The sequence below is a fragment of the Anomaloglossus baeobatrachus genome, unplaced genomic scaffold (genome assembly GCF_048569485.1).
Source record: "Anomaloglossus baeobatrachus isolate aAnoBae1 unplaced genomic scaffold, aAnoBae1.hap1 Scaffold_2255, whole genome shotgun sequence".
Classification (NCBI taxonomy): domain Eukaryota; kingdom Metazoa; phylum Chordata; class Amphibia; order Anura; family Aromobatidae; genus Anomaloglossus; species Anomaloglossus baeobatrachus.
In genome coordinates this window covers 46,178-190,356 of record NW_027441999.1, presented here as the reverse complement: position 1 = coordinate 190,356, position 144,179 = coordinate 46,178, and the positions used below count along the sequence as shown (strand labels likewise).

Sequence of the window (144,179 nt, the reverse complement as noted above, 5' to 3'; positions counted from 1 at the left end):
CCTCTCTCTCCCCCCCACCTTCCCCCAGACAGAGCATCGCACCCCTCTCTCTCCCCCCCACCTTCCCCCAGGCAGAGCATCGCACCCCTCTCTCTCCCCCCCACTTCTCCCAGGCAGAGCATCGCACCCCCCTCTCTCCCCCCACTTCCCCAGGCAGAGCATCGCACCCCCCTCTCTCGCTCTCCACCTTCCACCAGGCAGAACATCGCACCCTCTCTCTCTTCCCCCCCCACCTTCCCGCAGGCACAGCATCGCACCCCCTCTCTCCACCTTCCCTTCCCCCAGGCAGAGCATCGCACCCACTCTCTCTCCCCCCCACCTTCCCCCAGGCAGAACATTGCACCCCCTCTCTCTTCCCCCCCACCTTCCCCCAGGCACAGCATCGCACCCCTTCTCTCTCCCCCCATTTTCCCCCAGGCAGAGCATCGCACCCCCTCTCTCCACCCCCCCTTCCCCCAGGCAGAGCATCGCACCCCCTCTCTCTCCCCCCCTTCCCCCAGGCAGAGCATCGCACCCCCTCTCTCTCACCCCCCTTCCCCCAGGCAGAGCATCGCACCCCCTCTCTCTCCCCCCCTTCCACAGGCAGAGCATCGCACCCCCTCTCTCTCCCCCCCTTCCCACAGGCAGAGCATCGCACCCTCTCTCTCTCCCCCTCTTCCCACAGGCAGAGCATCGCACCCTCTCTCTCTCCCCCAACTTCCCACAGGCACAGCATCGCACCCCCTCTCTCTCCCCCCCTTCCCCCAGGCAGAGCATCGCACCCCCTCTCTCTCCCCCCCATCTTCCCCCAGGCAGAGCATCGCACCCCCTCTCTCTCCCCCCCCACCTTCCCCCAGACAGAGCATCGCACCCCTCTCTCTCCCCCCCCACCTTCCCCCAGGCAGAGCATCGCACCCCTCTCTCTCCCCCCCACTTCTCCCAGGCAGAGCATCGCACCCCCCTCTCTCCCCCCCTCTTCCCACAGGCAGAGCATCGCACCCTCTCTCTCTCCCCCACCTTCCCACAGGCACAGCATCGCACCCCCTCTCTCTCCCCCCCCCCCTTCCCCCAGGCAGAGCATCGCAACCCCTCTCTTTCCCCCCTTCCCCTAGGCAGAGCATCGCACCCCCTCTCTCTCCCCCCCTTCCCCCAGGCAGAGCATCGCACTCCCTCGCTCTCCCCCCCTTACCCCAGGCAGAGCATCGCACCCCCTCTCTCTAACCCCCCTTCCCCCAGGCAGAGCATCGCACCCCCTCTCTCCACCCCCCCTTCCCCCAGGTAGAGCATCGCCCCCCTCTCTCAATCCCCCACCTTCCCCCAGGCAGAGCATCGCACCCCCCTCTCTCCCCCCCACCTTCCCCCAGGCAGAACATCGCACCCCCTCTCTCTTCTCCCCCACCTTCCCCAGGCACAGCATCGCACCCCCTCTCTCTCTCCCCCCTTCCCCCAGGCAGAGCATCGCACCCCCTCTCTCTCCCCCCCCTTACCCCAGGCAGAGCATTGCACCCCCTCTCTCTAACCCCCCTTCCCCCCAGGCAGAGCATCGCCACCCTCTCTCCATCCCCCACCTTCCCCCAGGCAGAGCATCGCTCCCCCTCTCTCCCCCCCCACCTTCCCCCAGGCAGAACATCGCACCCCCGCTCTCTTCTCCCCCCCACCTTCCCCCAGGCACAGCATCGCACCTCCTCTCTCTCCCCCCCTTCCCCCGGGCAGAGCATCGCACCCCCTCTCTCCACCCCCCCTTCCCCCAGGCAGAGCATCGTACCCCCTTTCTCTCCCCCCCTTCCCCCAGGCAGAGTATCGCACCCTCTCTTTCCCCCCCTTCACCCAGGCAGAGCATCGCACCCCCTCTCTCTCCCCCCCCTTCCCCCAGGCAGAGCATTGCACCACCTCTCTCTCCCCCCCTTCCCCCAGGCAGAGCATTGCACCCCCTCTCTCTCCCCCCCTTACCCCATATAACAGAGAGTAGTAGAATGAGGGTTTCCAGGCCGCGCCAATGACCAGCCGATATTAGGATATTAGATTAATGTTGCTTTTATTCCAATGTACAGGTCTACGCGTTTCGGAAGGCACCCCTTCCTTCTTCAGGACCACATGGCAAGAAAACATAAAATCTGCTGTACAGGGATACCTTGCAGTACTATATACCCCACTTATGACGTCATGATCCACCCACTTTTAGAAAAAATCGGCGGGAAATCTATACATTAAACCAATATAATGACGCAGTATATTGTACTTCACAAGTTTCATGGATAAATCACTAAAAACTATTTCTTTATATCCCAAGGAACGGAAGGTGAATGTTAAAAATGAAAAATAAAAAATCTATAAAGTAGTGCAATATGTGTGTGAAGTCTCTTTATTTATATTTGTATGTGTCAAAAAAAATATATGTATATATATACCTATAAGGTGAGTGTGTATAAGGTGTCAACCTTGCCTCGAACCCCATATCGAAACATGACATTAGATCAAGGATGTTGAGTAAATACCCCATATGCATCATCAGGAAACATTGGGGAATTCTCCTGAATGACCCTTTTTTGAAGGATGCTATCCCAGAGGTTCCGGGTATAACCTATAGGAGAGCTTCCACCTTAAAAAATCAGTTGGCCCCTAGCCAAAACCAAAACTTGGGTGCTGTGAATGAAATCATGGGATCGTACAAATGTTTGTCCAAAAATTGTCTATGTTGTAAATCTATTCAACATAAAAGACTCGATTTTAGTTCCAATTCTACTACTACTACTACTCTCTGTTATCTGCCAACCGAGGGACCGCTGCCGTGGCTTGGAATTACCTACATATATGCTGTTATAGGTGTTGTGACTGTCACAACCCCTATAGGTGAGTAATACCATATCTCTCTCTCCCCCATTGCTACTGGGGTAAGACCCTATTGCGCTTCTTTATTTCCACAGTATATCTTCTGTACCCCTTACCCCAGGCAGAGCATCGCACCCCCTCTCTCTACCCCCCCCTTCCCCCCAGGGCAGAGCATCACCCCCCTCTCTCCACCCCCCCACCTTCCCCCAGGCAGAGCATCGCACCCCCTCTCTCTACCCCCCCCCTTCCCCCAGGCAGAGCATCACCCCCCCTCTCTCCACCCCCCCACCTTCCCCCAGGCAGAGCATCGCACCCCCTCTCTCCCCCCACCTTCCCCCAAGCAGAACATCGCACACCCTCTCTCTTCTCCCCCCACCTTCCCCCAGGCACAGCATCACACCCCCTCTATCTCCCCCCCTTCACCCAGGCAGAGCATCGCACCCCCTCACTCCCCCCCCCCCACCTTCCCCCAGGCAGAGCATCGCACCCCCTCTCCCCCCAAGGTCAGAGCATCGCACCCCCCACAGACAGAGCATTGCACCTACTGCTACACACTATTGCACCCAGAGACGGTGACCTACAATCCCTTTTTATTCCCCCCTGAGGCTCATATGTGATAATCTCCATCAGATATTACCTCTTGTTACATCACACCCAGGGCTGGAAACAGCAACTGTGCACTGACTGCCGGCAACTACAGGCTCCTCCCACACAAGAGTAATAGAATATGTCTGGCTCACTGTGTATACAGTAGGTGCTCAGAAAAAATAAAAGTCAATATAATAAACTTAGCTCTGGCACACTATAGTGATCAATAAGATGAGAAAAAGACTCCTTGGAATGCTGAAAATTCTTTATTAGTGCAAAAAGATGATGAATCGTCCGACGTTTCGACCTTATTTTTAGGTCTTAATCATGGACATGGTTATCTAAGATCATAGGGGGTTACAAAATCATATAAACACGTAATTAGTACAAAGTACAACATAATAGTGCAGTATATCATAGTACAATAAATCAAATGATCATGATGCACATGCAAGAATTTTTCTTTCTCAAAAACATGATGGATACATTTATACAAAGGGAAACAGAAAAATTGCCATAAGGCCCATCTGAAAGACCATTCAAAATAAAATTGAAATAACCAAAACAAAGTCAAGCACAATGGATACACACCTATATGAGTAACAGGATGGTGTGTATTCAATTGTATAGCGTCATCGCCAATATGGTACAAATGGAAAACTTGTAATCCTACATAGTCAAAAGAATGAGCACACATCATATCAAAAATCATAGAGACCTAGTTATGAGAAAAAATCTCAATCTTCATACTATGTTCAATATAGCAGTGTGGACATATATATACCTCAGTACTTTATGCACTTAAAGTTTCTAATGTAGATGATGCGAGCCTATTCCAAAACTGGAATGGTGAATAATGATGGGTAGAATCTAAAATAGATGGCATAGGAGTTATTATGACACATGGGCTGTGACCAAATGGGTCGTGAGACCAAAACGAAATAAGAAAAAAGAAAAACGAAAGTGAAACTACCTGTATCCCCACGTAGTAATGGCTGGTGGATGCCACTCCACAATTTAGGTGAAAGGGGCTCTTATATCAAAGGATTCTCAGTCGCCTCAGAAACATAAAAAACTGGGATAAATGATATAATAATAGGTAAGTGGTACTACCTTAAAGAAGATGTGAAATACAGGACACACATCCGTAACCACTACATGTTCCTGATAGACAAAAGGAGAGAGAAAAGGAGGAGAGAGAAAAGGAAAAATTTAAAAAGAATGGATGCCACTACCTGAATTGCTGCTGGAAAGGCCCCAATTAGTATAGTGAGGGTTAATGTAATGCCCTCACTGAAGGGTTTTCAGTTGCCTCAGATTCATGAAAAGGCAAGTGTGCCTGGAGAAAAAAAGGGTTTCATATATAGTGAATGGTACAAGATATGTGTATCATATGTACTAGTATAGGGATATATATAGGCTCTCCATAGAAAATAGATTTTTAGAAGGTAGGAAATAAGACCTAAAAATAAGGTCGAAACGTCGGACGTTTCATCATCTTTTTGCACTAATAAAGAATTTTCAGCATTCCAAGGAGTCTTTTTCTCATCTTATTGATCACTATAGTGTGCCAGAGCTAAGTTTATTATATACCTCCCACACAAGAGGCCGGTCACATGGGCGTGACGTCAGCAGAGGTCCCTCTGGCCACTGGGATTTAGCCTCTGCCATATGTCTAAAAAAATGGTTTAAAAGAACTGAAGTCCTCAGTGGTTGACAGGGCCATATTTGCCATTAGGCACTTGAGGGCACGTGCCTGGGGCGGCGCCTTCCAGGGGGGGCGGCGCCCAGACCAAAACTTAAAAAAAACACAAAAAAAAAAACAATTTTTTTTTTAAATCTTCCTCCCTCCTCCAAACTCTTTATTAAATCCGGCGCCTTTTCGGAGGAGGGAAGGGGCGCCGCAGTCATTTATAGTCGCGTCTATAACATGCGAATATAAATGAAACGGTGAGCGTGCCGGCACTTCCGGGTTCAGAGGAGCTGCAATCAGCTCCCCGCCCCGACGTGCTGCCGTGCGCTCACTGTGCAGAGGTCACAGCAGCATGAGGCAGCGCCGCACAGAGGAGGACGGGAGATGGAGCCGCCGCCGAGGAAGATGTGACATCCGGCCACCGCCGCGGAGAACGGGAGGTGCAGCCGCCGCAGAGGACCGGAGATGCAGCCTGGAGCAGGTAAGCACTTTACAGCCGAAGACAGCGCCGAACAAGCAACCCAAGGGGATGGGGAGGTGGTCGTGCGCAACATGGAGGATGATGGGGATGCAGCATGATGTGGGGGCGCAACATGGTGGATGGGGGGATGGAACATGATATGGGGGCGCAACATGGAGGATGGGGGGATGATGCATGATGTGAGGGCGCAACATGGAGGATGGGGGGGATGGAACATGATGTGGGGGCACAACATGGAGGATGGGGGGTATGAAGGATGATGTGGGGGCACTACATGGAGTATGGGGGGGATGAAGCATGATGTGGGGGTGAAACATGGAGGATGGGGGGGATGAAGCATGATGTGGGGGCACAACATGGAGTATGGGGGGGATGAAGCATGATGTGGGGGGTGAAACATGGAGGATGGGGGGATGAAGCATGATGTGGGGGTGAAACATGGAGGATGGGGGGGGATGAAGCATGATGTGGGGGCACAACATGGAGGATGGGGGGATGAATCATGATGTGGGGGCGCAACATGGAGGATGGGGGGGATGAAGCATGATGTGGGGGCGCAACATGGAGGATGGGGGGATGGAACATGATGTGGGGGCGTAACATGGAGGATGGGGGATGGAACATGATGTGGGGGCGCAACATGGAGGATGGGGGGATGGAACATGATGTGGGGGCGCAACATGGAGGATGGGGGGATGGAACATGATGTGGGGGCACAACATGGAGGATGGGGGGATGGAACCTGATGTGGGGACACAACATGGAGGATGGGGGGATGGAGCATGATGTGGGGGCACAACATGGAGGATGGGGGGGATCAAGCATGATGTGGGGGCACAACATGGAGAATGGGGGGATGAAGCATGATGTGGGGGCACAACATGGAGGATGGGGGGGATCAATCATGATGTGGGGGCGCAACATGGAGGATGGGGGGATGGAACATGATGTGGGGGCACAACATGGAGGATGGGGGGATGGAACCGTTACCTGATGTGGGGGCACAACATGGAGGATGGGGGGATGGAGCATGATGTGGGGGCACAACATGGAGGATGGGGGGATCAAGCATGATGTGGGGACACAACATGGAGGATGGGGGGATGAAGCATGATGTGGGGGCACAACAAGAAGGATGGGGGGGATCAAGCATGATGTGGGGACACAACATGGAGGATGGGGGGATGAAGCATGATGTGGGGGCACAACATGGAGGATGGGGGGATGAAGCATGATGTGGGGGTGCAACATGGAGTATGGGGGGATGAAGCATGATGTGGGGGTGCAACATGGAGGATGGGGGGATGAATCATGATGTGGGGGTGCAACATGGATGATCGGGGGATGGAGCATGATGTGGGGGTGCAACTTGGAGGATGGGGGGATGAATCATGATGTGGGGGTGCAACATGGAGGATGAAGCATGATGTCGGGGCGCAGCATGGAGGATGGAGCATGATGGGGGTGCGCAGCATGGGGGATGGAGCAGAATGGGAAAATGGGGTGGGAGGGAAAATGAGGGAGGGTGGTGGACAGTATAACGAATGGGAGTTGCAGTATTGAGAATGGGAGGCATGGTATGAAGAATGGGGAAGCATGGGGGGTGCTCGGTATGGAAGGGGAACCATGGTGGGCTTGATATGGAGGGGGCTTGATATGGAGAAGGGGCAGCATGGGGAGCGCTCAGTTAGGAGCCTGGGAGGGCTCGGTATACAGAATGCGAAGCAGAAGGTTCATTATAGAGTGGGGACAGCATGAGGGGGACAGTGAAGTGGGGGCTGCATGGAGAGGTGGGGACAGTGGAGGTCATAGTTCATAAGTGAGGAAGGTCTGGAGGGTATAATTCAGTGGTGAGGACAGTGGGGGTTTTCATTTGAGGGGGCAGTGTAGTGGAAATGTTATAGGAGAGAATGTAGAGGCTGTATACTATAAGTGAGATGGTGTGAGGTCATTTTTTGTGAAGTGAGCTCAGTGATGGGCAATTATTTATTCTTGGGCACAGCCTTGGGCTTAGTTAGGGTGGTTACTCTTTAGTGAGAATTATGAGTCTGTCACCAGGTTTTTGCCACCTAATTTGTGTGAAGCATAATGTAGGGGCAGAGATCCTTATTCCAGTGTTGTCACTTACTGGGCTGCTTAGTGTAGTTTTGATAAAATCACTGTTTAATCAGCAGTAGTTATCATTACAGGACTACTTGGTGTGCTGCAGAAATAAGGAGAAACAGAAGTCTTTACATTTGCCTAAGTATCTGTATATCCCATGGTCAATAATTAGCGATAATAAACGCTATAGTGCACATAAAAGTTTTATTAGACACAAGGTACATGGGGAATAGAATATAATAAAACACAGGACAGGATGTGAGAATGACAGGCCACATGCAGGGTAATTCATATACTGTGTCTCTGATATACAAAGTGCTGAGTGATAGAACCAAGCTTATACATGAAACAACTATCAGCCTTTACTTAAGGCCTAAAACACACTTCCGCAAAAAAAACCATCCGTGTGACACGGTCCGTTTTTCGGGTCCGTGTTCCGTTTTTTAGGGGCGTTTCTCCGGTACGTATGGCATCCGTGTGATGGCGTATGCGAGTCGTGTGTGCGTGTGGAATGTCCATATTGACATAAAATACGTACGTGTGCTGTCCGTGTGCCGCCCATTTTGTAAGATCCATATTTTCACACAAATAACCTTGTTAGACCTTCATAATGTGATCCTGGTGTGTTAAATTGGTCAATAAACTACCCAATTTGGTTAGTTTGCTTAAAAAAAACCTTAAAAAACATGGCTTCTGAGCTCATTCTCACATTATACACACTCCAAAATGTATCTCTCCAATGAAGCAACCATGTATTTGCTCTGGTTGATATCTAGGAGATTTGGGGTTAGGCGACATATAATTGAAGAAGAGCCACCACTGGAGAAAAGGATGTGGATTCACCCCCTTGTGAAGCCCAGGAAAACACATGGGCATTTTAATATTCTCTATGGCGAAATGCGGAAATTTCCACCAAAATTCCAAGCCTACTGCCATCTCACCATTAATTCTTTTGACAACATCCTTGGCCTTGTGTACCATCGTTTGAAGCATCAGGACACCTCTATGCGCCTCAGCATCTCCCCTGAGGAACGACTGTTGGTGACTTTACGGTAGGTGTTGTCATGTATACTCATGCTTTATCTGTTATTTTGAAATACTCAATGTGAACTGAGATGTTCAATCTCAAAGGCATCATTCTGTAGAAAATATGTAATTTTAAATTTAGGTATTTCTTGAAAACTTATATTGATCACATAACCTCAGTGTAATCTCAAAATAAGATCTGAGAATTCACATCTACCATTCTATCTCTATCAAAATTAAAGAAACAAGAGGCATAAATCAAACAAGCTTGTTTATTAAACAGAAAAATAACTATTTTTCCAATATGGAAAGTAAATATCAACACATATGTATTTCCAACAAAAGCAATAAAAAAAAAAGTCATACACAGTATCTCGCCAGTCATTGGATGATACAAATATTTGGTGTGAAATACAACTTACATGAATAGTCAAAGTAATGTCATGTTTTTTTTCTATTTCAGTTACCTTGCAACTGGGCAATCCATCAGCAGTCTGCATTTCTAATTCTTATTGGGAAGGTCCACAATTGGCAAGATTATCCTGCATACCTACACTGTGCTTTGGGAGACCCTTAGGCATCATGTCATGCAGCTGCCTTCAACACAGGAATGGATGCACATTTCTGATGAATTTTTGGAGAAAACAGCTTTCCCTAAGTGTATTGTTGCCATTGACGGAAAGCACATTAGAGTGAAGAAACCACCGAACTCTGCATCAAGATATTTTAATTATCATAAGTTTTTTTCTGTAGTTATTTTGGCTATGGTAGATACAAACTACTGCTTTTTATTTGCTGATATTGGGGCCTATGGCAGTGCCTCAGATGCACGCATTTTTAGAAGTTCACGTTTAGCAAGACGATTAATGTCTGATAGCTTAAGTTTGCCTGCACCAAGACCATTGCCTGGTACTAATGGCCCTATTGTTCCTTTTGTCATGGTTGCAGATCAGGGGTTTGCATTGTCTAGGCATTTTATGTGTCCATATCCCAGAAGGGGGCTGGACAGATCAAAAGCCCTATTTAATAGCAAATTGGCCAGAGCACGTTGCTATGTTGAATGTGCCTTTGGCATTTTGGCCTCAAGATGGCGCATTTATCAAACCACCATCCAACTCCAACCAACCACCGTCAAGGCTGTCATTAAAGCTACAGTAGTGTTACATAATTACTGTAGATTACATGAAAGCAATGACGAAGACATTGAGGAGTTGCCAGCTTTAAATGCACCATTTGTAGAGAATGGTAGTGTCAGAACCAATGTGTCCACTTCTAGTCTACAAGTGAGGAATCAGTTTAAAGATTATTTTAGTTTAAATCGCCATAGTCATTTATAAATTTCACATTGTTATAGTTTTTTATCACTTGGTTAAATAATCACAAACACATATGTATTACAAAAGAGAAAATGACCATACATACAGTGCCTACAAGTAGTATTCAAACCCCTGCAGATTTAGCAGGTTTACACATTCAGAATTAACTTGGCATTGTGACATTTGGACTGTAGATCAGCCTGGAAGTGTGAAATGCACTGCAGCAAAAAAGAATGTTATTTCTTTTTTTATTTTTTTTTTTTAAATTGTGAAAACTTTATTCAGAGGGTCATTTATTATTCAACCCCTCAAACCACAAGAATTCTGTTTGGTTCCCCTAAAGTATTAAGAAGTATTTCAGGCACAAAGAACAATGAGCTTCACATGTTTGGATTAATTATCTCTTTTTCCAGCCTTTTCTGACTAATTAAGACCCTCCTCAAACTTGTGAACAGCACTCAAACTTGGTCAACATGGGAAAGACAAAGGAGCATTCCAAGGCCATCACAGACAAGATTGTGGAGGGTCACAAGGCTGGCAAGGGGTACAAAACCCTTTCTAATTAGTTGGGCCTACCTGTCTCCACTGTTGGGAGCATCATCCGGAAGTGGAAGGCTTATGGAACTACTGTTAGCCTTCCACGGCCTGGACAGCCTTTGAAAGTTTCCACCTGTGCCGAGGCCAGGCTTGTCCGAAGAGTCAAGGCTAACCCAAGGACAACAAGGAAGGAAGATTTCATGGCAGTGGGGACATTGGTTTCAGTCAATACCATAAGTAACGCACTCCACCGCAATGGTGTCCGTTCCAGACGAGCCCGTAAGGTACCTTTACTTTCAAAGCGTCATGTCAAGGCTCGTCTACAGTTTGCTCATGATCACTTGGAGGACTCTGAGACATTTGCCGCGGTATTTGCCGCATCGCGCCGCATCCGGCCGCCATAGGCATGCATTGAGAGATGCGCCGCATCGGCCGAATGCGGCGCGATGCGGTTTTTTTTGCCGCACGAAAAAACGTGCCAGGCAACGTTCCATCCGGCAGCCGCATCGGCTAAATCTGCCGCATGCGGCAAAAACCGGATGGAACGCAAGGCCATGCGGCACAATGCGGCACTAATTAAAGTCTATGCAGGAAAATCGCAACCGGCAGCAAAAAAAAACGGTTGCGATTTTCCTGCAAAGTGCCGGATTGTGCCGCAGAAGAAAAACCGGAGGTGTGAAAGTACCCTTAGCTGTAATTGCAAACAAGGGTTATTCCACAAAATATTAAACCTAGGGGTTGAATAATAATTGACCCACACTTTTATGTTGAAAATGTATTAAAATTTAACTGAGCAACATAACTTGTTGGTTTGTAAGATTTATGCATCTGTTAATAAATCCTGCTCTTGTTTGAAGTTTGCAGGCTCTAACTTATTTGCATCTTATCAAACCTGCTAAATCTGCAGGGGGTTGAATACTACTTGTAGGCACTGTAGGTATAATTTGTGTTATTTTTGTTGGTTGGTTGTGTTTGTGGTCCCCTTAAGCTATTGTGATATAACTTTATTGCTATAAAATCAGGAATTTTTGATATTCAAAAAACAGTACTACTGAATGTACATGACTAATAAAATTATGGCAAATTGTTATTGAAAAAATTAGTCCAGATTTATTATTTTACCTATGTATGTATGTTATATTTTGCAATACACCCTGTATTCTTTACAGTACAATGCAATACCCTAGAAAACATACCAAAATGTAAAATAATACATACAATATCACATTATGATTCAACTAAATCCTCTAGGCTAGTGATGCTTTCCTGTGTAGTCTCCATTACATTGACACCTACAGAATATGTTTGCTGCACAATACTAGATGTTGTAGTGAGTGACTGATCAGTGTTTCCACTAGTAACAGTTGTTGTACTTGGAACAAATAATGATGCAGTTGTTTGAGCAGAAGGAAGACCAAGTGTAGGTGGTACATATTGATGTGTTGAAAGAGGCTGAGTATGTGTGTATGTGAAGTTAGTTGGGTAAGTCTGTTGTTGAAAGTACTGTTGTTGTAGATTATTTGGAACATGGTAGGCTGTTGGTTGTTGAAACATTTGAGGTACTCTATGAACATTACTAACAATACTAGGATAGTTAAAAGAGGTTTGCATTGGTGTTTGTTGGGGTACTTGTGGGACAAATGTTGGCTGTTGAGATGGCCTTTGTGTCATTAATGTACCTGTTTGGTGTGTGACAACTGTTGGCCTAATTTGTACATCAGTTACCATAGAAGAAGATGGACACTGTATATGTGTTTGTTGCACTACAGGATTTAGTTGAAAATTAGGGAAATGTTCTTCAGTCTGGGTTTCCACAGTTTGTTGATTTGTGTTTGTGTGTGGGCCACGTGGATTGGCTCTCCATTGTTCTATCACTTCAAAACAATAAATGGGTTCTGGCTCACGTTGGGTAGCAGATATTAGTGTTATTAAGGACTCCCTCAATCTGTCCTGCCTATCAGGTGCAACCAATGCAAGAGAGGGAGAAAGGGAGCGGCAAAATCTCTCTCCATCACTGTCTGGTATCAGTGAATTCATCATGTGTATGATTCTGGTATCAATGATATCTTGCAGGGAACGTAAATCTTCATAACGCCTATGTCTGCGACCACGGATAGATTGTGCTACTGTGCGCATGGTATTAGTTGATATTCTTGGCTGTGTGCCTGCATGTTGCTGTGGACTACTCTCTGCAAGAACTGGTGAAGGGCCACTTTGTTGCCCTGTAGACTGGCCTGCAATTACATTAGTGGATTGACTTGTTCCCAAACCCAAATCAGAGGACATTTCTTCTGCGTCTGGCTGGCTGGTGTTGGGGATTGGTGGTGGTTGATATGAGGTTGGCTCCATCTCGGAAGCAGAGGTCGCTGTTAATAAGGCTGACTGGGCTTCCTCACTATCTTCTAGATTATCCTCTGTACTTTGATGAAAACAAAAAAACAATTAATGTGTGCATGTCAAAAAAACCCACCATGTGATGTAATTGTTTAAACTTACTTTGGTACTTCCATAATGGGCATAAAGAAGCTCAGTTTTTCACAATGGACATATTTTTTCTTTTTTGCAGCGACAGCTGTGGTGGCCACTGGGTTATATTCTCTTCTGAACTGGTCACGGGCTGAGCGCCATCGCCGTTTGACAAGATCCACTGTTAGACAAAATAAACATTGTAAAATAAGGTCACAACTTCTAACAATTGAAGATTAAAAAAATTAGACATTAGTCTTGTATTGCAGCAATTGTAAAAAATTGGAACACACATCCATGTGTATGAAAACAACAACCCATAACACTCATATAGTGACATAATAACACAATAAGCATGAGAAAGAAAACAAGATCTCCAGTAAGAAGATTAAACCACTGTTTAATCATTTATCTCCTTTTTAAATTTCCAAAAATTAAAAAAAAAAACCTTCAGTAAGCCATGAGAAACAAAATGACTACAAACCCATGACGTGCCATATGTTCCACAAAGATTTTCCATTATACACTACACATTACTGTTACCATTCCAGACATGGTGACACCAAGGGACATGCATAATAAACCAAACATAGAAATACAACTCAAAATATATAGACATTTCACAGCACATTTACAATATAAAAAGCACAAAATTGGAAATAAAAATATATTTCAAACATGTTTAATTGTTGCTTAGCCACCCTGAAATGCCTTTTGTACATGCATAAAATGCTTTGCAGCCCATATATACACATGCTGACATTACTAGTAAACTGCAATGAATACTTCAAAAGGGCAGAAAACTACACTCTCCTGTTTGTGAGTCTCCAGTGTAGCTCAAAATGAGTCAGGCCCATTAATACATGCCAAACCAACTATACAAATATGGATCTAATCTGCCTACAGAATGTGCACATGTAGGTAAAGACAGAAGCAATGCAAATATCTGTACTCACCATATCTATTTTTCTTTCCAGGGGTGCATTGAGACCATCCATTCCTAGGGTAGACTATCTCTGCCACAGACATCCATGCTTGTTCCACCATTAACCTGTCATGGTAGCCATCAACACGTGTGTCCCACAGCTCTGGATGCCTCTCCACTTCTCCAATCAGCCTCTCTGTATCGATTCTGGGCGCCATGCTCAGTACCTGTGTTGTTCTCTGTGCTCAAAGTTCCCCTGCAGTGAGAGGACAGGTGCCCAGCTGCTGTCTGGCGTGTAAATGAGACAGCAAATCTATGTTTGGCGTCAGAATTAATGGCCATCAATTTACCTGATAGATTGGTAACAAGTGTTTCAGATTTCATGATGAAAAACGGACACGGACGATAGGTGCTGAACACGGACACACTCCGTGTGCGGTCCATGCAGGCACGGACCCATAGACTAAAGCGGGTCCGTGCCTTCGTGCTGCCAGCCAAAAACGGACATGTCGTCCGTGTAGAAAAGCGCACACACTTACTTACCACACGGACACACGTTCCGTGTGATTTTACGTGTGTGTGCCATCTACCATTGAATAACATGGGTCTCCGTGTCTCCGTGTCTCCGGTACGTGCAAATACGTACCGCACACGTACAAAAAAAAACGGATGTGTGTTGCGGGTCTAAGACTCTCCACCCATCCCCGGTGGGAGGAGTTCTCTGGTATATATGACTAACACATTTGAATAAGTATAAATAGTATATTTGCTTACTCAGCTATCCAATAAATGCAAGTCTAAGATAAATAAGTGAAACTTTTACAGAATTGATAAGTAGAGGGAGGTATTTGTCCACATACAATAATTGGTATTCTAAAAGTCCAGTAATATAACATAACATAGAATAGAGGAAGGTAAATATATAAATATATATATATATATATATATATATATATATATATATATATATATATATATATATTTGTACTGTGTTAGTTAATTTAAAATAAAATTTGTAAACGACTTACCTCTACTGATGTTAGGAGGTATTATATCCATTTGTAGGAGCATTGAGCAGTGTGTCCGAGGAGCAGAGCTGAGAAGTTTGTCCAAGGTTTAAAACAAAAGATGAGGGTTTTTGGTTTTTTTTTTCCTTTCTCTGGCTTTTGGTAAGAGATAAGAATGGAATGTGTTTTTCCCCAATAGTGACGTAAGTTTGGTTTAACCCTTAGAGTTCAGGATTTCACATTTCTAGCTTCCTATTTATACCTGAATGATTCAGTTAATTTTGTAGGGAAAATTAGATTTCATAAGATATGCAAATTAGTTTGTGTTGTTTTGTTTTTTAATGGCGATTTATTCGAACAATATATTTTTATTTTGTGACTATCACCTTTTCTGTTTTTATGATTATTTCTAAACAATTTATATATTTTTGCAGGTTAGTCGCCCAGTCACAGCTGTCATTTAATCACGTCACAGTTATTTCTATTATCAAAAGGTTTTTCTTTTCTTTATGGATACACTGTTTATTGTTAGGTTTTAAAATTCCCCAGCAATGTATATTGTTGTAAGATATACGTTATTTTCAGTATTTGTCCAATTTTAGTTTTAGTATGTAGCTAATTTATTACCTGCTGTTTTATTTTTTTTCTTTCAGGGAATACCAGCATAAAAATTCTGAATTTTGTTACATTGGTAAATAAATAATCAATTAAACAAGGGGGGACGAAGGTAACAATTATATTCTCCAACAGTAGAGGGCGCAGCAGGCATATTACTTAGGTTTTGAAGCTGACCCTTCCCCCGCAGGTTATGTTTATTAGATTACTATGAGGTATATCTGTTAACTGAAATAGGAAAGTCTTGTCTTATCTGTTTATTTGTTTATTTATTTAGTATGTTCAGTTATGTGAAGTATAGATGACCACTAACTGTATTATGGTCAGAGTTAAAGTTATAAGAATGATCTAATGTATATTTTTTAGTTTTTGTTTTTATAGATGGAACAAGATGTTGGTCGATTCTGCACTGGATATGCTGCTGTTTACACAACATGAGGTAGTCTAAATTCAAACCACTCCCTCCCCTCCTATCGATACAGGAGGCAGTGACGTATTAAATGCCCTCTCTTGATGGGTAGAACAGGAGTGGTTAAGAGTTTTTAGATGTGTATGTAGGTTGTAGATTTTTTCCTGTTGTCAAATGAGCTAGGTATGCTGAAGAGAAAGTCTAGATCTGAGCTGACGGAATCGGATGGAGATCCCCGCACAGGTGCAGCGGACCAAGAAGCAGTGAACGGGCCTAGAGTTGAGAGTCTTTCACCGATACCGACCATGCCTCGGTGACACCGGTCACATCAGTGACTTCTGTCAATTCTTGTGTTCTTAAATCCCTACAGGAACAAGCAAATCAACAAGGAATGGAGTGTGACATGCAGGGAGCCAGCTAACTGAGGCTAAAGGGTGGTAAGCTTTCTCTGCCATGAGAGCTCTTCTTAATGATGGCCCAGGTAACCTATGGACTAAAATCTGTGTAAGATGGATATCAGTGTGTGCTTTGGTGACACCAGGGTTAAGTACCCAGTTGGGCAGATTCACCCAGTCTTGTAAGATATGTGCCTAAAACGAAGTGAGAAAAAACGGTAAAGAGTCCGTAGAAACACCCTACACCTGCTCTACCCATTTTTAGTGACTACAAACTGATTATAGATGTATATCATGAGCAAGTTGTATGCAAGTCTGTGCGTGTTGTGTAGATTTCTCTCCAGGTTTGGTCAGAGGCATTCCAGTGCAGAAAACAGCGTTATTGCTGAGAAGCACATGAAGGTGGTATGTAAAAGAAAAAAATGGGTTTACAAACAGGTATATATTTTCTAGAAAACTGGCAACTGGCAAATCGTGTACAAAATGTATGTTTTGTTTTCTTTTCGTAATAAACAGGTCTTTATGTAAGATGTTTTTAGTTTATCACAGACATGTATATTTTTATATAATTGACTGAATAGTGTGATAAACAGGTGTATTTTCCAATTCCAGATCTTAAATCAGAGCTATTAGCATATGGTCTCCAGTCAGCAGACTGATTGATCCTAAAGGACAAGCGAAAAAGAGCCATGAGTCAACACTAGATGAGCCGATCCAACCGCAGAAAAATCTATGGATCCACGCCTCGCATTGCAGAAGGGTCGATCCACCAGAGCTGCACTGAGCGTTCTGCTCATACTTATCCTTTTCAGAAAACCCTGTACAGTTTCAGACCATTATTGCCAGAACAGTTAGAAGAGAGGACTTAGAGAACCTTGAGACATGGGAAAGCCCAACTACAAAGGGTGAGGACTCGCCTAGGAGTCCTTGGTCTCAAACCGGTGAAGAAAACCCCTTTCCCCTTTCCGCCCATGCCTCAACATTCAGTTAGGCAGGTTTTCCAATAGATCTTTTTACCTCTCTTCCTAAGGGAACACAGTACTCTTAGAATTCAGAAATGGCAGAAATAAGTTTTTAGGGGGGGCTGTTGAGGATAAGAATTGAGTATAAAAAAAATACTTAATTCAGCCATTTCATAGACTCAGGTATATAGTTTGGTAAATGTTAACTAACACACATGTTTATGTATGCTTTTGTTCCTTACTAACATGTATATATGTATATTGCATATTCAGTGTATTTTCCTTAGACACAGTATATACCAGCACATGTAATTGGAAAGATGGCTGCCATTTCCTGTCTACACCCGAGGTGATAAACAAAAGAAATTCCTGGAGTCTGGATTGTCCAATCAAAGAGAGGATATGCAGCTTTCTACACGTCATGAAGCCCAGACCTACGATACTTGATTGGACTGTATTTTGTCCATGCCCTTCACTTCTGAAGAGCTGTGGAAAATTTTAAACAATAAAAGACCACTTGGTCAGTGCCAGTCATGGAGATAGCTATAACTGACTTGCTGTCCGTTATTATTTAATCTCACGTGCACACATGACATTTTAATTTGAAACAGCAGTCAGATTCCGAGAGACCCTTTGAGTCTCATCATCATCATCATCATCATCATCGTCATTTTAACCTTGAGGAACATGACTGCAGTGAAGACCATGCTCAATCTGGTTTGTGACTGTAAGGGTATGTGCACAGTCAGTGTTTGCAACGTTTTGGAAGTAGCGTGTTTGTCCGCGTCCGGAATACTGTGTTGTACATTACAAGCACAGTTGATGGATTTATAGAAATCTGCCCACTGCGCTTCTTTTTCTCTGCTCCATAAATTGATATGCGGTTTGGCTTTCTGAGCCGCAGCATGTCAATTTCTGTTGCTATGGCCTGAATGTTCTCCACAGGGAGAAAAAAGCAAAAGTTGGTAGCACCCCGAACCCTGATCGTAGGCATGGACTGCTGCGTTCCAATATAATAATGCAGCAGAGAAGGTCCTGCACCACCGCCCGTTACCTGCGGTATCACCTGCGTCCAGGTGGAGAGCTGGAAGAGCCACGTGTCCAGAAGCGGGGTACACGTCAGGTCAAACAGTCCATAGGTAGGTAGATGAAGGAAAATGAAAGACCGCACTCCGTCCACTGTGACTGGATAGCTTTTATTCACATAAGTGCAGGGTAAAAGTCTGAGGTGCACTGTGAGCTTGCTCCTCAAAGAGGGACGACGGCCGTTTCGCCTACTGAATTAGGCTTCCACGGGTCCACATGTGGGACCACGGCATCAGCCCTTTTAAAGGAGTGCTCACAGATTGCCAGAGACCACATAAAAACAATGGGAGATTGTATAATACATAAAATCATGGAATAAACCCATGCAACATGTGCAATATAACATACAGAAAGCACATGTTATCAAGAAAATATAAAGAAAAAGTAAAGGTGTTGGAACAAACGATTTCACAGGAATACAGTAAGGTCAACACGATCATTCAATCCCTGGGGGCCCTGCGCCCTATAAATAATAATTAATTTGGCCTCCTCTTGTAATAAGAGTTTGTGTAGGTCACCTCCCTTAGATGGCGAGTGACCTTCTTTAAACCGGCAAAATGCAAAACATCTGGGTTGCCCTCATGCTGTTCCTGAATATGTGAAATCAATCTGGGAGAACCTTTTCCTGACCTTATGGAGTTATAATGCTCCCTAAATCGTATGTATAGACATCTGATTGTTTTGCCTATGTAGAACCTGCCACAAGGGCAGAGAACCACATAGACTACAAACTTTGTTTTGCATGAAATAAATGATGGACCATGTGTACATGCGAGCCAATCTGCAAAGAACGACCAACCAAATGAAGGTAACAAAACCTACAGTGGCCACACCGGTAATTACCCGGTGGGCAACATCTATCAAGCCACGTTACAGGGCTAGTGAGTCTGTTCTTCACTAGTTTGTCTCGCAAATTACCGCATCGTCTGAACGAAACCAAAGGATTGGAACTTGTCATTTCGGACAGGACCGGATCCGTCTCTAGAATGTGCCAATTCTTACAGAGTTCCCCCCTTATGGCACGTTCCAAAGGTCCATACTTAAAGTTGAAGACAAATCTGTTCAAATTACCAACCCCATCTCTGGTGCGATTCTTACGGACAGATAGAGGACAGGATGACATGACTCTCCCAAAAGCTGAATCAATAAGTTTATTGAAATAACCCCTTTGTTGCAGCCTAATTTTCAAATCCTGAGATTGTTGAAAAAATGACTCCTCTGAACTGTTCGCCCTGCGAACTCTCAGGAACTGACTATAGGGTAAACCTGTCTTCATATGGAGTGGGTGAGCGCTTTGATAATGTAACAGGGAATTAGATGCTGTGGGTTTTCTGAACAAATGCGTGTGGATATTACCATCCCTGCTGGAAACCTCAATATCTAAAAAATTGAGGATATCACCACCAGAAGAGGAGGTGAAGGACATATTCATTGTGTTCTGAATGTTAAGATGTGACACGAAGCTTGAAAAAAGAACCTCAGTGCCATCCCACACAATGACTATGTCATCCACATACCTCAAGTAGTGGCGAATATGTTTCAAAAAGGGATTGGTATCAGAAAACACATACTTGCATTCGAAGGAGCCTAAAAATATATTGGCATGGCACAAGAGACAGGGGTACCCATAGCGGTATCCCCGCACTGCAAGTACCAACGGTCCAAAAACATAAATGCGTTCTTAGAAAGAACAAAATCTAAAGCCTCCTCAACGAAATTGCAAAAAAGAGCATCCTTTCCACTTTGCGCCACCATCTCCTTGACAGTCTGTATCCCTAATTTTTGGGGGATGCGAGTGTATAGGCTCTCCACATCTATTGAAGACAGGTTAAAGCCCTCCTGCCACGTCATACCTTTCAGCAGTGCTAAAAAGTCACTGCTGTCCTTCACATAAGAGGGAATGTGACCCAAAATAGGTCTCAGAAGCCAGTAAAGATAATGCGATAATGGCTCTGTAAGGGAGCCAATACCAGCCACTATCGGACGGCCTGGTGGATTATCCCTGCTCTTATGTATTTTTGGTATGCAATACCAGTGGGACTTAGTAGGAAAGGGGGGAATCAACTTATCTGCCTGTGAGCGAGACAAAAACCCCAGTCCTACATATCTGTCCAAAAATCGCACCAAGGATTTCTTAAACCCTTGAATTGGATAGGAAAGAAGGGGAGTATGCGTAGACCTGTCTGCCAACTGTCTATTGCATTCCTGAATGTAATCATGCCGGGTCAGGAGGACAACGTTGCCCCCCTTATCCGCCTCCCGGAACACCGTGTCCTCCCAACCCTGCATGATACGAATTGCAGATAGTTCCCTTTGACTCAAATTCTGAGTAGGGTTAGCATATATCAAGGCTTCTATATCCTTCAAATGTTGCATGGGTTTATTCCATTATTTTATGTATTATACAATCTCCTATTGTTTTTATGTGGTATGTGGCAATCTGTGAGCACTCCTTTAACCCCTTCACGACCATGGACGGATATTTCCGTCATTGAGCGTGTCCCGTTAAGCCCCGCCCCCTGTCGCGGCAGGCGGCGTGGATCGGCACACATATCAGCTGTTTTCAACAGCTGACATGTGTGCCTGCATGTTACGAGTGGAATCGCATTCCACCCGTAACATTAACCCCTTAGATCTCGCTGCCAAAGTCTAGCAGCGAGATCTATATGCGCGGCCATGTTTTTTACTTACCGCCGCCCCACCGGAAGTCACGTGAGTGATCACGTGACGTTCGGTGGTTGCCATCATAGCACAGGGTCATGTGATGACGCCTGCAGCTACGAAGTTTCACTTTCATTTTTCCTCGGCCGGGAACAAAGGGAAAAAGAAAGTGACTATTTCTGCTGTTTACAGCTGTATAGCTGTGATCAGCAGATAGCGATCAGCGATCGGATTGCTGATTGCTATAGCCCCCTAGGGGGACTAGTAAAATAAAATAAAAGAAAAGTTTTAAAAAATAAAAAAAAAACAACCTAAAAGTTCAAATCACCCCCCTTTCCCCCCATTGAAAATTAAAGGGTTAAAAAAAAAAAATATACATACACATATTTGGTATCGCCGTGTTCAGAAATACCCGATCTATCAAAATATAAAATCAATTAATCTGATTGGTAAACGGCACACTGGCAAAAAAATTCTAAACGCCAAAATTACGTTTTTTGGTCACCGCAAGTTTTACGCAAAATGCAATAACAGGCGATCAAAACGTAGCATCTATGCAAAAAAGCTACCATTAGAAACATCAGCTCGAGACGCAAAAAATAAGCTGTAACTGAGCCATAGATCCCAAAAAATGAGAACTCTACGGGTTTCGGAAAATGGCGCAAAACGTACGTCACTTTTATTGGAAAAGCTTGTGAATTTTTTTTAACCCCTTAGATACAAGTAAACCTATACATGTTTGGTGTCTACAAACTCGCACTGACCTCAGGCATCATACCCACACATCAGTTTTACCATTTAGTGAACACCGTGAATAAAACATCCCAAAAACTATTGTGCCATCACACTTTTTTTGCAATTTTTCCACACTTGGAATTTTTTTGCTGCTTTCCAGTACACCATATGGTAAAACGTATGGTTTCATTTAAAAGTACAACTTGTCCCGCAAAAAAAAAGCCCTCATATGGCAAGATTGACAGAAAAATAAAAAAGTTACGGCTCTCGGAAGAAGGGGAGCAAAAAACAAAAACGCAAAAACGGAAAGTGCCCCGGGGCTGAAGGGGTTAAAAAGGGTGGTGCGTGGTTCCACATGTGGTCCCGTGGAAGCCTAATTCAGTAGGCGAAACAGCCGTCGTCCCTCTTTGAGGAGCCAGCTCACAGTGCACCTCAGCCTTTTACCCTGCACTTATGTGAATAAAAGCTATCCAGTCACAGTGGACGGAGTGCGGTCTTTCATTTTCCTTCATCTACCTACCTATGGACTGCTGCGTTCTCCTGCAGAGCAAACTCGCATTTCCACAGGCGGGCTGACACTGCGTCAGCTGCTGTACATGCAACCTAAGAGCTTAGATTGTAGTCTTCCACATCACTTACCCTATGTGAAAAAAATAATGTCAACACTTTCAAATCTAGTACTACTAATAGTAAACTAATACATGACAGACTGAACATGAGTCAACAGTGTGATGCAGCAGCAAAAAAGACAAGCACAATTGTGGAATGTATTAACAGAAGCACAGAGTCCAGATCACATGAAGTAATTATCACCCTCTACTCTTTGGTCAAACCTCATCTGCAATTCTGGGCACCACATCTTAAAAAAGCCATCAACAAATTGGAGCAAGTTCAGAGAAGAGCGACCAGAATGGAGAAAGTCTACAAATCATGTCCTATGAGGAACGGTTACAGGATTTGGGAATGTTTAGCTTGCAAAAATTAAAACATAGAGGAAACTTAATAGCCGTCTACAAATATCTCAAGGGCTTTAACACATTTGCACAAGGAAAGACTAGAAGCAATGGGGTGAAACTGATTGGGAGAAGTCAAAGGATAGATTTTAGCCCACTACAATTTAGCTTTTTGATATACAGTAGAGCAGTAGAAATCCCAATGGGCAGAAGGACCTGGTCCTTTATCCCACTAACTTTTACATTAAAACACTCATTAGGACCCGGTCCTTTATTCCACTAACTCTCGCATTAAAGCACTCATTGGGACCTGGTCCTTTAGCCCACTAGGATTTAGCTTTCTTACGTAGAGCAGGCTAAATTCCAGTGGGCAGAAGAACCCGGTCCTTTTTCCCACTAAGTCTTGTATTAACCCCTTCACGACCCATCCGTCATGGATCATGTGAGGTTAATCCCCGCCCCCTGCATTTGGCAGGCCGTGCGTTCTGATTTCAACAGCTGACATGTGTGCCTGCAAGTTACGAGTGGAATCGCTTTCCACCCACAACTTTTAACCCCTTACATTTCGCTGCCAAAATCTGGCAGCGGGATGTATATGTGCGTGGCCATTACTTTTACTTACCGCCGCCCCCACCGGAAGTTACGTGCGTGATTACGTGACTTTCGGTAGTTGCCATGGTAGCACAGGGTCATGTGAGGATGCCTGCTCTAATATGAGTCACTTTCTCTCAATGCCGGCATAGTGCGAACACTGAGAGTAAAGCAGCATATCTGCCGATCTCGGCTCTGTAGCTGAGATCTGAAGATATGGCAGAGCGATCAGATTGTTGATCTATATAGTCCCCTAGGAGGAGTAGTAAAATAAAAAAAGTAAAAAAAAAGTTTAAAAAAAACCCTAAAAGTCCAAATCACCCCGTTGAAAATTAAAGGGTTAAAAAAATAAAAAATATACACATATTTAGTATCGCCGAGTTCACTTAGCGGCAAAAAAAATTCCAAATGCCAAAATGACGATTTTTGGTCGCCGCAAGTTTTGCGCAAAATGCAATAACAGGCGATCAAAACGTAGCATCTGTGCAAAAATGGTATCATTAAAAACGTCAGCCTGAGACGCAAAAAATAAGCTGTCACTGATCCATAGATCCCGAAAAATGAGAATGCTACGGGTTTCGGAAAATAGCGCAAAACGTATGCCACTTTTTTTGGACAAACTTGTGATTTTTTTTTTAACCCCTTATATAAAAGCAAACTTATACATGTTTGGTGTCTACAAACTCGCACTGACCTCAGGCGTGTGTATATGACGTGTACGGAGCGGAGCCACAGGTGTATAACATGTATGGATTGTGTATTTATAATTGTTGTCAAGGGCTGACAATGTACGTCACTTGAAACCGCAGATGTGTAGCAGAGGTCTTGGAAAACCGGAGACAAGTAACTGAGGTACTGGAAGTTGCAGACAGGAGACGTCCTGGAGACCACAGACAGGTTGCTGTGCACATACAAACTAACAGTATTACTACCAAGACACAGGTTTATATCTTGATAGGCTTTATATAGACCTAGGAAGCTCAACACATGGAGCACGTTGGGATACTTACAAAGCCCAATGTGTAGGGAGAAGAGCCCAGACCCCGGACAGGGGTGTGACAGGACCCCATCAAAGTGACTCTCCCAAAAGAAATCATAACTGCGCCATTGGGAACTGTTAGGTTGACCTAACGGTCACAGCTGTTGCCAGTGATGTCCAAATGCGGAGAGGGTACCGGTGACCCCCCCTCTGCTATTCCAGGCTCAAGGAAAACAGGCAGACGCTGTTATACACATAAGACCTGGAGATGTGCGGCTCCGAAATAGAAGTGTATTGATTTTGTTTACATTACAAAGTTATACAAAGTTGATTAGGGCGTAACTATGCAACATACATATTCATTAATCTACATTCATTAAGGCGTGGATTACATGTTCCCAGCAAGAGAAATTAACATAATGACTTATATTCCCATAACAGTCTATAACGTTTCTTCTTCCCATAACAAGATGTTTGTCAGTCGTTTCTAAGTCAAAACATTCTGCGTCCTTGAGTTTGGTCTCAGAGTTTATTATGTAAATAAGTCTGTTTTGTTCTTGCAAGGGAAAATTAATTTCTATTATTTTTCTAACCAGTGAAAAAGGTTAACTCTTTCCTCACAATCCCCCCTTTAGGCGTGAGTGATGGACAGTGGGCCATCGAGAAGCTGTGGACTATAGAGCGAGCAGGCTAGCCTCCAGATACTTTCTGAGCCGCAGGTTGCCCAGGGAGTGTCGTCCACATCCATCACCTAGAGGACTGCCTGCATGCCTCTTGATAGGAGTCTCATCATGATACGCCAAGGTGATTTCTAGAGGAAAGAGTAGAGAAGAGAAAAAAAAGCATATTAGTGATTTCATAGGGGTGCTGAATAATCATTGTATCTACATTGCTTCAAGCAGCGGGAAAACAAAGCCATTAGCAACTTGAACACTACATAAGCAACTAATAAACAAAGAAACACTTGGAACACTGATTGCAGTATCCCCATGAACCATCCTCCTATTCCCGTAAACCAGTTTGCAGGGTTGAACATTGAAAAGGTATTGCTCCACCAAGCATCTGAGCTTCTGAGTACCACCTCATCATGTTTTTTTCCTCAGCTTTTGTATCTCAGTTAAACTGGCTTGGGCTTTTAAGGTTCCTTTTGGATCTATATAGTGACAACAGCTGGGACCTATTATTTGGCACATCCCCCCTTGGGCCGCAGTGAGGTAATCCAGTACCAAAGTATGTTGGTTGGTTACAATGATTAATTGTCTCTGTATGGCAATGGTACTATTTTCTGCTTGGATAAACTCAAAAATTTGATCATCAAGATAGTCGGTGCTGTCCACCAACTTATCATATATCTGCATTATCATGGGATAGAGAAAAAGAGAACTGAAAAATATGTTGACATGGCTCATTTGAACCACATGGGGTCGGCCACTAGGCCTGTCTTTGTTGTCTGCCACTCTCTTTACCAGTAGGTGGAGAAGCATTTTCCCTGCCGGTATATCAGTGGTATTGATAATGAAGGTGGCAGGGGTCAAACGGGCCAAGGTGCAGGTGCCATGTACTCCTACTGGTAGCCATTTGTAGGCATTGTAACCACAAACCCAGTAGGTTTGCGGTGGGAGATCCCAGATGGCAGAATGTTGTAATATGAGTCTATGTACTATATCTATAAAGGCCGATATGTTTCTGAGCATACACCATCCGTGAAGTTGGCCTAGGGGACTACAATAGCCTACGGACTGTTCACCACAGGTTTCTCGGCCAGGCAAATATGGGTCAGAATCATTGCATCATAATTTTCCGGGTTGGGAGTAGCAAGTATCATTTGTGCCTTCTGGAAACAATGAATTGTATACCCACCCATGGTCATGCAGATGTCTCTCTAACAGCAAGGGTTTAAATGCATCTGTACTGTCAGAGGTTTACCCAAAACTTATTTTGATTTCTTCTGTTGGAATCTTGCCCATAGTGGGTGTTTTTGTGTAGTTACAGGGTACCCAGCTGCTTTCTTCAAAGGCTAAATATTGCTGGGTTCCGGGAAGGCCAGTAGTAAGGTTGCCTTACCACCAGGGGAAATCTATCCATCCTACTATTGGTATGGGCACACTAGTGTTCCACAGTTTTTGATACTTGGTGTCATTGACTGATAGTCTATTGTAACAGCCTCCCCATTGGAACACTTCATTTATTGGGACTGGTATGGCTAAGTAAGGCATAGAAGAGGCTGTCACAGGTGCATGTGTATTTATCCAGCAGTCTGTGATCTCAAGTTGTTCAGCTAAGGCCCCACTCACACTTGCGCTATTTTCACGCAAACGGAATCCGTCAATAATGAAGTACAGTTCATTTATTTACAGTGGAAGCGCGACACCATGTGGACACAAGTGGGTACTGCATGTGACACACACGCGGCATATTAACACACTTCCACTGTAAATAAATGAACTGTACTACATTACTGACGGATTCCGTTTGCGTCAAAATAGCGCAAGTGTGAAACTAGCCTAACACTTCATGATGGGTCTCAAATGAATTCTGCCGTGGTGTAGAAGGCCCCAAAAAGGGAGTACACATAGAAATACTTATCAGCAGTATTAGGCCTTCTTGCAGTGGCTGGCATAGACCCATGTCGATCTCCCATCAAGTTTGACGGAGGTTGGAGTGGTCAGCTGGACAGTCAAAGGCCCTTCGAATCGTGGCTCAAGGGTCTTTCTCACGTGCTTCTTTAGGTAGACCCAGTCACCAGGCTTTAGGGAGTGGGTTCTTGGAACGGCATCAGGATCAGGTAGAGAAGAGTAGACCCTTTGGTGGGTTTCAGTTAGTCTCTTCTGCAGGGAAACAACATAAGACGTTAGGCTATCACATTGCAGGTGTAACTCCTGCGGGAAGTAGCATCCTAATCTGGGTGCACTACCAAAGAGTATTTCAAAGGGTGAGAGCCTGTGCTTTCCCTGCGGGGTAGTCCTTATAGAGTAAAGAGCTATGGGGAGGCATTCTGTCCATGGTCTACCAGTCTCCTCCACTGCCTTGGCTAGTTTGAGCTTTAGAGTTCCATTTAACCTTTCCACTTTCCCTGATGACTGTGGGTGGTAAGGCGTGTGTAAGGCTGACTGAATGCCTAACAGGGCACAAGTGTTCTGGAAAACTTGTACAGTGAAATGAGTACCTCGGTCCGACTCTATGACTTCAGGGAGTCCAAACCGGGGCACCAGCACACAGGCCAAATTTTTTGCTGTAATTCGGGCCGTGGCTGAACAAACAGGGTAGGCCTCTGGCCATCCTGAGAAGAGGTCTACACAGACAAGTACAAACTCGTAGATGCCATGTTTTGGCAACTGTATATAGTCTATTTGTACTCTTTGAAATGGGGCAAACGTCTTTGGCATGTGTCTTTGCGGGGTTTTAGTTAGCTGGCCTGGATTGTGCTGTTGACAGATGTGACAAGCTTTTATTCTCTGAAGGCGTATTGTCTACCCAATAAGGTTGCATCTCGTTCATGATTGAATTTGTGCTACCGTGTGTAGGGTAGTGGAGTACTTGGAAAATGGCAGGGAACAAACTGCGTGGCAGGACGGAAAGTCCGTTTAGGCGCCAAATCCCCTCCACCTTTTCTGCCCCCTTGGCCCGCCATCCGGCCTTTTCTTCCTCAGAGGCGTTTTCTTGTGTCTCAAAGAGGTTCTGCATTTCTTCCTCCGTCATTGACACTGTTTCCGTCTCCTTCAAAGGGAGTAAGGCTGCTTGTTTTGCTGTTTGGTCAGCCAAGTGATTTCCCCTTGCCTCGGGTGTTTGAGCCTTGGTGTGGGCAGCAACCTTTATGATTGCTAGCTGCTTTGGTATCAAGGCTACTTACATTAGTTTCTTCACTGAGGCTCTATGCTTGATGGGATTTCCTGTTGATGTGAGGAATCCTCTAGTCTGCCAGATAGTGCCAAAATCGTGCACAATGCCGTATGCATAGGCTGAGTCCGTGTAGATGTTCGCTGTTCGTTCTTCCAGAAAATCAATTGCCCAGATGAGGGCGAGAAGTTCTGCTTCTTGGGCAGATATGAGTGGAGGTAGCGGTTGTTTGGCTAAGACTGCATATAGTGTTACTACCGCAAATCCGGTGTGTAACTTGCCTGTATCATCGGCATATCTGCTTCCATCCACAAAAAGTTCAAAGTCTGGATTTGTAAGCGGTGTTGTCTGAATATTGTGCAGGGGCTTTGCTTCCTGTTCGATGAGTTTCTGACAATCATGATCAAATGGTGCGCTGGTACGTTTGTCACTCTTCTGTCCCCCCCTTCTAAACTTGTGAAGATCAGTAGATCAGCAAGGTTTAGACTTGTAACTCGAGCAAATGAGATGTTTGGGGGTAGCAACAGCGTGTACTGAAGTCTGACTTGTCTTGCTATGGAGAGGTGTTTCAGCTGCACTTGATTGAGAATAGCATGTATGTCATGGCTTGTAAGGATAGTAGTCGGGAAATCGAGTGAGATTTCAGATGCTTTCTGCAGTATGTTTGAAACTGCTGTAACGGCACAGACACAGGTTGGTGCTGCTTTGGTGACGTTGTCAAGTTGAGAGGAGTAGTACCCAATTATGTGATGTTTGTCCGTCTTCTGGGTGAGTACTCCTACGGCAAATCCTTGAAGCTCTGCTACGAACAGATAGAAGGTGAGATCATAGTTTGGGAGTGCCAGAGCAGATGCATGAATCACTAGTTCCTTAAGCTTTTGAAAGCTTTGTCGAGCTTCTTCTGTAAGAGAAAAAGGAACATTCTTCGTGCAATCATACAGCGGTTACATGAGTAGTGACGCTTTGGGAATGCACTGTCTGCAGAATGAGATCAATCCTAAAAATCCTCTAAGTTGCTTGAGATTCTTGGGAATGCTTGCTTTTCTGATAATTCTTGTCTGTCCGGGCTGAGGTGTTTTTGTCCCGCAGAAAGGCAATGACCCAGGAAAGTGACCCTCGTTTTGCAGAATTGCAATTTATCTCTGCTTGCTTTGCATCCAACGTCTGCCAGAAAGGTAAGAAGGCTTATTGAAGCCGTTTTACATTCTTCGTCACTAGGGCAGCACAGTAGTAAATCATCCACATACTGGAGGAGACCACAGTGGTCTGGGAGCTGCCAGCTTTGAAGGACACTACTCACTACATACCTGAGCATATAGCGTAGGAGAATGTTGCATTCTTTGAGGCAGTCTTGTCCATGTATATTGGTTTAGGTTGTGCGTGAATGCAAAGAAATCTTGGCATGCTGGGTCCAGTGGTACTGAGAAAAAATAATTAGCAAGGTCTATGACTAATGTAGCGGGGTGGGGGTCCCCCAGGACGACAAAGAGGCAGTGACCCAAAAAGTCCAATCAACATAAGTTTATTTACCGCTGTTGCACTGGATATACGTCCTCCGGGATACAGCCAGGCTATATACAGTCCATAGGTTACCACGTCACACAGGTACCCGCTGCCGTAGAAGACGGTCTTACTGTACCCCGTACTGCTTTTCAGGTGGGCCCACAGACCTGTGTTATCACACCACACAGGTCTGAACTCCTCTCAGCTTCTTGCTCTGCAGCTTACAAAGCAAACTCTGCCACACCCAGGCCTTTACAAAGACCTTTTAAATGAGAACTGTGGCCATGAGCCACCTGCACAACCCGGCCTGGGTTAGTGGACTGACCGCTATGCAGGGCTCTAATATGTTTCTGTACGCATCCTGGGAGATACATACCGTCCGTCACATAAGAATGGCCTCACTATCTCACATACCCCCCCCCTCCGTTCAAACCCGAGGGGATGAACGGACGCCCCCAAACAGGCCGTCCGAGACAGGGCATCGGCATTGCCCTGGGACGAACCGGCCCGATGCTCCACTGTAAAACTGAAGTTTTGAAGGGACAGGAACCAGCGGGTAACCCGGGCATTCCGTTCCTTCGCATTTCTCATCCAAACGAGGGGCGCGTGGTCCGTCACCAACCGAAACTGTGGCCCGAGCAAATAATAGCGCAGGGACTCCAAGGCCCATTTAATAGCCAAGCACTCCTTCTCCACTACGCTATAATTCTTCTCCGCCGGGGTAAGTTTCCGGCTCAAGTAGGTAACCGGATGCTCAGATCCGTTCACCTCTTGCGAGAGTATGGCACCCAGACCCACCTCGGAGGCATCTGTTTGCACAATGAAGGGGTTACCGAAATCGGGGCTAATGAGGACCGGTTGACCACACAAGGCAGTCTTCATGGACTGAAACGATTCCTCAGCCTGAGGGGTCCAGCGTACCATAGCCGCCTTCTTACCCTTCAACAGATCGGTCAAAGCCGCTGTTCTTCCGGCAAAGTCCGGTATAAACCGCCGGTAATACCCGACAATGCCGAGGAACGCTCTCACCTGTTTAGTGGACACTGGTCTGGGCCACTTTTGGATGGCCTCTATTTTATTTACTTGAGGTTTGATTACCCCGCGGCCAATCACGTACCCCAAATAGCGGGCTTCCTCCTGACCGATTGCACATTTTTTTGGGTTTGCGGTCAATCCTGCTGCCCGTAGGGAGTTAACGACGACCTGGAGCTGGGACAAGTGGGTCTGCCAATTGGTACTGAATATGATGATGTCATCTAAATAGGCGGATGCGTACCTCTGATGGGGTTCCAACACTATGTCCATCAGTCTTTGGAACGTAGCTGGGGCTCCATGTAAACCAAAAGGCAAGACAACATAGTGGTAGAGCCCATCTGGTGTGACAAAGGCTGTTTTTTCCTTGGCTGACTGTCAGCGGCACCTGCCAATAGCCTTTGGTAAGGTCCAGCGTCGTAAAATATTGAGCCTTTCCCAACCGTTCGATAAGTTCGTCCACCCGGGGCATAGGGTACAGGTCAAACTTGGAAACTTCATTCAATCGCCTAAAATCATTGCAGAAACGTAGCGACCCATCGGGTTTTGGAATCAGCACAATGGGACTAGCCCAGTCACTCTTTGATTCCTCGATTACCCCTAGGGTAAGCATCAGTTTCACCTCTGCTGCAATGGCTTGTCTCCGGGCCTCGGGCACCCGGTATTGTTTCATACGCACCTTTACCCGAGGCTCGGTGACGATATCATGTTGGATAACCGAAGTACGGCCAGGTAACTCGGAAAACACATCCGAGTTCTGTTGGACTAACTTCCGAACTTCACGACGCTGTGGTTTAGTGAGCGTGTTGTCTAGGTGTACCCCCCCTTCGTTTCCCAGGATGGGCGGCACTACCGGATCCCCACCGGGCCCCACCGGTGTTATTCCCGTAACCATACAGTCCCGGTCTTTCCAGGCTTTAAGCAAGTTAACATGATACAATTGTTCCGGCTTCCTCCTTCCCGGCTGGTGTACTCGGTAGTTCACCTCCCCCACTTTTTCCCGAACCTCATACGGCCCCTGCCATTTGGCCAACAATTTACTCTCGGCCGTGGGCACCAAAACCAAGACCCGATCCCCTACATTAAAGGATCTGATGGTGGCCCGTGTGTTATAAGTGCGCCTTTGTGTCCCTTGTGCCCTTGTTAAATGTTCTTTTACGATAGGCAAAACCGCTGTAATGCGGTCCTGCATTTGAGCCACATGTTCAATCACACTTTTATATGGGGTGGACTCCTGTTCCCATGTCTCCTTGGCTACGTCCAGCAAGCCCCTAGGGTGTCTGCCATAAAGCAACTCGAATGGCGAAAAACCCCGTGGAAGGCTGCGGCACTTCGCGGAGCGCAAACATAAGATAGGGCAACAGCATGTCCCAATCCCTCCCATCCTTGGCAACCACTTTTTTAAGCATGGACTTAAGGGTTTTGTTACACCGCTCGACCAGCCCATCGGTTTGCGGATGATACACCGATGTGCGCAGGTGCTTTATTTTCAACAATTTACATAATTCCTTTGTCACCTTGGACATAAACGGGGTCCCCTGGTCAGTAAGGATCTCCTTTGGTAGCCCAAGACGACAAAACATGGAAAACAACTCCCGGGCAATAAGCTTAGCAGAGGTATGGCGCAGTGGAATGGCCTCTGGATAGCGGGTGGCGTAATCTACAAATGTGTTGGTGACCGCGCGCGGATTTTACCAGGGGTCCTACCAGATCCATTGCAATTCGTTCAAAAGGTTCCTCTATAATAGGGAGAGGCACCAATGGACTCCGGAAACTTGCAATGGGCGAGGTCAGCTGGCAGTCCGGGCAGGATTCACAGAATTTCCGTACTTCTGCGTACACTCCCGGCCAAAAGAACCTCTGTAAAATGCGCTCTTGTGTCTTGGTAACACCTAAGTGCCCCCCCAGGGGGTGTGAGTGAGCCATGTTAAGCACTGCCCGACGGTGGGACTGGGGCACTACCAGTTGTTCTACTATCTCTTCCCGGATTTTGTCTATTCGGTAGAGTAAATCATTATAAACCGCCATACGGGGAAAGACAACTTCTGCCCCTGGTTGTTGGGCCACCCCATTCACCTCTTTTACGTTCCCCCACGCCTGGGAGAGGGTAGGATCCCTCACCTGTGCCGTCCTGAAGACCTCCCGGGACGTGTCCAGCTCCGGGATCGCTACGGTCTCTTCGCTGTCTCCCGCCAATACCTCTAGGGGACCCCTGTCAGGTTCTCCCCCTGTCCCCAGGTCGGCGATCCCTACAGCAGGTATTCCCGACTCGGGATCATCGGGCTCTGCACCCGAACCCATTCTTGCTTGGGAAGACATGCCATTTCTCTCCCACAAGCACCAGAACAACGGAAAATCCCTTCCCAGCACTACCCCGTATGGTAGAGTTTTCACCACTCCTACCACATGCGTCACGTCTCCGCATGGAGTTGAGAGGCATACCTCTGCTGTTGGATATTTGCGGAGCTCATTATGTATACACACAATCCCAACCTCCCTCTTAGTGGACTCCAATCCCGATACCAGTGACCCATGTACGAGGGTCACTATACTGCCCGAGTCCAACAGGGCCTCTGCCCGATGTCCATTTATATACACATGACAGAGAGGGGGTTCAAGAATAGGACGTGCAGCATACACCGTATTAGCATACATAGACATTCGGCGTGTGTACCCACAATCCATGGACTCCGTAATCAAAGGGCAATAAGCGGCGATATGGCCGGGCCCTTGACATCTCCAGCACTTCATAGCGGTGGCCCCACCAGTTTTTGTTACCATTCTTGGGGGGACTAGTCTTTTGCCACTCTCAGTGCGGGTTACCCCCTCATTATGGGCTTGGTTTTAGTTGTTCACCTGCGCCGTACGTGTCTCTCGGCCAGGGTCCTGTGGCCGCCGGGTCTGACACCCTGGGGCAGAGTCTCGTATAAAGTCCTGGGTGGCGGTATATCGCTCAACTAGACTCACCACCTGATCCAGGTTACCCGGGTTTCCTTGCCCCACCCAGCGTTGTATAGCGACTGGCAGAGTCCGCACCAACCGGTCGACCACCACCCTTTCCACCATCTGGGCTGGAGACAACATCTCCGGCTGTAACCACTTTTTCACCAATTGAAGTAAGTCAGTCATACGCCTGAGACCTGGCAGGACAGGTCTCCACATAGGTCCAGGAAAATACCCGCTGAGCCCTCACGTAGGTATTGACCCCCAGACGTGCAAGGATCTCACTTTTCAGTTTCTCGTAGTCCAGGGCATCCTCCCGGCTGAGGTCAAAGCAGGCTTTCTGGGCGTCCCCTATCAGGAACGGAGCCACCACTTCCGCCCACTGGTCTGCCGGCAGTTTTTCCCGCACCGCTGTGCGCTCGAAAACCGTAAGGAAGACCTCCACGTCATCCTCCGGGCTTAGCTTCGGCAGGGCAGAGCGAACCCTGTCCCGGGGTACCCGTTGGTCGGAGGCAGCTGCTGGCGGCTGTGACGGGGTGTACATCAGAGCAAAGAGAGACAACAGGCCGAGGATGATCCAACAGGTTTACTAACAGGAATACAGGAACAGCACACGACAAGTCCAAATAAAACAGATTCGGGGGCACCTCCCGATAATCCAAAGTACCAGATCACGACGAAATAGTCCTCTTCAGAGTCCCAGAAATCCCACACAATCCACTGGACGGCAAGATCTGTCCGCAGAATCAGATCTCGCTCCCTTCCTCTTCAAAACTCAGCTCCCAACTAACTGCTCTAACATGTTCTTCTCTCCTGGGATCAGCCCCTTAGGTGGGCACACCTCCCCCTGGCCATTTGATGCATGAATGGACTTTAAACTGCTGGCTCTGTTCTGTTTACCAAGTTGTAGATTGGAGAAGTCCCATGCTGAGAAGAACAATATATATATGCAACCCCCACCAAATCAATGACAATAGCTACTGCTGAAGTCTGATTGCAATATGATACAGGCTGGGGGAAGGTATGGTCACTTACATCCCAAGACATAGTATTACAGCAAATACAGTGAGAAGGTAAAATACATCATGACAATTCCTTCCCCTCCCAACTTGTGTACGTACTAGGGACCTCTACAGGTCGCTGGTTAAGTACACGCAGGCATGGCTGACAGGACTCAAGGCTCCTCTTGCCTGGACAGTCCATCTGCATTTTGGTGTTGGCTGCCCCTTCTATATTGTATGGTAAAGTTATAGGGCTGCAGAGCCAGGCTCCATCGCAGTAATCGTCCATTGTCCCCAGAGACTCTGTTCAGCCAGGTGAGGGGATTGTGATCAGTAACCACAGTGAATTCTCGTCCATACAGATACGGCCGTAGTTTCTTAAGGGCCCACACTACAGCCAGACATTCTTTTTCAACAGTTGCATAGGCCACTTCTCGGTCCAGCAGTTTCCTGCTGAGGTAGGCAATGGGGTGTTCGTCCCCAGCTGCATTCACCTGGCTGAGGACAGCTCCCAGTCCATAAGCAGAGGCGTCCGTTTGCACAATAAATCTCCGCTTGTAGTCTGGAGCAGCCAGGACAGGATCGCAGACCAGAGTGTCCTTCAGCCGGTTAAAAGCCTCATCACAGGCTGGGGTCCAGATCACCAGCCGGGGCATTGTTCAGGTCGGTAAGAGGCTTGGCCACACTGCTGAAATGAGAAACAAATTTTCGGTAATAACTGGCAGTGCCCAGAAAAGCCATGACTTGTTTCTTAGTTTGGGGTACAGGCCAGTCTCTAATAGCCTGGATTTTGGCAGGCTCAGGACGGAGCTTCCCTCCTCCCACTCTATGCCCTAGGTACTGGACTTCCCCCATCCCCAATTGGCATTTATCGGGTCGAATAGTTAGGCCGGCTGCAAGAATCAGGTCCAAAATAATGGCTACTTGATTCAGATGTTCCTCCCATGTGTGGCTGAGGACGGCGATATCATCCAAGTAGGCACAAGCAAAGTCACCACATCCCCGGAGGATCTGGTCCACCATTTTCTGGAAGGTGGCCGGGACATTTTTCATTCCAAAAGGCATGCTTAGAAATTCATACAGACCAAAGGGGGTTATAAAAGCGGACCGTTCTCTCCCTTCATCCGTTAGAGGGATCTGCCAGTATCCCTTACTGAGATCCAAGGTAGTGACATATCGGGACCCAGCCAGTCGGTCTAGAAGTTCGTCAATACGAGGCATTGGGTAAGGATCGCTGACGGTATGGTCGTTTAGTCGCCGATAGTCCACACAAAATCGAGTACTCCCATCCTTCTTGGGTACTAACACCACAGGGGAGGCCCAAGGGCTATGGGAGGCCTGGATTACCCCAAGCTGTAACATCTCCTCCAGTTCGTGCTGCATGGTGTTTCGAACTGATTCAGGTACCCGGTAAGGAGCCAGTTGTATGGGACGGATGCCCTGAGTGTCCACATGATGTTGGGTGACGGTGGTTCGACCTGGTTGGGATGAGAAAGCCGCCCATCTCTGTTGAAGCACTTCCAGCATCTGGATTTTCTGTAAGGAGTCCAGGTAATCTCCCAGGGGAACCTGTTCCACAGTGGATGGGGCTCTCGCTGCTTCCACGAGATCAGGTAGAGAGTCCTCATCCTCTTGACCATCTTCTGAAGCCAACCGACAGCTTGCTATCATTGGAATGTTCCGGTCATGGTACTCCTTAATCATATTCACATGGACAGTCTTTTGCCTTAGCCCCTGATCATCTAAAGCAAGAAGGTAATTGGTATCATTCAGTTTTCTGAGAACCCGGAAGGGACCCTCCCATGTGGTCTGCAGTTTATTCTGCCGATGGGGAACAATCATTAAGACTTTTTGTCCTTCTACAAACTCCCGATAGCGTACTTTACGGTCATACCATGTCTTCTGTCTGGTTTGAGCCATACGCAAATGACTCTGGGCAAAACTAGCAAGTTGGGCCAGGGTTTCTCGCAGCTTTAGGACATAAGGGACAACAGGGGTTCCTGTATCTTCAACTTGCCCCTCCCAGTATTCCTTGAGCAGGGTTAAGGGTCCTCGGACCTTTCTTCCATAGAGTAGTTCAAAGGGGGAGAACCCAGTGGACTCCTGGGGAACTTCCCGATAGGCAAACAAGAGATGGGGTAGGTACTTCTCCCAGTCTGAATCTCGGTCCGTGAAGGCCCTCAGCATATTCTTCAGAGTGCCGTTGAATCGTTCACAAAGTCCATTTGTTTGGGGATGATACGGGGTCGTTCGGATCGCTCGTACTCCACAGGTGCGCCACAGACACTGGACCAACTCTGACATAAACTGGGAGCCTTGGTCCGACAAGATCTCACTGGGGAATCCTATTCTGGTAAAAATAATAACCAAGGCCTCGGCCACCTTGGCTGCAGAGATACTTGACAAGGCCACGGCTTCTGGATATCGGGTGGCATAGTCCACAACAGTGAGAATGTACTGCTTTCCAGATTTACTTGGTTTAGCCAGAGGTCCAATGATATCAACAGCTACTCTTTGAAAGGGTTCTTCTATTATAGGGAGCGGTTGCAGGGGTGCCTTTGGGTGATCTCCGGGTCGCCCTTCTACGCTGACATATGTCATAAGTTCGGCAGAAATGTGTCACTGCTTGGGAAATCCCCGGCCAATAAAAAGTTTGAGTCAATCGTCTCTCGGTGCGGGTTTTGCCTTGATGGCCAGCCGTAGGAATGTCATGAGCCAGGTGTAATAGGGGAATTCTGTACTTCTGAGGAACAATCAGCTGTTTGCTATAAGTCTAGGGCTTATCTAGGGAGTCGGCATTGGCAACCCGATACAGAAGTCCATTTTCTCTGATAATTCTTTCTCCGTTCTCCCCTAGCTGCCCTATTTCAGCTCGGGCTCTAAAACTAGCAAGGGTGGGGTCAGTCTCTACTTCTTGTCTAAACTGAACTTTATCCCAAGTAACATTCATATTATCCCCACAAGAAGAATCACTCACTGGCTGTAATGGCAGTTCTGGTGGCCTCATTTCCATGGATGGGTTGTACACGTCCACATGGGCTGCTCTCTTGGCTTGACTTCTGGTTACCGCACCGACAAAGTGGCAATGAAGATTCCCCACATCATTTCCTAGAAGAACGTCTGCAGGGAGGCCGCTCATCACACCGACCACACATTGTTTTGCCCCAAAGCCATAATCCAGGGTCACACTCGCTCTTGGAATATATCTCTGGGTACCTCCTGCCAGTTCAATGGCAATTCCTGGTCCCTTTTGAATTGCTTGTGGTTGAATTACTCGGGGATCGGCTATGGTGAGGAAAGCCCCAGTGTCACGGAAGCCAACAATTTTTTGGCCATCCAGCACGACCTCCTGTAGATGTTTGTCCTGATGATCAGAAGAACAGGTGGCTGGAGCTCGCACCTCATAGACTCCGGGTAGGGGAGCCAGGATATCTGAGTCACTTGGCAAGTCATCAGGCACAGAATCCAGCTCTTCTCCTGGTGAAGGTGTCTGTAGATAATGAACAGGCAAAGGCGGTCTGTAGCTGTTCTGTCTCCGAAAACCTGGACATTGGAATTGCATGTGCCCAGGCTGCCCACACCCATAACATCTGCGCTCTGGGATTCTTCCTCCACGTCGTATTCCCAAAGGTGGAGCATGAGTAATGCGAGGCACAGTCACACGAAGGTCCCCATGAGTTGACGGTCTAGGGTGATGGTGAACATTGGGGCCAAAAGGACCAGGGGCCGCCAGCGTTGGGGGGTTGGTGGTTTTTTTCTCACTGGGTAGTAGTTTTTTCCACTGAGGCTTGATGGTGAGAGCCTCATCAGCTAGAGCTGCAGCTTCCTCCACAGTGGCTGGTCTCCTTTCACGCACCCATTCCCGGATCTCAGCGGGGCACTTGAAGTAAAACTGCTCTTTTAGGAGGACCTGGAGGACGGTCTCCAAGGTTAAGGCCTCCTCTGCCTCCAGCCAACGATGCCACAGATGTTTGAGTTTGTGGGCATACATCTTGAAGGACACTTCCTCATCACATGCTAAAGTACGGAACTGAGTCCTGTAAGTGTCTGGCGTTACAGCATAATGTTCTAGAATAGTCTGTTTAATATCCGCATACTCACAGTTCCACCGAGGGTCCATAGCTCTATAGGCTGCAGCAGCTCCACCCTCTAAGAGCCCAACCAGATGCCGGACGCGCTCCCTTTCTGGGACTTCCATTAATCGACACTGATGCTCAAAGTCCTGGAAAAAGCCCTCAATGTCACCAGCAGCCTCATTAAACTGCTTGAAGTCTTTGCGGGACACCCTGGGAAGTTCCCTCATGATGGGTGCTGGGGTTACAGTCTGTCTGGAACCTCTCGCGGCTTCCACAGCGAGCTGCTTATCCAGCAATGCCATCTCCTCCATCCTGCGCTCCTTCTCTTTAGCTCCACGCATGACCTCCATCTTATATTCTATGGTGGTCTCCTCTCCCAGCAAGGCCATCTCCTCCTCGTACCACACAACCCATTGACTTTTTTGGGTATTTACCTCCGGCTCCCGTCTTTGCTTCCCTTGCTGTGGAAATTGTTCCTCGGTGCCATCTTGCAGGCAAGCGTTTTCCAATGCCTCAATTAGTTGCTCCTTAGAGAGTCCTTTGTAGCCGACACCTAATTTACGGGCCTTTGTTTGTAGGCTCACCACAGTCCAGTTCCTGTATCCTGAGGTTCTGGTTTCAGACGTTGATTGGCCGTTGTCCTCCATTTCTTCTGCTCTGATCCCGCTGCTGCCACCAGTTTGTGACGGGGTGTACATCAGAGCAAAGAGAGACAACAGGCCGAGGATGATCCAACAGGTTTACTAACAGGAATACAGGAACAGCACACGACAAGTCCAAATAAAATCTGTCCGCAGAATCAGATCTCGCTCCCTTCCTCTTCAAAACTCAGCTCCCAACTAACTGCTCTAATATGTTCTTCTCTCCTGGGATCAGCCCCTTAGGTGGGCACACCTCCCCCTGGCCATTTGATGCATGAATGGACTTTAAACTGCTGGCTCTGTTCTGTTTACCAAGTTGTAGATTGGAGAAGTCCCATGCTGAGAAGAACAATATATATATGCAACCCCCACCAGATCAATGACAATAGCTACTGCTGAAGCCTGATTGCAATATGATACAGGCTGGGGGAAGGTATGGTCACTTACATCCCAAGACATAGTATTACAGCAAATACAGTGAGAAGGTAAAATACATCATGACAGCGGCGTCTCACGCAGGGCCTCAATCTGCTGCCGTAGCAATGTATTCGCCTCTTGTTGTTGTCGCTGGGTCTCCTGATGCTGCCGCTGGAATTCCTGGTGCTGCCGCTGAAATTCCTGGTGCTGCCGCTGGGTCTCCTGATGCTGCCGCTGAGATTCTTGGTGGTGCTGCCGCTGGGATTCCTGGTGCTGCCGCTGGGATTGATGGTGTTGCTGCTGGAACAGACCCAGTTGCTCCTGTTGTTTCTGCTGAGTGAGTACCAGCTGCCGCAGAAGCTCCTCCATGTTGTCAGCGGGTTTATACCGGAGCGTAGCAGGCTTGATTATTGACATGCAGTGGTGGGGTATGCCTCAAGTCTCCATGCCCGCATTCTCCACCATAATGTAGCGGGGTGGGGGTCCCCCAGGACGACAAAGAGGCAGTGACCCAAAAAGTCCAATCAACATAAGTTTATTTACCGCTGTTGCACAGGATATACGTCCTCCGGGATACAGCCAGGCTATATACAGTCCATAGGTTACCACGTCACACAGGTACCCGCTGCCGTAGAAGACGATCTTACTGTACCCCGTACTGCTTTTCAGGTGGGCCCACAGACCTGTGTTATCACACCACACAGGTCTGAACTCCTCTCAGCTTCTTGCTCTGCAGCTTACAAAGCAAACTCTGCCACACCCAGGCCTTTACAAAGACCTTTTAAATGAGAACTGTGGCCATGAGCCACCTGCACAACCCGGCCTGGGTTAGTGGACTGACCGCTATGCAAGGCTCTAATATGTTTCTGTATGCATCCTGGGAGATACATACCGTCCGTCACATAAGAATGGCCTCACTATCTCACACTGTGTAATGGGTGGATGTAGCCGGCACCTGTGTGAGCAGTGTATGTGGATTTGGTACAACAGGGGTGAGGGGCTCCAGTATTGAGTTCACTGCCCTCAAATCATGTACCATCCGGTACGTGACTGGGTCACCTTTCTTCACTTGTTTCTTCTTGAAAGGAAACAGCGGAGTGTTGTAAGGAGACTTAGTAGTTCTGAGGGCTCCCGACTTCAGCAGTTCTTTTATTTGGTAATCCAGGGCAGCTTCCTGTTGAGCATTGAGAGGATATTGTCTCAGCTGCAGTGGCGTAATTCCAGGCTTGACTGAAACTGTAACGGGGGCACGGGTAGTGTGCCGAGGTCAGTTTTTGATGTGGACCAGAGTTTTGCAGGAACTTGTAGAAGTATTGGATCCGTGTTTACTTCACGTGTAACATCACATTCTGGTTGATCTTCGATCATCTGGAGGGTGCACAGGACTTCTTCTGGGATTTCTTTTGGAATTTGCAAAATAGCAGATCCATCTTATAGACTATCTGAGCTTGTAGTCTTGATAGTACATCTGCTCCCACTAGGGCATCTCCACCCTGGGGGGACACTAAGAATTTGGACACGAACATGTGTGGTCCCAGTTTCACCTTCAGTGGATGGGTTATTGGGATTATCTGGGCTTGTCCATCAAAACCGGATACAATAGTAGCTTCGGATGAGATGGATCCTTCAGGCACCAGGTTCCTGGGGATTACGGAGCGTGAGGCTCCTGAGTCCACCAAAGCTCTTATTTCCTTGTTGCCAATGTGAAGGGGGACGTGTATAAATGGACCTCTGGCATCCCTTTCCCGTGCTGCCGCAAGTCAGGCAGTCTTCTCCTACTGACTCTTGGGTTGGTTAGGAGTGTCCCTCTTTTTCTTTCTACAGTCTCTGATCACATGTCCTCTGATTCCACAATAGTAGCAGGTCGGTGCCTTCTTTCTTGTACCTTCTGGCTGACCATCCACTGCTGCTATGACAACTCTTGTTGCTCCTTTTATCCTTTGCGTCTGTTTCTAAGCCACTTGCTTTGTTGACTAGAAGATCTATGTCTTCCATGTTTCTCCATTCTGGGCAGCACGCTTTCAATCTTTCTGCCAGAGGTGCATGTATTCCATCCATGAAGGATCTTACCATCAGGCGACGTATTGCGGCTGTTTGTATGTCCAGCCCTTCATCTGCGAATGACTGCATCAATCTGTAGTAAAGTGAGCTGACATTCTCCACAGGACCTTGATGCACTGGTCCTATTGTGCCCTTAGTTCTTTGTTCCTGGGCGCAGAAAAGATTGAGTCTTATCATGAAGTCTTGGCCCGATTTCACATTACGGGTATCATCTGGAACATGTCCTGTCAGATGGGCAGTGAGTTTGGCATACAGTTCGGGAGACATTTTAACTCTACACAAACCCTCCATGTCCAACCAAGTACTTCTGTAGGAGACCTGTATTTGGTTCAGGTAACGTGAAAAACTGACTGGGTTTCTAGTCGGTTCTGGAGCATTTTGCAGGAAAGCCATCTGCTCGGCTGGAGTCCAGGGTACGTAGTCTTCATACGTATGAGGAACTGCATCTCTGGGAGCATCTGGGTTTTGTGGATTAACAGGTGGTCTTATCAGGACTCTTCTTTCCTCTACGGGATAAAGAGGTACTGGTGCTGTGGCTTGTAGCTTGTGCTGTGGGGCTCCACAGGCTAGGCATGTTTCACTCCAGTCCGGATTTTGTTGGCCACAGTTTGTGCAGGTCCATCCTGGGGGTCCTGCTATTTTTGGAGTTGTTGCAGGAGTAGCTGACAGGTACGGAGAAGGCTGTTGAACCTTATTAGCCTTCTTCCCAGCTTCTTCCCATGTGTCTGATTCTTCATGGTATATTCAACCTTGATCGTGGGCTGTTTTTGCCATGTCAGAAAGAGTTCTGACCAGTTTAGTCCATGATTTATCTGCTATTACTCCTGCTCTAGTATCTCTTATTGTGTCCCATTTGTTGGGGTCCAATTGATCCTTCCCCTTCAATCCAAATGTCTTAAAAACTTCCTTGGACTGACTGGCTGTTCTTTTGCCATGATAACACGTAATGAGATGTTGCAGAGTGCATCCAGCTCTTCTGTCCTTTGATATTCCTTGCCCCCATTCTTCGTCTATCTTCTTCAGCTTTTATACCCTTGAACGTCCCTTGGACTAAACCTACCTATCCTGGAGATACTCAGAGACTAACTCCTTATTTGTATTCGTACCTAAGGTGAGGTCTAGAACCACCTATCCTGGAAGTACCCAGAGACTGACTCTTGATCTGTATTCCTACTGAAAGGTGCTGTCCTAACTGTTCAGAGGGGGCTGAGTATGTTGAATGGCGCTGAGTTACCCTTCTTGTACCAAAGGTACACTCTATATCCGATAGCAATGGCAAACAGGGCTCCTCCAACTAACACTAGGGCAGTGAATACACATCCATTGGGCAGAGCAGGCACACTATTCCCTTTCAACACTCACTGATGTATGGGATCTATGACAACCAACAAGGACTACAGCACAGAAGCAAACCGCAGGAGAGCAGACACATGGAGACAAAGCACAGAGGGGCAGAGAAACAAACAAGGCACAGAAAACATCTGGTGACAAAAGCTCTCTCAGAGTTCAGTAGAAACCCGCCAATAACCCAGTATCTTACTCACAGTGTACCTCTTGCACGATGAGGAGAAAGATAGAATCAGACATGGGGAGCAAAAAGAGAAGAATAAGGTTCAACTCTTACCTGGCCAGGTGTTTCTGGTCCCCACGTCTGGTCCACCTCCCCCTCGACTTGGCAAGACAATCCACCGCGTCCTGGGGATAAACACGGGTCCCTGCTTTTTCGGGCACCAGATAATGTTAGGTTGACCTAACGGTCACAGCTGTTGCCAGCGATGTCCGAATGCGGAGAGGGTACCGGTGACCCCCTCTCTGCTATTCCAGGCTCAAGGAAAACAGGCAGACGCTGTTATACACATAAGACCTGGAGATGTGCGGCTCCGAAATAGAAGTGTATTGATTTTGTTTACATTACAAAGTTATACAAAGTTGATTAGGGCATAACTATGCAACATACATATTGATTAATCTACATTCATTAAGGGCGTGGATTACATGTTCCCAGCAAGAGAAATTAACATAATGACTTATATTTCCATAACAGTCTATAACGTTTCTTCTTCCCATAATATGTTTTTCAGTCATTTCTAAGTCAAAACATTCTGCGTCCTTGAGTTTGGTCTCAGAGTTTATTACGTAAATAAGTCTGGTTTTGCTCTTGCAAGGGAGAATGAATTTCTATTATTTTTCTAACCAGTGAAAAAGGTTAACTCTTTCCTCACAGAACCATGGTCTTGGTATTCTGTCATTGGCTCACAAAGTGAGGTAATGGAAGCTGTAGGCAGACAGGAGACTGAAAGCCATCGACTGACATGTAGCAGATATCTTGAAAAACCAGGGACGAGTAGCAGAGGCACTACCAGTCACAGGCATACAGCAGAAGTCCTGAAGACTGCAGACAGGCTGCAGAGGTACTGACACCCACAGGCAGACAGGTAACTGAGGGATTGGAAGCCGCAGACATCCTGGAGATCTCAGACAGGTGCAGACATACTGGAAGCCACAGGCAGATTGGTAGCTGAGGTACTGGAAGCCACAGATAGTCTGGAGATATTCTGGAGACTGCAGACAGGTCGCTGTGCATACACAAACTAAGTCTTAATACCAGGACACAGGTGTGTATCTTGGTAGCCTGATATATATGAATTTATGTACATGTACCTCTATGCAATACTCTGTACCTCACTGCCCCCAGACAGTGTGATGAAGCAAAGTCAGAATAGTCTGTTATTATCAGCACAATACAGCTTAACTTCTGATAAATTTCGAGTCAGAGCAAATGCCTCCGGATAAACAAGCAAGCAAAGCTCCTTGTCAGCGAACAGTCTTTCAAAGAATAGTCTTCCTTCAATGTGTCCTCTTCCTAGCTGTGTGTCCCTAACTGACTATTAGTACACTGATCGGTCTCAGGTCAGTTGCTACTCACAGACGTCTATTACCCAAAATGGTGTCGGTCTCCCTCTGACTGCTTCTGATTCACTCTAATGCCTGCTTTACATGCTTCAATAAATCTTTCAATCCGTCGTCGGGGTCAAGTTGTAAGTCACGCACATCCGGCATCGTTCGTGACGTATTTGCGTGTGACAGCTACATGCAATCAAGATTGAACGAAAATACGGTGATCGCATACACGTCGTTTATTCCTCATACATTGGACGTTTTGTTGTATGAACCTAGTCAATTGAAACGTGTGACATCCCTCATACGATTTTGATGTCTAAGGCTATGTGCGCAGGTGTGCGCTCTGCACCGCAGCTTAAAAAAGGTCTGCTTCAGAGCGCAGCTGAAAAGCTGCGTTCTGAAGCGCCTCACAATGTCTGTCATTCACTAATCTCTGTCAGTCGGTCACCATCTCTGTCCCTCTCTCTCTGTCCATGTCAGTCTATCCCTCTTACCCCCCCTCTCATACTCACCGATCCCCGATCCCCGGCCCGGCGCTGCACGGCATTCACACTGCTCCGGCGGCTTTTACTGTTTTGAAAAAGCCGGCCGCCCATTAAACAATCTCGTATTCCCTGCTTTACCCGCCCACAGGCGCCTATGATTGGTTACAGTGAGACACGCCCCCACGCTGAGTGACAGGTGTCACACTGCACCCAATCACAGCAGCCGGTGGGCGTGTCTATACTGTGCAGTGAAATAAATAATTAAATAATTTAAAAAAACGGCGTGCGGTCCCCCCCAATTTTAAAACCAGCCAGATAAAGCCATACGGCTGAAGGCTGGTATTCTCAGGATGGGGAGCTCCACGTTATGGGGAGCCCCCCAGCCTAACAATATCAGCCAACAGCCGCCCAGAATTGCCGCATGCATTAGATGCGACAGTTCTGGGACTGTACCCGGCTCTTCCCGATTTGCCCTGGTGCGTTGGCAAATCGGGGTAATAAGGAGTTATTGGCAGCCCATAGCTGCCAATAAGTCCTAGATTAATCATGTCAGGCGTCTATGAGACACCTTCCATGATTAATCTGTAAATTACAGTAAATAAACACACACACGCCCGAAAAAATCCTTTATTAGAAATAAAAAACACAAACATATACCCTGGTTAACCACTTTAATCAGCCCCAAAAAGCCCTCCATGTCCGGCGTACTCCAGGATGGTCCAGCGTCGCATCCAGCGCTGCTGCATGGAGGTGACCGGAGCTGCAGAAGACACAGCCGCTCCGGTCACCTCCACACAGCAAATGAAGACAGCCGCGCGATCAGCTGAGCTGTCACTGAGGTTACCCGCTGTCACTGGATCCAGCGGTGGATGCAGCGGTGGCCGCGTGTAACCTCAGTGACAGCTCAGCTGATCGAGCTAATCACCTCTGTTGCTGCGTGGAGGTGAGAGGAGCGGCGGTGAGTAGCGCGATTGTTTTAATTATTTAATTATTTATTTCACTGCACAGTATAGACACGCCCACCAGCTGCTGTGATTGGGTGCAGTGTGACACCTGTCACTCAGTGTGGGGGCGTGTCTCACTGTAACCAATCATAGGCGCCGGTGGGCGGGGAAAGCAGGGAATACGAGATTGTTTAATGGGCGGCCGGCTTTTTCAAAACAGTAAAAGCCGCCGGAGCAGTGTGAATGCCGTGCAGAGCCGGGGATCGGGGATTGGTGAGTATGAGAGAGGGCTGCTCAATTCAGTTACTCAGGAGTTTAGCGGTCACCGGTGAGTCCTTCACTGGTGACCGCTAATCAGGACGCGACACAGACAGAGCCGCAGCATGACAATGAAGTCGGGTGAGGTTCACCCGAGTTCATTCTGATCGTGCGGCTCTGTCTGTGTCTGCTGTCATCTGCCATTCAGCTCTGCTACATGGCTGTCTGTGTCTGCTGTCAGCGGCCATGTAGCAGAGCTGAATGGCAGATGACATAGTAAAAACGTATCCCTACACATTACACACGCTTGGCAAGTCAATAAATAAAAAAAAAAAAAAGGTGCCCAATGCATACGTCACGGAACACATGATCTAAAGGATCGCACACAAAATTGATCAATTTAACATAGACTATTAACGCTCGTGTGACAGCAAATGAACGACCAACGTGCAATCTCAATCGCATATGCGACCTGGGCGTGTCACATCGCATACGAGATCGCATCCCTAATTGTAAGGTGTAAAGCTGGCTTTAGATGATCTTATCCAAGCACTTTCTGGAGAAAAGTTCGCTCAGATGAATTCCCCTCATCGGGGCAGTAGGAGCTCCAAAGAAAGAAACAGGCAATCCTATTTGTCCAGAACACAGGAGTTCAACAACCTTCTCCCTCTCTCGCAGCCTTCTTCATGTCACTCTCTTCTTGCTCGTGCAGTCTCCAGATCTCAACTGAAATTTTAACTGTCTCTGTTTACATTACCAGGGAAACCTAATGTAACCCCTTACTGTCTAGCAGTGTGCCTGCCCTCTAGTGACAACTAGTGGCCGTTTAAGTTATAACATAAATATACAATACTTCATTATCAAACATACAAGTTTATCTTATGTACATTTTTACCCTGTTACAGGGACATATATACTAAGACAAGATCCATATATACCAGGATGGGGATCATATATACCAGGATGGGATAAAGATGGGCAACATATATACCAGGATGAAAGACCTATATACAAGTATGGGAGACACATTTACCTGGAAGGGGCCCAGTCTCCAGCTCTCAACTGAACTTTTAACTGTCTCTATCTGTTTACGTTACCAGGGAAACCTAATGTAACCCCTTACTGTCTAGCAGCGTGCCTGCCCTCTAGTGACAACTAGTGGCCATTTAACTTATAGCATAATATATATATATATATATATATATATATATATATATATATATATACATACATACATACATATATACAGGGGTGGACTGGGGTGTCTGGGGCCCACCAGGGGAAATGACTCCAGGGGCCCACCCTACAGCTAAGTATAAACACCCATTAGCGTTATCCCCATTATTGTGTTGCTTTGACTGTAAAGCACAGGCTGCTCCTGCACATCTATATTGTGCACCATAACTGGGATGTACAATTATAGTCGTTTGCAGTAATGGGGTCTTTGGTGAAAACAAGTTATCACAGGTTCAGTAAGTGATAACTTATTGATCAGTGGAACCAGACCAGTGGAAACCGCACCGATCGGAAGATTGGGGAACTTTTTGCAGCAGCAGGTGGGATGTGTGACCGCAGCTCCATTCATCCTCTGTGGGGTGGGATGTGTGACCGCAGCTCCATTCATCATCTGTGGGGTGGGATGTGTGACCGCAGCTCCATTCATCCTCTGTGGGGTGGGATGTGTGACCACAGCTCCATTCAACCTCTGTGGGGTGGGATGTGTGACCGCAGCTCCATTCATCCTCTGTGGAGCAGCCAGATAAAAACAAGTCCAGCGCTCGCAGCCACTGAGGAATGAATGGATCAGGGGTCGAGTTGGACTTGAGCTCCAGTGTAATGGGGGATAAAAGTTGCACGATCGGTGCAGGTCCCAGCAATCGGTGCACACAGATGAATAAGTAATCACTTATCCTTAGGCCACGTTCACACGTTCAGTATTTGGTCAGTGTCCTACATCAGTATTTGTAGCCAAATCCAGGAGTGGGTGATAAATACAGAACTGATGCTCGTGTTTCTATTACACTTTTTCTCTGATTTTACCGCTCCTGGTTTTGGCTTCAAATACTGAGGTAAAAAACTCACTGAAAACTCAGTGTGTGCAAGTGGCCTTAGTAAAGGTGATTACTTGTTTTCACTGGAGAATCTCTGTAAGCGCATATTTACTGCAGTGTAATAGTCACAGGACAGGGAGGGGTTAAATGTTTAAGTATTTAATTTCTACTGGCAATAATCTCCCCCTTATAGAGAGAAAATGTGACCTCCATACACAACACAATCCACTATACCAAAACCAATAATACCATATACAAGGTTGAAATACCGCCACACCGTGACCAGACAACATATTACCACCACATAGTGACCGAATACAACCACATACAAGGGATAAATACCGCCACAGTGACCAGACCACATATTACCACCAAACAGTGACCAAATACAGCCACATACAAGGGAGAAATACCACCACACCGTGACCAGACCACATATTACCACCAAACAGTGACCAAATACAGCCACATACAAGGGAGAAATACCACCACACACCGTGACCAGACCACAAAGTGACTGAACAATACCACATACAAGGGAGAAATACCTCAACACTATGACCAGAACACATACTACCAACACATAGTGATCAAAAGCAACCACATACCAGAGAGTAAAACCACCATATCATAATTAGACCACACAGTAACCGAATATTAGCACATGCAAGGGAGAAATACTGCAACACTATAATCACACCACATAATGACCGACTATAACTACATACAAGAAAGTAATACCGCCACACCATAATCAGACCATATAGTGACCGAATACAACCACATACAAGGGAGAAATACCGTGACATTATTACCACACCACATAATCACCAAATAATACCACACACGAGACAAATATCAGTACAACATGACCAGACGACATATTACTACCACACAAGGACTTATAATACTATAATAATGATCATGAATAAAAACAACAATGCTAATAACACTAATATTATCATCAGTGCCATAATGCACAGGAGCTCTGTATATAGTGTATAGGTAATACAGTGCTCACCAGTGACATTAAACACAGGAGCTCTGTATACAGTGTACAGTATAGTGTGTGTTCATGTAACACACTGACTTACCAGTGACGTCTCTAGCTGACTTTATTCATATTCGCTTTTTCTCTTCATCCGACGCTGACCGCCATCACTTCTTCCTGCCATGATGCGACTCTGCAGAAAATAACAGTAACCTATAGCCGATCACTCCCAGAGCACATTCCTCACTATTTCCCCAATTTCTACACCACGTCAGACTCTTGTTCCCCTATTGGAGACAGTATTCTCAAAATTACCTTATATTTCATCAGTAATAATGTCCCCTAATTTGCCCCTACAGTAATTATGCCCCAAGTGCCACCATAAACTAATAATATGTTCCCCACTGCTCTATAATGTCCCCCACTGCCCTAGTGTCCCCCACTGCCCTATTATGTCCCCCACTGCCCTATAATGTCCTCCACTGCCCTATAATGTCCTCCACTGCCCTATAATGTCCCCACTGCCCTATTATGTTCCCCGCTGCATTATAATGTCCCCTTTGCACTATAATGTCCCCACTGCCCTATTATGTCCCCCACTGCCCTATTATGTCCCCCACTGCCCTATTATGTCCCCCACTGCCCTATTATGTCCCCCACTGCCTTATAGTGTCCCCTACTGCTCTATAATGTCCCCCACTGCCCTATAATGTCCCCACTGCCCTATAATGTCCTCCACTGCCCTAATGTCCCCACTGCCCTATTATGTTCCCCACTGCCCTATTATGTTCCCCACTGCCCTATTATGTTCCCCACTGCATTATAATGTCCCCTCTGCACTAAAATGTCCCCCCACTGCCGTATTATGTCCCCCACTGCCCTATGTCCCCCACTGCTCTATAATGTCCCCCACTGCCCTATAATGTCCCCCACTACCCTATAATGTCCCCCACTACCCTATGATGTCCCCACTGCCCTATAATGTTCCCCACTGCATTATAATGTCCCATCTGCACTATAATGTCCCCCACTGCCCTATTATGTCCCCCCACTGCCTTATAGTGTCCCCCACTGCTCTATAATGTCCCCCACTGCCCTATAATGTCCCCACTTCCCTATTATGTTCCCCACTGCATTATAATGTCCCCTCTGCACTATAATGTCCCCCACTGCCCTATAATGTCCCCCACTGCCCTATTATGTCCCCCACTGACCCATAATATGCTCCATAAAGTCCCCCACCGCTTCTTAATGCCCCTTGTAAAATAACACTGCTCCTCCCCCACCCGCAGCCCCTCATATAAACGTACATCTTCGGCTCCTCTGCAGCGCTTACCTGTGCCTGCACGTCCTCCTCTTCATCCCTGCAGCTGTGGCCCCGGTGATGATGATGTCGGTGCAGGACTGAGGCGCGCTCCTCTGCAGCCCCGGCAATGCTGGTTCGTCGCGGTGCGGGGCTGGGCAGAGCTGCTCTCCCTCCTGTCACTGGCCGCACTGTACAAATGTATTGCGCGCCTGAAAGACGCGCATACATCTAAATGCCGGCGCGGTCGGTGCAGGCCTGGGGACTCCCGCAGTGCACCGCTAGGACCTTTGGTGAGTCACATGACACATGTGATGTCACTAAAGGTCCTGCAACTGCAAAAACGTCAGTGATAGTGATCGTACAAGTTCTGTACGATCACTGAAGTTTACGATGGAAAGCCCGGGTGGCGGGGCCCACTCAGGCCTGTGATGCCCTGTGGCATGGGAGCTGCCTGAGGGCACCATACTGGGGGGGGGCATCTGCACTACAGGCCCCCAGCAGCAGGACAGATGGGATGGTGGAGGCAGCTGGAGCTGGCCCCAGGCAGGTGACTGGTAAGGTAAAGAGCCCCCCCGGGGCCCTTGCTCGCTCCCCTGGGCCCCCGCACACCCCCCAGGTCCCCGCACACCCCCCCCGGGGCCACTGCTCGCTCCCTTGGGCCCTCGCGCACACCCCCAGGCCCCGCATTCCCCCCTCTGGGCCCCTGCTCGCTCCCCTGGGCCCTCGCACCCCCCCGGGGCCCCTGCTCGCCCCCCGCCTTCTATACTCACGTGCTGCTGCTCCTGCAGCCTGGCCTGGGGCGACGCCGGGTCCGTCCTCCGCAGTGCGATGCTGCCAATACCTGCACAGGAAGGAAGCAGTCATCACTCTGAGACTGCCTCCTCCTGCAGTGTCGCTGCGCAGATGAGTCAGAGAGGCACTGACCGTGACAGCAGGGAGATCGCTCACCCTGCTTGCCGCTGCAGATTGAATGGGATTGTCACTAATCATATCGGCAATGTGCCGATATGATTAGTGAAATTACCGGCCGGGGGGGCCTCTCTCACATATCCATAGGGGCTCGGGGGGGTAGAAGGGCGGGGCCTAGGGGGCATGGCCATCAACAGCAGGGGCCCACTGGGGGTTCTCCTGACCTCCTGGTGGGCCAGTCCGCCCTTGTACATATTTGTACACACATATTATATATATATATATATATATATATATATATATATATACACACACACACACACACACAATACTTTATTAACAAACATACAAGTTTATCTTATGTACATTTTCACCGTTACACTCCATCCCACTTAAGATTTGGTGTCCCGAAAAATCAATTTCTACATCTTACATGCAGTACATATTCTGCAGGGTTGTACCGTACCACAGGAATACCAGCCGTACTCCTTTCAGACCTTCGTAAGTCAGTACCTGCCGTGTTTGTGTGGGCGATTTTTATGTCTGTCGAAGCAACGACACTTGGAGGTAGCTCTTGACTTACCGGAATCTGCAATGCCAGACCTTGGTCGTCTGGTGCTACGTTGCTGAAGTCATCACAGCAGTGGCACACAAGGTTATTTGGCCAACCCGTGACTGTTGGATAAGGTGAGACAGGTGGGCATCTGGGCGTGTCAGAAATACACCTTTTCAACCAGTTCCGGTTCAACATACGACGGGGCCCGACCCATCCTTCAGGGACCACAGTGTACACACTTCCTCTTGTAAATGGTCTGTCCACCACCGTGTAAGGTGTAGCCTCCCACTGGTCGTCCAACTTTCCACCCAGTCGAGTAACCCGTACAAGTACCCTTTCGCCCACTAGGAATTCATCTCCATGCACCAGTACACGATCTCGATGGGGATGGTCCCGCACTTGTTCCCCCACTATCCTGTGAATTTCCCGCAGCTTCCATTGGTGACTCTGAACCCATTCACTGGCTGTGCAATACTCGAGTTCCCCAGGTACTGACAGGTTTAGTTCCACGACCTTCCTCCAAGGCTGTCCAAACATCATCATGTAAGGGGTAAACCTGGTAGTTCTATGGACTCTATTGTTATAGGCCCACACAAGTTCGAGGATGAACTCAGTCCACCTCGCCTTCTGTTGCTATTCAAGCGTCCTCAACATCTGTAGCAGCGTATGATTGAACTGCTCACAGGCCCCTACCCTTGCGGATGGTAGGGTGTGGTCCGCGATTGTGTGATGCCATAAACCTGCAGCAACTCAGTCACGAGTTTACCCTGGAAGCAGGCCCCTTGACCTGAATGTAGCCACTGGGGACACCCGTAGGTCAGGATAAAATGCTTATGTGATGCCCTGATACTGCAGGTAGTCCCACATAGGTTACACACAGCCAATCAGAAAACCCTACTCACTTCCCCCAGGGAAAGACAGGCACACCAGTGGGCGGGACCAGATGGAAGGAAACGCCCACCTAGGGGTCTGGAGAGCCCAGGGCAGGAAAGTTGAAGGAGAGAGAGTAGTTGTTGAGTGAAGTGGAGTGAAGTCCAGGCCTCTGCTATAGGCCTGAGGCTGAACTTACAGGTGTCAAGGTCGGAGCCCAGAGACATTGGCTAGGTGGCAGACAGTGGGCCCTTAGCTAGTAGGAGACGGGATGATGGCTCGGCAGATCCAAGGTGGACCGGGACAGGGTTGGAGCCCGCCGGTACCGACAACGGAGACCCGACCAGAAACCGTGCACAGAGGGGGTACTCGGACCCTGAAGCCAGGACCGGAACCAAGGGCTTAGCTAATTAAATCGATTGAGGGCAGGATTATAGGTCCTGTCCCAACCTAACTCCCGAAAAGAGACAACCACCCACATAGAGGGATAAGGCATCCGTCAGAGCCTGTAGATCTCACGGGTCAGCGAGCTCGGCTCCCAACAGTATTACCGGGAGCGGACTCCCGCGTTCCAGACTGGGAAGTCCACAACACTACAGCACAGGGCAGAGGGAAGAGATACGGACCACCAGCCCGGGTGGGGGACCAGAATACACCCGACCGCGGGGGCCGGCCACCATCACCTTGGTTAACCAATGGACTTGTCTGACTTCTTTAATCATGAGTAAGCTGAGACGCCTTGGTCTGACCAGGTGCACTGATCCCTGCCATCACCGTCCCCTGCACCAAGTCACTGGGTCATGGGGCCACCATCCCTACCCACGGAGGAGTTAACAACAAGCTGCCATCCCATCGCCCTGAGTGTCCCACAACAGCAGCGGTGGTGCCACATCTCACCACACACACAGTTTACTACCATCCCCGTACAAATACGTCCCCTTTTAGTCTGAGTGTCCGTGCGACCCCCGGGTCCGTCAGGATCCCTCGAGCCATACCGTAGATCCGGATCCGAGCAGTGCCGGCTGCTGGCACGGGGACGGCACACTTACAGATCACTTCTGCTGCGGTTTCAGCGGTCTGGTCTCTGGTGGGGACAACCACGGCGAATATTGTGAAGTGATCAGTCATCACAAGGCACGAATGGTGCCCACTCCTAGAATACCCAATCGTCAGGTAATCTACCATTAACACCTCCAGCGGGGCAAAGTCACGATGGTTTAAACAGGGGCCATTTGTTCAGGGGACTTATTCAACTCACAGGGCCGGCATCCAGCACACACCTCCCTTACAACTTCTTCCAAGCCGTGAGCGTATACAAATCGGTGCAACCATCGATACGTTTTCTCAGGCCCAAGGTGAGCACCTTGGATATTGGCCTCACGAGCAATGTCTAGGGCTGCTAAGGATGGGATTACTACCTGCCATCGGTACCCTAATTCAGCCGGTAAGTAAATCCAGTGTTACAACAATCCCTCTGTTATTGTCAGTCTGTCCCACTGCCGTAACTTTTGCTTCTCCGAGCTCAGCTCAGGTCTAGCTTTCAAATCAGGCCAAGTTTTCTGATTCACCCACCTCTTTTCTCATGACAGCCAGGGGTCCGCGTTCTGTAGATTGCTGGGGAAGACTCATCAAGAATGGGCCAATCTGACTACTCGTGTCACCACCCCACTTGAATGTGCCAGATCTACAAACTCAGGTAATCACCTCAGGTTAGGAAGTTCGGTATCCTCGAGATCTTCGATACTTCACACTCTGGCGTATCTCGCGTTACCCATGGCAGGACATCCGCATTGGAGTTCCCTTTGCTGGATCGGAATCGAATCGGGTAATTAAATTTGGACATTCACGCTACCCATCGCTGTTCTAATGCTCTCAGTTTGGCGTTTTTCAGATGCGCTACAAGGTTATAGTCTGTAATCACAAGAACCTCCGATCTCAACAGATACTCAGGAAATTTTTCGGTCATGGTTCACACCAGGGCTAACATCTCCAGTTTGAACGAAGTATATTTATCAGGGTTGCGCTCAGTGTCCCGTAGGGATCTGCTGGCATAAGCGACCACCCTCTCCCATCCCTCTTGCTCTTGGGCCAACACTGCTCTCAGCCCATGCAGACTTCCGTCCGTATACAGAGTAAAGAGCCGGTCAAAGCGAGCATATGCCAACAGAGGTGCCTGTATGAGAGCGGCCCAAATTTGGTCGAATGCCTGTTGTTTCGATCGGTCCATTGGATAGGCTGATTCCTGGGGCCCTGAGATGTCCCCCTCAATAACTCATTAAATGGTTCAGACATCTTAGCGAAGTCTTTCACAAACTGACGATAGTATCCGGCCAAACCGAGGATGGCCCGCACGTCTCTCACAGTTCTGGGAGTGGGCCACTCCTGGAAAGCCTGTATCTTGCTCTCGGCCGGACGCACCCCATCCGCTGACACCACATGTCCCAGATATTCAATCTGGGTCTCACACAAGCAATACTTCTTGGGTTTATGTGATGCCCCCGAACTAGTCAGGGGGCCCCCGAACTAGTCAGGGAACTGCACCCTCTTTTCTTCCTGGTGCAGAACCCACCCTCCATGGTTCTGAGATCCTAACTTTGATGTTGCTTCAATCAGCATTTAAACCCTAGTCCCCTTACACGACACCCAGGCAGGCACACCAGTGGGTGGTCTAGCTGGAATAGGGCCACCCGCCTAGGGGTCAGACAGACTGGTGGGAGGGACAGTCAGAACAGTGGTAGCCCTCAGAGAGTGAGGAGCTAGGGGGAGTTGGAGCACCCTGGGAGACTTTGGCTAGGTCACAGACTGTGGTCTGGGACCGGAGGAGTCGGAGACCCGGTCGCAAAGTATTGGAGAAAAGGAGCCTGACTTCAGTGCTGACCGTTCTCGAAAACTGAGTACCTAGTAACTGAACTGGTACCGAGCATGGCGGGGCACTGGATCCTAGATCAGGGAGTAGCTTCACGCAACCTGATAATTAACCTGTGGAGGATAGTATCTCTATGAACTATCCCCAAGAGCTCAGAGAACGAAGGCACCAACACCACGAAGGGGATAGGGCTTTCCAACCCATGCAGCCCACTGAAATCCCAAGTGTCAGCCATCAAGAGCACAGCTTCTCTACCTAATAGTGGGGAGCGGGACCCTAAAAGCTGCAAGCTGAGGGGGTCACACGAAAACACTTAAAATTAGTGCAAGGAGGCAGGTCAAGACCACTAGCAACATTAAAGGGAGTGGATTCCTGGACGAGCTCCCCCTGGGAGGCAGCGGCACCCGGAGACTTGGTTTACCTTTGTGTCAGAGTCTGCTTTGCGGTTGCATTACTACTAACACTGCATAAGTGAGTACGCTGTTCTCCCCTGCTTCGAACTAGCACTGCGCTGCCCTACACCTCCACCATTCGGAGTCCCGGGGCCTCCCCTACCCGTGGGGGGGGAAACGTCATCTGGCTGCGCCACTCCATCTCCCCCGGATACTCCCATCGGCAGCACTCCCCTCACCGCGAACCACAGGTGGCATCACAAACTCTTATCCCCTCTAAATACCCCCTTTCCATTTGAAGTGGCCCCGAGCCCCTGGGTCCGGAGACCTTCAAGTCACAGAAGACCCTGGATCAGAGCAGTTTGACCGGTGCAGGGGTAGCACATTTGATCTCGAGTCCATTGTCTTTTAGCTGGTGTAGCACTTGCCGGAGCTTCCCCAGATTATGGTCACACAAATCTCCAAATATAATTACATTGCCTAGATATATCAAGACCGATTTAAAGTTGTAATTGCCTTGACCGTACTCCATCAGTCACTGAAATGTGGCCGGGGCATTAGTCAGTCCGAAAGGCATTCAATTAAACTTGTAGAGTCCCATTGATAGGATGAAAGCTGTTTTTTGACGATCCTTAGTTGCCATGGGTACCTGCCAATAGCCATTAGCCAGGTCTAATGTGGTGAAGTATTTTGCCTTTCCCAGAGCAGACAGAGACTCTTCAATCCTTGGCAACGGGTATGATTCATGCACGGTCTGCGCATTCAGCTTGCAGTAACCAACACAAAACTCTAAGGACCCATCCTTCTTCCGAACCAGTACAGCGAGCGCAGCCCAGGGACTCTGACGGATCACGCCATTATCCAACATTTGCGCTAACAAACTCTTGACCTCCTGATATAGATTAGGGGGAATATGGCGATATCTCTCTCGGATTGGGGCCACGTCCCCTGTGGCTATCTTGTGTTCTACCGCCTTTGTGCAGCCAAAGTCTTCATCACTCCTTGAAAAGGCAGACTGGTAATTCCATAGGGTAGTCTGTAGCTGTTACACCTGTTCCGGTGTTAGCTGGGTTATATCCATCCCTCATCAGCTCTATGCTCTTCTTACCATTCCTCATGGGCGTGGGTGACTATTTTTCTGCTGCCCGCATCGACAGAGTCCAAGCAGTCTGGCAGTTTCCTTTCAATGTAAACTGATTCTTGTGGAGAACTTCTTCACCGCACACATACACATCAGCCAGTTTTGAGCCCGCCACCAAAGTCGCCTCATGGCTCTGTAAGTTCAGGCACCTCCCCGGCACCCTCCCATTTTGTACAGTGGCCAGCGTCCTGGCGATCATGAAGCCTCCCATGCTTTCAGACTGTCTCACTGGCTCCAGAATTACTTCCAAACCATTCAGCTTCCTATGGGTCCCCACCGGCATCAACACCAGCTTCTCTTGATCCGGAGAGATATTGACAGCGGGGCCACGTGAGATGTACACCGCTCCCACTGCTCTTCCTCCCACTGAACTCTGCTGTATGCCACACAAACGGACCATCTGCTGTAGGGCCCTCTGCGTGACCTTATGAGTTATTGCTCTTTTCCTGTATCCTGGGCCATCACGCTCGAACAGAAGAGAATCCAGTTTCCTCAGGATGTTCATCCCTAGGACCACCGGGAGATTTGGCCTTGCCTGCGTTTTCACTAGTATCACTCCCTTGGTTTCCAGCTTCTGTCCGCACAGCTGCACCTTCATCTATGCGATGCCCGCTACTGGAATCTCTTAATTGTTATCCGCTTTCAGTCTTAATAAATGCCTTGATTCTGGTTTAGCAGCTTCCTTGAAGTACGTCTGGAAATATTCCACCAGCATAGTCGTCACCTCTGATCCAGTGTCTACCAGACACGCAAACGTCTTCCAAGCAAACTATACTCTCCACAATCAGATCTTCTGAGCAGAGTTCGGGCATTGATTCTCAGTTCTGCCTCACCGTATGCCTAGCTACAAAGAGGGCTTCCCTTTTACTGCTGTCGCAGTTTCTTCTGTTCTGCCCCTCCGGCAATCTCGTTGCAGATGTCCAATCCCTCCTCATCTCCAACACTGGATAGGCCCTCTCATCCCGCTTCTTGCTACCTCTGTTCTGGGGCCGGCCGCTGTTCCTCATGGTGTATAATGCAGTGACTGCATTTCCACCATAGGAGGCGGGATTTGTCCAGGCATGGGAGTATAGGGGCATATCGGTGCTGGGTATGTTGGTGGCGTCCCCTGAGCCTGCATTTGTTGCATCTGTTCCGCCATACCCTCCACAGTCTTCTGCAAGACTGCTAGCTTTACTTAGAGTCTTGACTCAATTCCCTTGTGTCAACTGTTTGCATGTGACTCCATTTCGGAGCAGACTTCACCTCCAGGGTCCACGCCACTGCCTCTTGCTGTATTTCAGCGTAGGTAACACCAGGGGTACTCCTTGTGTTCAACAGTAGTTCGCTCCTTAACATTTCATTTTAGATCCCCTCAATGAACTGATCATGTAAAATGCGATCAACCTCGGCCTCAGCGCCCACCGTTACATTCGACTTCTTCTTAATCTCCTGATGTAATTCTTCCAATGCAATGCCATACTGAATCAGACTCTCTCTGCTCCTCTGGATCTGAGCGAAAAACTGTACTCGCAGTTGTTCGGCCGCTGCCACATGGTCAAAAGCTTTTTCCAAGATCTGAATTATTTCATCTACTGTCTTCCCCTGGCTTTCTGGTTTCAGCAGAACAACCTTGCAGGCATCTCACTCCAGAGCATTCAGTGCGATCTCGGGCTGCAGTTTGGGGTGTACCGTGTGCAAGGCAATGGCGTTCTTCAGCTGGCCCACCCAATCACTGAACAGTAAGTTATACCCTTTGAACTTAGCCAGGTCATTTAGCAGTGAGCCCGTTCCAAAGCATCCTATTAGTCGCTCACTGCTGGTCACCAAGGGGAAGGGGGTGAAGTACAACAGGGGTGTTGCTGCGTCTCCCACTTCCTCAGGGTTAATCATAGCAAGCACTGTATCCTGCCGACTACGCCAAATACGCCGGATGCCGGTCGCTATGACTATTAAGGTACGATGGCACTATAGAAAACCCAGGGACACAAAGATGGTGAATAACAGTTTTCTTTATAAGTCTAAAAAATATTTACAAAACCAGTTCTCTTACAACTTATGGGCCACAATAGCCCAGAATAAACAATAACAATTTATGCAACTTGGTGGACTTCAAGTGTTGGTCTGTAGAGATGAAGTAGACTATATTTTTTTTCCCCCTGCTATACCGCACCCTCCCCTATCTATTAATGGGGCTTACCCGAGTGCACTACTACAGATAACAGCATGTGATCCCTCCAAGGATATAATCTTACAACTACCTCCCCTTATGTTTACAATTCAATCAGGGTACCCGGTCAACTTCCCATATACAGTAAGAAACAAGTGAATTTATGTACATGTACCGCTATGCAATACTCTGTACCTCACTGCCCCCAGACAGTGTGATGAAGCAAAGTCAGAATAGTCTGTTATTATCAGCACAACACAGTTTAACTTCTGATAAATTTCGGGTCAGAGCAAATGCCTCCGGATAAGCAAGCAAGCAAAGATCCTTGTCAGCGAACAGTCTTTCAAAGAATAGTCTTCCTTCAATGTGTCCTCTTCCTATCTTTCTGTCCCTAACTGACTATTAGTACCCCGATTGGTCTCAGGTCAGTTGCTACTCACAAAAGTCTTCCACCCAAGATGGTGTCGGTCTCCCTCAGACTGCTTCTTATTCACTGTTAGATGACCTTATCCAAGCACTTTCTGGAGAAAGGTTTGCTCAGATGAATTCCCCTCGTCAGGGGCAGTAGGAGTCCAATGAAAAAAAACAGGCAATCCTATTTGTCCAGAACACAGGAGTTCAACAACCTTCTCCCTCTCTCGCAGCCTTCTTCCTGTCACGCTCTTCTTGCTTGTGCAGTCTCCAGATCTAAACTGAAATTTTAACTGTCTCTGTTTACATTACCAGGGAAACCTAATGTAACCCCTTACTGTCTAGCAGTGTGCCTGCCCTCTAGTGACAACTAGTGGCCGTTTAAGTTATAACATAAATATACAATACTTCATTATCAAACATACAAGTTTATCTTATGTACATTTTCACCCTGTTACAGGGACATTTATACTAAGACAAGATCCATATATACCAGGATGGGGATCATATATACCAGGATGGGATAAAGATGGGCAACATATATACCAGGATGAAAGACCTATATACAAGTATGGGAGACACATATACCTGGAAGGGGCCCAGTATGGAGGACATTAGTACAGAATTGGGGGATTTTATCCCCGTAACAGTGTTAGCAGCAGATTCTACCCATAACAGTGCTTCATGACCCCATAATTTGTGTTAATTTTTTCCCTATATTCCTCCTTCAAAACCTATGTGTATCTTATGGCTCAAAAAATACAATAATTTTTATAAAAAAAAAAAAGAAGAAAATGGTTCTTTTCCTCACAAATTCTTACTTAAGGAACTATAGCCAATTTTAGGATAAAACCCTTTGAATTATGGTACATCATGATGGCTTCTCCCGTGTTACTCATCTGACAACAGAACCTGATTAATGATAAAAAACATTTGGCAAATTCTTAAAAGCAAAAATGGCTGCTCTGCTCTGTTGGTTTTGTGATGTGGGCAAGACTTGATTTACCAGTTAAACATTTCAGTTACTCACAACATGAAAAAGGTTCCTTACATGTGCGGCTGCTTCACATGTTTAACAAGATGTGATTTCTGAGAATTACATTTGCCACATTCAGAACATAAAAATGGTTTATTTTGTGTGATTTTTTTTGATGGTAAACAAGACCTGATTTCCTAGTAAAACATTTACCACATTCTGGGCATGAAAACAGCTTCTCCCCTGTATGAGATCTTTGATGCACAAGTTCTGATTTCCGCATAAAACATTTCCTACACTCTGAACATGAAAATAGCTTCTACCCTGTGTGACATCTTTGATGCCTAACAAGTTGTGATTTCTGAATAAAACATTTCCCACATTCTGAACATGAAAATGGCTTCTCCCCGGTGTGAGATCTTTGATGCTGAACAAGAATTGAATTCCGAACAAAACATTTCCCACAGTCTGAACATGAAAATGGCTTCTCCCCTGTGTGACATCTTTGATGCTGAACAAGAATTGAATTCCGAACAAAACATTTCCCACAATCTGAACATAAAAATGGCTTCTCCCCTGTGTGACATCTTTGATGCACAACAAGTTCACATTTCCAATTAAAACATTTCCCACATTCTGAACATGAAAATGGCTTCTCCCCTGTATGAGATCTTTGATGCCTAACAAGGTGTGATTTCTGAATAAAACATTTCCTACATTCTGAACATGAAAATGGCTTCTCCCCGGTGTGAGATCTTTGATGCTGAACAAGAATTGAATTCAGAATAAAACATTTCCCACATTCTGAACATGAAAATGGCTTCTCCCCTGTGTGAGATCTTTGATGCTGAACAAGAAGTGATTTCCGAATAAAACATTTCCCACATTCTGAACATGAAAATGGCTTCTCCCCGGTGTGAGATCTTTGATGCTGAACAAGATGTGATTTCCGAAAAAAACATTTCCCACATTCTGAACATGAAAATGGCTTCTCCCCTGTGTGACGTTTTCCATGGTCAATAAGACTTGATTTCGTAGTAAAATATTTACCACATTGCAAGCATAAAAATGGCTTTGCCCCAGTGTGATTTTTCTTATGCATAACAAGGTGTGATTTCTGAATAAAACATTTCCCACATTCTGAACATGAAAATGGCTTCTCCCCTGTGTGATATTTTTGATGGTTAGCAAGGGTTATTTTCTGAGTAAAACATTTTCCACATTCTGGGCATGAAAATGGCTTCTTCCCTGTGTGAGTTTTTTGATGGATATTAAGATGTGATCTTCTGGTAAAACATTTCTCACATATTGAACATGAAAATGTTTTCACCCTTATAGGAGCCGTTTCATGTTCCACGTCCCTTCTGTAACTATTGTTTTGCTTACAATTCTGTGATAAATCGGAATTTTGGACTTGTTTGAAAAGATCTGATGATGAAGCTTTCTGAGGAAGGACTGGAGGTATATTTGGGACAACAGCATGCTCTTCATATGTATCATGTGTGATACTTTGATCATCTGTTTTAAACTCTGAAGATAATAGATTTCCATATGAACTCTCAATACAGTCATCTGCTAAAAATAAACACAATGTTATTATTTTTTAATGATATCTTTAAAGTACATTTTTTTGAACCATAACATCAGAAATTAAATTAGAAAAAAATGTATTCTGAATCTGTTGTCCAATTTCGACATCTAAAGGCTGCTTTACACGCAGCGACATCGCTAGCGATCGCACCCGCCCCCGTCGTGCGTGTGTCACGGGCAAATCACTACCCAAGGCGGACAATATCGGTAGTGCCCATCACACGCACATAGCGTACTAAGGACGTCACTGTGGCCGGCGAACAACCTCTTTTCTAAGGGGGAGGTTCATGTGGCGTCACAGCGACGTCACACAGCAGGCCATCAATAGAAGCGGAGGGGCAGAGAGCAGCCGTATAAACGTCACTCCCACCTCGTTGCCGGAGGATGCAGGAACGCTGATGTTCGTCGTTCCCGGGGTGTCACATGTAGAGATGTGTGCTGCCTCAGAAATGACAAACAACCTGCATCCCAAAAGTGCAACAATATTGAGGAAAGAAACGACGTGTCAAAAATCAACGATATTTGCGGAACCTGGGATCGTTAGCGGTCGCTCGTTTCACACGCAACGACGGCGCTAATGATGCTGGATGTGCGTCACGAATTCTGTGACCCCAGCGATATCTCATTAGCGATGTCGTTGCGTGTAACGGGGCCTTAAGAATAGTGATGGGCGATCCCCCCGATGGTCGGGATCGGGGAGACTCGTCGGATCATTTTGTAGATTGGGATCGAGATAACACGATCTTGCGTCCAATCACCGATCTTGGACTTTACAGTTATGGGATGGGGCGGGGGGCTTTAAAATAAAGAATACAGTTAATAATAAACATTATTTACAGGTCTCGCACGCGGCCTGCACTCTGTCTCCCGCTTCTTCTGCTTCTGAGTATGATCATCGTGGTGTTCTCCCGGTAACCAAAGGACCTTTCGTGACATCAAAGCCATGTGATGAGTCACGTGGGAATGTTGTATTATCTCATTGGCTACAGACTGGGTCACATGATTATGACATCGTGCAAAGGTCCTGTAGTGTCAGCATGCTCGCCGGTACACGGTGCTTGCCCGAGCATCTCAGTACTCTGTAAACTTGGCGACTGCTGTGTACCGACGAGATGCTCGAGTACATGCTCAGCTCCCCCTCTTTGCATCTTGGTGCTCTTTACACAGTCAGCCTACATGCAGGGATTGGCTGCCACAGCCGGTGATGAATAACGGCACTGGGAATAATATGATCAGAGATTACCGTTACTATAGTATAGTAACCCGTTCGTTAGGTTACTATGGCAATGGTGGCAGCGGTGCCATCACCGCTTACCAACCCGCAGCCTCTAATCACTCATTGAGTGATTAGACAGTGCGAGAGCAGCAGCAGCGTTCTTCCTCCCCCCCGTGCATTAAGATATAGCAGAGCTAGATCAGTGACAGAAGACGAGGATCGTGGAGGGGTGAGAGGGAGTAATAAAGATGGAGTCCCTAAGTGTGTCTGTGTATTTATTTCTAATAAAATAATTTTTTCTCTGTGTGGTGTCTTTTTTTTTAACCCTTTATTAGAGATTCTTAATGGCCGGGTTAAACTTGCCTGACATTAAGAAACTTGGGCTTAACACCAGCTGGTAAAACAAAGCCGGTATTAACCCCTTATTACCCAGCCTGTAACCTGCCATCAGGGCCACTAGAAGAGTTCATACAGCGCCATCTTGCGCCTCTATGAAAGCACTATTTTCTGGGGTGGCTGCGGACTGCAATTTGCAGCAGGGGGGGGGGCGAAAGCTTGGGCCACCCTGCGCTGCAGATTCCAATCCCCAGCTGCCTAGTTGTGCCCGGCTAGACACAAAAATTGGGAGAAGCACACATCAATTGTTTTTTATTATTTCATGAAATTCATGAAATAATTAAAAAAATGACTTTCCTATATTTTTGGTTCCCAGCCAGGTACAAATAGGCAGCTAAAGGTTGGGGGCAGACCGTACCTGTCTGCTGTACCTGAGTAGCATACAAACATATGGCGAAACCCACGTAATTTTTTTCTGGCAAAAAAAGTTGTTTTTTTTTAAAAAAGGGCTTCCCTGTATTTTGATTGCCAGCCAAGGTAAAGCCAGGCAGACGGGGGTGGCAGCCCGTAGCCATTAGCCATCTGCTTTATGTACGTCATTTTTTTCAATTACTTATTTTTATACAACTATATATTGTGTGTAATATTTATTTTATAATATATATATATATATATATATATATATATATATACACACACACACATACATATACACACACACACTATATATATATATATATATATATATATATATATATATATATATATATATATATATATATATATATATATATATAAAACGTATGTGTGTATATGTATGTATATAATATATATATATATATATATATATATATATATATATATATATATATATATATATATATATATATATATATATATATATATATATATATATATATATATATATATATATATATATATATATATATACAGTTAGGTCCAGAAATATTTGGTCAGTGACACAATTTTCGCAAGTTGGGCTCTGCATGCCACCACATTGGATTTGAAATGAAACCTCTACAACAGAATTCAAGTGCAGATTGTAACGTTTAATTTGAAGGTTTGAACAAAAATATCTGATAGAAATTGTAGGAATTGTACACATTTCTTTACAAACACTCCACATTTTAGGAGGTCAAAAGTAATTGGACAAATAAACCAAACCCAAACAAAATATTTTTATTTTCAATATTTTGTTGCGAATCCTTTGGAGGCAATCACTGCCTTAAGTCTGGAACCCATGGACATCACCAAACGCTGGGTTTCCTCCTTCTTAATGCTTTGCCAGGCCTTTACAGCCGCAGCCTTCAGGTCTTGCTTGTTTGTGGGTCTTTCCGTCTTAAGTCTGGATTTGAGCAAGTGAAATGCATGCTCAATTGGGTTAAGATCTGGTGATTGACTTGGCCATTGCAGAATGTTCCACTTTTTTGTACTAATGAACTCCTGGGTAGCTTTGGCTGTATGCTTGGGGTCATTGTCCATCTGTACTATGGAGCGCCGTCCGATCAACTTTGCGGCATTTGGCTGAATCTGGGCTGAACGTATATCCCGGTACACTTCAGAATTCATCCGGCTACTCTTGTCTGCTGTTATGTCATCAATAAACACAAGTGACCCAGTGCCATTGAAAGCCATGCATGCCCATGCCATCACGTTGCCTCCACCATGTTTTACAGAGGATGTGGTGTGCCTTGGATCATGTGCCGTTCCCTTTCTTCTCCAAACTTTTTTCTTCCCATCATTCTGGTACAGGTTGATCTTTGTCTCATCTGTCCATAGAATACTTTTCCAGAACTTAGCTGGCTTCATGAGGTGTTTTTCAGCAAATTTAACTCTGGCCTGTCTATTTTTGGAATCGATGAATGGTTTGCATCTAGATGTGAACCCTTTGTATTTACTTTCATGGAGTCTTCGCTTTACTGTTGACTTAGAGAGAGATACACCTACTTCACTGAGAGTGTTCTGGACTTCAGTTGATGTTGTGAACGGGTTCTTCTTCACCAAAGAAAGTATGCGGCGATCATCTACCACTGTTGTTATCCGTGGACGCCCAGGCCTTTTTGAGTTCCCAAGCTGACCAGTCAATTCCTTTTTTCTCAGAATGTACCCGACAGTTGATTTTGCTACTCCAAGCATGTCTGCTATCTCTCTGATGGATTTTTTCAGTTTTTTTCAGCCTCAGGATGTTCTGCTTCACCTCAATTGAGAGTTCCTTAGACCGCATGTTGTCTGGTCACAGCAACAGCTTCCAAATGCAAAACCACACACCTGTAATCAACCCCAGACCTTTTAACTACTTCATTGATTACAGGTTAACAAGGGAGACGCCTTCAGAGTTAATTGCAGCCCTTAGAGTCCCTTGTCCAATTACTTTTGGTCCCTTGAAAAAGAGGAGGCTATGCATTACAGAGCTATGATTCCTAAACCCTTTCTCCGATTTGGATGTGAAAACTCTCATATTGCAGCTGGGAGTGTGCACTTTCAGCCCATATTATATATATAATTGTATTTCTGAAGATGTTTTTGTAAACAGCTAAAATAACAAAACTTGTGTCACTGTCCAAATATTTCTGGCCCTGACTGTATATATATACCGTATTTTTCGGACCATAAGATGCACTTTTTCCCCCCCAAATGTTGGGGGAAAGTTGGGGGTGCGTCTTATGGTCTGACTGTGGCTGCGGGGAATGTGGGTGCTGCGGTGGAGCGGGTCATCGGGGGCACGAGCAGGCTGTAGCAGCCTGCCGTGACCACGTGGGCCCGCTCATTTAATATGCGCGCCCATCCTCCCGCCCATCTCTCAGCGATGAAGTCGGCGCTGACAGGTGGGCGGGGTGATAGGCGGGGATAAACAGCCGGCCTGCATGATCACCCCTGGCAACTGCAGCCTGGAGTGATCATGTGCGGCTGTATTCACTGCCCCCCGAACATCATCATCAGTGCGGGAAGCAGTGTATCAGTACACATTACTCACCGTTCCCCTGCAGCACCGCGGTCTCCTGTCTGTGCCGGGCAGCTGACTTGTGACTAGCGGCGCGCACAACGATGACGTCATCGCTGTGCGCACGTGTCCACACACATACCACCGGAGGACATCGCGATGCCGCAGGGGGACGGCTGCATTCAGCGTAGCTGCCGCTGACATAGACGGTAAGAGGAGCGGTGCTGCAGGGAGTGAGGTGAGGTGAGTATGAACGTTTTTTTTTTTTATGTGCCACAGGATGCGGCCATACACCAGGATGAGAGCATATAGCAAGCTAGGGGTTTATTATGAGTAGCATGGGGAGTATATGAGCAGGATGAGGGTATATAGCAGGCTGGGGAGTATATGAGCAGGATGAGGGTATATAGCAGGCTGGGGAGTATATGAGCAGGATGAGGGTATATAGCAGGCTGGGGACTATATGAGCAGGATGAGGGTATATAGCAGGCTGGGGACTATATGAGCAGGATGAGGGTATATAGCAGGCTGGGGAGTATATGAGCAGGATGAGGGTATATAGCAGGCTGGGGAGTATATGAGCAGCATGGGGAGGATATGAGCAGGATGGGGAGGATATGAGCAGGATGGGGAGGATATGAGCAGGATAGGGGTATATTATGGGCAGCATGGGGAGTATATAGCAGGCGGGGGGAGTATATAAGGAGGATGAGGGTATATAGCAGGCTGGGGAGAATATGAGCAGGCTGGGTAGTATATGAGCAGGACATTACCCCATAATAGTGCCAGCAGCAGATCCTCGCCCCATAAGTGTGTCATGACCACATTTTCTGCTTAAAATTTTATTTTCCTATTTTCCTCCTCTAAAACCAGGGTGTGTCTTATGGTCAGGTGCGTCTTATAGTCCGAAAAATACGGTATATATATATATATATATTACAGCTCTGGCAAAAATTAAAAGACCACTGAAAAATTTTCATTTTTTTCTTTATATTTTTAAGTAAAATGTAGATTGTTCTTTTATTCTATGAACGACTGACAACGTCTCCGAATTTCCAACCAAAAAATGTTGTATTTATTTTACAACAATTTACATTTTACTCAAAAATATACCGTATTTTTCGGATTATAAGGCTATGTGCTCACGCTGTGGAAAATTTGCGGAATTTGCCGCGAATTTTTCGCCGAAATTCCGCAGATTTTTCAAACATTCGCAGTACAGCGAGTCCCCAGCCATTTCTATGGCATTTGGGGACTGCTATGCCCATGCTGCATTTTTTTCCGCATGCGGAAAAATCTGCAGCATATCAATTATTCCTGCGGATTTCTCCGCAGGGTACCATACTTACCTGCCTTGATAGAAGACAAGGAGTCACTTTCTCCGTCCAGTGCAAAGGAGCGCGGTGGAGCCAGGTACAGGAAGTAAGAGGTGGGCGGGGCCTGCACAAGCTCCGGTCATGTGATAGCCGGAGCTAGTTCAGGCCCGCCCACCTTCTCCTGCACAGTGCAGACACGGCCCGAGAGAAGTGCTGCGTGATGGAGGTAAGTATGAACTCCCGATCACTGCAGCACTTGTTCTGCATTGAGGATGTAGTGCCGAAGCCATGGTACTGTATCCTCAATGCAGAATGCCCGCAACATATCCGCAGGACATTCCGCTGTGCATCCGCAGCATGTAAACAGACAAAGTTGTGCTGCGGATTTCTGGGAGCTCCTGCGGAATGTCCTGTGGATATAACCACAGGACACTGTCCCCGTGGGCACATAGCCTTAGACGCACTTTTCCTCCCAAAAATTTGTGAAAAAAAATGAGGGTTGCGTCTTAAAATCCGAATATAACTACCCCGGAGGCCTGTCTGTGCGGCGATCAGGTGCGTTCAGGCGGCCGGGTGCCTGTGTGCAGGCAGCAGCCGGGTGCCTGTGTGCGGGCGGGCGGCCGTCAGGTGCCTGTGTGCAGGTGGCAGCTGGGTGCCTGTCGGTGCCGACTGCTTCTCTGTGTGGGTGGCCTGCTGGCTGCCACTCTGTGCGGGCGGCTATGCGGCAGGTTTCCCAGTGTGTTCGAGGTCCCAGTTTCAAATGATGGCGGCAGGAGTCAGCGTGTGCGTAGATGGAGGTCTTAAATGGAGATTCCATCTGCGCACGCGCCGCTCCTGGAGTTGGCACGTGCGCAGATTAAGCCCTTGGATGAGAGCTCCATCCATCTGTGCATGCGCTGCTCCAGGCACCATCATTTGAACTGGGACCGCGGATACACTGGGACACTCTACGCACCGGCCTACTGCACCACTCACCCGCCGCGTCTGCTGCCGCCACTGACCCGCCGCACCTGCTGCCACCGCGCCTGCTACCACTGACCCGCCGCGTCTGCCACCACTGACCCGCCACGCCTGCCAGCACAACCTCTGCCTCCTGTGAGCCCACTCCACCATTGCTGCTGCCCCTCTCCTGTAATACAACACCGGAGTATAAGACGCACCCCATTTTTATTTTTTTTTTACCTTTTTTATCTCTAAATTTGGGGTGCGTCTTATAAAGTGAAAAATACGGTACCTATAAAAGAGAAAAATCAGAAAAACTAAAAATTTTGCAGTTGACTCTTAACTTTTGCCAGAGCTGTGTGTATATATATTTTTATTTTTATTTTTTTTATAAATAAAATGTACACAATATATAGTTGTATAAAAATAAATTATTTTAAAAAATGCAGTAGCGCTCTGCGGTATTTTTGATTTTTGATATTACGCACAGACGAAGCGGGCGGCTACGGGCTGCCACCTCCACCCCATCTGCCTGGCTTTACCTGACTGGCAATCAAAATATAGGGAAGCCCATTATTTTTTCTTTTTTTTAATTATTTAAAAAAAAAAAATGCATGGGCTCCCGCTATATTTTGATTGCCAGTCAATGACAGCCAATCAGCTGGGGGCTGGGATTCTCGGCCGCCCGCAGCCGCCCCTGGAAATGGCACATTGTTCCTTAGCGCCTTTTCCAGGCGCTTTACCCGGCTCATCCAGTGGCCCTAGTGGTGGTGGCACGCTGGGTAATAAAGGGATTAATACCAACTTTGTATTCTCAGATGGCACTAAGCCCGAAATTCATGGTGTCACGCCAAATTAGACATGGCCACCATGAATTTCTAGTAAACAGTAAAAAAAAAAAAAGAGAAAAAAGTTTATTAGAAATATAACAAAAAAACAAAACATTTAGAGAATCCATCTTTATAATAAAAAAATCCTTAATCCTACGTAATCCACAGATAGAGCATTGTGAGCTTCATCACTCTGTACAGACACAGTCTATACACAGTGAGAAGCAGAGAGCATTGTCAGCTCTGCTACATCGTTCTGTACAGAGCAAGAAGCAGTGTGACAGTGAGGGGATGATTGCACTTGCATCTTGCATGGGCATCACCCCGCATGGACTGATCTCAGGACAGGAGCGCTTCAGCTGCATGGCAACACAAGGAGCCGACCCGCTGCTGTCTGGAGATTGATGCGATGCGACACTCGCACAGTGACAAAGTTCAATCGAGTCTATGAGTCATTAATGAAATAGTCCAGCCAGGATATACAGAAGGGGAGCGATAGATACTTTCTCCTCTACAGCATGTGATCACAGACATAACAAGCAGCCCAGCAGAGAATAACTCTTGTTAGCCTGCCCAAGCCTGGGGTTCGAAGCCTGCGTCTCCCTGCGCTGCTCACAGGCATCAGAGAGGTGAACATGCAGAGTACCAAAATCTATAATTTCCAGAGATCCTGACGCCGCCATGACAGTTGGCAAAACCTGCAAAAATCTCCTTGTAACATTGATCCACAACATAGACAATTTCAAATACATTTTTTTTTCAAGACGAACATAAAATAGTTACAGACAGATGCCGGATATTTAACGGGATTGTCCGGGACTATAACGTTGATGGCCTATCCTTAGGCTTTGTATCCAAAGCAAGTTGCAGGGTCTTGCGGTCTGTGCAGATAAACATTAGGGCTCCAGTTCATCAAGACCGGCAATGGACACTGACAAATAACATCAGGGCCTGGAGTGAGATTTCTGGCATAGGGAACGCCGCAGTTTGTTATGAATTAGAGAAGTGGTGGCATCACACCCTTCTTCTGCCAAGCTCTGCCCATTTTGGCAAAGCTGGTTAAAATTGGCGTGAACACACACACACACACACACACACACCAGCCTTTGGCCACATGACGTGATGTCAAAAAGGTCCTTAAGCAGTCCTATAATTGGCATATAAACACCTTGCCCCTATGAGAATGGGGGCCCTGTGAAATTGTCCAGTTTGCTCTCCCTTTCCCCTAATACCAGTCCTGCATGCCAGCCCGTGTCCTGTTCAGTTTAGACTCCTGCAATTAAAAGACCTTTGGTTACATCATGTCACATGACTTTGAAGTCATCAAAGGTCCTTAAACAATCAACCTTAGAATACAACTGATGGGCTCCATAAGAGAGTGGGGTTCCTGAGAAATTGCACAGTTTGACTCCTCCCAACTTCTGACTGTAACTACTGCTTATTTTTGGAGTAGTGCTTATCAGGGCTGTGGAGCCGGAGTTGGAGTCGTGGTCGGAGCTCATTTTGGTGGAGTCGGAGTCGGTATAAAATGCACCGACTCCGACTCCTAAAATATATAATAAATTGGGGACAGTCGTGCAATGCAGAATGTGCTGAATATTTTACTAAATAATAACATTTAGTATAATGCTTATATTTAAGTGAAAAATGTATTGTAGTACAATGTGAACATCAGACATTTAATTATTTTTATGATACAATAATCAATATGTTTGGATAGAACATAAAATACACTTATTAGAATACAACTCTAGAACACAAAAAACTAATAAATTGTAAATTGTAAATATGTAATATAATATATATATATATACACACACACACACATATACACACAAGATAAATACACACACAAGATATATGTAATCTACTGTATATTACATAGTGTATTACATATTTACAATTTATTACAGTTTTTTGTGTTCTAAAGCTGTATCCAATAAATATATTGTATGTTCTATCCAAATATATTAATTATTGTATCATAAAAATTATTAAATGTCTGATGTTCACATACACATGTTCATGTACTACAATAAATTTTTCACCTAACTATAAGCAATATATGTATGAGTCGGAGTCAGAGTCGGTGCAAGAGAAATTGTGGAGTCGGAGTCGAAGGTTTGGCTTACCGACTCCACAGCCCTGGTGCTTATGTACCACCCCGCTCTCAGCAGCCGACGCTGCTCGGGTCCGGACCTTCTGTGGGTGGCTCGAGGGTCTACGGACCCGGAGGTCTCATGGTCACTTCAATTGAAAAGGGGGTTATGGTGTATGGGATTTTGGAAAGTTTGTACGTGACGCCACCCACGGCATATGGTAAATGGGGTACCACCGCTGCCGTTGAGGGGACTCCCGGGGGCGTTGTGCTGGCAGCTGGATGTTGTTAACCCTCCGTGGGTAGGGATGGATGCCCCGGGGCCCAGTGGGAGTTGTGGTGGTGGCAGAGATTGCAAGGAGCAGGAAACTCACAGTTCGGTTGTCCTGGTGTTGGATGAGGCTGCTTTCATGTGTAGGGTCAGGAAGCACAGAAATTGCCGGTATCCGTAGGCCTTTGGTACGGGGGTGTTCGGATCCCACACCCGGTACAAGAAGCAGGGCCCTCTCTCTCTCCTGCACTCCAGCTATGAGTCACCTTCTCTGTTTTGGATGGGGGAAGTCCTCTCTTTGCACAAGTCCAGGGTCCTGGGCACACTACCGGCGGGCCACTACCCTGCCCCGTTCCACTACGGGAGCCCCTGAGCCTACTCTTCACTTCATCTCCAAGACTCTGCTTTTTCTTTGCTCCACTTCCCCAGCAGCACAAGAGCTGCAGACCCTGTCTGCTCTCCTTCCACCGACTGACTCAACTCCTCCCTTCCTGCTCCTTTTGTTACACTGGGGGAGGTGCGGCTGCTTCACTGTACCAGTGTGGGATCAGGTGGTACCAAGGAGGTTTAACTCTTTCTGTGACTACCTGGTTTTGTTAGGACGTCACACTTATATTTCAAGCATTCTCCAAAAATCCCATAAAATTATGTTAGGGCTTTTTTTCGGTGTAGGTCGTATTTTCAGGGAAACAGGGTATTCATGAACCCTCTGCAGGTATTTAACCCCTTCACGACCCATGACAGATATATCCGTCATGGATCGTGTGAGGTTAATCCCTGCCCCCTGCCGTGGGCAGGTCGCGGCGATCCCCACACATATCAGCTGTTTTCAACAGCTGACATGTGTGCCTGCATGTTACGAGTGGAATTGCAGTCCACCCGCGACATTTAACCCCTTACATCTCGCTGTCAAAGTCTGGCAGCGAGATGTCTATGCGTGCAACCATTACTTTCACTTACCCCCGCCCCCACCGGAAGTCACGTGCGTGATCACGTGACTTTCGGTGGTTGCCATGGTAGCACAGGGTTATGTGATGACGCCTGTAGCTAACATGAGTCACTTCCTCTCAGTGCCAGCATAGTGCCAGCACGGAGAGTAAATCAGCATATCTGCAGTTCTCAGCTCTGTAGCTGAGATCTACAGATAGGGCAGAGCGATCGCATTGTTGATCCATATAGCCCCCTAGGACTAGTAAAATAAAAAAGTAAAAAAAAAAAAAGTTCAAATCACCCCCCCTTTCACCCCATTGAAAATTAAAGGGTTAAAAAAATAAAAAATATACTCATATTTGGTATCGCCGTGTTCAGAAATGCCCGATCTATCAAAATATAAAATCAATTAATCTGATTGGTAAATGGTGTAGCAGCAAATAAATTCCAAATGCCAAAATTACGTTATTTGTCGCCGCAAGTTTTGCGCAAAATGCAATATCAGGCGATCAAAACGTAGCATCTGCGCAAAAATGGTACAGTTAAAAACGTCAGCTTGGGAAAACAAAAAAAGGCCGTCACTGAGCCATAGGTCCCGAAAAATGAGAACACTACGGGTTTCGGAAAACGGCGCAAAACGTACGCCACTTTTATTGGACAAACTTGTGAATTTTTTTTAACCCCTCATTAGATACAAGTAAACCTATACATGTTTGGTGTCTACAAACTCGCACCGACCTCAGGCATCACAACAACACATCAGTTTTACCATATAGTGAATATAGTGAATAAAATATCCCAAAAACTATTGGGCGATCACAATTTTGTTTGCAGTTTTCCAGTATACTATATGGTAAACCTTATGGTTTCATTTAAAAGTACAACTCATCCCGCAAAAAACAAGCCCTCATATGGCAAGATTGACGGAAAAAAAAAAAAGTTACGGCTCTCCGAAGAAAGGAGTACAAAAAAAAAACAACGGAAAAACGGAAAGAGTCCCGGGGGCTGAAGGGGTTAAGTTGCCATCATAACAATATAGTGAAGACACTAGAAACAAACAGCAGAAGAAGCAGAAGCAAAGAAAATACAGCTGAAATAAACCAGAACAGAAAGCCTAAAAATGTAAACATAAAATTAGTACAGAAAGTACATGAGTAGATATCTCTTACTGGATAGAGCTGGAGGAAACACATCCTGAGGAACATCGGGAGCTTCTTGTTTACAGTCCTGTGGGAGAAGAGGTCGGGGACATCTCTCTGGTGTTGTCCTCTTACTGGATAGAACTGGAGGAGACACACACAGGGACTGAATTCATTCCTTACATACAGATAATTATAGGCCATGTGTATTTAGTCCTGTCTATTACCTGGTGATGTGAGGGGCTGGGGAACCTCCATCATGACGTCCGTGTACAGATCTTTGTGTCCTACTAAATACTCCCACTCCTCCATGGAGAAATAGACGGTGACGTCCTGACACCTTATAGGAACCTGACACATACAATGATACCGTCACCCCCGATCCCTTCATAGCGTTACTGTATAATGTCCCAGCATTCCCAGCAGTGTCACCTCTCCAGTCAGCAGCTCAATCATCTTGTAGGTGAGTTCTAGGATCTTCTGGTCATTGATGTCCTCATGTATCGGGGGGTGAGGTGGAGGCCCCGTGATTGGGCTCAGGGGTCTTCCCCATCCCTCAGACACAGGGGCCTGACAGCGCTCACTAGAGGTCTTCTTCACTACTGTGTAATCCTGGTTATGGGGAGACACAGTAATAAATCTCACTCCAGACATTTCCAGAGTCCTCACCTCTCCAGTTCTGTCCATCTGTTATTCCCATAGATAAGAATGATGTAATGTGACGTCATCAGAATCGCTCACCTCTCCAGTAAGCCGGAAGAGGATCTCTAGGGTGAGGTGTAATATCCTCTCCGCCATCTTGTCCCTGTCCATATCCATCCTTGATGGGTCAATCAGGAGAATTCTCTTATATAGAAGATCTCCACTGAGAGGATCTGATATTATAAGGACCTGAATGGGGAGAAGATGACGATGTAACATCATAAAGAATTCGTTGTAATAATACAATTACTGGAGATAACCGGTCACTAGATAGGGATGATTGCTGCGCTGCCATGAGGAGTCCAGACTAACTCTGCAGCCTTATTACAGTGAATGGATCTTTTGGGGGTTTCATCTGAATCATGTCATTTGAAGAATTACATGTAAACCTGTCATGCTAATAGGTTTAGGAGAAGGGTGTAGCCTCACTGCGCCCTGAACCAGGCTTATCCGGAGGGGCATGATTAAGTGCCTACCCAGTCATCACCAGAGCCTCTGAGGTTGGACTTTTCTGACAGTAGGCAGAAGTTACCAATACAGGGCAGTTCCTGGTTGTTGTGTTTCACCAAGAGGCTGAGAGGTGTATCATGAGAAAGATGGGGTGGGAATCACTGCCTCTAGGGAAGAACAGGAAGGATAAACCCTGTCACTTACTCTGAGCAACCCTGAGATCCCCGATGTCCCAAGACAGGTTCTTTTACCTCGTGCGGCAATCACGTGTCTATCCTTGTCTTACCCTAATCACAACCATGTCTAGTGAGCAGGGCAGGAGGAACACTAGTCCTGCTTTATGATAATGACACAAAAGGAAAACGACAGACAACAGAAAAAGAAACTGCATTCCCAAACAACAAGTGGTAAAAAAGGGGGATGGAAAGAAATGAATAAAAAGGGAGAAGATCAATAGGAAGACACAAAAAACATTCCAAGCAGCAATCTCCAGGATCAAATTCAAAGCAATTTCTCTTTCCATGGCTCTCACCTCCATGCCAGCCCATGGAAAAGCAAGTTATCACTGGCAACTACTGAGGTAAAGTGGTGAGTACTTATACCCATAACGCTACTCCCATTCGCCTCAAAACTCCTGGAACAGCACGTCCATGCTGAACTCTCCTCCCACCTCTCATCTAACTCTCACTTTGACAACCTACAGTCCGGCTTCCGTCCACATCATTCCACTGAAACTGCCCTGACAAAAATCACAAATGACTTACTTACTGCCAAAGCTAACAACCACTTCTCTATACTCCTACTTCTAGACCTATCCTCAGCTTTTGACACTGTTGACCACTCCCTCCTACTACAGACCCTCTCTTCCCTTGGCGTCAGAGACCTCGCCCTCTCTTGGATCTCTTCATACCTCTCCAACCGCACTTTTAGTGTCTCCCACTCCCACACAACCTCTTCATCCCGTCCTCTCTCTGTTGGTGTCCCTCAAGGCTCTGTCCTGGGACCATTACTTTTTTCTATCTATACATTTGGCCTGGGACAACTCATAAAGTCCCATGGCTTCCAGTACCACTTATATGCCGATGACACTCAGATCTACCTCTCTGGTCCAGATGTCATATCTCTGCTGTCCAGAATCCCAGAGTGCCTATCTGCTATATCTTCCTTCTTCTCCTCTCGCTTCCTAAAGCTCAATGTGGCCAAAACTGAGCTGATCATCTTTCCTCCATCTCACCTACACTCTCTACCTGATCTATTACAATAAATAACATCACGCTCTCCCCAGCACCCAAAGTTCGGTGCCTCGGAGTGACCTTTGACTCTGCCTTGTCCTTCATACCTTACATCCAATCCCTCACCACCTCCTGTCGTCTTCAACTCAAAAATATTTCCAGAATCCGTCCCTTCATCAATTCTCAATCTACAAAAATGCTAGTGCATGCTCTCATAATCTCCCGCCTCGACTACTGCAACATCCTCCTATGTGGTCTCCCTGCTAACACGCTCACCCCTCTCCAGTCCATCCTTAATGCTGCTGCCCGACTGATCCACCTCTCGCCTCACTACCACCCCGCTTCTCCTCTCTGCATGTCCCTTCACTGGCTCCCAATCTTCCATCGTATCCAATTCAAACTACTAATACTGACCTACAAAGCCATCCACAAACTGTCTCCTCCATATATCTCTGAACTAATATCTCGCTACACTCCAAAACGTAATCTCCGGTCCTCCCAAGATCTCCTCTCCTCCTCTCTCATTCGCTCCTCATGCAACCGCCTCCAAGACTTCTCCCGAACATCCCCAGTCTTCTGGAACTCACTGCCTCAACACGTCAGACTATCTACTACACTTACAAACTTCAAACGGAACCTAAAGACTCATCTGTTCAGAAATGCCTATAACCTTCAATGACCTCACTGCTTCACCACCGTGCGGAGCTGCCGCCCCACCACCGTGCGGAGCTGCCGCCCCACCACCGTGCGGAGCTGCCGCCCCATCTACACCCCACCTACTGTCTCCTCCCCATAATCCTATAGAATGTAAGCCCGCAAGGGCAGGGCCCTCTTCCCTCTGTACTAGTCTGTCTACTGTAACTTGTATATGTATTTTGTATGTAACCCCCTTCTCATGTACAGCACCATGGAACTAATGGTGCTAAATAAATAATAATAATAATAATAATACCAGGGGGAGAGCAGAAATCAGAACAGCTGAGACAACACAGGATGGTAAGCCAAGAAAGACAAGGGTCTGCTTAACCCTAGCAGCGCCACCACAAGGATCATCTGCACAGCTAAGTGTAAAGCAAAGCAGATCCAACTAGTGCTGGCTTGCGTGGTGACTTTGTGAACGTGAGATAGGGGCGACCTCTCTCTGTCTGATAACCTAGTGTCGAAACCCTGATGTAAATTCAGTGTGTTCAGTGTTCAGAACAGGATAAATGTGATCCAAAAGTCACAGATAGATGGAGAAGTCACATCTATGATCAGCTCTAATCCTGCTGTGGAGCCCCTGAGGCATAAGGCGCCACAGGGTACTGCACCCCAATTAGGGGACCATGCCAGGGTCAAGTCAAAGTAGGGGAACACTACAGCGGTTGGATTTACAGGACGCCACCGCACTAGGGGCTCCCCGATCCACAGGAGCTGGGACCCAGGGTCAGGGAGAAGCAACCACCAGGGGGAGTCAGGAGCACAAAGTGGGAAGAGCAGGTTGACCTGGTGAGAGTAGTGAACCAGCCGGTGGCAGCGGCTTGGGGAAACAGCTTGGAACACACAATACAACTACAAAGGAGGGAACAGATCTAGACATGGAGCAGAGCGGATGTACCGCGAGGCAGCTCTGTGGGCCAAGGCGTTTGAACACGGTCGCTGGGGAGAAGCAGGCGGTTGCTTCCACAGGATCGGCGCTGTCGGGGTACAGAACCCTAGGGTAGATATACTTCACGTTGTCTACCAACTGTGCAAGGGTCGCAGGAAAGGCTAGAAGAGCCACCGGACCTGTCTCACCGAGTCTGCAGCCAACTAGCATATAGGATCCGGGGCTGAGGTCTTGGATCAGTCCCACATCGGAACCGCGCTATCAGCATACAGAATGGGACACTTTACTGACACCGGAATTCCCAAGTGATTCACGCCACGGGGATCCGATACTTAGCGCAACAAAGGAGGAAGGGCTCATAGACTGACATACACCAGATCCGACCTTCCATGGAATAGGTATTGGCTGGAGTCAATCGTGGTGGTGAACGGTACTCTGGGGCACCGCCTGAACTACCCTTGAGTAAAAGACCTGGAACCGCAGCCCCTGTCTCTGCCTCTCCTTTTCCGGCTCTGGCGCACAGCGCTGTGGCGCCAACGGGGACCATCACCACCCCCGTCCGTCCTCAGTCATTCTCCCCGGGGTAACCCCGCTCCGCCTGTGATGAGCGACACCATCCCAGCGGCGACCTTCACCACCAGCCCCGGAGAGGATAAAACAAGACTGAGCACAAGACCTTCACAGCCGTCTACACATCATAGGGAGATTTCATGGCCCCTTCTCTCCATCTACCTGATGATCCTGAGGAACATCGGGATCTTCTTGTTTACAGTCCTGTGGGAGAAGAGGACGGGGACATCTCTCTGGTGTTGTCCTCTTACTGGATAGAACTGGAGGAGAAACATACAGGGACTGAATTCATTCCTTACATACAGATAATTATAGGCCGTGTGTATTTAGTTCTTTCTATTACCTGGTGATGTGGGGGGCTGGGGAACCTCCATCATGACGTCCTTGTACAGATGTTTGTGTCCTTCTAAATACTCCCACTCCTCCATGGAGAAATAGACGGTGACGTCCTGACACCTTATAGGAACCTGACACATACAATGATACCGTCACCCCCGATCCCTTCATAGCGTTACTGTATAATGTCCCAGCATTCCCAGCAGTGTCACCTCTCCAGTCAGCAGCTCAATCATCTTGTAGGTGAGTTCTAGGATCTTCTCCTCATGTATCGGGGGGTGAGGTGGAGGCCCCGTGATTGGGCTCAGGGGTCTTCCCCATCCCTCAGACACAGGGGCCTGACAGCGCTCACTAGAGGTCTTCTTCACTACTGTGTAATCCTGGTTATGGAGAGACACAGTAAGAAATCTCACTCCAGACATTTCCAGAGTCCTCACCTCTCCAGTTCTGTCCATCTGTTATTCCCATAGATAAGAATGATGTAATGTGACGTCATCAGAATCTCTCACCTCTCCAGTAAGCCGGAAGAGGATCTCTAGGGTGAGGTGTAATATCCTCTCCGCCATCTTGTCCCTGTCCATATCCATCCTTCACGGGGCAATCAGGAGAATTCTCTTCTATAGAAGATCTCCACTGAGAGGATCCGATATTGTAAGGACCTGAATGGGAAGGAGAGGAGCCGATATGTAACATTAATCGAGATAATAATGAAGGGACGATATCATTTGGGCAGTAAAAAAAAATTTCAACATGAAATGAAGTTGCACCTAAAATGGTATAAATGAAAATGTCAGTTCATCAAGCAAAAAACAAGTCGTCACTCAACTCCGATGTCGGAAAATGGAGACACAAAACGATTCTTTTATGGTTTTTTTTTTTTTTTTACAAAAGTCTGATTTTTATTTACTACTAGAGATGAGTGAACCTGGAGTTCGGTTTTCGATACAAACTCAGACTTTTGCAAGATAACAAAGTTCAGTTTAGGGTTCGGGGGCTTTACGTATGGAAACCGCTGTCATGTAATCAGATGTATTGTGCACCAAGAAATAAAACTGAAAAGACCCGCCCTCCCCTGTTAGTGATCTGTTTATGGCTGCATGTGGGCGGAGACCCGAACTGCCAATCAGTGACTTCAAATATAGTTCAGGTCAAGTCAAAGTCCAGAACCGATCTTTACAAATGTTCAGCTGGACCAGCAGAAGCCGAACGTCCACGGGTCCGCTCATCTCTAGTCACCACTGAGATAATAAATGTCTGATATTGCCGTAATCACACTGACCTGGAGAATCACGCTGACCACTCACTTCCAGCACATCGTGAACGGAGTAAAAACAATGATGGAATTATATCTTTTCACCATTTCACCGCACTTGGAATTTTTACTTAATTTCAAGTAGATTTTATTGTAAAATTAAAACCTATGAGTCATTTAAAAAAAAAAAACAAAAAAAACAAAAACAACTATCCTTTATACGGCAATGTGGGTGGAAAAATAAAAGAGCCGCACAGCTACACACAATCATGTATCAACGCAGAGGAAATCCATCCATCTCAAAATAAGGCACAGATGGTTTATTACTGCCTCTACCTTCTCTGTCACTGTATACACAGCTCTGCGGTGCAATGCAGCGGGAATGTGAGGGACCCGACAGTGACACAGATCTCTGTGTGAGAGGCTATGCACCAACGGTAGTTGTGAATTGTAATTGTTTGGGGTCTGGTGAGTGCAATTATTTTTTTGGGGGGGATATTTGCTTTCTTTTGGGGTGTCTGTTTTCTTTGATAAATGTCCTGCTGTATTCTTTAACTTTTTTAGATGTTTGGACAATTCATTATGGAACAATAACCAAGGTGTATTTTTGGAATACGGCTTATATTTTAACGCTCAGAGAGGAGGTTTCCACTGCACTGCTCCTTTCGACCCTAGTATGGACTTTTTAACATTTATTTAAAATAAAGAATTATTATTTTTAAGTAAAAATCGCTTTGGATTGGATTGCTGGAAACCTACTCTCTGAACACTATGTGCAAAGGTTTGCCGACTTTTTTCCTTCCGTGCATGGTCCAAAGCACAGTGGTCTCCATGTGAGCAGGTGAGCCGGATAAATACTTTTTTTCTCTTTGGCTTATATTTTAAGTATACTCAAAAAAAGACCCCAAAAATCCTACTAGGGCTTATTTTCCGGGTACGTCTTATTTTCGAGGAAACAGGGTAGAGAGAGCTGACGGTGCCTCCTCCCCCATATACAGAGGATATGGTCACCGCTGAGACATTATATCAGCCCCAGGTACAAGGGAAGGAAGATGAAAATAAAAATACTGAACTGACCCCCCCCGCCCCCATCCAATGTGTGAAATATAGGAAAATACAAATCTCTGCTATTGGACCCGACCAGGTAAAAAACAGCCATATACACAATATAAGAAGTGTTACTAAATAGCTATGAAATAAGTAAATGTGATCATAGACATATATTGAGACGGCGTCCAGCTTTCAGTCATAGGGGTGGCACCGATGCTGTTTTAGTCACTGCTCAGTATACCGCGCTCTCGACACTGACTGACTGCAGGTTGCAATGCTCAGCGGCTGTCAGTCAGTGTGGAGGGCAGGGTATATATGTGGAAATAACAGGCATTTCCCTTATTTTCACACTGGTATCGCTCGACATCAGACACAATGCTGAAGTTGGTTTCTTATTCATCCAGTTTCTTATTCGAGGCTGAAGTTGTTTTTTTTCAGTTTTCATTTTTTTGGTTTTTTTTTTACAGGTTTAACAACAAACATAAAAAAATCACAATAATAAAATACAATACAGTGCGGAGTGTGATGTGAATACACTTAAAAGCAGCAAAAAAAAAGTATAAAACTGGCACAAAATGGGCATCAAAGTGATATCAAAGTTCTTTATTAACAAGGGTAACCGGAAAAAATGCATCATTCAATTTGTAGTGCAGTTTTTCCTGAGTACACAGATACCTCATATGTGGTGGAAATCAAATGTTTGGGTGCACGGCAGGGCTCGGAAGGGAAGGAGCGCCATTTGACTGTAAAATTGGCTGGATTCATTAGTGAATGCCATGTCGCGTTTGGAGCTCCTGAGGCGCCTAAACAGTGGAGCTCCATCAAAAGTGATCACATTTTGGAAACTAGACCCCTGAAGGATTTTATCCAGGGATATATTGAGCATTTTGAACTCACAGGTACTTTATAGAATTTAATAAACTTAAGTCGTCATATTGAAAATTTTCTTTTTTTTTTTCCACAAAAATGTTGCTTTAGCACCAAATTTCCACTTTTTCAAGCAGCAACACCAAAATGTGGATACCACAGTTTGTTATCCAATTTCTTATGAGCGTAGTGATACCCCACATGTGGCTAAAGACCTCTGTTTGGACAAACGGGAGGGCTCATAACAGAAGGAGAACCATGTGAATTTTGGAAAAAATTGAAAAAAAATTGCGGGCACCATGTTGCATTTTTAGGACCCTAAGCTACCTATAAAGCAGAAACCCCCACAAGTGACCCGATTTTGATAACTAGACCCTCAAGGATTTCATTCGGGGGTATAGTGAGCATTTTGAACCCACAGGTACTTCACAAAAATGTTGCTGTAGTGCTAAATTTCTCACTTTTAGACTATGTGCCCACAGCGACACTGTGTCTAGGACGCAATGTCAGATTTCGTGCAGAGATGTGAGTATTGTCCACTGGAGAACGCAGCTGCCCGGGCCCACGATCCAGGTTCAGGCTGCTGAGGACTTTAGCTCTACTTTCCCTTTGGACAAAACTCTCGTCTCCACAGCATAAATTGACATGCTGAGGCTCAGGAAGCCGCGCTGCAGGTCAGTTTATGCTAAGGAGAAAAACAAGCACAGTGGGCAGGAGATTTCCAAAAATCCTTCCATTGCGCTTGTACTACACAGCGCAGCATTTTGGACGCAGCGAAAGACGCTGTGTCTAAAACGCTGCAAACACTGATCGTGGACACATTGTCTATCCATCCATCCTAGCTTTTTAGGCTAACACATATATAATGTCCCACCCCCCAGCATAATCTAACCTGGCACCCTTTAGTGACTTTCATGTGGCAGTGAAGGGTGTTTACCTTATATGTAGCCACAAAATAAATAATTAAAAAAAAACTATGTGGGTTCCCCCATTTTTGATAGCCAGCTAGGGTAAAGCAGATGGCGGAAGCCTGCAGATCACAGTTGGCAGCTTCACCTTGGCTGGTGATCCAAAACAGAGGGAACCCAACACTGTTTGTTTTTTTTTTAATTATTGATAAATAATTAAAAAAAAACAAACATGGGTTCCCCCTAAATTGGATCACCAGCCAAGGTGAAGATGACAACTGGCGTCTGGTATTCTCAGGGTGGGAAGGGCCATGGTTATTTGGCCCTTCCCAGCCTAAAAATAGCAGGCTGCAGCCATCCCAGCAGTGGCGCATCCATTAGATGTGCCAATCCTGGCACTTCACTCTGGCTCATCCTGTTGCCCTGGAGCGGTGGCAAACAGGGTAATAAATGGGGTTGATACCAGCCTACTAATGTCACCTGGCATCAAGCCCTGGGGTTAGAACCGCTCTGCGCATGCGGCCGATATTTTTCAGAGGAGAGTAGGGATCGTGAGGACAGATCAGCAGCTCGTATCAGAAGACCGGGGGAGGACCGGGAAGTGACAGGGGGTGACTTAGCTGGACCTGGGGAGGACGTTTCTGTCGCATCTGACATCACATGTCACATGTGACAGAAATAAGAGGAGGATGAATGCAGCGTGCGGCCAACATCTTAGATGATCAGTATGGGGAGGGGGAATGGGGGGCACTTTGGCCAGATGGGGGGGGGACCGGGGGAGGGGATTATCTCTCATCTGACATGTCTGATCAAGCAGTGCTGGCTCCCCCCTTTCGAATATGAAAATGTACCTGATCAACACCGGAGTAAACTGGTCTGGAATTGGACATAAAGGGGTTAATGATAATGATGATGACCCCAAAATACTAGAGACCCTGCACCTACCTCCACCTGCAGAGCCGCACACTAGATATATAATACCCTGCACCTACCTCCACCTGCAGAGCCGCACACTAGATATATAATACCCTGCACCTACCTCCACCTGCAGAGCCGCACACTAGATATATAATACCCTGCACCTACCTCCACCTGCAGAGCCGCACACTAGATATATAATACCCTGCACCTACCTCCACCTGCAGAGCCGCACACTAGATATATAATAACCTGCACCTACCTCCACCTGCAGAGCCGCACACTAAATATATAATACCCTGCACCTACCTCCACCTGCAGAGCCGCACACTAGATATATAATACCCTGCACCTACCTCCACCTGCAGAGCCGCACACTAGATATATAATACCCTGCACCTACCTCCACCTGCAGAGCCGCACACTAGATATATAATGCCCTGCACCTACCTCCACCTGCAGAGCCGCACACTAGATATATAATACCCTGCACCTACCTCCACCTGCAGAGCCGCACACTAGATATATAATACCCTGCACCTACCTCCACCTGCAGAGCCGCACACTAGATATATAATACCCTGCACCTACCTCCACCTGCAGAGCCGCACACTAGATATATAATACCCTGCACCTACCTCCACCTGCAGAGCCGCACACTAGATATATAATACCCTGCACCTACCTCCACCTGCAGAGCCGCACACTAGATATATAATACCCTGCACCTACCTCCACCTGCAGAGCCGCACACCAGATATATAATAACCTGCACCTACCTCCACCTGCAGAGCCGCACACCAGATATATAATACCCTGCACCTACCTCCACCTGCAGAGCCGCACACCAGATATATAATACCCTGCACCTACCTCCACCTGCAGAGCCGCACACCAGATATATAATACCCTGCACCTACCTCCTCCTGCAGAGCCGCACACCAGATATATAATACCCTGCACCTACCTCCTCCTGCAGAGCCGCACACCAGATATATAATACCCTGCACCTACCTCCTCCTGCAGAGCCGCACACCAGATATATAATACCCTGCACCTACCTCCTCCTGCAGAGCCGCACACCAGATATATAATACCCTGCACCTACCTCCTCCTGCAGAGCCGCACACCAGATATATAATACCCTGCACCTACCTCCACCTGCAGAGCCGCACACAGATATATAATACCCTGCACCTACCTCCACCTGCAGAGCCGCACACTAGATATATAATACCCTGCACCTACCTCCACCTGCAGAGCCGCACACTAGATATATAATACCCTGCACCTACCTCCACCTGCAGAGCCGCACACTAGATATATAATACCCTGCACCTACCACCACCTGCAGAGCCGCACACTAGATATATAATACCCTGCACCTACCTCCACCTGCAGAGCCGCACACTAGATATATAATAACCTGCACCTACCTCCACCTGCAGAGCCGCACACAGATATATAATACCCTGCACCTACCTCCTCCTGCAGAGCCGCACACAGATATATAATACCCTGCACCTACCTCCTCCTGCAGAGCCGCACACTAGATATATAATACCCTGCACCTACCTCCACCTGCAGAGCCGCACACTAGATATATAATACCCTGCACCTACCTCCACCTGCAGAGCCGCACACTAGATATATAATACCCTGCACCTACCTCCACCTGCAGAGCCGCACACTAGATATATAATACCCTGCACCTACCTCCGCCTGCAGAGCCGCACACTAGATATATAATACCCTGCACCTACCTCCACCTGCAGAGCCGCACACTAGATATATAATACCCTGCACCTACCTCCACCTGCAGAGCCGCACACTAGATATATAATACCCTGCACCTACCTCCACCTGCAGAGCCGCACACTAGATATATAATACCCTGCACCTACCTCCACCTGCAGAGCCGCACACTAGATATATAATACCCTGCACCTACCTCCACCTGCAGAGCCGCACACTAGATATATAATAACCTGCACCTACCTCCACCTGCAGAGCCGCACACTAGATATATAATACCCTGCACCTACCTCCACCTGCAGAGCCGCACACTAGATATATAATACCCTGCACCTACCTCCACCTGCAGAGCCGCACACTAGATATATAATACCCTGCACCTACCTCCACCTGCAGAGCCGCACACTAGATATATAATACCCTGCACCTACCTCCACCTGCAGAGCCGCACACCAGATATATAATACCCTGCACCTACCTCCACCTGCAGAGCCGCACACCAGATATATAATACCCTGCACCTACCTCCACCTGCAGAGCCGCACACTAGATATATAATACCCTGCACCTACCTCCACCTGCAGAGCCGCACACTAGATATATAATACCCTGCACCTACCTCCTCCTGCAGAGCCGCACACTAGATATATAATACCCTGCACCTACCTCCACCTGCAGAGCCGCACACTAGATATATAATACCCTGCACCTACCTCCACCTGCAGAGCCGCACACTAGATATATAATACCCTGCACCTACCTCCACCTGCAGAGCCGCACACTAGATATATAATACCCTGCACCTACCTCCACCTGCAGAGCCGCACACTAGATATATAATACCCTGCACCTACCTCCTCCTGCAGAGCCGCACACTAGATATATAATACCCTGCACCTACCTCCTCCTGTAGAGCCGCACACTAGATATATGGCTGCTCTGTGCTTACAGGACCTGTGATGATGTCACATGGAGGGGAGGAGTCAGGGGTCACATGATCAGCTCCTCAGTGTATGCAGGACTCTGCTGTGCTGGTTGTCATGGTGCTGGATGAGGAGAAGTTTATGTGTGGGGTCAGGAGGGGTTTACAGTGTGGATGTAGCAGAGCCGTGTGTGTACGAGGTGTACGGAGCGGAGCCGTGTGTGTACGAGGTGTACGGAGCGGAGCCGTGTGTGTACGAGGTGTACGGAGCAGAGCCGTGTGTGTACGAGGTGTACGGAGCGGAGCCCTGTGTGTACGAGGTGTACGGAGCGGAGCCGTGTGTGTACAAGGTGTACGGAGCAGAGCCGTGTGTGTACGAGGTGTACGGAGCGGAGCCGTGTGTGTACGAGGTGTACGGAGCAGAGCCGTGTGTGTACGAGGTGTACGGAGCGGAGCCCTGTGTGTACGAGGTGTACGGAGCGGAGCCGTGTGTGTACAAGGTGTACGGAGCGGAGCCTTGTGTGTACGAGGTGTACGGAGCGGAGCCGTGCGTGTACGAGGTGTACGGAGCGGAGCCGTGCGTGTACGAGGTGTACGGAGCGGAGCCGTGCGTGTACGAGGTGTACGGAGCGGAGCCGTGCGTGTACGAGGTGTACGGAGCGGAGCCGTGCGTGTACGAGGTGTACGGAGCGGAGCCGTGCGTGTACGAGGTGTACGGAGCGGAGCCGTGCGTGTACGAGGTGTACGGAGCGGAGCCGTGCGTGTACGAGGTGTACGGAGCGGAGCCGTGCGTGTACCAGGTGTACGGAGCGGAGCGGTGCGTGTACAAGGTGTACGGAGCGGAGCCTTGCGTGTACGAGGTGTACGGAGCGGAGCCGTGCGTGTACGAGGTGTACGGAGCGGAGCCGTGCGTGTACGAGGTGTACGGAGCAGAGCCGTGCGTGTACGAGGTGTACGGAGCAGAGCCGTGCGTGTACGAGGTGTACGAAGCAGAGCCGTGCGTGTACGAGGTGTACGGAGCGGAGCCGCGCGTGTACGAGGTGTACGGAGCGGAGCCGTGTGTGTACGAGGTGTACGGAGCGGAGCCTTGTGTGTACGAGGTGTACGGAGCGGAGCCGTGCGTGTACGAGGTGTACGGAGCGGAGCCGTGCGTGTACGAGGTGTACGGAGCGGAGCCGTGCGTGTACGAGGTGTACGGAGCGGAGCCGTGCGTGTACGAGGTGTACGGAGCGGAGCCGTGCGTGTACGAGGTGTACGGAGCGGAGCCGTGCGTGTACGAGGTGTACGGAGCGGAGCCGTGCGTGTACGAGGTGTACGGAGCGGAGCCGTGCGTGTACGAGGTGTACGGAGCGGAGCCGTGCGTGTACCAGGTGTACGGAGCGGAGCCGTGCGTGTACGAGGTGTACGGAGCGGAGCCGTGCGTGTACGAGGTGTACGGAGCGGAGCCGCGCGTGTACGAGGTGTACGGAGCGGAGCCGCGCGTGTACGAGGTGTACGGAGCGGAGCCGCGCGTGTACGAGGTGTACGGAGCGGAGCCGCGCGTGTACGAGGTGTACGGAGCGGAGCCGCGCGTGTACGAGGTGTACGGAGCGGAGCCGCGCGTGTACGAGGTGTACGGAGCGGAGCCGCGCGTGTACGAGGTGTACGGAGCGGAGCCGCGCGTGTACGAGGTGTACGGAGCGGAGCCGCGCGTGTACGAGGTGTACGGAGCGGAGCCGCGCGTGTACGAGGTGTACGGAGCGGAGCCGCGCGTGTACGAGGTGTACTGTAAAAACATGAAATATTATTAATACATCTAGCTATCAAACCCATTATAATAGGACATATTGAGTATATATGCTGACAGTCCTGTCTATATTGGGGGCTTACCTCATGTGTACAGCAGAATCTCCCTATATGGTGTTGAACAGCTGCATATATAACATGACACTTCTCGGGGGGGGGGGGGGGTCATTCTTGCTCGGGAGAGTCAACCTGCAGCATGTGGGATGCATGGAAGACCCACCATGGTAACACATGCTGGCAGGCCTACAGTATATCATCCTTGCCTATCCATTCAGGAACCAGGGAAAGATGAATGAAGACTTCTACTGATTTAGTAAAGATATGGACTATTATTGAACCCTTCACGTAAGCTAACAAAGAACACTATTTTTCATTTCTGTCAGGCCCCTTTCACACGTCAGTGATTCTGGGACGTTTGTGCTTTTTTTAAAACGTACCAGAATCACTGACATACGCAGACCCATTATAATGAATGGGTCTGCTCACACGTCAGTGATTTTTCACTGCACGTGTCTCCGTGCGGCGTACCCACGTGTGCGTGATTGCTGCACGGAGACATGTCCATTTTTTTCTGGCATCACTGATGTTCCACGGACCACGCAGTGGTGTGGTCCGTGAAACACGTGCCAGAAAAAAACGTACTTTTAAAATAAAAATGATTTTTACTCACCCGGCGTCCAGCGATGTCCTCTGCAGCCCGTGCAGCTTGCTGCTTCTGAGCTGGTTCATTATTGTCGCGCATATTCATTATGCGCGACACAGCTGACCCGGAAGCAGCTGCTGCGGGGGTCAGCGCCGGCCGGATGCTGCACCGCGGGAGCGATCAGCACCATGGAGAGCGGGAGCGCACACAGGTGAGTTGTTTTCTAAGTGCAATCACGGGCCACGGAGAATGGAGCCCGAATTGCACTTAGACAACCCACGTGTGCCGTGAATCACGGCACACGCAGGGACATGTGCGTGTTTTACACGCCAGTGAAAAAAGTCACTGTTTTTCACTGACGTGTGAAACGGGCCTAACTGATTTAATGAACTGTTCTATTTTTGTCATTTTTACTCAATATAAAATACATTATTTATTTTTACATTTTTGAAGTCTATCGGTTCTTATATTTCATCGCGTATATAAAGAAAAATATATTGAAGGGATATATTTTTAACAATGGCGAGTCAGCTTAATTGATTGACACAGCTGTTTTTCCCATGAGTGGTCATTCCTATGGTGGTTTTTCCTATGAGTGGTCATTTTTCCTTTTGACGCTGGTTACTGCCGTTTTTTTGTTGTTTTTTTCTCATTTCCCCAACCTTTTGTACAAAAGGGGGGGCAGTGCTGATGTATAATGAACTTGTCCAAAAGCCTCAGGGAATTGCACAGAGCTGTGTTTAAATCAAACGAGAACCTAAACATACGCATCAGTTTGTTTAAATGAAGTTTGAAGAGTTCACAAAGTCACGGAAGATCATCCTTTGACGTGTCTTTGGAGGAAAAAGAATAAGTCAGTCCATAAGAACTACTACAAGTGCTGAACAAGGCGAGACAAGTCACAAAAGAGTTATAAGCCAAGGTAAGAATGAATTTAAAGGGGTGGTACACCCATTTTTTTATTTTCTCTATGAGTGTACGTTACCATTATAGGAGTTTTCTGCATTGGCTTATATTTGCACTTCTGGCACTGAGCGGCGCTATCCTGCACGCTCAGTGGCGGTCACATGACCCCCTGGTGCTGTGGCCGCTAGTATCCTCTTACGTCCCGTCAAGTTCCGGTCTCTCAAACTTGACGGTTACGTCAGAGGATGCTGGCGCCACTCACAGTGATTGACAGGGCTGTGGGCGATGACTACCGCACGTCACAGCCCTGCAGCGAGGGGAGGATCCGGAGGGCGCCAGTGTGGAGCGGTGAAGAGGGCTGAGCGTCTGGCAGATGGTGAGGCACGGGGCGCCTGTGTGGCGTACAGGGGGGTTCTTCAGCTGAAATCCCCCCCGTCATGTAAGTACTGATCTCACTCTCCACCCACCTGCTCTGCAGCGATGTCAGGAGAACGGGCGGTGACGGGCAGGGTGGTCATGTGCTCCTCCCACCAGCACTACAGGACGCAGCAAGACACTGACAAGCTGGTGACATGCACCACAAGTCACAGAGTGGAGCAAGTTGGTGACAGAGCACCTCTCTCCCCCCCTCTCTTCTCCCACCCTCTCTTCAACCTCCCCCTTCTTTCCACCATCTTCCCCCCCTCCCTCACCCCTCTTCCCCCCCATTCTCCCCCCTTTCTCCCCCCTCTCTTTTATCCCCCCACTCTCTTCTCCCACCCCTCTTTTTTCCCCCTCCCCTCTTCTCTCCCCCCTGAAATTCATGAAATAATTTAAAAAAAGGGCTTCCCTATATTTTTGGTTCCCAGCCGGGTACAAATAGGCAGCTGGGGGTTGGGAGCAGCCCGTACCTGCCTGCTGTACCTGGATTTTCCATTGGGTTACCCTTAGCAATAGAAAATAGAGCGGGACCCCATTTTATTTTTTTTTACCCCTAACCCTAGGGTTAGGGTTATGTGATTGTTTTTTTGTTGTTTTTTGTTTGTTTTTTTATGAATTTTTAAAAAAAAAAAAAATGACATGGGCTTTGCACATCGAGCACAAGAGCATTTTACTGGTCACTCATGCCTACTCCTGACCACAGCGCCAGCAGAACAAGTAATCAGATGACTCCAGTGTCGGCCGATTACTTGTTCTGTGTCCCACTGTATCCATCGCAGCGTGTTCAGTTCAGCACTGGAGTCAGCTGATCTGAGCTCAGCTGAACTCCAGCCCGCACACACTGCGATGGATGCAGGGGGAGACAGAACAAGTAAAGCCTAAGCCACACGACAAGAAAAACGGTGCGAGTGGAGTGCGATAAAACATCGCATTCCATTCGGACCAATATTAGCCTGTGTGTCAGCACACATGAGCAATTATTTTCTCAGCCCTAATCGGACCGAGAAAACAATCGCAGCATGCTACAACTGTAATGCAAGACTCTCTCTTTTACCCATTCAAGTGTATGTGGTGAGAGAAAAATCGCACTGCACTTGTGGTACATCGGTGTACCGCGAGTGCAGCGTAAGAATCACAGTAGCCGACTACGGAGGAGAGAGGGAGAGAAATCCCGCCCGCCCTTCCGCAGCGCTGGCCCGCCCTCCTGAGTGCCGGATTGCCCCCCGCAGCTGAGGTCTGCTCGCACAGTCAGACCTCAGTCGCAGGGACACATGCATGACACTCAGCTCTGCTGTACTGAGCGTGAGCCGAGTGTCACGCAAGGGGATCGCAGTAATCCCCATGTGGCCCCAGCCTAATCGGCCGACACTGGAGTCAGCTGATCTGAACTCCTGTACACACAGCCTGCACACGGTCACATGTGATCGGCAGCAGGCAGTGACTGCTGTTAAGGCTACATTCACATGACCATTCCGTTTTTGCGGGCTGCAAAAAACGGTCCTTTTTTTCATGGATGCATCTGTGTGACATCCGTGTGGCTTCCGGGAATTTTGCGGACCCATTGACTTGTATTGAGTCACGGTCCATTATTACGGAACAGAATAGGACATGTTCCATAATAACGAAGCGGACATACGGCATCCAATGTGTTTTTTTGTAGGATTGGATGCACATGGAAGTGCTACCATTTGCCATCCAATCCTACACAAAAGACATTGAAAAGATGCTCCTGTCCGTGGGTCCGCAAAAAAACAGGAACTGACTAGGACAAACGGAACGGTCATGTGAATGAGCCCACCTGCAGCTATTGCAGCGTGTGCGGGCTGTGAGCTCAGGAGTCAGCTGACTCCAGAGCCGGACGATAAATTCTGTGTCCCGCTGCAGAAGGATCCGGTAAAATAACGGTTGCATGCGCTGCACATTTAATCCACAGGATCCGGTCATATGTGGTTTGCTTTTTTTTGCCTACAGGCAAAAAAAACGCTGATGTGAAAGTAGCCTGCAAAATGCATGCCACACAGATGATACGGACGACACACAGACTAGGCAAGAGGGAAAAAAAGCAATCTCGTGACCCCTTCATTTTTTTTCCCCCCAATTATTTTTTCACAATAATAATCTAATTATTATTGGCTAATAATAATAATAATAATTTCTGTATACACACACACACACACAGACTATGAACTATTTGAGAACAAGCAGAAGATAGACGCTTTCTTCCCCTGGTTGTGCTGGGAGCTTCGGCTGTCTCTGCTGTGATTGCTCTCAGTGCATCCACACTGGAAAGAGGCAGGGAGGAGTCTTTGGGTGGAGAGCTGAGTGGGTGTGTTAGATACAGTGGTTGTGTTAGTTACAGCCCTAGAGCCACAAAGAATTATGGGAGTTCATAGTATCATAGTATCATAGTTTTTAAGGTTGAAGGGAGACTCTAAGGGTATGTGCGCACGTTGCTTTTTACCTGCTTTTTACCTGCTTTTTTGCTGCTTTTTCTTCTGCGCTGTTTAATGCCAAAATGGATGTGTTCTTCTATTCAAGCAAAGTCTATGGGAATTTGGGTTTCTTGTTCACACTATGTTGTTCAAAATGCTGCCTTTTTGTGGCAGAACTTTGGTCAAAAACTCAGCTTTTCAAAGAAGCAACATGTCAATTGTTTTTGCCATTTGGGTTTTGCACTGCAAAGCTGAGTTTTTGACCAAAGTTCTGCCACAAAAAGGCAGCATTTTGAACAACATAGTGTGAACAAGAAACCCAAATTCCCATAGACTTTGCTTGAATAGAAGAACACATCCATTTTGGCATTAAACAGCGCAGAAGAAAAAGCAGCAAAAAAGCAGGTAAAAAGCAGGTAAAAAGCAACGTGCGCACATACCCTAAGTCCGTCTAGTTCAACCCGTAGCCTAACATGTTGATCCAGAGGAAGGCAAAAAAAAAACCAATGTGGCAAACAAGTTCCAATGGGGAAAAAATTTCCTTCCTGACTCCACATCCGGCAATCAGACTAGTTCCCTGGATCAATACCCTGTCATAAAATCTAATATACATAACTGGTAATATTAAATTTTTCAAGAAAGGCATCCAGGCTCTGCTTAAATGTTAGTAGTGAATCACTCATTACAACATCATGCGGCAGAGAGTTCCATAGTCTCACTGCTCGTACAGTAAAGAATCCTCGTCTGTGATTATGATTAAACCTTCTTTCCTCAAGACGTAGCGGATGCCCCCGTGTTCCAGTCGCAGGCCTAGGTGTAAAAAGATCTTTGGAAAGGTCTCTGTACTGTCCCCTCATATATTTATACATTGTGATTAGATCCCCCCTAAGCCTTCGTTTTTCCAAACTAAATAACCCCAAGTTTAATAACCTGTCTTGGTATTGCAGCCCACCCATTCCTCTAATAATCTTGGTCGCTCTTCTCTGCACCCTCTCCAGTTCAGCTATGTCCTTCTTATATATCGGTGAGCAGAATTGTACACAGTATTCTAAGTGCGGTCGCACTAGTGACTTGTACAGAGGTAGAACTATATTTTTTTCATGAACACTTATACCTCTTTTAATACATCCCATTATTTTATTAGCCCTGGCAGCAGCTGCCTGACACTGTCCACTAAAGTGAAGTTTACCATCCACCCATACACCCATTGTAGGAGTTGTAGGAACTGAACCCAGGAAGTCAGAAGAGAGATTAACCCCATCAGAGCTGGAGCCAGAAATGAGGATGTGCTGCTAGAACACAATAAAAGGCAATATTGCTGAAAAAACATAATAGATGTGTGGAGAGACACATATTAGCAAGATTTATGAGAAGAAAAAAAAAACAGTTTTGGTAACTGGACAACTTCTTTAAATTCTTTTTCTGAACAAAATAAGCATTTAGAGAAGTCTAGTTTAGCGAATTTATGGTTAAGCTTTTATGCTGAGTGTAAACTTGCAAATTCTCAAGTAAATTCTAAGGTATTTTTTAACAAAGATAAAGAGAAGCTTAGAAATATATTGCATCAAGTCCAGGAATTCCACAAGTCAGTATTAGAGAAATTCAGAGATTGCTTACAACCTGAAATGTGACATTATTGAATTAGGCTGTAATCGTCCCCAAGATGGCTGCAGACATGTGCTGTCCATTGAAGGTGATTTTAAGGACACCGGAACTGATGTAGGAAAAGGGTGGAGAGGCAGGAAATTACATAGAGAAGCCAGAACGGGGAGGAGCCAGAGAAGGACATGTGCAGAAAGGAGTCAGAGAGGGGGGAGGAGTCAGAGAACATGGCGATAGTCAGTTACTAAAAATAGAACAGGCTAAGTTAGAAATTAAACTCAGAAAGAACCTGTTGGATGTATGCAAATTAATTCCTGCAATTCCCACAGGAGAAACCTCTCTTTCCTTGTCTCCAATGAAGGAGGGAATTGTCAAAGGATCCACTCAGAGACAAATTATTTTTAAAAACTTTGACAGACAGAAACAGATGATGGATTCTCCTCTGTCTCATGTAAAGGAAATAGCGGAGTTACAAAATATTTTCAGAGATTCCAACAATTTGAAAATGACCATAATAGATTGAATCTTTGAAGAAAAAATCAGGTTTGGTCTTCAGTTGGGTAAAGGGGATTTCTGAATTAATTAAAATATGGTGATTGTTTTTGATATTTATAATTATTCATATACAGTGTATCTATGTATTGCATACTTTTTATAGATGCATCTAGATAGTATATTGTATACTTGAAATTAGTGACAGTAAAATGAAAGTTATATTTTCATTTAGTTAAAGAATTAATAAATTTGATCTCTGTTTATTAATAATAATATTTCAAATGTAATAATAAGGATAAGTACAACTTATTTTAAGTGTTTCATTTTTCTCAAATATTATAATAATTTTATTTTATTTTCCTCAGAATTTCTCAGTAAAAGCAGATTGATGAATATTAAATCTTTCTTTATAAATTTAATCTTATCCTCAAACAGGTAAAATATATCTTATATTGTGTAAGGCTAATTACAAAAGCATGCTAAATAATTATTATCTTCTCAGGTATCAATCGCCAGAGGAACATCAGTTTTTAACAATTTTTCTTAAATATTTGAATACATATATCTTTCTTAGTGCTATTTGTAATGTAACTAATATACTACTACACATACTAGTAACTACCGCAACCTCTCCAATATAAAATCCATTCCCCTCTCACCTACTCCGCCACCCCCTTTCTCTGGAGCGCTCTGGAATGCCCGTTCTGTCTGTAATAAACTGCACGTCATTCATGATCTCTTTACTTCTAGCAATCTATCCTTTCTGGGCCTCACCGAAACATGGCTGACACCCTCGGACACTGCCTCCCCTGCTGCACTATGCTACGATGGCCTCCACTTCACCCACACTCCTCGCCCTGGCAATAGACAGGGTGGAGGAGTGGGTCTCCTTCTTTCTAACAACTGCAGCTTTAACCCAATCCCACCTCTACCCTCCCTTGTCCTCCCTTCTTTTGAAGTACACTCTGTCCACATCTATTCTCCCTCCAACCTCCAAGTGGCCGTCATATACAAACCCCTGGGCCCTACCACTGCCTTCATCGACCAGTTCTCTGCCTGGCTTCTACACTTTCTCTCTGCTGACATTCCTACTATCATCATGGGTGACTTCAACATCCCCACTGATACCCGCCATTCAGCTGCTTCCAAACTCCTCACCCTTGCTTCATCTTTTGGTCTAACTCAGTGGTCCACCTCTGCCACCCACAAAGATGAACACACACTGGACCTTATCTTCACCCGTCTCTGTTCCCTTTCTGACCTCACAACTTTCCCCCTCCCCTTATCTGACCATCATCTACTGACCTTTTCAGCCCTATCCTCACCTGCCCCCCCTGTCCAGCACCTAGCACACCCCCGCAGAAACCTTGCACACCTCAACATGCACACCCTCTCTGACTGTATCCTACCTCTGTCTTCCATATCTTCACTCCATGACACAAACAGTGCCACCACTTCTACAACACCACACTCACATCAGCTATTGATTCAGTCGCTCCCCTTGTGCATGGCAGAGTGAGACGAATCAATAGACAGCCCTGGCACAACAACCTCACTAAAAAACTTCGGCAAGTGTCTAGGGCTGCAGAGTTGCGGTGGAAGAAAACGCACTCCCAGGAAGACTTCACCACATTCAAAAATGCAATTCACACATTTCGTTCAGACCTCACCTCCGCTAAACAGGCATACTTCAGAAACCTCATATCCTCTTTAACACACAACCCCAAACAGTTATTGAATACTTTCAACTCCCTCCTTCGCCCACCACTGCCCCCTCCAACTTCCCTTATTTCTGCAGACTTTTCCACTTATTTCAAAGAAAAAAAAATCGACCAAATAAGGCAAGTCTTCTCTGCTCAACCACCACAACCCCCTCATATAACAGACCACTGCCCCTCCCCCATAAACTTCCTTCCCCCATCACCGAAAGAAAACTGGCACATCTTCTGTCAAAAGCGCACCTCACTACCTGCGCACTTGACCCGATCCCATCCCACCTCCTCCCAAACCTTACCACTATCCTTAGTCCAGCCTTAGCCCATCTTTTCAACCTATCATTAACGACTGGTACCTTCCTTTCTGCCTTTAAACATGCAACAGTCACACCTATCCTAAAAGAAACCTTCCCTCGACCCAACCTCTACTACCAGCTACTTGTTAGGGCTAGGTGGACGGGCAGACCCAGGAGGTGGATCCACTGGGCCGAACACCTTACTGAAGGCAAGGGGTCCGGTAGCCGGAGCACTACAGGTAGCAGGACAGTCCGTTCAAAAGAGTGGAGTGGAGAAGTCCCTGGGACCACGGAGTCACTGATGGTAGTCCGGGTGACGGAGCTCAGGTTCGGAGGCCGAGATGTAGTCAGGCAGAGTCCGGAACCAATGGAGCGAGAGGACGGATCACCACAGGGATCAGAGATGGTACGGACTGACGGGATGGCAGACAGTCAGCGTTCGGGGTTCGGGAATCGTCAGGACCGGATGGCGAGGCAGGAGCGGCTCTAGAAGAGAGATAGGTAAGTATACCAGCAGACACAAGGAGACCTGGCTCCTAGCTTAGGAAAACACGAAGAACAGGCCCCGCCCACTTGGACATTAAACCCCTTTATACCCTGTACCTGTGTGTTCAATATCCTGTCAGTGGACGCTGGCCCTTTAAGAGAGGGTCAATGACCGCGCGCGCGCCCTAATGCGCATGCGCGAGGCCCGGGTGCCAGAAGCCAGGGCAGGGAGCGGTGAATAGGAAGCAGGGGAGCCGGCCTGGAGCAGAGCTGCCGACGGGCGACGGGAGCGGGGACCGGGCCGCCTGGGGACCGCAGGTGATGGGTGCTGGAGGCTTTGGAGCTGGGGACGCCTAACAGAGGAGCCGGGGAGCGAAGCCGGGGAGCGTGGCAGGTGAGCCGGGGAGCAGGGCAGGGGACCCGGGGAGCGTGACAGTACCCCCCCCCACGCCCCCCTCCCCGCAACCGGGACAGGAAGGCACGTATCAGGGGAGTACCCACATTCTCCCGGGGTTCCCAGGACCTATCCTCAGGACCATACCCTGCCCAGTCCACCAAAAAGAACTGCCGGCCCCGTACGGTTTTCATGGCCACGATATCCCTTATCGCATAGATGTCATCATCAGCAATAGGAGGAGGAGCCAAACTGGCAGCAGCGGAGAAGGGACCAAGGACAACCGGCTTGAGCAGGGAGACGTGGAAGGAGTTGGGTATACTCATCGTGGCCGGGAGCTGCAGCTTGTAGGAGACCTCATTGATCTTGCTGAGGACTTTAAATGGCCCGATGTAGCGAGGACCCAGCTTGTAGGATGGTAGCTTCAATCGGACGTACTTGGAAGCAAGCCAGACCAGATCTCCTGGAGAGAAACACGGAGGATCCAGACGCCTCTTGTCTGCGTGTCTCTTCATCCGCAGGGAAGCACGTCCAAGGGACGCCTTGACAGAGTCCCAAATTGTTGCAAAGTCACGGGCTACAGCATCAGCAGCAGGGACATCCGAGGAAGAGGATACAGGTAATGGGACGGAAGGCTGAAGTCCGTAAACGACATGGAAGGGAGAGCTGGAGGAGGACTCACTGACGTGGTGGTTATGGGAGAATTCAGCCCAAGGAAGAAGCGTGGACCAGTCGTCGTGATGGGCGTTGACGTAGTGACGTAAGAAGGAGGTCAAGATCTGATTGACTCGTTCCACTTGGCCATTCGACTGAGGATGGTAGGCTGAAGAAAAGTCCAGAGTCACTCCCAGATGTTTGCAGAGAGCCCTCCAGAAGCGGGAGGTAAACTGAGTTCCTCTGTCGGACACAATGTGTGATGGAAAGCCATGCAACCGGAGATGTGCTGTATGTAGGCGTCAGCGAGTTCCTGGGCTGAGGGCAGTCCAGCCATAGGGACGAAATGAGCCATTTTGGAGAACCGATCCACCACGACCCATATGACTGTGTGTCCGGAGGACAGGGGCAAGTCCGTAATAAAGTCCATTGCAATGTGTTGCCACGGAACAGAGGGTATAGGCAGAGGCAGAAGACGGCCATATGGCAGATGTTTGGGCGTCTTGTTCCTGGCACAAGAGGAGCAGGCTGAGACAAAAGAAGCGACCTCCGTGCGAAGGGATGGCCACCAGTAGTGACGTACAATCGTACTCCATGTTCTCTTCTGACCAGCATGGCCGGCTGTTTTCGAGGCATGGCCCCAGTGCAACACTTTTTGCCTGTCAGTCTCAGAGACATAGGTCTTCCCGGGCGGTATCTGGGCCAGGGTGACAGGGGCCACCGGAATGATTTTACTAGGGCAGATGATGGGCTGGGATGTCTCCTCCTCCTGCTCCATGGGCATGAATGACCTGGACAAGGCATCTGCGCGTACATTCTTGTCCGCGGGTCGGAAATGGAGCTGAAAATCGAACCTGGCAAAGAACAAGGACCACCTGGCTTGCCGTGGGTTCAGTCGCTGAGCGGACCGCAGGTATTCCAGGTTCTTGTGGTCCGTGTAAATGATCACGGGGTACTCTGCTCCCTCCAGAAGGTAGCGCCATTCCTCCAGAGCCAGTTTGACTGCCAATAGCTCTCGGTCACCGATGGTGTAGTTGCGTTCAGGCGCTAAGAAGCTCTTGGAGAAGAAACCGCAAGTAACCATCTTCCCGGAGGAGGACTTCTGCATGAGCACTGCTCCGGCTCCCGAGGAGGAGGCATCCACCTCCAAGGTGAACTGTCGGTTTAACTTCGGACGGTGGAGCACAGGGGAGGAAGCAAATGCCCGCTTCAGGGAGCCAAACGCGGCGTCGGCCGCAGGTGACCAGTCCTTTGGATTAGCCCCCTTCTTGGTCAAGGCGGAGAGAGGTGCAGTCAGAGCAGAGAAGTGAGGGATGAACTGACGGTAATAGTTTGCGAATCCCAGAAACCGTTGGATTGCCTGCAGTCCAGAAGGAGGGGGCCAGTTGAGAATGGAAGAGACCTTCTCCGGATCCATCTGCAGGCCGGTATCGGAGATTACGTAACCCAGAAAGGGAAGAGAAGACTGCTCGAAGACACACTTCTCGTACTTGGCGTACAGACGATTCTCCCTCAGTCTTTGCAGTACCAGCTGCACGTTCTCTCTGTGGGTCTGGAGGTCCGGAGAAAAGACCAGGATATCATCAAGATACACCACCACACAGACGTAGAGAAGGTCCCGGAACACGTCGTTCACCAATTCCTGAAAGACTGCTGGTGCGTTACACAGGCCGAAGGGCATCACACAGTATTTATAGTGCCCATCGCGAGTATTGAACGCGGTCTTCCATTCGTCCCCAGAGCGGATGCGGACCAGGTTGTAGGCACCCCGAAGATCCAACTTGGTGAATACACGAGCTCCTCTAAGCCGATCAAACAATTCGGGGATGAGCGGCAGGGGATATTTATTTTTCACGGTGATTTGGTTCAATCCCCGATAGTCAATGCATGGGCGTAGGTCGCCCTCTTTCTTCTTAACGAAGAAGAAGCCTGCTCCAGCAGGAGAGGAGGATCTCCGAATGAATCCCCTTGCCAGGTTCTCTGTGATGTAGGTAGACATGGCCCTTGTTTCGGCAGGAGACAGCGGATATATCCGTCCTCGAGGTGGTGTAGTTCCCGGGAGCAGGTCGATGGCACAATCGTAAGGACGATGTGGCGGCAGTACCTCTGACTCCTTTTTATCAAAGACGTCCGCGAAGGACCAATAGGCTGAGGGCAGTCCCGGTAGGGACTCTGGAACCGGAGGTCGTCGGATGGGTTGTATAGTCTTCAGACAGTTCTCATGGCAAGAGGAGCCCCATCGGGTGATTTCTCCAGTACCCCAGCTGACTGACGGTTCGTGTGTCCGTAAGCAGGGGAGTCCCAGCAGGATTTGATGAGACATGTGTGGGAGGACGTAGAGAGCGATGTTCTCGGTGTGCAGGGCACCGATACGCAGTTCCACCGGCTTGGTGATCCACGAGATGGTGTCAGAGAGGGGTCTCCCATCTACTGAGGCAATCATGAGGGGTTTGTCGAGTGGAGTAACAGGCACCTGGTACTTGTCCACCGTGGCCTGCTGGATGAAATTGCCTGCTGCCCCAGAATCGAGGTACGCCTCGGCCGTGAACCGCGTCTCTCCGTTGTCACTTGAACAGTCCACGTAACCGGGTCTGAGAGAGTCCCAGCACCTAGGGTGGCCTCTCCTACCAACCCTAGGCTTTGGAGTTTCCCGGCCTCTCTGGACAGGAGCGTAGAAGGTGTGTACCCTCTCCGCAGTAGAAGCAGAGACCCTTGGCGAGCCGTTCTGCTCGGCGTTGTTCGGACTGCCGCAAACGGTCGATCTGCATGGGCTCGTGGACGGAGACACCAGACGACGTTGACTGAAGTACGGCGGGCTTCTGCGGAGGAGAGGAATGCCGTATCGGACGTCTCTCACGGGACACCTCTTTGGATCGTTCCTGAAAGCGAAGATCCACTCGAGTCGCAAGGGCAATCAGGGCATCCAGGGTGGACGGCACGTCACGACCAGCCAGCTCATCTTTAATTCGACCCGAGAGTCCTTCCCAGAAGGCGGCGGTTAGAGCCTCATTGTTCCACCCGAGTTCCGAAGCCAAGGTGCGAAAACGGATGGCATATTGGCCCACCGTCAGAGTCCCCTGATGTAGCCGGAGGAGAGATGAGGCAGACGTGGAGGCGCGTCCGGGCTCGTCAAAGGTGCCACGAAATGCCTGCAGGAATTCCTGGATGTTGGTGGTCACCGGATCCTCCTTCTCCCACAAGGGGTTCATCCAGGCCAGTGCCTCTCCCTCCAGATGGGACATCATGAACGCGACCTTGGCTTGGTCGGAGGCAAACAAGTGCGGCAGCAGCTTGAAATGGAGAGAGCATTGATTGATGAATCCCCTGCAGGTCTTGGGATCTCCGGCGTACCGGGGTGGTAAGGCCAAACGAAGACTGGAGGCATCCGAGGAGGCTGCCACGGGAGCAGTGGCCGTGGATTGTACAGTGGAAACCCGAGATGCCGAGGATGTGGCCGCTGCTTGTAGCGCGTTCAGGCGGGTATCCACAGAAGACATGAAGTTCAGCATGCGGGTCTGGGTCTCACGCTGGCGTGTGAGTTCCTGCTGCAAGGCCGCTAGTGCTTCGGCGGGATCCATGGCCTGTTCTTACTGTTAGGGCCAGGTGGACGGGCAGACCCAGGAGGTGGATCCACTGGGCCGAACACCTTACTGAAGGCAAGGGGTCCGGTAGCCGGAGCACTACAGGTAGCAGGACAGTCTGTTCAAAAGAGTGGAGTGGAGAAGTCCCTGGGACCACGGAGTCACTGATGGTAGTCCGGGTGACGGAGCTCAGGTTCGGAGGCCGAGATGTAGTCAGGCAGAGTCCGGAACCAATGGAGCGAGAGGACGGATCACCACAGGGATCAGAGATGGTACGGACTGACGGGATGGCAGACAGTCAGCGTTCGGGGTTCGGGAATCGTCAGGACCGGATGGCGAGGCAGGAGCGGCTCTAGAAGAGAGATAGGTAAGTATACCAGCAGACACAAGGAGACCTGACTCCTAGCTTAGGAAAACACGAAGAACAGGCCACGCCCACTTGGACATTAAACCCCTTTATACCCTGTACCTGTGTGTTCAATATCCTGTCAGTGGACGCTGGCCCTTTAAGAGAGGGTCAATGACTGCGCGCGCGCCCTAATGCGCATGCGCGAGGCCCGGGTGCCAGAAGCCAGGGCAGGGAGCGGTGAATAGGAAGCAGGGGAGCCGGCCTGGAGCAGAGCTGCCGACGGGCACTGGGAGCGGGGACCGGGCCGCCTGGGGACCGCAGGTGATGGGGGCTGGAGGCTGTGGAGCGGGGGACACCTAACAGAGGAGGCGGGGAGCGAAGCAGGGAAGCCGGGGAGCGTGGCAGGTGAGCCGGGGAGCAGGGCAGGGGACCCAGGGAGCGTGACACTACTGCCCCATATCACTACTCCCGTTCACCTCAAAACTCCTGGAACAGCATGTCCATGCTTAACTTTCCTCCCACCTCTCATCTAACTCTCTGACAACCTACAGTCCGGCCTCTGTCCACATCATTCTACAGAGACTGCCCTGACTAAAATCACAAATGACTTACTTACTGCCAAAGCTAACAAGCACTTCTCCATACTCCTACTTCTAGACTTGTCTTCAGCCTTTGATACTGTCGACCACTCCCTCCTATTGCAGATCCTCTCTTCCCTTGGTGTCAGAGATCTTGCCCTCTCTTGGATCTCTTCATACCTTTCCAACCGCACTTTTAGTGTCTCCCATTCCCACACAACCTCTTTATCCCGGCCTCTGTTGGCGTCCCTCAAGGCTCTGTCCTGGTACCCTTACTTTTTTCCATCTATACATTCGTCCTGGGACAACTCATAAAGTCCCATGGCTTCCAGTACCACCTAGATGTCGATGACACTCAGATCTATCTCTCTGGCCCAGATGTCACATATCTGCTGTCCAGAATCCCGGAGTGTCTATCTGCTACATCCTCCTTTTTCACCTCTCGCTTACTAAAGCTCAATGTGGCCAAAACTGAACTAATAATCTTTCCTCCATCCCACCTACAGTCTCCACCTGATCTATCGATTACAATAAATAACACCATGCTCTCGCCAGTACCCAAAGTTTGGTGCCTCGGAGTGACCTTTGACTCTGCCTTATCCTTCATACCACACATCCAATCCCTCACCACCTCCTACCGTCTTCAACTCAAAAATATTTCCAGAATCCGTCCTTTCCTCAATTCTCAATCTACAAAAATGCAAGTGCATGCCCTAATAATCTCCCGCCTCGATTACTGTAACATCCTCCTCTGTAGCCTCCCTGCTAACACACTCTCCCCTCTCCAGTCCATCCTTAATTCTGCTGCCCGACTGATCTACCTCTCGCCTCAATACCACCCCTCTTCTCCTCTCTGCAAGTCCCTCCACTGGCTCCCAATCTTCCACCGTATCCAATTCAAACTACTAACTCTGACCTACAAAGCCGTCCATAATCTGTCTCCTCCGTATATCTCTGAACTAATATCCCATATACCCCAACACGCCACCTCCGGTCCTCCCAAGATCTCCTTCTCTCCTCCTCTCTAACTTCTAACCTGAGTTTTTTGAGTGGAATACTTACACGCATATTGTTGCTGATGGAATGTTCTTTGCATCTTAATATAACTAAGGCATGTGACATTTGAATACTGAGCTAATAATATGTGACTGTCGTAGGGCCAAAAGTACAGTATCTGTGTTACACATGAGTATACGTGATAAATGTAATTCGTATATTTAAAGAAGTACTTCAAATTAATTATCATATTTTTGAAATGCGCATAGAAAAAAATTGAGAAAAAAAGGAACAATATTTGTTTGTCCAACGTCCTCATAATTTTAAGTTATGTGGATCGCCCTGTGTACATATGTGTGTCTGAATGACTGACTGAACAGCTGTTGACTGAAATTCTATCCAGAAAAGTCTTTGAAGCTTCAAGAGAAAAAAAAAAGGAAAACCTTTTTAACTTCAAGGCTATATATATATATATATATATATATATATATATATATATATATATATATATATATATATATATATATATATATATACATATATATATATATATATATACATACACACAGTGCCTACAAGTAGTATTCAACCCGCTGCAGATTTAGCAGGTTTACACATTCGGAATTAACTTGGCATTGTGACATTTGGACTGTAGTGTGAAATGCACTGCGGCAAAAAAGAATGTTATTTCTTTTTTTTTTTTTTAAATTGTGAAAAGTTTATTCAGAGGGTCATTTATTATTCAACCCCTCAATCCACCAGAATTCTGTTTGGTTCCCCTAAAGTATTAAGAAGTATTTCAGGCACAAAGAACAATGAGCTTCACATGTTTGGATTAATTATCTATTTTTCCAGCCTTTTCTGACTAATTAAGACCCTCCCCAAACGTGTGAACAGCACTCAAACTTGGTCAACATGGGAAAGACAAAGGAGCATTCCAAGGCCATCAGAGACAAGATCGTGGTGGGTCACAAGGCTGGCAAGGGGTACAAAACCAAGGAGTTGGGCCTACCTGTCTCCACTGTTGGGAGCATCATCCGGAAGTGGAAGGCTTATGGAACTACTGTTAGCCTTCCACAGCCTGGACAGCCTTTGAAAGTTTCCACCCGTACCGAGGCCAGGCTTGTCCGAAGAGTCAAGGCTAACCCAAGGACAACAAGGAAGGAGCTCCGGGAAGATCTCATGGCAGTGGGGACATTGGTTTCAGTCAATACCATAAGTAACGTACTCCACCGCAATGGTCTCCGTTCCAGACGAGCCCGTAAGGTACCTTTACTTTCAAAGCATCATGTCAAGGCTCGTCTACAGTTTGCTCATGATCACTTGGAGGACTCTGAGACAGACTGGTTCAAGGTTCTCTGGTCTGATGAGACCAAGATCGAGATCTTTGGTGCCAACCACACACGTGACGTTTGGAGACTGGATGGCACTGCATACGACCCCAAGAATACCATCCCTACAGCCAAGCATGGTGGTGGCAGCATCATGCTGTGGGGCTGTTTCTCAGCCAAGGGGCCTGGCCATCTGGTCCGCATCCATGGGAAGATGGATAGCACGGCCTACCTGGAGATTTTGGCCAAGAACCTCCGCTCCTCCATCAAGGATCTTAAGATGGGTCGTCATTTCATCTTCCGACAAGACAACGACCCAAAGCACACAGCCAAGAAAACCAAGGCCTGGTTCAAGAGGGAAAAAATCAAGGTGTTGCAGTGGCCTAGTCAGTCTCCTGACCTTAACCCAATTGAAAACTTGTGGAAGGAGCTCAAGATTAAAGTCCACATGAGACACCCAAAGAACCTAGATAACTTGGAGAAGATCTGCATGGAGGAGTGGGCCAAGATAACTCCAGAGACCTGTGCCGTCCTGATCAGGTCTTATAAAAGACAATTATTAGCTGTGATTGCAAACAAGGGTTATTCCACAAATTATTAAACCTAGGGGTTGAATAATAATTGACCCACACTTTTATGTTGAAAATTTATTAAAATTTAACTGAGCAACATAACTTGTTGGTTTGTAAGATTTATGCATCTGTTAATAAATCCTGCTCTTGTTTGAAGTTTGCAGGCTCTAACTTATTTGCATCTTATCAAACCTGCTAAATCTGCAGGGGGTTGAATACTACTTGTAGGCACTGTATATATATATATATATATATATATATATATATATATATATATATATATATATATATATATATATGCGCCTTATATATATTATTTAGAATAAAATAAGTTTAAAGTACAGTAGTAGTAAGTATTAGCAATGAAGGAATTTATTCAGAATGTATCTTATTCATATTACTTTAGTATAGATGTGTGTCAGGATTTAATTAAATTATAGATGGGTAAAACCCATATCAAAGGTTTACTCCGAAGACTCTTATTCTAGAAAAGTATTTCCAATGTCTTTACCTTTATACAGTTTTATAATATTTTATTTTGCTGATACACAGATTGGTAAACATTTTCTTCTGAAATATAAAGGTAATATAAAGTCTTTTCTGAAGAATTAAAACATCAATTTTAATTAAATTTAATCTTGATATATGATTTTTTTTTTCCATAACATCATATTTCATATTAAAAGAAAAGAAAAAAGGTTGTGGTCCTAATTACATATTTATGTTTGATTATTATACATGTCTACACAATATTTTAATAATCAATATTAATCAAGTACAAAGAATCATTATTGGGAATAAAAAAATTGAAGTATGGTATCACAATGCATTTATATACTAAAGAAGAGTATTATCTGAAAAATTACATGACTTAATTATTTTTTATAATTTGATGATATGCCAGGTATGGGAATCATACAAGAAATTGGTAATATTAAAGTTATGTGTTTATTAAGGACATAAGTGTCATATACATAATGCCTTATTTTTATTGAAATTTGTGGAGCGGCGGCAGGAGCGGCGTGAGCGGTGACTGTCTCCCACACGCAGAAAGCAGATAATGGCGGCGTGAGGGAAAATGACCGAATTTATAAGGCAAGGACATGTGACATTCACAGCCTATGACACATGCCCTTGCTTGTCTGACAAAAAGTACACTTAGCTGTGTGTCTGTGATTGGCCGACATCCTGGCCCGCCTCACTGCACGCGCGCTTAGGAAAAAAAAATGGCGATCGGCATTCTCTCAGCAGCACAGATCTAAATCGCGTCCCCCCCCCCCGCACACTATACGCTGAAATTTGACAATAGTGTGAGTCACAGTGACTCACACTATTACAGTGAAAAGCCAGCTAGTAAATAGATAGGCTTTTTGCTGATCGAACTGTTATCGAACGTAACTCGAGCTATCGAACTTTTAGCAAAAAGCTTGAGTTCAATCTCGAGCACCCCCCAAAATCACTCGAACATGAAATTGGCGAACCTCGAACCTCGCTCATCTCTAATCGTTACAACTTATCTAATATGTTTAAAATTGTGTCAAATAATATATTTATTATTTGTTAATTTATATAATAAATCAAGAAATAATAAACTTAATTCTTTTTTTGTGTTACCTTAATTGTTAAGGTAATTTTGGAAAAAATAATATTTTTAATATTAATGTATTACAAATCTAAAATAAAAAAAATAAAAAGAAATAAAATATATTTATTGTATTTTTTAATCAACATCTTTTATAGCCATACATAATTTCATTAATCTACAATGAACATGAAAAGTATGATTGAGCAAATTACCGCAAGGTGATCAACAGCCTTTCCTCAGCTGAGATGGCCTTGCGCATCAGAGTGTCATTGTATGTGATTTCTTCTTTAACAATGTGTAGTAGCCTATCAAAACCCATTATTGGTAGCCGACAGAAAGCTATGAATTTGTCCTCATACCTGTTACATTTGTAAAAATGAATAACAATTAAAATATTATTTTTTTCCTAAAATTTCCTCGTTACATCTTCATCAAAAACATTTATCAACTTTTTTTGTGAATACGTTTTTATATCTCCATTGTCTTTTGTATTATTTGTTATAATGTTCAAATCGTTAAATTTACATTGCAAGCCAAATTTTTGGTTATGATTTTATTAAATTATTAGTATATATTTTCTTTTATTTTATTGTGTTTTTTTATTTGTTATATTTTTTAGAAATGATTAATTATTTAAAAAAATGTTTTACCTTCTTAAATCTCGGTATAATAGTGTAAAATGACCCTTCTCCTCACGATCCATTAATAGTGGATGTACCCACATTTTGGTTTCCTGTATCTGATATGACATGTTTTAAAATATTAGTTCATAATTGTAAAATGATTGAAATTAATACATCAAGTTATCAAATATTTCATAGTAAGACATATACGTTCATAGTTCTGTTCATGTTGGAGGGCATAGGTTATTAATAAAGTTTATAAGGGATAAATATGCCCATATGGAATATACTTGAGTGATGAGCATGGAGGGATATATTTGAATCCTTCCCGAAGCTTTCCGAAGTTTCCAGAAGGTTACGTAATATGGAACTATATTCAACTGTGTTACACTAGAATGCCCTATATGGTCTGAACAGCTGGTATATAATGCACGATGGAGGGGGCTACTGGTGGCTCCCCACATTGCCTGCTGTGAGAAGACTCGAGGCTGCAAAGATGAAGACACACTAAGAGATGACATCCCCAGCATTGCCGTTCAGGAACCAAAGAAAGATGGGTAAAGACTTCCCATTGATCAGTATGGACTAAATGAACTCTTATTTTTGCGTAAGCTATCAAAGTATATTATTTTTCCTTTCTGTAACTGAATCTTGGCAACCATTTTTAAATAGATAAAATACATTTATTTTTTTACATCTTTGGAAGTTCTTTCTTTCATGCGGCTTTACGTATTTGAAGAAAAATATATTTAAGAGTATATTTTTTTAACATTTGGTGAGCCACCCATTCGTAATTTTTTACGTTTTTGTTGTTCCTTCACTTTGCATAAGGGGGGGTCGAAGTTATCAAAGTCATAAGTATTTTAAATATCTCCTGCAAAGGATCAGGAATCGACAATTTATAAAAAATCACGCAGAACCTAGGAAATACGTATGAGTCAAGTTGCATGAATGTTTTTTTTTTAATGAACTTTAAAGTTTTTACAAAGCCACAGAAGTTAACTTTTGACGTATTTTTGAGTAAGAGGATAAAGTCAGTCCATAAGAAGTATTGGACCTGCTGAGTAAGGTGAATCAAGTCTTAGAGGATCATCCATCAGATCATCTGATCATTTCAGGTAAGAAAATGGATTTTATCTCTTCATATGTTAAGCAAAGTAAACTTCAGTTCACTTATCCAGATATTTCTAATGTAGAGGAGCTTTGGTTACGCTTTTATGAGGAGTGTGAACTTGAGAATTCACGTATAGAATGTGCAAGGTCTTTTAATAGAGAGAAACAGAAAATCAGAAATGTCGGTCATTTAGTCTATGATTTTCACAAGTTAATCGTAGAAAAGTGTAAAAATGGTGGAAATAGACAACCTGAATTGTCAGGAGAGTCAGTGACAGAGAAATCCAAAGACTGCTTAGAACCTGGAATGTCAGTCAGTGATATTGTGAATTCTGACTGTAATGTTGTAAATGATCAGTCAGATGATTTAGACTGTAATTCAAATCAGAATTTTGATAATGGCGGTAGACATGTGCTACGTAATCAAGGTCATTTTCAGCATACTGGGAAAGAAGCAGGAAATGACGTAGAGAAGCCAGAAGGGGGAGGAGCCAGAGTGATACACGTGCAGAAAAGACACGTGGAGAGAGAAAATGGCGACGATGAGTTTCTAAAAATAGAACAGGCTAAGTTAGGGATTACACTTAGAAAAAATTTATTGGACATATGCAAATTAATTCCCGCATATAATCCTAAAATACATGTTTGCAGAAATTCAGAGATATTTGAAAGTTCCATCGAGAAATTTAATTTAACCAATAGTGAGACGAATCAGTTATTCCGTATGTGGTTACCTCAGCATTTCTTTAGACAATTGGCATTAAAAAAGTCTTCTGACAATGAGACATTTGATTGTTCAAGTGATAACGATATCATAAGGCTGAAATATCTCATCTTCTGTGCAAGGAATGAATCTGATCCAAACTATGAGATGTTGAAGGAATTACAAATTGAACAGAATGAGAGTACGTTCTCATTTATGTCCGTTTTTGAACGTTTGTATAGGGCGGTCATTCCAAATGTCAGATTGGATGGAATGATACGTTTATTCATCAAGAAATTTAATTTCCTTGATAATGCAGCCTGTGCAGTGGCATTAAATAAAAAGTCCCTATTCGAATGTACGACATTTATCAATTTTGTTAGAAGTCGCCAAAGTCAATCAAGACAGAAATTAATTAATTCTGAAAAACCAACACGGAAAAGGGAGAGTTTCCGTGAAAAACCAACAGTGTCTCCCAGATCCAGATATTTCTGTGACAGGGTGTATGCAGTTCGGAGGAAGATGCATACGTGTTACAAACCATACAATCCACCCCAATTTCTGTCATCTAAAAGTCTTTTTCCACAGGAAAAACCCTTGTCACCAGTGACGGGATCGATCACTGGGATTGAGGATCCCAGACAAATGATGAGTAAAAGCTTTGAAAACCAGAAACAGGTGTCTTGTGGAGATCCTCTCCCTGGGATAGGATTTGATAGCCAGCAACAGCTGGGGGGTCTTTCAGAGAGGGACATTCTCTCTCATATAAGAGAAAGCCTTGAATTACATAAGTTCCGAGATTCCTATAAGTTCAAAGGGAATCTAATAAATCGAATCTTTGAAGAAAAAATTAGGTATGGTCTTCAGTTAAATAAAGTGGATTTCTGGGTAAATTAATTTTATTGTTTGACAAATGTGCTTATTCATATACAGTGAATCAATATATATATATATATATATATACATATATATATATATATATATATATATATATTAAAAGTAGTGATAGTAAATCAAGGTCATATTTTCATTTAGTCAAATGATAGTTTAATGTTATAAATAATAATTTGATCTCTGTATATGAATAATAATATTTAAAATAAAACAATAAGAGAAAGTAACAGATTCAAAGTGTTTCATTTTTATCATGAATATGATAATAATTTTATTCTTTTATTTCCCTCAGAATTTATCAGTAAAGCAGATTGATGAAGTATTAACTTTTTTATTTATACATATGTTCTTGTCCTCAATCAGGTAACATATATTTTATTGGGTAAGATTAATCGCGAAAGCACGAATAATAATAATAATTATTTTCTCAGGTACCAATTGCCAGAGAACTATTATTTTAATGTTTCTTTTATGAATACACATACATCTTCTTTAGAGTTATTAGAAATGTAATCTGAGCTTTGGAATGTAGTAAAACTGCTTGCTGTTTTGGAATGGTGTTCCTTGCACGTACTAGAGCATGTGACTTGAATTACTAAAGCTAATATCAAATATTTCTATGGTCAAATGTACAGTATGTAATACATTGGAATTTGTATTTTTCAAGAAGTACTTCAAATTAGTAACATAATTTTTGAAATGCGCATAGAATATTGGAAAAAAAAAAGGGATATGTGTTTGTCAGTTTCTATGTAGAAGTGTATGTTAAAGACCATGGCAGTCTTGTGTGCATAGATGTGTCAATGAATGATTGATTGTTTGAGCAGCTGCTAAAGTCAAAGTATTTGGATCCAGAGAGAGAGGAAAAAAAAAAAAAAGGGGGAATTTTTGTTTTAACTTAGAAGTTATAAGATATGTATGTATACTATATAGAATAAATAAGTTATAGTACATAAGTATAAATAATGAAGGAATTTATACAAGATATATATTTTAATTCTTAGACATATGTCTTTAGTATAGAGATATTAGGATTTTTTTTTATTATTAAGGGTTTATTCTGAAGAGTTACATTCTAGAATAAGGTTATAACGTTTTGATTTTCTTATATCTTTTGTGTTAGTCACTTCTTTTACTGATACACAGATTGGTAATCATTTTTTCTTTTCAAATATGGAAGTGATATTTATAATATGGTATTGAAGATATGCAACACAAATTTTAATTTAATTTAATCTAAACATATTAATTTTTATAATATCATATTTTATGATATTGAAAGGGGGAGGTTTGGCCTCAATCACACACATTTATATTTGATAAATATATGTGTTTACAGGATACTTTAATAATTAATATTTCAAGTACAAAGGAAGAATTGGGAATATAAAAAAATATATTTGAAGTATATCATAATGCATTTATATACTAAGAGAAGTGTATTATTTGTAAGGTTACATGACTTAATTATTTTTATTGGTTATTGATAGGTTTGGTAATTTTATAAGATACTGGTAATATTAAGGTTATCTGGTAACATTAAGGTTATGTATTATTAAAGACATAGGTGTTATATACATAGAAGGCCTTATTTTTATTTCAAGTTTTATTTTTATTCCGATTTTCATTTTTCTTTTTATTCCTATTTTTTATATTAATTATTATTTTAATATTCACATTTTTAATCTTAATTCTACAATTTTTATTTTTTCTTCAGATTTTAAATATCTCAATTGAGAAAACACTTCAATATTTAGTTCAGTAATATCTAATATAAGAATATTACTTTATTAAATATGAATCATATTAAAAGGGAAAAGTTCCATTTTTTTGGAAGAAAAGATACTTCCTTCATCAATATATACAATTGTACAATTGTTTACTTCCTGGTAATACATTATTTTTATATTAGTATGTTAACACAATAAGGGTGAAATATCACTTATAGTTACACATTTCTTTATAGTAGGTTATTTAATAAATAATAGACAAATCAAATAAATTAAATTAGAGCAATAAAGATGGAAGATTAAGGTACATCTAGGTTTACCTTCCTATATTTACAAATAATATATATTATATTTTTAATCAATAATAATTTATAATGGGTATTATTGTGTTTTGATGGTATCATCCAGTCTTTTCTAAAAGGTTATTTGCTTTGATTTATAATTTACAAATGATCTAACTAAAAGCCACATTGTTGCCTTTCATATTTATAATATGATACATGTTATAGGTACACATTATATTATTTCATACTTTATATTATATTTTGGTTACATTCAACACATTGCCACCTATGGGTTTGGAAGGGTAATGCACCAATGACAAAAAAGGTCATTACAAGAAAATACTATTGTCTATATCATTATGCAATATTTTATCATTCTGAGTATCAATTATATTAATACTTTTACGATAATAATAATAATGACATGGTATTATAGTATTAGAGTTATGGTACGCTGTGACATTTATTAGTGATAGTTATTGCCATATTTGGTATTTAGATTAGGGAATGAATCAGTCTTCAATCAAGATTAGAGAAGATAAAAAGACTTTATATTTTTCCTAAAGTTAAAAGGGATTCTGCAAAAAGGTCCAAAAGGTAACGTCTCAAATAAGACTGTGTAACATACAAAATACACTTACCGTGCTTGCATCTCAGAAACACAATAGTCCTATGATTTCAGGATGGACAATGACACATGGTCTGTGCATTAAGACCTCCCTAAAGTTACTAAGAAGAGCAATGACGTGTTAAAGTTAACCCCTGTCGTGCTGACCAAGAACGTCTTAACATCTGTTATTCGACAACAGGCAGCATGGAGGATAAAAGGTGACTAATGTAAATTGCACTGCACAGACATCAAAGACTTCTGCCATTCTTCTACAAGTCATGAACTGTGGTTTATCAACATTGGCTATGGTCTTTGTAATAAAGAATAAAGTTTATGGACTTTGATCTAACAATGATAAACGCAATACGGGACTGTACTAAATCGGTAACCATTCATTTTTATCAAAGGATTTATTTCTAAGAGATTGTGTTTATGCTGGATTACATCGGAGATAAGAAGACATCAACTCAGAGGACATCATTTGGTGACCGGATTTGGTTTTTGCATTTCTTTTTAGGTCTAGCGAAGTATAGTTTTATACATTTTTATATGATCAGTCACAGCCTGTCATAACATGAATCCACATTATTATATTATTGAACTTACATGAATAATGCAAATTAATTATTCTTCATCATTATTATTGATATTAATCCGTTATTGCCAAATAAGGAAAGAAGATTTGTTATTTTCTTGATGTATTAATTAATTTTCGGGGTTGCTCCACCCACTTCAAGGGGGAATTGTAAAATGATTGAAATTAATACATCAAGTTATCAAATATTTCATAGTAAGACATATACGTTCATAGTTCTGTTCATGTTGGAGGGCATAGGTTATTAATAAAGTTTATAAGGGATAAATATGCCCATATGGAATATACTTGAGTGATGAGCATGGAGGGATATATTTGAATCCTTCCCGAAGCTTTCCGAAGTTTCCAGAAGGTTACGTAATATGGAACTATATTCAACTGTGTTACACTAAAATGCCCTATATGGTCTGAACAGCTGGTATATAATGCACGATGGAGGGGGCTACTGGTGGCTCCCCACATTGCCTGCTGTGAGAAGACTCGAGGCTGCAAAGATGAAGACACACTAAGAGATGACATCCCCAGCATTGCCGTTCAGGAACCAAAGAAAGATGGGTAAAGACTTCCCATTGATCAGTATGGACTAAATGAACTCTTATTTTTGCGTAAGCTATCAAAGTATATTATTTTTCCTTTCTGTAACTGAATCTTGGCAACCATTTTTAAATAGATAAAATACATTTATTTTTTTACATCTTTGGAAGTTCTTTCTTTCATGCGGCTTTACGTATTTGAAGAAAAATATATTTAAGAGTATATTTTTTTTAACAATAATAATTAAATGTTAACATAAAAATAAATTAATAAATTAAATTTAAGTTTACCTGAAGTAGATGACGACGACGTAATAACATAAGAATTATTAGTAATCTATTTCTCTGGGCCCTCCTTAGACGTAGTGTTCCTGTTTGTTGAGGCATTTTGCATCAACCTTATCAAAATCACCACATTCAAGAGAATTTAGTGAAGAAGGAAATTACATCAGTAGGTCTCTATTTATGTGGTTTTTTTCCCCATGTTGTTTCATTGTTTAAACTTTATTTCAAATAGACAATGTTTAGAAAATACAACACAGTTTAAGCATTCAAAAAGCATTTGAAAGGCACTTAAAACGCACACAAAACGCACGAAAATGCACGGAAAACGCATGCGTATTAAATGCGTTTTTTTTTAACAAAACCAAAATTGTCAAAATCATTAACTGCCAGAGGATGCATTTATTTCAGCAATGGACAGGACGCAACGTGCGCATGAGCCCTAAAACATTCTGAATATGAAAAAGGTTTTTTCCGTGCGAGTTGTCCGATGTGTAACATGATGTGATTTATGTGTAAAACATTTCCCACATTCTGAACATGAAAAAGTCTTCTCCCTTGTGCAAGTTCTCTGATGGATAAAAAGACATGATTAATCTGCCAATTATTTCCCACATTCCTAACATGAAAAAGGCTTCTCCCCTGTGTGAGTTCTCTGGTGTTTAACCAAATGTGATTTAGATATAAAACATTTCCCACTTTCTGAACATGAATATTGCTTCTTCCCTGTGTGAATTTCCTGGTGCTTATGAAAATATGATTTATTGTTAAAATGTTTCCCACATTCTGAACATGAAAAAGGCTTCTCCCCTGTGTGAGTTCTCTGGTGTGTAACCAAATGTGATTTTCGTGTAAAACATTTCCCACATTCTGAGCATGAATATGGCTTCTCCCCCGTGTGAGTTCTCTGATGTATAACAAAATCTGATTTATGTGCAAAACATTTCCCACATTCTGAACATGAAAATTGCTTCTCCCCTGTGTGAATTTTCTGGTGCTTACGAAGATTTGATTTATCGTTAAAATGTTTCCCACATTCTGAACATGAAAATGGCTTATCCCCTGTGTGAATTCTCTGGTGTGTAATGACATCTGATTTATTTATAAAACGTTTCCCACAATCTGAACATGAAAAAGGCTTCACCTCTGTGTGAGTTCTCTGGTGTGTAACCAAATGTGATTTTAGTGAAAAACATTTCCCACATTCTGAACATGAATATGGCTTCTCCCCGTGTGAGTTCTCTGATGTTTAACAAAATCTGATTTATGTGCAAAACATTTCCCACATTCTGAACATGAAAATTGCTTCTCCCCTGTGTGAATTTTCTGGTGGTTATGAAGATTTGATTTATCGTTAAAATGTTTTCCACATTCTGAACATGAAAACGGCTTCTCCCCTGTGTGAGTTCTTTGGTGTGTAATGACATGTGATTTAAGTGTAAAATGTTTCCCACATTCTGAACATGAAAAAGGCTTCACCTCTGTGTGAGTTCTCTGGTGTATAACCAAGTGTGATTTCCATGGAAAACATTTCCCACATTCTGAACAAAAAAAGGGTTTTTCGCCAGTGTGACTTTTTTGATGTGTAACATAATTTGATTTCCGTACAAAACATTTCCCACATTCTAAACATGAAAATGGCTTCTCCCCTGTGTGAATTTTCTGGTGGCTTTGAAGATTTGATTTATTGTTAAAATGTTTTCCACATTCTGAACATGAAAACGGCTTCTCCCCTGTGTGAGTTCTTTGGTGTGTAATGACTTGTGATTTAAGTGTAAAATGTTTCCCACATTCTGAACATGAAAAAGGCTTCACCTCTGTGTGAGTTCTCTGGTGTATAACCAAGTGTGATTTCCATAGAAAACATTTCCCACATTCTGAACAAAAAAAGGGTTTTTCGCCAGTGTGACTTTTTTGATGTGTAACATAATTTGATTTCCGTACAAAACATTTCCCACATTCTAAACATGAAAATGGCTTCTCCCCTGTGTGAGTTCTGTGATGTGCAACAAAATTTGATTTCTGGTTAAAATGTTTCCCACATTCTGAACATGAAAAAGGCTTCTCCCCTGTGTGATGTCTTTGATGTTTAACAAGAAGTGATTTACGTGCAAAATATTTCCCACATTCTGCACAAATAAAAGGCTTCTCACCTGTGTGAATTCTTTGATGTTTAACAAGAATTGATGTATGTGTAAAACATTTCCCACAATCTGAACATGAAAATGGCTTCTTTCCTGTGTGAATTTTCTGGTGATTACCAAGGTTTGATTTATGGCTAAATTGTTTCCCACATTCTGAACATGAAAATGGATTCTCCTCGGTGTGAGCTGTCTGGTAACTAACAGATTCTGAAGAAAATATATTCTCCCCTGTGTGAATTTTATTATGTATATTTTCATATTCTAAAGTTGAAAATGGCTTCTTTGCTGTAAGAGCACTTCTATTTTGAATGTCTGTTTTGTGACTTTTATTTTTCTTAACAGTCTGGGATAAATCAGAAGGTTGGACTTGTTTAAAAGAAGCAGATGATAGATCTTTGCTGTGAAGGGATGATGGTATATCTGGAGTAATGGTATTTGGTTTAGTAACAGCTTGTGTGATATCAAAGTCATCTGATTTAAAAATTGAAAATGTCAGTAGTCCCTCTGATCTCCTGATACAGCCATCTGCCAAGAATAAAAATATTTTTAATATTTAAAAATATAAGGATATAACTTCTAAAATAGCTAAATAAGTTACAAGTTATGTAGCAATCTGTAATTAGAATAATTATTTACTGAAACAAAAAACGTTCACAATCTAACAGTAGACCTCAAAGCAGAGCGGGAAACAATAGACCATGATGTTCAATCCACTAAAACAATCGCCCTCCACCCCGACAGTCTTCAACATCAATGATTTCGTAACTAGAGGTGAAACATCTGGAGTAATTAGAGTATGTGGCTCGGGGGCTCTCCGCAATCCAAACTATTGTAAGGACCAATCATTTTTGTCATATGAGTTTATTGAAGAAATATTAAACATTTAGAGAGAACTTTTTAATATAGTCCAGTAAACCAGAGTTTTACTCATTTAAGACGGATCATTGGAGCTACTATGAGTTCTTGCCAAAAAAAAAGTGGAGGAAGTATTAGTGCTCCCCATTTCAGGAGAGATTGTGCAGTAATCTGTATTGCATTAGGATCTGAAATCTAATAGAATTCCTGCCGATTCTGTATCTGTGAGTAAATGTGTTTTAGAGCCATCAGCTATGCACAGCTTAGCGATTTATCATGGTGTAGGTGTCGTATTCTTGTGTAGCTAATCACAATCCTCTTTGAAGGAGACAAGTGGGATTGGAGAGAACATCTGTGCTCTATCCCCACAAAGCAGGACCTGGAGGCCATGTTTACTAGACTACAAGAGACTCAGACCGAGGCCCATATTCTTTTGAACAGGACATCACGCAAGTGGGTAACAGAGTGGATAACCTAGAGTCTGACACAGCGTTTTTGTATCAAAGAATAGAGGACCAATATGTTCTTATATCTGAATATACCACTCAGATCTCAGATATTTTAACATTTTTAGATGACATAGAGAAACATCACAGATTAAATTATCTCCGTATTCATGGCGTGTCTGAAGAAATCTCTTCCCATATGCTGAAGAAAACCATTAATACTTTATCCTCTGATTTACTTGGGCGGAAAGAGCACTTGCTTATTGCAATGGATATAATTCACAGAGCTCTTGGTCCCAAATCCACCTTGGCCTCAAGACCACGTGACATTGTGTACTGCATTTATTTTTACAAGTAGAAGTAAACTATTTCACAAGCTGCAAGATCTAAAAAAACCATATAACTGTAAGGGCGACTTTGCACGTTGCAACATCACACGTGCGATGTCGGTGGGGTCAAATCGAAAGTGACGCACATCCAGCGTCTCTTTCGACATCGTTGTGTGTAAATTCTAGATGATACAATGAACGAGCGTAAAAGCGTCGTTATCGTATCATCGCTGCAGGCTCCGACTTTTCCATAATTATGCTGCCGCGACAGGTACGATGCTGTTCCTCATTCCTGCGGCAGCACACATCGCTGTGTGTTACGCCGCAGAAGCGAGGAACATCACCTTACCTGCCGCCGACGGCTCTACGGAAGGAAGGAGGTGGGCGGGATGTTTATATCCTGCTCATCTCCACCCCTCCGCCGCTATTGGACGCCTGCCGTGTGACGTCGCTATGACGCCGCACGACCCGCCCCCTTAGTAAGGAGGCGGGTCGCCGCCCAGAGCGACGGTCGCAGGGCAGGTGAGTGCATGTGACGCTGGCGTAGCGATAATTTTCACTACGCCAGCTATCACAAGATATCGTACCTGCGACGGGGGCGGGGACTATCGCGTGCGACATCGCAGCATCGGCTTGCGATGTCGCAACGTGCAAAGCCCGCCTAAGGCTGTGACATTGTTATCCTTCCAGATCTGGCCAGGAGCACACTTTAACTTTGTAGAGCCTTAGGACCACTCACTAAATTACTTCGAGACCAAGAGATCTCCTACCACTGGGGGTTCCCATTTCAACATTTCAAAAAAAAAAAAAAAAAAGATGGCGGCTCCGCAGGATTCAAGAAATTGGGGGACCCCTCGACCATCTTATCCGCCTTTGACTTGCCTCAGAGTCATCTGCCGTGGCCGGCACGTTGTACCTTACCTCCTTTGCGCCCACATGCTAATTGGGAGACATAGCAGTCACCAAAATCACAACACTTATCCCTGAGTGATGAGAATCTTAGAAACATCAGGTCTTCTCCAGGATGACTGATCTGTACTTATTACAATCACTAGATTTACAATTCAGTCATTATTGATGCCTATAAATGGTGGTCTGGAAATATTTGGTGGTACTTTTATCTTTTCTTTTTTTCAGCTTTCTTTCTATATTGTTTAATATACTATACATATTTTGGATATTTGAGTAATAGGGGTCTCTTTTGAATGTTGTCTTGGCTTCCTCAACCCCACTTAGGTATTGGTACCTGTTCATAAGGTCCAGTCTTCTCCTGCTAGGAGTTAATAGTTTAGTGTGGCCTATGGAAGTTGTACCTTCCAATTTCACATTTCTCCCCAGGTTTGTCTCGTCTATATCCTATTTTAGTCGTTCTCTCTCCCTTTCTCTAATTGTGACTATGGCTAATTTAACATTTACATCTTCTATTGTAAATAGTCCTATGAAAAAGAGTTAGATATGTTATTATATACATTAAAAAAAAGGGTCTCAATAGCTATACTTCAGAAAACATACTTTAAATCCTCTTCATTCTTAAATATTCATATAGATACTACAATACCTAGTCCATTTCTACTAACCCAAATAATAAAACGAAGGGTGTTTCTATAGCCTACAGCTTTCCAAAAATCCCTTCCCGACCAAATTTTGGAGTCGCGAGTTGATCCGGACGGTACATACATTTTCCTTAGAGTGTGTATTGCTAATATTTTTTTCCTCAACACAGAACAAAGACCATTTGGAGTCAAAGTTTTGCAGTCACTGGCTGAGATCACCGGGGGTTCTTCTATCATTCTGATGGGATTCTATGTAAATAGAAGAAGGAGGAGCTGTCCCTCTAGACCCTCCCTCTGCCTATAGCTCCTCCCTCTGCCTATAGCTCCTCCCTCTTCTTATCATTATATGATTTCATCAGTAACAACGGCCATCTCCTCTCAGTAATGGGAAAGTCTTCACTGAATACAGATTTTACCTCAGGATTGAGAATTTTAATTGATCATTTCCTCCAGAGAATAAAATATATGACAAAATTGCTTATTTTCATGTGTGCTAATTATTTATAATAGATAAATATTAAACACCATGTCTCCATTTCACGGGGCGTGGAAATGGGCGTTCAATAGATCATTTTCTCCTGCCAAGTGGGATGAGATCTTTACCCCCTGATATTTATTACATTGTTATTAGGAGCTGTGCGTTATTTCCTTGTTTTCTGATAAAAGGGAAGTTTGGCAAAAAAGACTGAACCTTTATAATGACCCAATCAGCACATTCAGCAGAACGGAGAGAAGGAAGATTCATCAATAAGATACCGAGAGTGGTCACTACTCACCTGGGCGGTTATCTGTAGGAATGTCCTCTTTACTCCGCTCATCACCCCTCACATATGTCTCTGTAGTATTAATATGGGGCAGATCTTCCCCCTGAAACAAATATTGTAAAAGTCACAGACAGATGGAGAAGTCACATCTATGATCAGCTCTAATCCTGTCATCTCCACCGCTCTTGTGACGCCCTGGCAAAACCAGGTAGTCAAAGTTAGGCCCCCGCACTACACCGTTCCCTCACTAGGAAACACACAGCCAACCAGAAAACCCTAGTCACCCCCACTTAGGGAAAATTAGACACACCAGTAGGCGTGACCAGGCGGTTGGGACACGCCCACCCAGGGGTCCAGACAGCCCGGGGCAGGAAAACAGTCAGAGTTTTAGTCTGAAGTTCAATTTGGAGAGGAGTGTGAGCTGGAGTGAAGTGTAGCTCCAGCAGGAGAGTTCAAGTTGAACGGAACCAGGGTAGGAGCCCTGGTGCCACTGGCTAGGAGGCAGACGGTGGTCTACATCAGCAGGAGACGGGAAGACGGCTCGGTGGAACCGAAGTGGACCGGGACAGGGTTGTAGCCCGCTAATACCAAAACGGGGAACTGACCCGGAAACCGGAGCACAAAGGGGGGTACTCGGACCCTGAAGCCAGGACCAGAACCAAGTGGAACTGTTTAATTAACCGATTGAGGCCAGGACTAGAGGTCCTGTCCCACCCAAAGTCCCTCATGGAAAACAACAGCCCACCGATTAGAAATAGGAGGTCACCGCCAGGGCCCATAGAACCCACGGGCCAGCGTCTGCGGACATGGCTCCTTAGGCCACATCCAGCCGGGAGCAAACTCCTGAGTTTTACACTAGGAAAGGCCACCTTACACAAAGCAGTGCAGGAAAAGGATAGAGACCACCAGCCGGGTGGGGGACCCGAACGCAACCAACCGCGGCACCGACCACCATCACCTTGGTTTACCAGAGACTTGTGTGTTTTACTAACAGTGAGTACACCAACACCCCCTACGGTCGCCATCCCCTGCACCGAGCCACCGGGTCCCGGGGCCACCATCCCTACCCATGAAGGGGTTAGCAACTTGCTGCACAACATCTCCCCTGGGTGCCCCATAACAGCAGCGGTGGTGTCCCACCTCACCACACACCGTGGGAGGCGTTACGAACTTACTACGGCCTAGGCCGTACATCTATGTCCCCCCATTTATTCGGCGTGTCCGCGAGACCCCCGGGTCCGGAGACCCTCGAGCCACCATCCCTGAAGGCCCGGATCCGAGCAGCGTCAGCTGCTGGCACGGGGGCGGCACACTCTCATTACACAAGAATAAACCATATAATACTGGTGGATGAAACTGAGCACAAGACCTTCACAGCCGTCTACACATCATAGGGAGATTTCATGGCTCCTTCTCTCCATCTACCTGATGATCCTGAGGAACATCGGGATCTTCTTGTTTACAGTCCTGTGGGAGAAGAGGACGGGGACATCTCTCTGGTGTTGTCCTCTTACTGGATAGAACTGGAGGAGACACATACAGGGACTGAATTCATTCCTTACATACAGATAATTATAGGCTGTGTGTATTTAGTCTTGTCTATTACCTGGTGATGTGAGGGGCTGGGGAACCTCCATCATGACGTCCTTGTACAGATCTTTGTGTCCTTCTAAATACTCCCACTCCTCCATGGAGAAATAGACGGTGACGTCCTGACACCTTATAGGAACCTGACACATACAATGATACCGTCACCCCCGATCCCTTCCTAGCGTTACTGTATAAAGTCCCAGCATTCCCAGCAGTGTCACCTCTCCAGTCAGCAGCTCAATCATCTTGTAGGTGAGTTCTAGGATCTTCTGGTCAGTGATGTCCTCATGTATCGGGGGGTGAGGTGGAGGCCCCGTGATTGGGCTCAGGGGTCTTCCCCATCCCTCAGACACAGGGGCCTGACAGCGCTCACTAGAGGTCTTCTTCACTACTGTGTAATCCTGGTTATGGAGAGACACAGTAATAAATCTCACTCCAGACATTTCCAGAGTCCTCACCTCTCCAGTTCTGTCCATCTGTTATTCCCATAGATAAGAATGATGTAATGTGACGTCATCAGAATCTCTCACCTCTCCAGTAAGCCGGAAGAGGATCTCTAGGGTGAGGTGTAATATCCTCTCCGCCATCTTGTCCCTGTCCATATCAATCCTTGATGGGGCAATCAGGAGAATTCTCTTATGTAGAAGATCTCCATTGAGAGGATCCGATATTGTAGGGACCTGAATGGGGAGAAGATGATGATGTAACATCATAAAGAATCCTGTGTAGTAATATAATTACTGGAGACTTTATATCCGATCACTTGCCGCAGACATAACGCTAACATGTATGGCATGAAGGAGAAAACAATACATGGTTTTGGGGCTGCAGGAACCAAAATGAAGATCCTTGATCCAATAATATTAAGAAGCGGCTTTTACTCCACATGTATGGCACGTGACTATTTTATAAATATTCACCTGTTTTTTTTGTTTGCCATTGTTTTTAGGTTTCCAGAGTTTTTCCGCTCATTCTTAAGCCTGCTTTACACCTTACAATTAAGCATACGATATAGTTTGCGATGTGACACGCCCCCATCGTATGTGCGTCACGTTCAATTTGTTGACCGTGTCGCACAAACGATTAATTGCCGTCACACGTACTTCCCTACCATACGACCTCGATGTGGGCGGCGAACATCCACTTCCGGGAGTCACAGCGACGTCACATGGCAGCTGGCCAATAGAAGCGGAGGGGCGGAGATGAGCAGGACGTAAACATCCCGCCCCCCTCCTTCCTTCCGCATAGCCGGCGGGAGCCGCGGGACGCAGGTAAGCTGCAGCTCATTGTTACCGGGGTGTCACACACTGTGATATGTGCTGCTTCGGGAACATTGAACAACCCGACGTTCAATTTTTAGGTTTTGAACGACGTGTATGTGATTAACGTTTATTCGTTCAATCGCATGTAGGTTTCGCACACTACAATACCACTAACGATGCCGGATGTGCGTCACTTACGACGTAACCCCGCCGACACATGGTTAGATATATTGTAGCATGTAAAGCCCGCTTTAGGCTCTGTGTGCACTAGAAAAAAGATTTTTCTTAAGAAATTTCTTGAGAGTGAAGGATTAGCGCACCTGTGTTAAAAAAACGCACTAATAACGCACCGAAAAACGCATGCGTTTTTACCGCGTTTTAGGTGCGTTTTTTGCAGGTTGGTCCCTGCGTTTTGTAATGCTTTAACAGCAATAAATAATATAGATAATAGATCATTGATGGATAGATAGAAAGAAAGAAAGATGGATAGATGAATTTAAAAAAAATATAAAAAAAAACAACGTGGGGTTTCCCCTATCTTTTGTAGCCAGCTAGGGTAAAGCAGATGGCTGCAGCCTTCAGACCACAGCTGGCAGCTTTACCTTGGCTGGTAATCCAAAACAGAGGGCACCCCACGCTGTTATTTTACATTAAATAAATAATTTAAAACAAAAAACCTGGGGTCCCCCCCAAATTGGATCACTAGCCAAGGTAACGCGGATAGCTGTGGTCTGGTATTCTCAGACTAGGGAGGTCCACCGTTAGTGGACACTCCCCAGCCTAAAAATAGCAGGCCGACTTCCGGTTCCGGTCCTGGCCGCGGTGGAGGCATAAAGGAGAAGCTCCTGCCCCCCCCCGAGAAAAGCAGTCAGAAAGCAGCCCCCCCGCATCGGAGTCCGGGACGGGAGGGACCCAGCCTGAAAGCGGAGATCTGCAGCTATGGACAGATACCTGCTGAGGAGCGCCAGCGGCGGTGAAGGGCCCGGGAGAGGCGGCGACGCTGTGGACATGAGGGGAATGGAGGAGAGGAACATGGCGCCGACGAGCGTGCCGGGGGCGGAGCCAGAGGTGCGGGGAAGAGACGCGATGGAGCCGGGTCGGAGCGAGGGATTAGCAGAGGACGCGGCTGCAGAGACAGAGGAATGTGGAGCTGGAGACAGGTGGCTGCAGGGGTCGGAGGAGGGCAGCTCACAGTGGGAGGATGAGGGGGAGGTGGGGGGAGAGACTGGAGAGGAGGACGCTGGCGTTATGGAGGGGAGCTATGGAGGAGTAGGAGGGCTGGAGGAAAATGAAACCCAGCAAAGTAGAGGGCCCAGAGGGAGACAGTCGCAATACAGGAGGAGATCAACCTCAGGCACCCCCTGTAAAGGAGGAAAAAAAAAACAGCAGCAGGATCCAATGACATCTCAATTTTACAAGACATCTGAGGGAGGCAGAGATTCAATGCAAATAAGCAGATCTAAGAAAGCAGCTCCACCTGCTGACCAAAACAAGCAAGTGCAAGAGTTTCATATGGATTATAAAAAACTGGCAGTAGAAGTAGCATCTCACTTGTCCAAAGACATAAAAATAGCCATTGAAGTAGCCGTACAAACTTCACTAGCCGCCATGCAGAAGCAATTGACTGATCATTCAAAGAGACTCACAGAAGCAGAGCAAAGAATCTCTAATTCTGAGGAGACAATCTTGACCATGCAAGCACAGATAGCAACTCTTGTAAAATCTAATGATTACCTGAGAGACAAGGCAGAGGACCTAGAAAACAGATCGAGACGAAACAATCTTCGCATTGTGGGGCTGCCAGAATCGGTAACACCGGGACAGCTGGACAATATTTGTGAGGCGGAACTACCACAGGCGCTGGGCATAAAGGCGAAATTTAGAGTGGAGAGAGCCCACAGAGTGGGACCATTGAGGCAGCAAGAGGCGAAGGAGGGAGAAGGGCAAAATTCAAGCAATAAACCGCCCTCAAGAGCCAGACAGGTGATAGTCAAATACCTTGACTACAAGCACAAAGAGGAAATTCTGAAAGCCTTTAGAGAACGAAAGCGACCTTTACAATACCAAGGAAATAGACTGCTGATTTTTGGGGATTATTCCGTTGATGTGTCCAAACGGAGGAAGGACTTCAGTAAACTGTGCACATTTCTGTACAATAAAAGAATAAAATGCCAACTACTCTACCCGGCAGTGCTGAAGGTCAGGAACTCCAATGGTTCGTTCTCATACTATAAAGATCACAAGGAGGCGGAGAATATTCTCATGTCAGAACATAAAGGGAACCGGACGGAGGGGCAGGAGAGGAGACCCAGTGGAGGAGAAAACTTCAGAAAAGGTTCCCCGGCGGGTTCGAGAGGGGAAGGTGGACAACGCGGAAGGCAAACACAACCCGAGGCCAGTGGAGAGGGGAGACGCAGTCCAGCCCAGCAGTTTAGCCCAGGGATGGGACCCAGGGAACAGCGTTCTTGAAAGACACCAAGACACAAGATGACTCTTGAACTGATCTCTACTAGCCCTTATCGATCTACCCCCCTGAGTGAGGAAGGTGGCCGAGCCGAGGGGGACGAGCCAGCGTGAAGGGGACGGAGGGGAGACTGATCAAGTCACCTACTCTCCCTCCCCTCCTCCCCCCTTTTTTTTTTTTTTTTTTTTTTTTTTCTCTCCTTTTTCTCCTCTCCCCCTCTCTTCTTCCTCTCCCTCTCTCTTTTCTTCCCTACCTCCTCCCTTCTCTCCCCTAATTTGTCTCTGGTGTGTTCTCCCTTCTTTTCTCTTTCTCCCTTCCCCTCTTTTCCCCCCTCGGTGCTTCCCCCCTCTCTCTCTCTATGCCCTCCCCGGTTCTACCTCTCTTGCCTTTTTTCCAATACTACTCCTCGCTTCTTTCTTCTCTTCTCCTCTGCGCTGTTTCTTCCCCTCTCGTGCTTCTTGGCTATGATATCCTTTATCTATTTCTATGCTGGGCTCTTTTATCTCTTTGTCTCTGCTCCGTTGTTCTTCTCTCTTTGTGGATTGCTTTGCAGGTCCAAATACAGTGGGCACGAATGGGTCGGCAGGAAGGTCCCACGAAACTAGGACTAACCCAGTAGATGAACTCTCTTTAAGGTCCTACCACTTATAACATAATGTTTTAATCTATGTATATTACTTCAGATCGTTATGTTTTACGCGGGGGATAGAGCTCTGAATCTGTCTATTGGGGGGGGACTAGGGAGACTCATATTTTGGCCAGGAAAAAGGGAAGCCACTAGCATGGCAAAAAGTGCCGAAAGTCCCACCAAAGGGACAACTTGTTATACTGTTGTAGGATTTATACTTTGCTTATGTTGTTTAAGAGTTTACACACAGGTTGGGGAAAAGAAATGCCATTCTGGGGAAACCACGTGTGAAGGATATAATGATAGTCGTGTCTCTCCTACAGCTGGGGACCTGGGGGGTGGTATTGATAAGAGCAAATTACCCAGACAAACATGGTGCAACTAACGACATGGAATGTTAAGGGCCTAAGATCACCTAACAAACGAGCAATGGTACTAAGACACTTGAAAAGATTAAAAACAGACATTGCTCTATTACAAGAAACTCACTTGGGGAGGGAAGATTTCTTTCGCATGAAAAAGTACTGGGTGGGCTCAGTATATGGGGCAGCGGCGCAAGGAAGGAAGGCGGGCACAATGATTTTGATAAACAAGCAACTTAGACATGAAATAGTGGCTCAGGAAGAGGATGACCAGGGAAGATGGCAGCACATAATAATTAATAGCCCAGCGGGGAAACTCAGCATATATAATATTTATGGCCCAAACTCGAAGCAGAATCAGTTTCACGACACCATAAAAGCCATAATTCTCTTGGACAAGGAGCCTAACATCATAGTGGCGGGGGACTTCAATGCAGTGCCAGACTCGGTGGAGGATAGAAGCAAGGGAGAGGGGGAGCCAGGATCCGGGGATAAGGGAACAAATCACAGAGATGTATCACTGGAGGATGTAGGCCTAAAAGACATCTGGAGACTAACTCACCCGCACGATAGAGAATATACGCACTTCTCTCACCCACACAACAGTTGGTCTCGCATAGACCAGATCTGGTTATCTATGGAACTTGCGAATGGTGTGCAAAACTGTATGATTGAGAATATGGTAATCTCAGACCACAGCCCGGTGAGAGTGGACCTTAGAGAAAAATTCAAAAGGGGATCAGATATTATTTGGAGATTCCCGACGTTTCTCCTTAGACAGGACAATTTTCGCAGGATAATAAAAGAATGGTGGGAGGAGTTCTCAGAGGATAACAAGGATCACAGGGTGACCCCGATTTTGTTCTGGGAAACTGCAAAGGCGGTCTTGAGAGGACGCTTGATGGGGTATGCTGCCATGGTCAAACGGAAGACGAATGCGAATTACAACTTGCACAGTGAGGCAGTACGTCTAGCGTATACTAATTATCTGTCAGACAGGTCTAGCAGGGCAAAGGAGAGGTGGCTGGCAACCAAGAGAGATTTTGACGAGTGGGCAAAAAAAAAGGAGCAATTATTTTGGTCACATAAAGAGGCAGATCTTCATAGATTTGGTAACAAGGCGGGGAGGATGTTGGCAAATCTAGCAAGAGGCAACAGAAAAATGACAGTAATCTCTTCATTGAAAACGAAGGATGGGGGGATGACTTCGGATCCTAAAGAAATTAACAAGGTGCTGGGAGAATATTATAGAAAGTTGTACGGGCCAGGACAGAATGACATGACTGACGAATCGGAGTGGCTACGACAAGCCCAACTACCTAGCTTAACGGAGGAGGAAAGGGAGGCCCTAAATACAAACATCACGGAGGAGGAGGTCTCAAGAACAATTGGGGAACTTAGCACCAACAAGGCGCCAGGGCCCGATGGTTTTAATAGTGAATTTTATAAAGCCCTCAAGGACCAGATTTCGCCGGATTTAACCTCAGTCTTTAATGCGATACTGGGAGGAGCAGAAATCCCTAAAAATGCAAATATAGCGTACATTAAATTAATTCCTAAGGGAGCCAAGGACCTGGACGACCCCTCGAGTTATAGACCCATTTCGCTCATCAACCAGGACTTAAAAATAATGTCTAAAATCATGGCTGACAGACTGGCAGCAGTCTTACCTAGATTAATTTCAGAACACCAGGTAGGGTTTATAAAAGGAAGAAATGCAGTGACCAATATTAGAAAGACGATTTTAGTGGTTGATGCGGTTAGACTGGGGCGTACAGAGGGAAAGGCAAGCCCTGCTTTAGTCACGCTTGATGCTGAGAAAGCGTTCGACAATGTTAACTGGAACTGGTTGGACAAGGTGATGGAGGCCGCAGGGATAGTGGGTAGGATGAGACTTTACATTAACAATTTGTATGCCAACTCGGGAGCAAGGATCCACACACCGGGATTTTTGTCTGACGTGTTCCCCCTGATGAAAGGGACGAGACAGGGATGCCCGCTATCCCCCCTACTTTTTAACCTTGCAATAGAACCCCTATCAAGAGTGCTGCAGGGTCACAATAGTTTTAAAGGGATCAAAATAAGGGGAAAAGAGATGAAGTTAGCGCTGTTCGCCGATGACGTGATTTTGTATATGGGGGACCCTGTTGCGGACCTACCCTGGACACTTGATATGATTGGAAAATTTGGTGCCTTTTCAGGCTTTAAGTTAAACAAAAAAAAATGCGAGCTCTTATTCCTGGGCGGAGGCAAAGGACCAACTGTGGGAAACCCAAGTGAGGGTCATGTGAATGGGATCCCTATAGCGCACTCATCAGTAAAGTACCTGGGAGTGCATATAGGGAGGACGACGGAATTAATTTATAAATTGAATTATGGTCCATTGATTAGAAAAATCATTAACCAGTTGAGGGGCTGGAAGGGGCTGCCCCTGCCACTATTGGCACGATGTCACCTCATAAAAATGATGAGCTTCCCTAGGCTGCTGTACCCCTTTCAGACGATCCCGCTATTGATAACACTGAAAGATGTCAACAGACTTAATTCAGCGTATGCAGACTTTGTTTGGAGGGGAAGGAAACCCAGAATAAAGCTGCGCACGCTGATGAAGTCAGTGGAGGAGGGTGGGATAAATTTTCCGGATGTCAGAGGGTATAACATTGTATGCATTATGAGACATGTGATTGACTGGCTGAGAGGAACGAGCAGGCACTCAGATTATGGAACGGAACTCAAGTATGCAGAACCATGGGACCTGACGTCCATTTTACACTCCCCAATGTCTAAGGTTGAAGGTCATATAAGAAACTCGGTTATATTTCGAGACACCATGTTGGCCTGGAGATTGGTTAGACGGAAATTGGGACTCTCCTGGAAGGTATCAAAATACCTAAATCCTTGGGCGTCACCAAACTTTCCCCAGGGGAGAGAGAATAAATTATTCCTCAAATGGAAAGAGAGAGGCATTAGGAGTCTGATAGATGTCATGAATGTGGAAGAGAGAAGATGGATGACAGGTCGGGAGGTGCTTGATAAGTACAATCTCAACGGCTCCCACATTATGCAGTACGAACAATTGAAACATGGAGTACTGAAAGAGCTTGGTGAGATTGGAAGGGAATTGAACAAGAGCATGATTGATGAGCTCATGGGATGTAGCGTAACAAATATAAATGTTTCCCGAATATACCAAACATTTAGAGGTGTGCTAATATCCAGGGAAGATAGTCGAACACTTCTAGCATGGGAAAAACAACTGAAAGGACAGGAAGTAGTGGAGGTCATACTGAAAGGATGGGTTCAGATGAGGAAACAAGTCACTAACGAGAGCTGGAGGGACACCCAATTTAGGATATTACACAGGGCTGTTTTGGGCTTCAACATCCCGGGCAGGGAGGCACGGTGTCCTAAGTGCCACAAAGAAAAAACAGACATGCTGCACGGTTTGTGGGAATGCAGTCCAATAAAGAGGTTTTGGTACCAAGTCAGAGCGTTAGTTCAAACAACATGGAAAATTTCCTGCAAACTAGAACTAATGGTGTGGATCTTCCACTTTTTGGAGGGTGGAGTTAGAGGGGGATTGAACGCTCGGGACAAAAAAACATTTGTAATCATACATGACATAGCCATGATAGCTAAAAGATGCATCCTAAGGCACTGGATACAGGAGGAGGCCCCAGCCATAGGGGAAGTCATCAGTGAACTGCACAACCTTTTGAGGCTGGAGAAATTAGAAGCAGAAAGGGACAAGGATAATTTGACAACCAAGTTTTTTAGGAGGTGGAAAACTTTTATAGAAGTTCATTACAAACAGGAGGACATAAGCCATTTAGTGGCACCCTTCAGACATACGGAGTGGTACCTCATAAATGAAATCCAGGATAGTCTGGGAAAGCTGAGGACTAATTAGCAGGGACCCAGGTGAGGGACAAAGGCGAGACAACATGACGTCATCAAGACATGACATTGGCACTAGAACTATTAGAGAATGGCACAGGGGTTCAGGGGTTTGTTTCATTTATGTTATGTTTGGATTTTTTAACTCTGATTCATTATCTGTCAATGCAATCTGAAGCGGGATTGGAGATAGAGAGGGGATTCTACCCCTTCCAATGATACTTATCGACAGCTGCAATCTTGTCTTTTGTAAATCATACTACTTTTGATACGATATTGAAATAAGTTTGTAAAATCAATAAAAATTGTTTTGGAAAATTTTATAACTTTCCCTGCTAAATAAAATTAGAAAAAAAGTGTAAAAAAAAAAAAAAAATAGCAGGCCACAGCCACCCCAGAAGTGCCGCATCCATTAGATGTGCCAATCCTGGCGCTTCACCCGAACTTATCCCGTTGCCCTGGTGTGGTGGCAAACGGGGTAATAAATGGGGTTGATACTAGCTGTGTAATATCACGTTGCATCAAGCCCTAGGGTTAGTGATGTCACGTGTCTATCAGACACCTGACATCACCAACGCAGTCAGTAAGAAAAATAAAATAGACAACAAAAAAAGTTTTATTTGAAAAAACACTTCCCAAAACATTCCCTCTTTCACCATTTTATTGAAAAGAACAATCAAATCCGGGTCCGGCGTAATGCAATAAGGGGGTCCCACGACGATCCATACCATAGTCACTGTCCCAGTCAATGAAGAACAGAATGTTCCCCATTGGCTGGGAGAGCAGTGCAATGACCTGAGCTAACATCAATAGGTCAGCCCAGGTCACTGCGGTATCGGGGGAGCCCGTGACGTCACCACTAGTGACAGTCTCGGGCCGCCTGCGAGACGTGACGTGAGAACGTGGCGGGCATAGAAGGCAGTGACAGCGCTGACGTCAGGAGTTCAGGAGATCGTCACAGCAGGTAATGATCTCATCTAACTACTGCACAGACACCCGACGGAGGTCACACGGAAGTGCTTCCGTGTGGCTTCCAGGGATTGAGTATGATCTGTGTGTGTTTATTCTCTGCTCCGCTTCCTCTTCCTGCCATAATGACATCACTTCCCTGCAAAACATAGGGCAGTGATGAACATTATGTCCCAAAAAACGTGAAATAACGCAGGAATAACGCAGGAAAATGCAATGAAATGAACAGAATTTGCTACCTGCATTATTCCCTGCGTGATTTCATGATTACATTACAGTCAATGGAGTGAATAACAAAGTTAGCTGCAGAAAGAACTGACAGGTTCATTCTTTTTCTCAAGAAAATGTACTGAAAGAATTATCTTAAGAAAAAAAACACAGTGTGCGCACAGCTAATTTTTTCTTGCCATAGGTTTTGCTGGGAAATGTCTGCAGAAAGGTACAACCATTTTCTCAAAAATTTCTGCAGCAAAAATGCAGGTAAAAACGCAGTGTGTGAACATAGTCTCAAAATTACTACATAATAATGACACTGAAAAAGACGTGGGTGTGTGGGAGGACGACAAAACCAATCAGTGCCAGGAAGCTGCTGCCAAGGCAGGTAATATAATAAAATAATAATAATAATAATTTTATTCATTTATATAGCGCTGTTAATTCCACAGCGCTTTATAATAGGATGCAGTGAACGAGGCAAAGATGCTCCGGACAAGAACAGTTTTGCCTCTATACAAGTCACTAGTGCGGCCACACTTACAATATTCTGCACAATTTCGGGCTCCGGTGAATGAGGACATAACTGAACTAGAGCGGGTGCAGAGAAGAGCGACCATTAAAGGAATGGAAGGTCTGCACTAGGAGGACAGGTTAGCAAAGCTTGGGGTTATTCATTTGGAAACACAAAGGCTACGTGGCGATTTTATTACAATGTACAAGTCTTTCAGAGGCATTACTGCGATATTTCTAATTAGCTTTTTACAACTGAGGCCTGTAATGATGACAAGGAGGTTCAGTCATATTCACTGATGGGGATTCTTTACTGTAAGAGCAGTGAGAATATGGAACGCTCTGACACATGATGTGATAAATGTTGATAAGACTACAAAAATTCAAGGTGGGCTTTCGTGAAAAGTATATTATCGTAGGTTATCAGTACTAGATTTTTTGATGGGACATTGATCCTTGAAAAGCTATTCACACCCCCAGAACGCTTCCACTTATTTTCATGTTGTACCCACAAACGTAAATGTATTTTATTATGATTTTATGTGATATACCAGCATTAAGTAACAAGTATTTGTGAAGTGTAAAGGAAATGATAGATGGTTTTCTAAATATTTAAAAATATAAATCTGAACAGTGTGACGTGCATTTGTATTAAACCCCTTGTAGTATGATGCCCCTGAGTGACCAATTGCCTCCAGAAGTCACATAATTAGTAAATTGAGTCACCTGTATCATTTATTCTCAGTATAACTACAGCGGTTTTGTGAAGATTTCACAACTTTTGTTTCAGAACATTAGGGATCAAACAGCATCTTGAAAACCAAGGAACCCACCAGACAGGTCAGGGATAAAGTTGTGGAGAAAAGTAAAGCAGGGCTCAGTTATAAAAAAAAAATATAGCCAAAGCTCTGAACATCTCACTAAGCACTTTTCAATCCATCATCCAAAAATGGCAGGAGTATAGTGTGGAGACATGAGGGTCAGTGGGTACAGTGGTCTGCTGGCCTGGCTGTCTTTAGAAAAACTGTTCGGACAAGGGCTCATCCCACTGAACGCTCGCACTCATTTTTTGTGGGCAGAACACTTCTCAGACAACACAGGATGAGGGAACCACACCTTGGTTAGATGTTATTGGTTCACCAAAAGGCAAACAAATATCGTATATTTCCAGAAAGAACATAAGGTGCTACAAGCGTCAGAGTCTCACCCATCCGTTGGCTCGTGAGGGATTAGAATCTTTGCGACTTCGGGGCTTCCTGGGCTAACTATCCCAGTCAGCAGCACCCTGGTTTTAACGAGCACCCACTGAGAGGAGATAGCGGCAAGCTTAGAAAGATGTCTGAGCACAGCAAGATATGTAGCCAGGCGACTGAACTGTCCTCACCTGGGTTCTCCAGGCACAATTCTGGGCTCAACATTGAGCAGTGAAGCAGATCTGTGATCTTCCAGCTAAAAATGTGGATTTTAGGCTGAAGTCCTACAAAATGAATGTGGAAATGACTCGCCCACCCCAGGGCTCTGGGACACCCGGTGTCGGGCCGGACTAGTCCGGGGGTAGTCAGCGGTGGCGGGGTCAATTAATATGGCGACTGTGGGGATGGTGATTATTATAATAAAGTTTATGGAAGATTCGTGACGCCACCTGTGGATTGCGGCTATGGAGCCGCCGCTGCTGAATGGGGCCTCCGGGGCTGATGTAATGGCAGCTGGGATGGTTCTGTTCCCCACAGGTGGAGCGGGTACCCCAGGGCAACCGTTGGTGCTTGTTAGAGTCTATGGTGTTTTGTGAATGATGCGGTGCAGGGTCGACAGGGCAGTGAAAGGAACAGACACAGGGCTGCAGTTTCAGATATTTACTCACTGTGTTCTTTAACACGGCAGCTGTCCGGTTGCCCACGGTATGCTGGGATCCACTGTCCAGTGCCTCCGCCGATCCCAGGTAATTCTGAGGTGTTATGCCGGTGCACCACTCTTGTGTTGCTATCCTTGACTGACTTCGTAGCCTTGACTTTTGTAGCTGAGCTAGTCTTGGCCTCCACCACAGGACCTGAACAAGGGGGCTTGCCTCACTGATTTCTTGCCCTCTTCCCAGGTGGACTGTGGCAGGTTGTGGCCCTGGGCGCTTGCAACCACTCCAGACCTTCGGTGTCACTGTTAGGAAATGTCTCTCTTTCCCCAGTCTAGGGACCGTCCCTGATTGCAGACTGGTCCCTCCACCCAATCTTCCTTGTGGAGCGGGCCACGAGCAAATATGTCCTTCCGTGGCCCTGGGACCCCTTCTGTCTTTTGGTGTCACCTGGGCCTAACTAGACCCCAGGATCTCCACCAGGAACCTTCTCTCTTCCTTGTCTCAACAGACTTTACTCCTCCACTCTCCCAAGGTAACTACCTCCCTCTCCTTCTCCCTCTGTTAGACTGTCTGAGGTAAACTGGAACTAACTGGTTCTCTTGACAACTCTCTGACTCCTCCCACACCCTTCTATGGTAGGCTCCACCCCCCTCTGGCCAGTGAATGGGACTTAAGGACCCATAACCAGGCATACTGGTTGCTACTCTCAGCATTAATGGAGTACCTGCCTTATACCCTGGACCAGTGTGTGACCTACCAATTGGTGTGTGCAGGTTTTGTCTGTGGACCGGTATATAACCTCATTCTTACCTAGGATGGGACATCACACCTCTGGCTGAGGTGCAAGATCTCTGTGGCGACGGAAGCCTCAGGGGCGCCACAGAAAGAGGAGCAAAGCCCTTTTTATACCCCTAAGTTCTCATTTCAGAGTATTGTATCTTACAGGATTGGTGGGAGATGGCTGTTCTCTCATTGGTTCAGTTCAATTCGACTGCATAACATTCCTCTTAATTGACATAGTCAAAGAGGCTAAGACAATCCATATTTAACAGACAATAGGGTTCCAGTCAGTTTGACATGAAACAATGACTAACTTCTCTTGATTTGGCAATCAAAGAAACAAAAGGTCTGGCCTAATAAAGAACAGTTCACCCCTCACACAAATCTCCAGATGCTGAGTTATCACATTTAGCACAACTGCAGAATGACAAAGACATGGCCGTCCACCTAAACCAACATCCCAAGCAAGGAGAGCACTAATTATAGAAAAGCAACCAAGAGGCCTATGGTCAGAGGAAAAGCAGGAGAGATCCAGAGCTCAGGGGGAGAATCTGTCCACAGGACAACTATAAGTCATAAACTCCACAAATTTGGTCTTTATAGAAGAATGAATATTTTGAAAAGCAAAAGAATAAGAATTGAAAATTGCTTCAGAGATGCCTTCATCCAATTTATCTGAGATAGAGCGGTTTTATAAAGTAGAAGGGGCAATAATGTCACCTCTAGATGTGCAAAGCTGATAGACACATAGCCCAAGAGACTGGCAGCAGCAATTGTAGTGAAAGCAGGTCCTGCAAAGTATTCACTCAGGGGGCTGAATACTAATGCACATCACAATTTTCAGAGTTACATTTCTTAACATATTTAGAAATTCATGTATAATTTCCTTTATACTCACAAATGTTTGCTACTTTGTGTTGTTATCACATAAAACCTCAATAAAATCCACTTGTTTTTGGCTGTAATGTGAAAAAATGTGGAAAAGTTCACCGGGTGTGAATTGTTTTTCAAGGAAGGGTATGTCTACTTTCAAAAAACTATGACATTTTGTCACGAATGTTCTCCAGTACACAAACTTGCCGCAATTTAGGAAAACATGAGACTTTTTGCAGTAAATAGTCAGAAACACAGGTCACAGGAAAAATACAAAAGCGTTTCTATTGTGAGCAAATTTCATGATCCACTTGCTCCATTCTGAAGAACAAAAAAAAAAAAAAGTGACTTAGAAAACACCACTATTGATGAGTAAGGGTACTTTCACACTTGCGTTGTTTTCCTTCCGTTACAATCCGCCCTTTTGGAAAACAGCGGAATCCGTTAACGGATTCCGCTGTTTCCCATAGACTTGTATGGATGACGGATTGTGCCAAAAGGACCTGCGTTGCTTCCGCTGGGCGACGCTCCGTTGCTTCCGCCCAGCGGGAGGAACGCAGCATGTAACGTTGTTTTGAGCAGCGGAATCCTCTGGATTTCACTGCGCATGCTCTTTTTTTTTTAAATCACAAACTTTATTTTGGCTCGCGGTGGCCGAACGTTCAGCTGAGCGCCCGGCCGTCGGCAAGTGACAGCGCTCAGCTGAGCGCCCGCCCGCCGGCATGCCCGGGCGCCGGCAAGTGACAGCGATCAGCTGATCACCCAGCGGCCAGCTGCAGGGAGCGATCAGCTGATCACCTGGCGGCCGGCTGCAGGGAGCAATCAGCTGATCACCCGGCGGCCGGCTACTGGGAGCGATCAGCTGATCGTTCACAATAGTCTGCCGCCGGTAAAACTGTAAAAAAAAAAAAAAAATGAAGACGGATTCCGTTGTTTTGCAGCATCCGTTGAATCCGTTGTGCCACTATATGCAACACATCCGTTGCATCCGTCACACAACGCAATGCAACGGATACCGTTCAACGCAAGTGTGAAACTAGTGACTCGCCCACCCCAGGGCTATGGGACACCCGGTGCCGGGCCGGACTAGTCCGGTGGTAGTCAGTGGTGGCTGGGCCCGGCTCCGTGGCCCTGGTGGGTGTCAGTTGAATATGTGGCGGATGACTTTAAGTTTGTATTCGTGACGCCACCTGTGGTCTGCGGCTATTAAGCCGCCGCTGCTGTGTGAGGCCACCGGGATGATGTTATAGCAGCAATGGTGGTACTGCTCCCCACAGGTGGAGCAATGCCCGGGGCACAGTTGGTGCTTGTGGAAGTCTATGGTGCTGTGTGACTAACACGGTGCAGGGCCGACAAGCAATGAAAGAAACAGGCACAAACAGTAGTCTCTTTACCTTCTCCTCTTTTACTCGGCAGAAACTTAGTCCAGGGAGACCGTCACAGGTGGTAAAGATGATCCGGCCGGCCTGGAAGTGCCTGGGGTGATCTTTGGCCAGTTGAGTATGAGGCCTACTCCTTAATCTTTCTCTGCTGTTTTAGGACACTGCACTTTAGGTTTGCAATTGCCCTCTTGCTGCTGGGACTTGTTGTTCGTCCCCTTTTCTGTGTGGTAGACTGCGCAGGCCCTCTCTGGTGCTTCTCTGCTGGAGCCTACACCAGGCCCTTGGGATGCAGCTGTACCTTCAGATTGCTTCTGGGACAGGGGGCTTGCAGCTCTCCTGCCCTCCGGATTCAGCTACCAGGGATGGATTTTATGCCCTGGCAACTACAGACTCCGATGTCCGAGTCTCTGCTGTGCCTCTCTGCTCCCCTTGCTTCACTGGGCCAAGCTATCCAAGCTCTAGGCCCCAGTTTCACAAGGCAGCACTACCCTGCGTCTGCACTCTTTCACTCCTGTCTCCAGACTAACCACTACTTCCTCCCTTCAGCCAGACTTGAGGAATCCTCCCTGAAGTTCCAGGTTCAGAGCTCCCTCTGCTGGCCGGAGGGAGAATTGTGTTGAGTGTTAACTTACTGGCCAATAGATCTCCCAATTACCTCCAGGCTCAGCATTAACCCTTTGGGAGGGCAATGCTGTTGTGGCGACCAGGTCCTGGGGCGCCACACTCCCCCTTAGTTAAATTCAGTACTCCCGGACTGTAGAAACAAACATGACATGTTAGAACATTTCATCCCATTATGGGAGGCGCAAATACTTTAACGTTACAAACTTAAACATTACTATAAGAGTCCAGTGTGGCTCCCTGCCGGGTGTCCATTACACTGCTCCATGGGGGACCCGCCGCGATCAAACCCCCAACGTAGGCTCTGGGCGTGCGTCAGAGCATTGATGACCCCACTCTATGCACGCCGGACGGGTTTTTCTTCAGGGGTGTCGAGCACACTGGTGCTAACTATGAACAATTTAGGTGTTGGCCACCCATAGTCCAGTGGCCCAATTGTCCATTTTCGCAATCAAAGAAAAGAAAAACATTTTGTACACAACCTTACAGGCATTTTGCATAACTATGTACATTCTAATAAATACTCCTTCTTCTTCCCTTATACAGTTGACTCTCTATACCTTGGAGGGGGTTGTCCCCGAGTGCTGCGCTGGGACCTACGTAGCTCTGGTGTTTGCCCCTGACTACGTGGTGCGTCTTCTATCTCAGCACTACAGGTGGGCCTAACCCCAATAGGTAAGCGTGATGGTTGCCTTTGTGGGCTAAGAGTCACCAAGGGTATGACAGGTTCACCACTGACAGGGGCTTGATCCTCCTGTTCCACTGCTGGCGTGTCATCTCGTGCTGGCGCGGACGGTTCTTTAGGTGGATCCGGAACCTTTTCTGTTTCTGGCTCGACCAACTGCGGAAACGTCAAAACTGGTACCACTATAGCATTGTTTATTCGGGTCCAAGTTTTGGGGAACTTTCCAAGGATGGTTTGAATCATCTCCCCTTCTTTCTCTTGACTTTGGGGACTTCCTTGTACTCCTTCCATTTCTCTTTGGATTCTGCACCGTTCAGGGCACGCTTTCAGGCGGTCTCGGGAAATTGCTTGATAGGTCTTGCCTTCATCCTTGCTTATGAGGCATACCTTACTATTGTCAAAGTTGGAGGGGATAATGGTGTAGGGCTCGTTTTCCCACTGATCATCCAATTTATGCGTCCTCCGCTTCTTCTTGAGGACTTGTTCTCCAGGTGCTAAGGGAGTTGCTGGGGCTGTTTGATTGTAATGCTGCTCTTGTCTCGTTCTTGCTTGAGACAGGCTCCTCTCTACGCACTCCTGGACCTTACGGTACCGCTGCTGCCGTTCTGTATCCCAATCCTCTATTTCTTGAACCGCCTCAGGCGACACAGTCCCCATCTCAAAGTCTACAGGCAACTTGCCAGGCCTGGCTCGCATCAGGTAAGCGGGGCTGCAGTTGGTCGAATTCACTGGGATATGGTTGTACAGGTCTACCAGATCTGGCAACTTTTCTGGCCATTGATTCCTTTCCTCCAGCGGTAGGGTCTTCAGCATATCAATAACCACATGGTTCATTTTCTCGCACAGTCCATTGGTTTGGGGGTGGTACGGTGTGGTTCGGATTTTCTTACAACCGTACATGTTACAGAACTCTTGGAACACTTCAGCCTCGAATGCAGGACCCTGATCAGTCAGTACCCTTTCCGGATAGCCGTGAGGTCGACAAAAGGATGCCTGGAACGCTCTAGCTGCTGTCCTGGCTGTCTGGTCCTTCACAGGCACTACTACCAGGAAACGAGAGTAATGGTCCACAATGGTGAGGGCGTACACATAGCCTGACCGGCTTGGTGTTAGCTTCACGTGGTCCAGGGCCACCAACTCCAGGGGCTGCTTCGTGACAATTGGCTGTAGGGGAGACCTTTGGCTGGCATCATCCTTCCGCCTCAGGTTACACGGGCCACAGTCTCGGCACCACTTCTCGATCATCTTTCTCATGTGCACCCAATAGAACCGATCACGGAGTAGGGCCTCCAACTTCTTCCACCCGAAGTGTCCTGCGTTATCATGATACGCTGCTAGGACCATTGGAGCATCCCTCTGCGGAACCACTATCTGCCAGACAAGTTCATTTGTTCGCCAGTTGACATATCTCTTGCAGAGCTTGCCTTGGTAGGTGAACAGTCGTCCCCTCTCCTTCCACAGCTGCTGGGCTTCCTCTGGAGCGTCTGGGCCAAGATGGGTCTCAGCTTGCGCTAGCTTCTCTTTGACCAATCGCACGGCCGGGTCACCATTCTGTGTTTCTTCCCAATTATGGTGGAGTAATGGGTTGACCGAGACCTCGTGCGGGCTTGAGCGCTTCACTCCCACAGCATGCTCACACTGGGAAACACCTTGGTGATGGAAAGCCGGTAACTCTATCTCTTCGAGTTCATCCAGGTCTTCTCCAGACTCGGGTAAGTGAGGCATTCTGGACAGCGCATCAGCATTGTTATTCTTCTTGCCAGCCCGATACTTGATGGTAAAGTCAAAGTTAGACAGCCGGGCCATCCATCGCTGTTCCATCGCACCTAACTTGGCTGTTGCCAGGTGTGTCAACGGATTGTTGTCCGTGAAGATGGTGAACTTGGCCGATGCCAGATAGTGCTTGAAGCGTTCAGTCACTGCCCAAACAATAGCGAGGAACTCCAGCTTGAAGGAACTGTAGTTTTCTGGATTCCTTTCTGTGGGCCGAAGCTTCCTACTGGCGTACGCTATCACCCTCTCTCTGCCTCCCTGTACCTGGGACAGAACTGCTCCCAGTCCCACGTTGCTGGCGTCTGTATACAGTACAAACGGTTGGCTGTAGTCAGGGTAGGCCAGAATTTCTTCTCCCGTGAGAGCCCCTTTCAGCCGAACAAAGGATGTTTCCAGTTGGCTGCTCCATTCAAATGGAGGGCTCTGCTTCTTAGCCTGCTTTGGCTGGCCCACCAGGAGATCTTGAAGGGGCGCTGCTATCTTGGTGAAACCATCAATGAACCTTCGGTAGTAGCCCACCAGTCCAAGGAACTGCCGCATCTCCTTCACTGTGGTGGGTCTTGGCCAGTCCTTGATTACAGTGACTTTCTCCGGATCAGGTGCCACACCTTCTGCGCTGACCACATGACCCAGGTACTGTACCTTTGGCTTCAAGAGGTGACATTTGGACGGCTTGATCTTCAGGCCATATTTCGACAAGGACTCAAACACTTCTGCTAAGTGCTTCAGGTGGTCCTCATAAGTCTTGGAGTAGACTATGACGTCATCCAGGTACAACAGCACGGTTTCAAAGTTGTGGTGGCCCAAGCAGCACTCCATCAACCTTTGGAATGTCCCTGGGGCGTTGCAGAGCCCGAATGGCATACAATTGAACTCACAGAGGCCCATTGGTGTCGTGAATGCAGTCTTCTCCTTGTCCGCCTCTGCCACGGGAACCTGCCAATACCCACTGGTGAGATCCAAGGTGGAGAAATAGTTAGCTGACTTTAAGGCTGTTAGTGACTCCTCTATTCTGGGCAGTGGATAAGCATCTTTATGTGTAATGCGGTTAATTTGCCTGTAATCTACACACATTCTCATCGTACCATCTTTTTTCTTTACGAGCACTAGTGGAGCTGCCCAGGGGCTACAACTATCTCTGATAACCCCAGCCTCCTTCATTTCCCGTAACATTTCCTTGGCACACTGATACTGTGCGGGGGGTACAGGGCGGTATCTCTCTTTAATGGGATGATGATCACCCGTGGGGATTTGATGTTTAACCCCTTTCACCTGCCCAAAATCTAGGGGGTGTTTGCTGAAGACCCGCTCGTACTCCTGTACTACCCGGTAAACCCCATGCTTTTGGTGCGAGGGGGTGGAGTCGGTGCCTACATGTAATTTTTGGCACCAGTCTTCCGGCTGCCCCTTGGAGCCATTGTCTTCCGCCTGGTCGGACGGGATCAAGGGTTCCACTGCTTTAATGGTATTGTTGCTGACAGTGTACAGTTTTGCTACAGTGGCGTACCGGGGCAATTTGGCCTCCTCCTCCCCACAATTCAAGACACGGACGGGCACTCTCCCCTTGCGGACGTCCGCTACCCCTCTGGCTATCAGGACTCCAGGCCTACTGTCTGAATACACCGGTTCTACCAAGGCATGGTAATCCTGACCCTTGAGGCCTATTGCTGCCCGACACCATATCAACATTTCACTTCTTGGGGGTATTACAATGGGGAGGGGGTCACTTACCCTCACACTGCCAATTTCTCCTCCGGCCAGCTCTACCTGCTGCCTCCTCATCAGGGCTCTGATCTCCCTCTGTAGGACACGCTGCTGCCCGGAGCTGGCAGTTTCAGACGCCTGTTGCAACAAAATTATCACTTCGGCAATACAATTTTCTATCACATTTGTACCAATGGTTAGCAGTGGGTCAGATTCTTTGCGATCAATATCTACAATTATCATCCCCTGACATGGCAATTCCACCCGCCCCACTTTAATGGTTACTTCTTTGTACCCAATTTGAGGTAAGGGCTGACCATTACTGGCCACAATTGTTAAATCATCATCTGGGCCATGGTCAATGTCTGAATCAGCCCAATATCTTTTGTACAGTTTGTGGGGGATGGTTGTTACCTGGGACCCCGTATCCAGGAGGGCATTCAAAGGGATCCCATCCAGCACAATGGGAAGGACCGGTCGTCCTCCCACATACTTGCTGCGGCTGGGGTTTGAGCCGGGCTTCCTTACACCTGGGGGTTGGCTCCTGGCCCCAGGCTCAGCCCATTTAAAGGACAGCGTCGTGCAATGTGGCCCGCCTGGTTGCAGTGGCGGCAGATCGGTTGTCCTGTTGAATCATACCGGTCTGTGTCTCTGCCTCGGGTCGCATCCATGGGACGTCCTCTGGGCTGGAGGCCAACTCGATTTTTGCAGGCGAGGGGGTCATTTGTAGAGACTGCACGGTCTTGGCAAGGGCAGCCACAGTCTTGGTCAGCTCCTGGAACTGCTGTCTGAGCTCTGCAGTGGGATCCTTATCCAGGGACTGCGCCTCAGCCCCTGCAGCGGCTCGTGTTGCAGGCACCACCCCGGGGTACGTGATAGCAAGAGGCCGGAGGGGTACTGGGTCATTCGGTGTAGATTCTCTCAGTACCCTGATGGCCTGGTCCTTAAACTTGGCGAAGTCCAGAGCAGGGTTCTGCAGGACCAGGATACGCAGCTGGGTCCTGTGGGCATCTGACAGGAGCCCCTCTATGAACTGCTCAGTTAGGAGTTTGTCTTCTTCACGTACACTCTCTGGATCCACCTGTTTAACTGCTTTCAGGGCC

General features: G+C 46.2%; 1 protein-coding gene and 1 pseudogene across 1 annotated transcript; both read right to left on the bottom strand.

Moving 5' to 3' along the window:
• Nucleotides 1-59,542: 59,542 nt before the first annotated feature.
• On the bottom strand, nt 59,543-123,781 carry LOC142261478 (uncharacterized; annotated as a pseudogene).
• On the bottom strand, nt 79,364-80,212 carry LOC142261475 (gastrula zinc finger protein XlCGF66.1-like). Its single transcript, XM_075332119.1, has 4 exons — nt 80,071-80,212; nt 79,774-79,941; nt 79,569-79,692; nt 79,364-79,485 (listed from the first exon to the last, which is right to left on the bottom strand). Exons 1-4 carry the CDS (start codon nt 80,146-80,148, stop codon nt 79,364-79,366), a joined length of 492 nt encoding a protein of 163 aa, XP_075188234.1. The 5' UTR covers nt 80,149-80,212.
• Nucleotides 123,782-144,179: the final 20,398 nt, after the last annotated feature.

Coding starts and splice junctions, on each gene's coding strand:
- LOC142261475 (XM_075332119.1), bottom strand. CDS start 80,148: ATGGATATGGACAGGGACAAGATGGCGGAGAGGATATTACACCTCACC. Junction 79,942..80,070: donor TCTTCCGGCTTACTGGAGAG/GTGAGAGATTCT, acceptor CTCCATAACCAG/GATTACACAGTAGTGAAGAA. Junction 79,693..79,773: donor TTGAGCTGCTGACTGGAGAG/GTGACACTGCTG, acceptor TGTATGTGTCAG/GTTCCTATAAGGTGTCAGGA.